The sequence below is a fragment of the Saccopteryx bilineata genome, chromosome 10 (genome assembly GCF_036850765.1).
Source record: "Saccopteryx bilineata isolate mSacBil1 chromosome 10, mSacBil1_pri_phased_curated, whole genome shotgun sequence".
Taxonomy (NCBI): domain Eukaryota; kingdom Metazoa; phylum Chordata; class Mammalia; order Chiroptera; family Emballonuridae; genus Saccopteryx; species Saccopteryx bilineata.
Genome location: NC_089499.1, coordinates 32,883,216 through 33,027,394, shown reverse-complemented (window position 1 = coordinate 33,027,394; position 144,179 = coordinate 32,883,216). Strand labels below are relative to the sequence as shown.

The 144,179-nt window shown below is 45.6% G+C and overlaps 3 protein-coding genes and 2 pseudogenes across 5 annotated transcripts; 3 read left to right on the top strand and 2 right to left on the bottom strand.

Moving 5' to 3' along the window:
• The first annotated feature begins 6,449 nt into the window (after window positions 1-6,449).
• Window positions 6,450-59,021, top strand: GALNT15 (polypeptide N-acetylgalactosaminyltransferase 15). Of its 2 annotated transcripts, XM_066244916.1 has the most exons (11): window positions 6,450-6,792; window positions 7,047-7,680; window positions 26,027-26,193; window positions 28,828-29,032; window positions 39,522-39,689; window positions 44,163-44,280; window positions 45,994-46,188; window positions 48,610-48,741; window positions 49,111-49,215; window positions 53,064-53,207; window positions 56,995-59,021. In XM_066244916.1, the coding sequence occupies exons 2-11, from the start codon at window positions 7,151-7,153 to the stop codon at window positions 57,139-57,141; spliced, it is 1,911 nt and encodes a 636-aa protein (XP_066101013.1). In that variant the 5' UTR covers window positions 6,450-6,792; window positions 7,047-7,150; the 3' UTR covers window positions 57,142-59,021. The 2 variants fall into 2 exon arrangements, with proteins under 2 accessions (XP_066101013.1, XP_066101012.1); XM_066244915.1 differs by having other exon boundaries at window positions 6,450-7,680.
• Window positions 22,558-23,992, top strand: LOC136314536 (interferon lambda-3 pseudogene; annotated as a pseudogene).
• A 26,510-nt stretch (window positions 59,022-85,531) lies between the features above and the next one.
• LOC136314406 (ORM1-like protein 2 pseudogene) lies at window positions 85,532-86,376 on the bottom strand (annotated as a pseudogene).
• A 4,079-nt stretch (window positions 86,377-90,455) lies between these two features.
• DPH3 (diphthamide biosynthesis 3) lies at window positions 90,456-98,441 on the bottom strand. Its single transcript, XM_066244696.1, has 3 exons — window positions 98,202-98,441; window positions 97,581-97,655; window positions 90,456-92,896 (listed from the first exon to the last, which is right to left on the bottom strand). Exons 1-3 carry the CDS (start codon window positions 98,307-98,309, stop codon window positions 92,831-92,833), a joined length of 249 nt encoding a protein of 82 aa, XP_066100793.1. The 5' UTR covers window positions 98,310-98,441; the 3' UTR covers window positions 90,456-92,830.
• Window positions 98,442-98,555: 114 nt separating this feature from the next.
• On the top strand, window positions 98,556-143,048 carry OXNAD1 (oxidoreductase NAD binding domain containing 1). 2 transcript variants are annotated; one of them, XM_066244694.1, is made up of 9 exons: window positions 98,556-99,018; window positions 103,434-103,587; window positions 105,414-105,540; window positions 105,821-105,884; window positions 118,068-118,174; window positions 126,870-127,011; window positions 132,766-133,008; window positions 141,964-142,072; window positions 142,723-143,048. In XM_066244694.1, the coding sequence occupies exons 3-9, from the start codon at window positions 105,422-105,424 to the stop codon at window positions 142,875-142,877; spliced, it is 939 nt and encodes a 312-aa protein (XP_066100791.1). In that variant the 5' UTR covers window positions 98,556-99,018; window positions 103,434-103,587; window positions 105,414-105,421; the 3' UTR covers window positions 142,878-143,048. The 2 variants fall into 2 exon arrangements, with proteins under 2 accessions (XP_066100791.1, XP_066100792.1); XM_066244695.1 differs by lacking the exon at window positions 103,434-103,587.
• The last annotated feature ends 1,131 nt before the right edge of the window (window positions 143,049-144,179 follow it).

Genomic DNA, 144,179 nt, shown 5'->3' with positions numbered 1-144,179 from the left:
TTAAATTCTATTTGGGCAAAAATTTGCATTTATACCTCTTGCATTTGTGTAGTTGTTGAGGACAATCTCGTTTGATGCTCCAGCAGTAGTCTGCCATCATATTTCTGTCCCATCGCCCCTGATAACGCTCTTCCATTGTCTTCAGATCTTGATGAAAGCGTTCTCCCTGCTCATCACTAACAGCTCCAAGATTTTCGGGAAAATTATCAAGGTGACTGTTCACGAAGTGAATCTTAACACTCATGTTATATATCCAATGTCGTGGAAAGCCAACAGCATCCTTTGAACCAGAAGTTCATAGTTTTCTGCTTTTTTGTTGCCAAGGAAGTTCTTTGTAACTGCCACAAAAGACTGCCATGCTGCTTTCTCCTCCTAATTCATCTTCCTGGCAAATTCTTCATCATGTATGAGGGTTCAAATTTGAGGTTCATCGAATACACCTGCTTTTATCTTCTCGAAAGACAAGACAGGAAAAGCAGAAATAATATGTTGAAAGCATTCACTTTCTCTATTCAAAGCCTGAACAAACTGCTTCATTAAGCCAAGTTTGATGTGAAGTGGGGGAAAAATGATCCTGTCTCGATTAACTACAGGTTCATTTACAATATTGTGCATCCCTACTTCCAGAGCTTCACGTTTCGGCCACTTCTTCTGTGTCCAGTGTTTCTCCCAAGCTTGGCTGTCCCACAAACACAGAAAGCAAGGATACTTCGTGAAACCTCTCTGTGGTCTTAGCAGGAAATTTACCATTTTAAGATCCACACAAATGATCCAGTTATGCTTCTCATACTTCAGAGAGTCAAGGACAATTTTTATGTCATTATAATCTTCTCACAGATGAGTTGAATAACCAACTGGAACTATTGCATAAACATTACCGTTGTGTAGGAGAACCCATTTCAGACTCTGTTTAGAGCTGTCAAGAAATAGCCACCATTCTGTTGGACTATAAGTGGTAAAACCTAGCTGGCTGAGAAGACTACTGATATCATGACAGTAAACAAAGTGTTTGTCTTCGGGAAAAAAGTCCACAAAAATTTGTTCATGCTTCCTGAAATGGGATACTTTAGCTCAGTGATCCCCAACCTTTTTTTGGCCACTGGCCAGTTTAATGTCAGAAAATATTTTCACAGACCAGCCTTTAGGGTGGGACGGATAAATGGCACAAATAAAATTATGCGACCGGCGTAAAAACTGTAGTATTTTTAAATATAATTGTCGAACTTACGAGACAAGCATCTAGAGTGAGTCTTAGACAGATGTAACAGAGGGTATCTGGTCATTTAAAAAAAAATAAAACATCATTCAGACTTAAATATAAATAAAACAGAAATAATTTAAGTTATTTATTCTTTCTCTGTGGATCAGTACCAAATGGCCCACGGTACCGGTCCGTGGCCTGAGGGTTGGGGACCACTGCTTTAGCTGACTGGTGAAGTAAATTCTTTTCTTGAAGCCTGGAGGCTAATAACTCAGCTTCTTTCTTTGATAGGCCCAAATCTTTTACTAAGTTATTCAATTCAGGTTGGCTAAACTGCTGAGGGGTTAATGACTGCTTGGCATCAGAAGACCCTTCAGATTCTACAACCATTTTCTCATGCATCTTATCAAAATACACTTGATCACCATGTTCACTTTCTTTGTCCTTAGAAGAAATAAAACCATTGAAAACTGGAACCGGGAGTGTCTCAGAGTGTGAGATAGGTCGAACTGCTAAAGGAATATTAGGATATGTGATCATACGCCGTTTTTTCTTGCCGATGCCCTTTGTATGGATCAGACAGAAATAACAATCACTGCTGTGGTCCTTAGGTTCACGCCAAACCATGGGAATACCAAAAGGCATTCCTTTGCATTTTCCTTTTGTCCAGTCACGAAGCATTTCCTCACAATTATGACACACAATATGAGGAGCCCAATTCTTGTCTTGATCGCCAAGGGGAACTTGAAAATAGGCAATATATGCATATGTCACAAATGATGAAATATTGCGCCTTTGACAGTGGAGTGTGTAACAGCCACATATATAACAGAAATGTAAGAACTATTGTTATATTTACATCTACTTGAAGAAGCCATGCTTCAATCTTAAAACAAAATAAGAGGGTGTTTTTATCAGATAATAATTTTTTTACATTGAAAAACAACTACAGGCCTGGCCTGTGGTGGCACAGTGGATAAAGCATGGACCTGGAATGCTGAGGTCGCTGGTTTGAAACCCTGGGCTTGCCCGGTCAAGGCACAAATGAGAAGCAACTATTATGAGTTGATGCTTCTTGCTTCTCCTCTCTCTCCTAATAAATAAATAAATAAATAAAAACAACTATAATTATGTAAAAGTGATGTTTGTAAAACATTAATTGCCTTGTGGTTATGTTCAATCCAAGAGTCGTTGCCCTTTAACTCCAATTTAAAAACCAATGCATGCCATAAAGTGTAACAAAAATAAATTAAAATTGCATAAAAACTAGAGCATGCACCAAAAAACAGATTTCAGATTTGGAATCGGTGATGCAGAACTATATAGAAAAAGTTCTAAAACCTCATGCAACAGAAGATGAAAAAAAAATAGTTCCCCAGTGTTATTAAACTTATCCAACTAATAAAATACTGTGTGGCCATTAAATAAAATGAAGCATCTTTATAAATACTTGCATGAGAAAATGTTCAAGATTTTCTGTTATAAACGTATATTACAGCCCAGGCCAGTTGGCTCAGCAGTAGAGCATCAGCCCAGCATGTGGAAGTCCCGGGTTCAATTCCTGGTCAGAGCACACAGGAGAAGCAACCATCTGTTTCTCCATCTCTCCCTTTCCCCCTTCTCTCTCTCTCTCTCTCTCTTCTTTTCCCACAGCCATGGCTCAAATGGTTTGAGCAAGTTGGCCCTGGAGGCTGAGGATGGCTCCATGGCCTCACTTCAGGCATTAAAATAGCTCAGTTGTCAAGCAATGGAACAGTGGCCCCAGATAGGCAGAGCATCAACCCCAGACAAGCATTGCTGGGTGTGTCCTGGTTGGAACACAGTGGGAGTCTGTCTCTGCTTCCCTGCCTCTCCCTTAAATATTTTATATTAAAAAATAGTATGTTACAAATGTTTCAAATGTATATTACAAATGCACATGTGTGTACACATGTACACATACACACTAGCTACACGTTTTCTAATTTGAACATAAAGGATGATGTGCATTCACACTGCTTTCTACATACGCTAGGACCAGAAGTGGACCTTTATTCTCAGAATTAGAGAAATTATGAAGGGCAGAGGTACAGTGTTGTCTTAGACCCTTCAGACCTTCAAAGATACCTGGAATTCATATGACAGTATAAGATTTTTGAGGTACTGACCGGTGTGTTTTTCTCTCTGTAACTTCTACACCCCAGCTGTTTCCCCATTCTGACACCCGGCACCTGTCCTCATTACCTTAAAGACAGAATGGCATGGCAGAAAGCTGATTACAAAGGAGTCAATTGCTTCCCTTTCATGTTCAGTAGACTAAATTGGAACATAAACAAAAAATTTGGAAGAGAACCTGAAGAGTGACAGCAGAACCTCCCTGTCCTGTACAGGAATCACAGTCCTCTGAGCAGAGCCTGTCGAGTCTGAAGTGATGGCATGGACAGTGACTCACATCATCCAGAGAGGGCTCACATGGTCAGTCTTAGAGTGGTGACAACAAGAATGCTGGTCCTAGTTCAGAAGGACAAGGAAGTCACTGGTGGCTGCAAAGATGGAAGAAACATGGAAAGACTCTGCTGGAGTGGCCTCGACGTGGAGCTGAAACGCACACCACCTGGCTGGGTGTCCCTGCACTTGTTTTTCTGGCACCTCTTACCCTGGGAGCTTGCAGGAGCGATCTGGCCTTGCTTCTGGGCTCAGAAAGATGCTGATTGGGTCACAGTCACTGCCCAAGTCTATGCCTCTCCTGACAGGCAGCGCCAGGGTGCTCTTGCCTTCCCATCACCTCTCTAGGAGCATCCACAAGGGACAGGCTTAGTGTCTGTGACCTTCCTCCCAGGTTGACACTCACCTGGCATTACTGGGCAGTCTACTGAGCAAAAGGTGTAATTTTCTGAAAAAAAAAATTTTTTTTTTTTAGAAGAAAAGATGTTGCCTTTTAAAATACATCTTATCAACCCTGGTTGGTTGGCTCACTGGGCTCAGTGGTGGAGTGTTGGCCCGGCATATGGATGTCCTGGGTTCAATTCCCAGTCAGGGCACACAGGAGAAGCACCCATCTGCTTCTCCACCCCATCCCCTTCTCTCTATTTCTCTTTCTCTCTCTCTCTCTCTTTTCCCCTCCAGCAGCCATGGCTCAAATGGTTTGAGCAAGTTGGTCCCTGGGGCTGAGGATGGCTCTGTGGCCTCTGCCTCAGGCACTAAAAAAAAGGTTCCTTTGCTGAGCAATGGAGCAATAGCCCCAGATGGGCAGAGCATCGCCCCCTAGTGGGTTTGTTGGGTGGATCCCAGTCAGGATGCATGTGGGAGTCTGTCTCTCTGCCTCCTCTCTTCTCACTAAAATAAGAACAACAAACAAAAATGAAACAAAATAAAATAAAATACATCTCATCATGACTTGAAAACAAAGTAATAAGATTTTCCCCTACCATTTTGTTAGAAACTCTTTTTTTTTCTTATGGAGTTGGGTGATGAGAATCAATTGCAGAATATGCAAAATACTATTAGGGTTACTGGCATTAACTGTGTTTTTAAGACAGGTTGACTTTACAATGTCAGGCATAGCCTTTATCTTTCAACATATTATTCTAGGAATAATATAGAATACATTGAAGAATACTTCACTCTTGTTAGGACCTCAGACTTAAAAAAGTACCAATTAGGTACACACTTTATTGTGCCCAACACGGATCAGAAAACTTGTCATCATTAGACTTGCCTAAAAAGAACAGAAATAACCTTGTTAAATACTCCAAGAAGTTATTTCTTTCAGCAATTCTAACTCTACAACCAGAAACAAAAGGAAGGGAAAAAGTGTTTATGCTGTTTGACATCTCTGCCTGAATTTGGATTCCCTGAGGATGAACCCTGAGATAACAACTGGGGTTTAGGCAGTTTGTTAGAGAAGAGAGGGTGGGCAGAGAAAGAAGAAGAAGGGAAAAAGTGAATAAAGGTTGTGCTGATGAGAAGATGCCGCTGTGGACAAAGGGGGTCCCAATCCTGCTCGGAGTTCTTTATAGAATTATGTAGACCACATCTCAGAATAATCTCACCAAACCAATTCAGTATTGTCACCTAAAGTATTTATTCACTAATTTTCTTTCCTTAATAATGGGAGTTGCTTAATGAGTGAAGTTAAACCCCTAGCACTTCTGGTCTGGACAGCATGAAAGGTGAGTCCCCCACCCCCATGCTGGAGAAGTCTCCAGGCAGGCAGGGAGATGCAGGCACTTGAAGTGGCATGCTGTCTACCTGTACAGTAACTGTGACCTCGGACCTAGAGCACTGGGTCGTCCATGGCTACTAAAATCTTTTTGGGAATTACTCCATTCTGCGCAGGTGTTTCGTTCCCCCCTTTTTGCATGAGTGGTCAGGTTGTTATGCACTGTCAAAGGGGGGGGGGTAGCTGGTGGGTCCTCAGTACAGTAGAGATACTATGCATATATTTTTCCTTAACTTTTATTTCCATCTGACCCCACTGTGTGTGTGTGTATGTGTGTGTGTGTGTGTGTGTGTGTGTATATATATATATATATAATTTATTTTAGAGAGGAGAGGGAGAGACAGAGAGAGAGAGAGGAGAGACAGAGAGACAGAAGGGGGGAGGAGCTGGAAGCATCAACTCCCATATGTGCCTTGACCAGGCAAGCCCAGGGTTTCGAACCAGCGACCTCAGCATTTCCAGGTCGACGCTTTATCCACTGCGCCACCACAGGTCAGGCCCCACTGTATATTTTAATAAATTGTCTGTCTCTCCGATTAAAATGTAAACTCCACAAGGTACAAATTTTGGGTTGTTCCATTCATTGCTGTACTCCCAGTCTCTAGAATAGTTTGGGCACATGGTCGGTGCTTCCTATTATTTGTTGGTTGAATGAAGTTTTACAGCTGAAAGAGCACATGGCTCCTCTTCCAATAGCCCTCCCCCCTCCGTTGCCAGCACGTATCAGGCATTCAGATGCTCTTGTGGGCAGAAGAGGCTTACATGAGCCTCCCCCAACCCCCAGCCTCCCTCATTCCCAGAAGGAGAAGGATAGTGGTATTCGAGAACAGAGGAAGAGTTGGCCTAGCCATACAGATCACCGTTGGGCGGCTGAGGGTACAAAGAGACAGCTGGCTTCTGACAGCTATGTCACATGTGCAGCCTTCTGAAATCAGGAGAGAATACTCTCTCCTGCCCCTTTGGGTGGGGCAAGAAGTCTTGCCAGGACTAAGAGTCAAATCTAAATCCCTGGCACGTTTCTGTTTGGGTTTGGTCTTAGCAGTGACGACTTTTATTTTCCTCTGGAGCTGTGTTCTGTGGGGGTTATGCAAAGCCTGGGAACAGTGAGGGCATTAGGACCAGGAGCGAGGCGCACGCCTGGCTCGGGCTGTGTCTGGCAGAGGGCTCTCAGCTGAGCGCGGAGCTATGTGTGAAAGGAAATCAGGCACTGCCTGCCGGCTTCTCATCTGTTGATCTGATCTGCCTGGAAGCGTCCAAAGGATGATGGCTGTCAGCTCTGCTGAACGGAGGACCCACCAGCTGCCCCCAGAGAGCGCGTAGCAAGCTGACCACTCATGCAAAGGGGGGGGGGGGACGAAACACATGGAACTAAGCACCTGAGCAGAATGAAGTAATTGGTTCTTTTTTTCCCAAGGAGAAAAAGGGGGTAAAAGGGGGGGGGCAAACAATTTAATTTGAAGTCCCTGTGAACAGGCTTTCCGAAGGCAATTAAAGAAATCCACTCAGGGAGGATCTGGGTTGGGACTTGGGCCTTGTGGCTTTCTGATTGTAAGTGGCAGTTGGCCTTACACAGCTGTTGGCAAATGTCAGATGGGATAAAAGGAGCAGGTTAAGTGACTGTCAAAAAAACCCAAAACCTTCCAGGTGGAACCAGGAGCCCAGGTTCTGCTGCAAGCTTGAAGGAACCTGGAGCAGGAGGAGGCAGCGAACTTGAACATGACCTGTTGCACTTGGCAAGTCCCAGCAACATGCTCCTAAGGAAGCGATGCAGGCATGGACGGTGCAGACTGCAATTCCTGCTGCTCTTCCTGATGCTGGGGTGCGTGCTGCTGACGGTGACCGTGCTGCTCCCTCCCCCGCACACCCTGCCCCAGGCTGTCACAGCCCAGGCAGCCCCGCACAGCCCCGACGCCGGGTACCGCCTGGACTTCGGGGAATCCCAGGAATGGGTGCTGGAGTCTGAGGACGAGGACCAAGACTACGGTCCCTTGGAGGGTCTGCCACCTTTTAGCTCCCTGCGGGAGGATCAGCTACTAGTGGCCGTGGCCTCACCCAGGGTCAGAAGGAACCAGAGCCAGGGCAGCAGAGGTGGCAGCTACCGGTTCATCAAGCAGCCGAACCGGAGGCTGGACCAGGAGGCTCCCGACAAGGACTGGGGGGCGGAGGAGGAGGACGAGGAGGTATCTGAAGAAGAGGAGCTGAGCACGCTCAGCCTGGAGGAGGCGCTCAGCGCCCGCATCCCCCTGCAGAGGGCGCTGCCCGAGGTACGGCATCCGCTGTAAGTAAGGCTCCTGCTTCCCCTCCCCCCGCCGCGCACGGGGGTGCTCTCCGCAAAGGTGGGGTGTGAACTTTCTGCGCTCTGCCTCCCGTGTCCTGACCGCAACGCTTCTCAAGGTGCGGCCGCTGGACCAACCAGCAGCAGCGTCACCTGGGGACCTGTTAGAAATGCTGAGTCTCGGACCCCGCCCAGACCCACTGAGTCAGAACCCTGGGTGAGATCCGTGATCTGTACCTAACCAGCTCTCCCGGTGACAACCACCGTCCTAGAGAACAGAAAGGAGCGGCTCTTACTCGATCCTCCTCTTTTCTCGTCCTGGTTCTAGTTCTTTTATCTCTGGATTATCAGGTCAAACAGCTTTATCTATGGATGCAGAGGGGACTTGGGACAGAGTTCTCCAAGGCACTTTCCAGTTCTGGTACTGTGACTCCAGTACCTTTGATATTATGATTGCTAGTGTTTGCTTTTATTTTGGATCAAAATAACAATTGCAACTAACATTTAATTGGCTATTGCCATGTGCCTGACTTTAATCTAAGAACTTTTCATGTATTAACTTATATAACTTACAAGGTCCTTACAACTCAGGTGAATCGGTGCTAGTGTTACCGTTATGCTTATTTTATAGGTATGGAAATAAGGCACAGAGAAGTCAGGTGACTTTTCAACAGTCACACAGTAGCAGGTGCAAAGCACCTGCTCCAGGCGGCCTGAACCCCCACTCTGCTGCCCTCAGTCCACTATGCTTCCAGTGCCCAGGAGCTGGAAGACTGCACTGATGCAGTCTCACCTGGCAGGGTGACCCCACCTCCAGGAGCAAGCTGGGAAGTGTGAGGGCATGCAGGCTGTGTCCAGGGAGATGGTGGGCTCATCCTGTACATGTCCACCCACTTGCCACCATCAGCCTGGCTGGCAGCAGAGAAGGGGGCCTGGTTACCAGCATCCGGGGTGGTGCAACTGGTTAGTTTGGGTGATCTAGATCCCTTCCCTATAAGCCACAGCTCTTCCCTAAGCCCAGAGAGTTTCTTAGGAAGCAAGTGCACCTTCCAGCCCCCTGGATGAGAGGATCCACATAGAGCAGCACGTGGGAGCAGGACCATGTACTCCTCAGATCCCTCATGGGGTCCCTCTCAGCCTGGCTACTCGACCACTCTCAGGGTTGTGCAAATGCAGGACAGCACTTGGGAATGATGCCTTTGTACGCTATGTGCCTGGGTGCCTCACTCACCTCCTCTTTGTCTCAACCCTGCTGTTCTGACTTCAGGTCTTGGCCATAAAAGCTCTTTTTCAGGAAACTCCTAGACACAGCCAGGCCCACCCCTCTGCAGCTTTGTGCGTTCGGGAGTTTTAACTCATAACACTCATTATAACTGAAGTTGGACGGTTATTGATGTGTGGGTCTGTTCAATGCCTGCTTCCCCCGCCGTGCAGTGAGCCCGTGGGTCCCAGCACACAGTATAGAAATGATTACTGAATGAATGAATTTAAGTTTCTAAATTCTTTCCCTCTATTTTTTCACTGGCCTAGAGCAAGAATGAGTATCTTCATTTTGCCAAAAAGAAACATTGTCTCAAACAAGAAGTCTCTAGTTAGCAAAGGTGTGTATGTCTGTGACTATGGGTGTTGTGTAAGAGTGTTGTGCATATGCGTACCTGTGGGTGCATTGTGTATGTGTGTGTATTGAATGGATGTTGTGCATATGGGTTACGTATAGCACACGTGGTAGTGCATTATGTTGTGACTGTGTATGCTGTGTATGTAAGTGTGATGTGCACAGGTATGAGTTGTGTTGTATGTTGTCATGTGTGTATGTGTTTGTGTTCATGTGTGTTGATATGGATTGCGATGTGTATGGTACATATGTCATGCGTGTTGTGCAGTTGGTGTGATGTGAACATGTATATGTAATGCATGTGTGTGTTGTGATATGATGTTTGTTTTGCATATGTTTTTATAGTACATGTGTGTGCAGGTATATCGTGTTGTGCGTGTGTAGCAAGTGTCTGATGTGCTTGTGTGTGTATTGTGTGAGTATGAGTTGCACCTGCTGCATGTGTGTATTATACATGTATTTTGTGAGTGGTGCATGTGTACATGCACAAGTGTGCGTGTGTTATGGATGTGATGTGAAGTGCATGGATATGTAGTGTGTATGGCACAAGTGTGGGCGAATTTTGTGGCATGTGTATGTGTTTAAGTGTGCCGTGTGTCATGCTGGTGGTGTGAAGTGCGTGGGTGTGTATTGTGCATGTGTGTGGTGCGAGCACGGGTTCCTTTTGTGTTGTGTGTGATGCGCACATATGCATGTGTGTATGTGTGCATATGTGTGTGTGTGCACTGCTTTAGTAGTCGCCTTCTCAAACCAGGATAACAGTTCATCTCAGTTTGCTTGACTTTCCTGATTTTAGCCCTGAAAACCCCTACAGGTCTCAGGCAAACCAGGAGGACAGTTGTTCTCCACCCCAGCTTTCCACCGTTCTGACTGGACCACCCCCAGCCCTACCTGGAGGTGTGAGGCGCCCTCTCCTGGCTGCAGCTCAGCCATGCAGCCTGTGCTGCCCAAGCCTTGGCCCTGACTCGCCTCTCCCATCAGCGCCTCAGGCACCCGGGCCTCCCCTGCCCAGCACCCCTCTAGGATTCTCTGTAAAGTGAGACAGTACCACCCTCCCCGCCACACACACACACACACACACACATACACACACACACCTCCCTCCAGGGTGGCAGGACTCTCCTCTTTCCACCGCTTCAAACCAGGACAAAACAGAACCCATGAAGGCACAGCCACATCTCAGGCACCTACTGTGCGCAGGTCCTGCACTACTGCTTTCCCACCAGAACCTGAGCACGAGACACCGCAGCTCTGCCTCCTGCTGTCTGAGCCACACACCCTCATGCACCCCACAGCTCCTTGCAAGCCCATCCTTGACTCATAACCCAGACAAGCCCCGCTGGCCCCAGTTCCCGCACCAAAGCCCCCAGACCAGCCCTAGCCTTTGCTCAGCTCGCCTGTCCAGGCCACAGACCTTTTCTGAGTAACTGTAGGGTCATTGCTGGAGGTCAGTTTGAAATAGAGGCCACAAGGAGAGTTACCGATAATGCAAGACCAAAACAGGGGAAAAAAAGTCAGCGTAAAACATCAAAAGGCAGTTTCTGGAAAGAAAGGTGAGACTATACTGAACATTTAGAAAATGCGCACTGTGTGCTCGGGATTCCGCTAAATGGTGTTCATTTGTTTTATCTTCGTGACAAACCTGTAAATTAGGTAGTATCTTTGTTTTATGGGTGAGGGATCCGAGGCACAGAAAGGTGGAGGGACTGGGGCCAGGCTGTTTAACCAGGTGACACCAGAGTCGTGCGCTCCACCTCCAAGCTGAACTTTCTGAGCAAGTCACGTGGGCTGGAAGCGTTTCAAGTTTTCCCATCTGTAAAAAGGGGAGCAGGCACACGGACCGGTCCACAGGGACACACAGAAGAGGATGTTATCACAGCATCCGTGGTGCTGCCGAGGAGTTGGGAGCCACCTGGGCGTTTCATCACAGGGTGCAATGAAACAAAGAGGGATGGTTGTGCTATGGGGGAGGGGAGACATGGGGGTAGGAGCAGGCATAAAGGGGAATGGATACATAGATGAAATAAAGAGAGGGGCCCATGATGGAGTCGTGCGCTGAGGACTGAGGTGGACTTGGCCCTTCAATGCTGCCATCAAAAGGAGGGGCAGGCGGAACAGGCCTTGCCCATTCAGCCTCCTGGCGTTGACAGCTTTCATACTCTTCCAGGCTCAGCTCTCTTTGATCATCCTGGCATCCAGCATAGGGCAATTGATGTCCAGGATCAAAGAGGCTCCCGGCTGAGAAAGTACTTGGTAATCTTCCCTCGGGGCAGCGGCTCTCAAACTTGAGGTGTGTCAGAACACCTAGAGGCTTTGTTGAAATGCAGATTCCTGGCCTCTATCCCTACAGTTTCTGACTCTGTAGGTCTAGGGTGGGGCCTAAGAATTTGATTTCTGTGAGTTCCTGGGTGACGTTGTTGCTGCTGATCTAGGACACTCTTTATGCCAAAACGGTTGGACAGAGCCATCCTTCTCAAACTGTAATGTGCATGCAAATCACCTGGGCATCTTGTTAAAACCCAGAGTCTAATTTAACAGGCCAGGGGTGTGGCCCAAGATCCTACGTTTCCATGTAGCTCCCAGTTGGTGCCAGCACTGTTGCTGGTCCACAGACCACACTTTTGAGCAGCTTCATCACTGGTACCCAAAACTACATGTGAATTTGATGCCCACATACTGTTTGTTTAAAATGTAGATTTTCAGACCCAATCACTAGAGACTCTCCATAGTTCCAAGGTGAAGCCCAATGATCTGAATCTTTAAAAGCTGATGCAGGGCCCTGGTGGGGTAGCTCAGTTGGTTCAAGTGTTGTCCCGACATGCCGAGGTCATAGGTTTGATCCCTGATCAGGGCACATACAAGATCAACCAGTGACAGCATGAATATGTTTCTCTCTTTCTCTCTATCTTTCCCCTTCCTCTCTTTCTCTAAAAATCAATCAAAAATTAAAAAAAAAAAAGAAGAAGCTGATGCAGTACAGTTTTGGGAACCACCGGCATACGAAGTGAGTGAAAGTAAAGTGGAGAGGTGGCAAAGTTCTTGAAAGTTCCATAGTAGTGGAATTGGGAAGCAGAGAAACATAGAGGAAAATAGTTCCCTCGCGTTACCAGGGGTTTTGTACTTAAACATAGATGTCAGCTCAGCTGTAGCTGGCTGTGCACTGCCTGCTTACATCAACTTGTCACTTGCCCATGTGGTTGGGCCCACGTTACCCTGGTGTCCATACTCACAATTGTGACTGAGTCAGAGTCACTGGGGACAGTGGACCTGGGGTTGAACCCTGGCGCCACCTCTTACTGGGTGACCTTGTACAGTCGTCACTCTCTCTGAGCCTCAGTTTTCTCAACTGTAAAAGGGACGTAACACCCTTGCATGAGGTTCTAGCTCAAATGAGACAAAATGTGGATGATTTCTTCACCCAGTGTCAAGTCCAGGCAGAGGTTGCTCTCATCAGATTCTTGAGTATGGGACGTAGGAGTGAGTTGGAAAGATGGAGGAAAGTTGGAGCCGGTAATTGTGGGCATCACGTCATTGTCCTTTCTCTGATCACACAGTTATCTTCTGCCCCTGGGGGCTGCTAAATAATCACTAGCCTGGGAGCACATCGGAATGATCTGGAAAGTCTTTAGAAACTGCTCATTCCTAGTTCCTATTTCCACGGGGTCCAGGATCAGAGCAAGATAAAGGATGCCCGGAGTCCCTTCGGAAGGAGGGTGTGAGACTTCAGCGTTCCCCCACGAAGAAGGGGACTGCGTGCCCTTTACATGACTTGTCTCCAGGGTGAGGAACGACAGGCTGGCAGCATCAGCCTTGAGTGCACACCCTGGCCCTTCCCACACTTCTCTCCCCTCCATGAGCTCCTGTCCATCCATCCAAATCAGTGATTCTCAACCTTTCTAATGCCGTGACCCCGCAATACAGTTCCTCATGTTGCGGTGACCCCAAACCAAAAAATAATTTTGGTGGCTACTTCATAACTGTAATTTTGCTACAGTTATGATTCGGAATGTAAATACCTGATATGCATTATGTATTTTCCGATGGCTTTAGGCGACCCTGCCGGGGTCGCGACCCACAGGTTGAGAACCGCTGATCTAAATGATCATTCCCAGGCTGTGTCCCAGCCCTTCAGCCCCCAGGCCCGGCTTGGAAATTGCTGTTCCCAAGATGAGCCACACCAGTTACAGACAAGATGGGCTGAACGTTTCTCAGAATGTAGGAGATGGGCGGTATGGTATTAATTTCCTGTTTGTATGACAAGCAGCCTATACGCTAATTGAGAGCAAGAACAGTGTCTTCTTTCAGTCACTGAACAAGTAGTTACTCAGCAGTTATTGAAGGTGAGAAGGTGAGCAAGGGGCTTGGGGGCCCTGGAGGATGCAGACGAGCACCCAGGCCATTACTTGGGGGTGTGGGGGGCTCAGAACTGAGATATGGAGCGAGGGACTCTGCTGATTTGGTAGCAGCTGTGGGGTCAGTGATCCCAAAATAGGTTTAGAAAACCCAGCAGAAAGCCTTTTACTCCGCCCGGCATTGGGAATGGGGGGGGGGGGGGTTTGTGCCACAGCCAGGCCATCTGGTGCAGTGCTGTGACTCACTCCCCTCGAATCATTCATTGTCCACGTGCACTTCCCCAGCTCACGGGATGCTGGAGCTGCCGGAAGAGGGCGTGCATCTGTGTGTAAACACACTCCAAGTCCTGTGATCTTGCAGAGGGACAATAAAAAGCTAACGTTTCTTGAGCGGCTCTCTTGGGCCAGGATGACCCCTTTGCATCCAGGCAGCGCCCCTGGGCTACAGAAGGGTACCAGTATCCTTGCGTTGGCTAATTAGGGGGTGTGAATAGCAGAGCCAGGATTCAAAGCCAGGTTGATTCAGTTCCAAAGCCCTATCCTTCCTCCCTCCTGCTGCCACTCAGAAGATGGACAAATGAGGTCGGACTGGGCTTTTGGACACGTGGGTGTGCGTGTACAAACTGAGATAGTACAACATGCACCAGATATCTGGTTGAAGGTCAAAGGATGTGGCTAACCCCATTATTTAACAGTGAAAACACGTGTTTCTCCACGGGTCCTTTCCCTGGGTACCTGGTCACGTGTGTGCACTGCTTCACAATGTCCAAAAGCCATGTCTGTGCACTGCTCCATTTATTCCCTCAGCAAAGCCATGGCCCAGGGGGAGCAGGAGGACCATGCACCCCCACCTGGCAGAGAGAGCCTGAGGCCTGGAGCGGTGGTGACCTGCCCACGGCCTCTTGTGTGGACCACTTACCTGCTACTCTCTTGTTTGTTGACCTACCTTATTCCCCCAGAGGATTTGAAGATATATCATAAAATAGAAAATTGCTTTTAATATAATGTTTAGTCAAGATAAGGGGAAATAAACTTTAGAATGCCTTTCCTTTGGTTCCTGGTACAAGCTGAGCCCCTTCCCAACTCCAGGCCTTAGCGGAGGCTGTGACATCTGCCAGGAGCACCGCTGCCTGTCCACGTCTTCTTTCTTCTGTGTCCCATCCACCCTCAGTTCTCAGCTTCCATCTCAGGCCCCACTCCCTAGTGTCTCCTCGGAGCACTCGCTACAGCTGTTGAACAATTACTTGTTTATCTGTTTAATGAGCTACGCTTCATGATACCAGAGAATACCTTTGCTTGGCTTAGCCCAAAGCTGACCCTGAGATAAGCATTCGTTGTTCAGGTGATGCCAGGGAGCACTGGGAGGGGCCGGGACCGCGGGGCAGCCGGTGGAAGGTGTGTTTCCAAGGCAGGTTCTACTGTGGGCAGCTAGAGCTCAGCCCCCCAGGGGGGGGGGATCTGGGAGATAATGTATATCTCACCCCCCCACCCATAAGGTCAAAGTTTCTGGATATTAATACGCCAACTCTGTTTTAGTTAATGGCTGAGGGTGGGCAGGGGTTGATCCTCCCCTGCAGGTGATTGGGGAGAGCCCCTCCAGCAGTCAGAGTAAACCCTCGGGCAGTCAGGCTGTCCTGTGTTAGAAGGATACATCCCTAGGGGGTATGGGCGGGGCACCTTGGATTCTGCTTCAAGGAGCTTATCTATTTAATTCATCTTTCAGTCTATATACAGTAGGTTGTCAGTAAACATCTATTAAATAGCTGGATGGAAAAATGGAAGGTAAAATCAAAGAGAAAATTAGAATAAAGATAGACAATGTAGAAGACCCTCTGAATGACTAAATATCCTATATTTTTACTCTGAGCCTCCTGGCAGCCAAATTGAAAAGGGAAACAATAATTTCTATAAGAAGGAAACATGCCAGGTCCTCAGAGGAGGAAGAGGTTTTCCTGGCACTTATGTCTGATAGGTTTCCACCAAAGCTTCATAGAGGGGATAGTAAGTGAAAGAGAAGACAACACCCTCAACAGGTTTGCTCTGTAGTGCAAAGCAGATTTTATAAAATTAATTCATGTACGTCCTCTGAAGAAGGCTGAGAGCATGATGTTAAGCATGACTACACATAAGCAAATACCTAAAATAGCCAAGACAGTGGGATCTAAATAAGTTGCTTTTTGAGGATGTTAATTAATCAGTATAGACAGTCCAGAAGATATGAAGGAACCAATGAATTATGTGTTCTCCAAATAACCCTCCACCATTGTCACTTTGATCTGGACACTGGAACCCAAGCCTAAATCCAGAACATTTTGCTAGCACTTTAGTCCAAGATGGCAATATATATATTAACCAGTATATACATATACTGGTTAAGAGTACTAAGTTTGGTGTCAGACTGACCACCAGCTATTTGTTGTGTAACTTTAAGTCACTTAAGCTCTTTGGGCTCTAATTTCCTCATCTTTAAAATGGGAATGTGTATCCATTATCTAGTGCTGTATAACATACCACCTCAAAAGGTAGTGGTTTAAAAAATAGATAAATTGGACTTCATAAACATTTAAAAATTTTGTGCTCTAAGAAAGTTAAAAGACAATCCAGGAATAAGAGAAAATATTTGCAAACTATATATCTAATAAGGGACTGGCATCCAGAATATAGAAAGAACCCTGGCAACCCAACAATAGAAAGACACCCACTTTATAGATAAGCAAAGGATTTACATAGACATTTCTCCAAAGACTACATAGAAATGGCCAAAGAGCACATAAGATGTTCAAATCATTAGTCAGTAGGGAAATGCAAATCAAACCACAACATGATACCATTTCATCCCCAGTATAATGGTTGAAATAAAAAGAATAGAAAATAACAAGTGCTGACAAGGATGTGAAGAAGTTGGAACCCTCGTGTAATGCTGGTGGGAATGTAAAATGGTCCAGCTGCTTTGAAAAAACAGTTTGGCAGCTCCTGAAAATGTTAATTAAGCGTAAGAGTTACCATATGACCAGCAAGTCCACTCCTAGGTATAGACCCAAGAGAACTGAAAAGATATATCCACACAAAAACTTATATATAAACGTTCATAGCAGCAATACTAATAGCCCCAAATGGAAACACTCAAATGTTCATCAACTAATAAAATGGACAAATAAAATATGGTATATTCAAACAATGGGGTATTATTTGGCAACGAAAAGGAGTGAAGTTACAGATGCACAGCTTTGTGAATATGCTAAAAACTATTGAATTGTATACTTTTATTAGGGTGGATCACATGATATGTGAATTAGAGCTCAATAAAATTGTTTTTAAAAAATAGTGGCCCAAAACAATAACCATTTATTTGTTCATGATTCTATAATTCAGCCGGGGTTCAACGAGGCAGTTCTGCCTCTCTCGTCTGGGGTCCTCCTGTAGCTTCTGTCATCTGGAGGCTGACTGGGATTCAATGATCCAACATGGCCTCACTCTTGTATCAGGCAACTGGGGCTGGTCCTCTGCTGAGCCACTTCAGCTTTTCTCCAATTGGCCTCTCGTCTTCCTACTGGCTCAATAGGCTTTCTTGCATGGCATCTCACGGCAACAGGTGGAAATTGCAAGGCCCTTTTAGGCTTATTCTAGGCAGTCCCAGACTGTCACTTCCAGTATGTTCTATTGGTCAAAGAAAGTCCCAAGACCAGCCAGGTTCAGAAGGTAGAGAAATAGGTTTCACCTTTTGATGAGAAGTGTGATAAAGTCACATTGCAAAGGAACATGCCTACAAGGTAGACAGAATTGTTGTGACCATCTTCACACACATGAAAATATCTATTGATATTTCAAAGAGCAGTTGGGAGAATTAAATGTGATAATGCATGTGAAGTGTTCAGCACAGCACCTGGTGTAGAGGAACACTCATTAAATGGCATTCAGTTGGTTATTCAGGTGGATGGTTCTATAATTTAGTTGTATTTCCGATTTAGTCCTGGGCGGAGGTGAATATAACTTTCACCTACTCCACTGCCATCTTGCATTTGCTTCTTTAAATGGTGGCTATGCTGGATATTCATAAGATACTAACAGTATTACCTGGTCCTCTGTGATTCCCCCATTACCCCTTGGTAATCACATACTCAAAGCTGGGAGGGTCTTTAGACATTGTAGAATGAACCCCTCATTTATCCAGCGTGGGAACTGGAGTCCAGAGAGGCGAAGTGGCAGACATGCCCAAGGCCCCTTAACTCCCTTCACTTACGGGGATTTCAGAGGCCTGAGCAGGCTGGAGGGTCTTCTTCTAGCACGTCCCCTCCAACACCTAGTCTCACACTCTTCCTCCCAGACCAGTCTCTTGGCTCAGGCTGTAAACATGGTGTGGGCTCCACTTGCAGGAAGGATCTTCAAGGGGAAAAGAGGGAGAAAGAAGTGTTGCCTGGGGTTGAAGGAACAGGTGTCCCATGAGTGAAGAAACTCAGACCTCACAAAATGATGGCCTGCAGGTTGTGTCCTGTCACGGATATGTTGTTTGACCACACAGTTATTTTAATGTTTTTTTTTAAACATTGAATTAGTGGCCAACATTTGAAAATCAAGAGATTTCCTATAAACTATTCAGGCCTGTGGCTTTTTCTGCAAACCAGGAAGATTTGGCAACCCTGGGACGGATCTCCTCATGGTAGAATTGGCTGCTCCTTTCGGTGGGCCATGTGGCCTCTAGTTCATGCAGCCCCCGCAGCCAGTGGACACCGTGGACAGTGACCTCCTGGCTGCCCTCCAGGCTCTGCAGACATTTGAGTTTGTGCCCCCTGCGTACCCAACAAAGGGGTTAGGGTTTTAAGGAGGAATTGGCTTAGATGAACTTTCAGCCCCCATCTCCCCTTAAAGATCTTTGTTGGCTGGATTTTTTAAAAGGCTTAAGTAGTTCTTTTGAATCACTGACTCAAATCCTGTGCTTAGCTCTGTGCTTCCCAGCCCGCCAGGCTCTGTGAGGCTGGGTAAGAGGTGGGCAGGAAGAGTGGGCGTATTGTGAAGCAGGTCCTTAGCAAAACCTCCCTCTCTTCATTCTTCATCTGCCTCTTAGTGTGTTCTCTTTCCTTAGAGACCCAGTGTCCTCGTGGTGACACCAGGGGACACGGTTCTCAAACACAGGTGAGCTGGGCCCCACAATCTAAACCCTTTCTTATTGTTTCCCCAGTGTCTCCCAAAACTTACACACACACGTCAGCTAAATGATTAGCAGATGTTCACCCTCACAAGCTTCCCCTCCTGAAGGGAATTAATTCTGCATTTTAACAAGACAATATGGAAACCTCTAAAGCCGCCTGAGTGAGCAAGGAGATGGGAGGCCTTTGCTGCCTGTGACTGCCTGGGTCACTGAGAGCATCTCACTGCCGGGCCTGTGTTCTAGGGAGTCGGGTCCAGCAGGGGGTCTGTCTGAGCTCCAGTCACTCCCATGGCTTTCTTGGCCTGTGATCTTGTGTGATGGACAGTACCACCACGCTCCAACTCCGACAGGTACCGTCACATGGTGTTCTCTGAGCATGCCAGCCACTGGAGCTGGTCAATGATGGGGATGAGGATGAAATCAGACAGCATATGAGAAAATTCTATACTTATTCTGAGAACACCTGGCCAGGCCTCTACTGCCAGAGCCACCAGCACACAGCACTAACCTGAGGGAGACAATAACAGTTTCCGTTTATTGAGAGCTTGCTCTGGACAAAGTACATTCCACATCTCTCTGCTTATCTAATCTTTGCAGAGCCCTCTAAAGTAACTCGAGTTGTTATCTTCATTTTATAGATGAAGAAATTGAGATCTAGAGAAGTATCCAGGTACATGGGAGGCTTGCAAGAGAAAATAATAATTAGCATTGATTGAACTCTTTATCTATATTAACTCATTTGATCCTTCCAACAACTGTGTTTTACAGATGAGAAAACTGAACTTAAGTAAATACATGCTTAAAAAAGGCATCAGGAGGACTGTGAAAAATATCCTAGAAACTGACTGCTATTGATGCAAGTAGGTCTGTGGATATGGACATGATCTAAAGGAAGGGTGTTATCAGAGAGCATATATCCCTGTGTGAGTCACATAAGGACAGACTCAGGACTCAAGCATAATGCCTGAGCTTGACCTCTAGTGACCTGACATACCACCTCTTCCTAAGATGCTCGAAGCTGACAGTCTTCGAGCGAGGAGGAGAGGGTTGCAGTCTGGCTGCTCTCAGAGGATCACATGAAACACCTCCCTCCACTCGGTAGTAACCTGGGTCTGCGGGCGTGGAGAGGGCTCATCCCACTTGCCCATCCTCACAAGACTCAGTGTTACCCACAGGCTGACAAAGCCCACCCCTGGGATGATAACCATGGGCCCCCATAGGCAGTGGTGGGATTCAAATAATTTAACAACCGGTTCTCTGCCCTAATGACCATTTTAAGTATAAAAAAAGATATACCAAAAGGTAACTTATTATTTCATGCATTTAATACATCAATAAGAACAATGAAAGAGGTACACAAAACTAGATTATGTTATAAAAGTTTTAAAATATTAATGAAAAAATATGAAATAATACATGGCAAATAACAGTAAAACTGTTATTTAAGATATTTCCTTCCATATTGTTTCTTGACTGGCATCCTCACTTGCAATTTTCTTTTTACCTATAGACAGAATGAACATCACTATGTGTGCTTAGAGTACACTGTTGTGCAGATAAGTGTTAAAAAAGAGTAAGGAATGTAAATATGATTTCCACATTGGGCAGCTGCCCAGGCGCCCACCTTAGAGAGAACCCTGATTACAAGTGCCATTTTAACAATCAGTTCGCCTAACTCAACAAAAAATTAGGTATCAGTTCTGCCGAACCGGGGTGAACCAGCTGAATCCCGCCCATCCCACCACTGCCATAGGCCATGTGTATACTTGGTACCCCTTCCTTCTACTGGTGTCTGGGGGCTACACAGCCTGCACCATCCACAGGCCGCCTCCTCCAGGTCACGCTGCCCACCAGAAGCAACAATCGCCGACTCCTCTGGGAAACATCCGACAGGCCTGAGACGGTGTTTATAATATTTAGCACTGCATTCCAGGAGCCACACAGAGGGCACCGGGCCTTGTCACAAGCCACACTCTCACTCAGAGCCCACACTTACCCTTTCCGGAAACACCGGATGATCTGGACGGTTATTTTCAGCTCTGGGGGTTTTGCAGATACCTCAAAGCTGTCTGTTTATGTCCTGAAGGCTGTGTGAGCTTCTTTCCTTCTGGGCTTGTCCCAGGACACCCTTTCCACAGCCCAAGGAGGCGCCTTCTTCAGCTTTGTAATAACCTTCAAACATCCACTTGACCTTTTCAAATCCTTAGCAACCTGTTTAGCGTATCCCAGTCACACCTCTCGCCCGTTTCTCTGTTAGCCATCCTCTCTCACTGGGAAGGGAGAGCACAGTTCTTTCCATCCACGAAACCTAGAAAATTTTGGAGCAAGACAGCTGAGAGGAAGGAAGTCTTATGAAATTCTCTTTAAGCCTGACCTGTGGTGGCGCAGCGGATAAAGTGTTGACTTGGAAATGCTGAGGTCGCTGGTTCAAAACCCTGGGCTCGCCTGGGCCAAGGCACATATGGGAGTTGATGCTTCCTGCTCCTCCCCTCTTCTCTCTCATCCCTAAAACGAATGAATAAATAAATAATTGAATAAAATGAAAAAATTTTTAAAAAAATTCTCTTTAAAACTCCTGCTCCCCTCGTTTTCCCTCTTTCCTTCCCCGTCTCCTGCCCCAAGGGGGCCCCAGAGGGTCAAGAACACAGAATTCCAAAGCTGGAAGAGCCTTAGGGACCCATCTTCCAGTAACAGCAGCAGAGACCCACTCAGCATCGCCTCTCCAGGCCCTACTCTTAGCGCTCTATGAAGGCCATGTCGCCATCACAGCAGCCCTACGAAGAGGAGGCTGCTATTAACATCCTGAGGAAACCAAGGCACCAAGAGGCTGAGCGACTTTTCCAAGGTCATTCCACAGCTCGGAAGTGGTGGAGTTCCTGCATCCAAGCCCAGAATCATCAGGCTAGACTGCCTCCAGGCAGGCACCGTTCCCTGAGGTCAAGGAGGGGAAGCGGGTCGCCCTGGGACACTGGCTATGTAGCGGAGCAGGAAGTGCCTCTGTGTCCTGACTTTGAGGAGTGTGTGAGGAGTGTGGTCTTAAAGAGCTCGAGTTTCAATAGAAACCTTTTTGGTTGATGGAGTTCCTACTCTGTGCACCAGGCAGTGGGCTAAGTGCGTGTTCCTCACAGAAGCTTTGCAGTGGGAGCTGTTCGCCTGGCGCAGATGTGGGAAGGCTCACTTCCTGGGGTAGTTCAGGAGATGTGTCACACTTTACTGTAGAGTGATTATTTAAAGATAAGTATATTTTATAAAGATGATTCACAGGCTTATCACGTCTTATCTTTTTCCAAGGTAGCTCTAAAATAGCCATTGTCTACTAAGTGCCTGTGATTATTCTTAGAGTCTCACAGCGGGCCCAAAAGGTGAATATTATTATCCCTATTTTTCAGATGAGGAAACTGAGGCTTATAAATATTGAGTATATCACCCATAGGAACTTAGGAAGCAGCAGAGTGAGGATTTAAATCTAAAAGTCTTAGCTCTTTTGACCACTTCACTTGAAGGGTACACATGCACGCACACACCGCACATTCGTGTTGTTTCTGGTCCTCGTGTTCTCTGGATTGGGGTCGAGAAAGGGGGCTAATCCTGTGGAAAGGCGTAGCCGTGTTCTACCATGTGGTGACAAATTTTGGTCCCTATAAAACTGCACCCACAGAAACTTTATATGCAGGCCTCTCTGGCCCCAGCTTCCTTTCCTATCTGAGCTGGGAAACAGTCAGCCTCCTGGCAATTACCCTAGCACTGCTTTAGGTCTTTTCATGGCCATGAATTTCCTGAGGCAAGATGTCTTTCCAGAGGCCCTGCCTCCAAGGCCCCGGTCTAGGATCTCTGGGTTTGGCAGCCTGCACAAGCACAAAGGAGAGGGAGAGGACCACGAGGAGGTTCCGGACCTGTGTGCGAACAGGCAGGCCTAGAGCAATCTGAGGGCAGTGTGAAAGCCCTCCAAGTCTGGTGGGTTGGAGGAGGAATGCTCCACCAGGGGGGTTAGGGGGTGGGAGGGAGGCTGGAAGGGGTAAGAGAAAAGATTCAGCGTGTGTGTGTGCACGCATGAGCACGCATGAGGTAGAGGGGACTCTTATCTTACTGGAAACTGGTTCCACTCTGGACATATTATTTGAACAACTCTGAAATCAGACTGTAAAAGTCCACATAAAGTTCATTCTTTTATTTGCCTTCAGGATGCTTCTAAGGACACTGTTATCCATTTAGGGACTTCTTTCCAAAGTCCATAGACATTTCCTTTAAAAATCAGTGCTACACATAATCTTGTCAGTTTCTCTTTCACTCCAGCTGCTCACCTGGCTAAGGCCCCGCCCCACACGGGCTTCCCCAGCCTGGGGCATCCCCTGGTGGCAGGCCTGTTTTCACTTTTCCTACATCAGCCTGGATGGCCCATGTGTCCAAGTTAAAAGCTGCACCATGGAGCTCAGGCAAGAATCGCACCACACACAGAGCTGGAAGTTCAGAGACACAGGCAGAGCAGCAGGCTGAGACCCAGAAGAAGAGACTGAGGTCAGAGATACCAAATAAGGCTGAGTGAGAGACCCAGGTGTCAGCCTGTGAGCAAACATTTGGGTCCCCATCTGCTGACAGAGACCAGAGACCACGATAAAACTGGACTTGACTGTGGGTTGCACACTGGTGCTGGTGCTGATGACCATCGTGCTGACCAGGACAGGAGCAGTTCCTGTCCCCACGCCCCTCCCAAGTGCAAGGGACTGCCACATGGCTCAGTTCAAGTAGCTGTTCCCGCAAGAGATGAAGGCTTTCAAGAGGGCCAAGGACGTCTTAGAAGAGTCGCTCTCACTGCAGAACTGGAGCTGCAGCTCCCGCCCGTTTCCCAGGACCCGGGACCTGAGGCAGCTGCAGGTGTGGGAGCGCCCTGTGGCCTTGGAGGCTGAGCTGTCCCTGACCCTGAAGGTCCTGGGGACTGTGGCTAACTTAACCCCGGGGGACATCCTGGACCAGCCCCTTCACACTCTGTGCCACATCCACGCCAAGCTTCAGGCCTGTGTCCCAGCTCAGTCCACAGCAGCAGGCTCTAGGCCGCAGGGCCACCTCCACCACTGGCTGCACCGCCTCCATGAGGCCCAGAAAAAGGAATCCCCTGGCTGCCTCGAAGCTTCTGTTACTTTCAACCTCTTCCACCTCCTCACCCGTGACCTGAAATGCGTCGCCAGTGGAGACCTGTGTGTCTGATCTGGAGACTGCCCTGCTACCTTTCCCATCATCTTAGATTTTATTTATGCATCTTCCACTTTTCTTAATTTATTGCCACCCATTTCCTATTTATGTATTTATCTATGTGAATTTTGTAATTCAAACCTAATAAAATTTTTATTTTTCTAAAAAAAAAAAAATCAGTGCTGTATGTAAAAACTGTTGAAATCCAAATAAGGTCTATATTTGAGTTGATGGTACTGAAACGTCCATTTTCTGGTTCTGAGTGTTGTGGGTGGTTAAGATGTCATCACTTACCGAAGATAACACAGGAATTCTCTGTGCTATTTTTGCAACTTCTTGTGAATCTTAAACTATTTCAAAATAAAATGTTATCTTTTTTTTTTTAAAGTACCAGAAAGAGTATCACTTTCCCTAAAAATTGTGGCATATATAACATCTCGGATGGTGACAATTCTGTTGCAGAATAAATCTCTCATTTTACTTTGGCGACCAGGAAGCTCAGTCAAAGTTAAAATTCATTCTGGAAAGACCGAGGCTCTATGGCCTACATATTCATGTTCTTTCTCCAAAACTTGCCTTTCTAGACTTTCATATAACTTCCCTATTCCTTTTATCCTTATTTTTATTTTAGCATTATTTTATTGTACATATTTCTCATGAGTGACTTCAATAACGTATAGTATAAATACATAAGCTAATGAATCATTGGAACCCCTAGGTCATGTGCTTTTTATAAAAAGTATCTCGGGATTCTGTTTTACTGTTACCCGGAAGCACTTCCCTAGTCTCGGGTTCCCCTCCCCCGACAGGATTTTGCACTGAAGGTCACACACAGGCATCCTGCTCATGTGATGTTGCAGACCTGGCTGGGACTCTCCCAGGCAGAGGACACTCAGCTAAGGAGCAGCACAAGTGTCCATTCCCCTCAGGCGGGGCCAGTCTGGTTGTCACTCTGCCAGCAGTTCCACCATCACAGGTGCCTTTCCATATCGGAACTCCAGGGTCTTTGAGACAACCCCTATGCAAAAGCAGATACCCCTCTGAGGAGGTATGTGGTTTTAACAGCTAAAACTCAGAAAGCAGCACCTTGGAAACGCCTTTTAAGAAAGCGTCCTTTGTGAACAAGTGTGAGCCACACCCTGCTCCATGTATCAGGTTGTTATTATAATTAGTTCCACTCAGAGCTCTCAACAGACAACACGTAAAGCAAATATAGAGCTTCCTGTTCCCCTGAAGAGGAGGAAACCAGCCAGCCCCCTGCAGAGGACACCATGTACCCCTTTCTATTCAGCCCTGAACCAGCAAAGCGAAAAGGGCATGATAGCATTGAAGGACAATATCCAGCTCTGCCACTTATTGCTGATGTAGCTTTAACCAGTGTTACCATCTAATGAGCCTCAGTTTTCTCATCTGTAAAATGGGGTAAGATAGCCCTACCCACAGGCTAATTATAGGGTGAACATGCAGTAAAGTGTGCGAAGTGCCTGGCACAGTGTCTCACATGTTGCTGGCACTCACAAATGTTTAATCCTTGTTTCTTCTTCAAGAAGAGTAATGATGAATAATAAACACTTATTATATACCAGGTGCTGTGCTAGATAGTAGGAATACAAACATAAGGAAAATATGTCCCTGCCCTTAAACGCATGACAATTGCTGTTCACAGGACAGTTACTATGTGCATCATCCCGTATGTAAGCCTCACAACAGCTCTGTGAGGTTGGGAATGTATCATTCATTCCCACTTTACAGATCAAGACAGGCACCTGCTGAGATGGTGGCAACACCTCTCACCTGCTCCGAGAAGGCATGGACTGAACGTTGTAAAGAAGCTCGTGGGTTCGGAGTGTCGGGAGGCAGTACACAGCACTGCTGCTGGGGTGAAACAGGCTCTCTTTAAGTGGAAATTTCCAGGAAACTCGGGGAGAGCTGTTGAGTTGGGAGGACAGCTGTGTGGCTGGAGCAGCCCCAGCCAGGCCTGGGCAGTGAGTTCAAGGATGATGAACACTTCTCTTCTTCCCCATGGCTCTCTGGTTTCCATCCCTGCAGGTGTCTGCAGCAGCCGCCTGAGGACAGCCTGCCCGTGGCCAGCATCATCCTCTGTTTCCACGACGAGGCCTGGTCCACCCTCCTGCGAACCGTGCACAGCATCCTGGACACGGCGCCCAGGGCCTTCCTGAGGGAGATCATCCTCGTGGACGACCTCAGCCAGCAAGGTGGCTGTGGGCTCCCTCCGGGCTCCATCAGGTGGGAGGGAATCCCGGGAGGCTCCCACGCAAACACTGAGCTTTGGAACCTGTGTAGAAAAAGTTCCCAGGCCCTGGCCAGTTGGCTCAGCGGTAGAGCGTCGGCCTGGCGTGCGGGGGACCTGGGTTCGATTCCCGGCCAGGGCACATAGGAGAAGTGCCCATTTGCTTCTCCACCCCACCCCCTCCTTCCTCTCTGTCTCTCTCTTCCCCTCCCGCAGCCGAGGCTCCATTGGAGCAAAGATGGCCCGGGCGCTGGGGATGGCTCCTTGGCCTCTGCCCCAGGCGCTAGAGTGGCTCTGGTCGCGGCAGAGCGACGCCCCAGGTGGATCCCGGTCGGGCGCATGCGGGAGTCTGTCTGACTGTCTCTCCCTGTTTCCAGCTTCAGAAAAATACAAAAAAAAAAAAAAAAAAAAAAAAAAAAAAAATTAAAAAAAGAAAAGAAAAAAAAAAAAGAAAAAGAAAGAAAAAGTTCCCAGAGGCAGACCTCCAGATGAGAATTCAGGTGCAGGTAATTCACTACCGAAGAGGGCCCAGGGCGACCAGGATCGAAGTGGGAGCAGGTCGGAAAAGGTGAGGCGGACAAGCAAGGCGAGAGTCTCGGAAGGGTCGCTCCAGCCTGGTCCCCTGGAATCTCTTCCTCGGGCCCTACCCTCCACACAATCAGATAAACTTCTGCCTAAGACACTCGAGAATCACAAGGGATGGGCACTTTGTGAGTGCTCCCTGTCTCCTAGACGGGGGGCAAAGTATTTGACATGCATTAGTCATTAAATCACCCTTGCTTATTGAACCTAATTTGCTCACATCCCAGATGAGGGAACTGGGGCCCAGAGAAGGGAACTGACCAGAGCTGAGTTATGCTATGTGCAGCGGAGTTCAGCCCAGAGCCCAGACCTGCAGAACCTGCCCGAATGTTGCCACTGACAGGGAGCTCACTGGTGGGGACCAGCCATTATGGCCGAGTACCCAAAAAAATATTGAGACCAAGAACCCACATGTCTGACATCTAGGTCACTGGTTGTCAAACTTGAGTGTGCATCAGAATCACTTGGCAGGCTTGTTAAACTCCTGATTCCTGGTCCCACCTCCAGAGTTTCTGGATTTGGTATTGGGCTCAAGAATGGGCATTTCTAATCAGCTCCCAGGTGGTGCCACTGCCGCTGGCCCATGGGCCACGCTTTGAGAATCTAGTCCTCGCTCTAATCCTCGAGTGGGTTCTGAGGACTCTATTTCTAGCTCAATTAAATGGCCCACAGAAGCCTTTCCTGGCCTTGTGGGGCAATCAAACTGCTCCACGGAAGCCAAGCATTTGTGAAGTCTGCAGAGCACTTTTCTAAGGGAAATGACGGAGGACGGGATAGAGTGGCCAGGTGCCCGTGTTAGTTCTTTTTCAGTTCCTCACGTTGGGAATTCAACCAGCCTGGCCATGGCAGCGAGTCAGGCTGGCCAGAGGCCTCCGGAGCACATGGGCTTCCTGAAACACATCTGGCTGTTTATCAGGCGGGCGGGACGAACGAACAGGTCCTGAGCTGAGCTGGCTTGGCTGGTGAAGGCGCCTCGAGACTCTCCAAACCCTCAGCCGAGTCCTCTCAAGAGCACTCCTGGGGTCCCTCCGCCATCAGCTGATGAACTATATTATTGTCAGTATTCCTTGGGAGACCTCTCCTCTCCTGTGTAAGAGGCAGAGGCCGGGGCCCTGGTGATGCTGAGCTACCTCCGGTGCCTCAGCTCACTCTGCTTTCCCCTTAGCCACATTCAGAGTGATTACAACGGGAACTGTGATTACAGGGAGGCTGCCCGAACTCTAGGTCAGGGGTCCCCAAACTACAGCCCGCGGGCCGCATGCGGCCCCCTGAGGCCATTTATCCAGCCCCCGCCGCACTTCCGGAAGGGGCACCTCTTTCATTGGTGGTCAGTGAGAGGAGCATAGTTCCCATTGAAATACTGGTCAGTTTGTTGATTTAAATTTACTTGTTCTTTATTTTAAATATTGTATTTGTTCCCGTTTTGTTTTTTTACTTTAAAATAAGATATGTGCAGTGTGCATAGGGATTTGTTCATAGTTTCTTTTATAGTCCGGCCCTCCAACGGTCTGAGGGACAGTGAACTGGTCCCCTGTGTAAAAAGTTTGGGGACCCCTGCTCTAGGTGAAAAGAGCGAAAAGCAGATAGGCAGAGGCCAGCCAAGGTTAGAAAAATACAATGAAACAATACCTTTTTCTCCTGTTAAATATATTTCTACCAGAATTGAATCAAAAGGCTACTATTTGAAACAAAGAAATCTTGGGTAGGTGAGAACTTTCAGCTTCCCTGAACAAAAGCATGTTTCTGTTAGTCAAGTGGGAGGGGAGAATGGGTGTTTGGGAAAATGACTAGCAGTATTCAGTGCCGTGGAGTCATTGTGTATCTCAGACGTCCAAGTTCAGAAATTTTAACAGCTTCATTAACAGAGGTCCTTTTTTTAGGGGTAGGACTTGGAGTTGACAAGCTTACCAAGAAAAAAGAAATTCCAAAGTAATAAATCAGTACAACATTTTACCACCGAGAAATGTGACGGTCAAGCAGTAAAATGTTGTACTGACCACAACCCTGTCGGTTCCAGGACAGCTCAAGACTGCTCTCAGCGAATATGTGGCCAGGCTGGAGGGGGTGAAGCTGCTCAGGAGCAACAAGAGGCTGGGTGCCATCGGGGCCCGGCTGCTGGGAGCCGCCAGGGCTACTGGGGACGTGCTGGTCTTCATGGACTCCCACTGCGAGTGCCACCCGGGCTGGCTGGAGCCCCTCCTCAGCAGAATAGCTGGTGACAGGTAACTCAGCCCCGGGGGGAGTGGGAGAAACAGACTACAGCCTCAGCCACTGACAGAACGTCTGTCTTTGAAGAAGACGACCATTAGAGAGCGACATATTCCTCAGGGTTCCTCCTGTGTTTGAGGCTTTTAAGAAACACAGGGAGGTCGAGTTGACAGGGAGGTTACCAGTCCATTTAACTTTTTTATAGATACAGACACTGAGGCCTAGAGAACAGCTCCTATTAAATTGCAAATATCCCTGGGAAGAGTCACACAGCTTACCACGGTTATCACTACCTCTGATGAAAAGTTAGCAATTTTAATCAAGATTGTTAACATACCCTGGGAAAAAGTCTCTAAACTTTGCTAGGTATTACTCTTTCCTAAAAGCAAAGCATTGGACGATGCGATTGCGATTGCTCAAGTTCAATCAAGAACTAAAGGTTTATATAAAGGGGCCTTTACTTTTCTAACTAAGGCCATCCCTTGGAATATGAAGCTGGAGAAGGCTATGTTAACATACCCTTTAGCCCAGGGGTCCCCAAACTTTTTACACAGGGGGCCAGTTCACTGTCCCTCAGACCATTGGAGGGCCAGACTATAAAAAAAACTATGAACAAATCCCTATGCACACTGCACATATCTTATTTTAAAGTAAAAAAACAAAACAGGAACAAATACAATATTTAAAATAAAGAACAAGTAAATTTAAATCAACAAACTGACCAGTATTTCAATGGGAACTATGGGCCTGCTTTTGGCTAATGAGATGGTCGATGTGCTCCTCTCACTGACCACCAATGAAAGAGGTGCCCCTTCCGAAAGTGCGGTGGGGCCAGATAAATGGCCTCAGGGGGCCGCATGCGGCCCGCAGGCCGTAGTTTGGGGACCCCTGCTTTAGCCTAACATTTAAATTTTTCATTTGAGTATTTCTCTGTTCTCCTTTCTCCGTCTTTCTGCCATTCTTTTCCTACTTCGTCCACCTACTCAAATAGTTCCTAAACATGTCTTCTCAACCATTTCCCACCCAGGAAAAGCAAACCCTGGTGGTGACCAGCTCACCCTGGATCACCCAGGCATGCCTTGGGCTTGCAGGGGCCTGTCACACAGTAGGAGCTCGATAAATAGTTGTTTTTGATGCTGTCCAGCCAGACAGGGCTGATGCCAGGACCAAGCCTATGACTTTTATTCTTGCATTCTTTCCCATAGTATATTTTGATTGTCTCATTTGAAGTTGGGGATGACCACACATGAAAAAAATGTCTGAGCGAGAAGGTAAAGGTGTTAACATTTCACCAGATGGAAAAGTTTCATGCAACATGAAGTAAATTGGTAACAGTCCAGGATTCCTTTTTAATAAAGAATAACCAGAGCTCAATGAAATCAAGAAGGTTTAATTGTGCCCCGTCCCATGACACAGAGTGCTGCCCACTCCTGGCTCACATCTCGTAAGAAGAGGAGCCATGTACAAATTCAACACTAGGACTAGGACAAGTAAATGCACAAGCCTTATGAAGCCGCCATCTTAGATTCCGATCTCAAAATCACAATGACTGTATATCATCAGAGTGGAGCGTCAAGTTGGTCCCACTCTTCCCCCCTCTAATTCTCATTTTGGTGTCACAGACAGATGGCTCTCAGATGGGCCTTTATTATCATCTGGTCAGATCTCATGATTTTACTATTGAAGAAAACTGAGTTCAGGGAGGGCAAATGGGTCATAGAGAACAGTCACTTGACAGCTGGCAGACATTTAGGTACCCAGTAATTAATATTATTAAGCCTTATGCATGTATAACCCTAACAGGCTCTTTTCATATGCATTCTTCAATGACCCTCTGCGAGATGCCTCAGGCAGATGGTTTTGCTTATGTTTTACAGAGGGGGAGATGGGGTTCAGGGAAGTGCACAGGTGTGCAAGGGCATGCGGACACTTTGTAGCTGAGTTAGGTATTCGAACTCCGGGTCTACTGCCTTTTTTTTATTACAGTATATAAATTTGTTTTTCAAGAATCAGTGAACCTCTTGAGGGAGAAACATTTAGTCACCCCCACCCCTGGTTGTGAGACGTGAGTTAAAACACTGATTAAAACAGTCCCTCCTGATGTCTGTTTCTCACATTGACCACTTTCACAGACCTGGAGACTTCTCACTCTAGGCTGAAAAGGGAGAACTTGGCAACGCCTCGGTTTCCTCAGCTACAAATAAAACGGGGCTCTCTGAGAAGACTTCCATAGTTAAGAGGTGGGGAGTCCGTGATAGTCTCGTTTTCTGGGCTCTTTCCCTCTCCTCTTTATCAGACTTTCTCCCTGTACTCCCTCTCTCTCTCCCTCTCTCTCTCTCCCTATTTCTCTCTCCCTCTCTTTCACACACACACACCACACACACACACACCACACACACCACACACCACACACACACCACACACACACCACACACACCACACACACCACACACACACACCACACACCACACACACACCACACACACACCACACACACCACACACACCACACACACACACACCACACACACACCACACACACACCACACACACCACACACACCACACACACACACACCACACACACACCACACACACCACACACACCACACACCACACACACACCACACACACACCACACACACCACACACACCACACACACCACACACACACCACACACACCACACACACACCACACACACACCACACACACCACACATACCACACACACACCACATACACCACACACACACCACACACACACCACACACACCACACACACCACACACACATACCACACACACACCACACACCACACACACCACACACATCACACACCACACACATACCACACACACACCACACACACACCACACACACACCACACACACCACACACATCACACACCACACACCACACACACACCACACACACCACACACACCACACACATCACACACCACACACCACACACACACCACACACACACCACACACACACCACACACACCACACACACCACACACACACCACACACACCACACACACATACCACACACACACCACACACCACACACACACACCACACACACCACACACACCACACACACCACACACACACACACCACACACACCACACACACACACCACACACACACCACACACACACACACACACCACACACACACCACACACACCACACACACCACACACACCACACACACACCACACACACCACACACACCACACACACACACCACACACACACCACACACCACACACACACACCACACACACACCACACACACCACACACACACCACACACACACCACACACACCACACACACACCACACACACCACACACACCACACACACACCACACACACCACACACACACCACACACACCACACACACCACACACACACCACACACACCACACACCACACACACACCACACACACACCACACACACCACACACACCACACACACCACACACACCACACACACCACACACACACCACACACACCACACACACACCACACACACCACACACACCACACACACACCACACACACCACACACACACCACACACACCACACACACCACACACACCACACACCACACACACACCACACACCACACACACACCACACACACCACACACACCACACACACCACACACCACACACACACCACACACACCACACACACACACCACACACACACCACACACACACCACACACACCACACACACACCACACACACCACACACACCACACACACCACACACACCACACACACACCACACACACCACACACCACACACACCACACACATCACACACCACACACATACCACACACACACCACACACACACCACACACACACCACACACACCACACACATCACACACCACACACCACACACACACCACACACACCACACACACCACACACATCACACACCACACACCACACACACACCACACACACACCACACACACCACACACACACCACACACACCACACACACATACCACACACACACCACACACCACACACACACCACACACACCACACACACCACACACACCACACACACCACACACACACCACACACACCACACACACACACCACACACACCACACACACACCACACACCACACACACACACCACACACACACCACACACCACACACACCACACACACCACACACACACCACACACACCACACACACCACACACACACACCACACACACACCACACACCACACACACACACCACACACACACCACACACCACACACACACCACACACACACCACACACACCACACACACCACACACACCACACACACACCACACACACCACACACACCACACACACACACACACACCACACACACCACACCACACACACACCACACACACACCACACACACACCACACACACCACACACACACCACACACACCACACACACACCACACACACCACACACACCACACACACACCACACACACCACACACCACACACACACCACACACACCACACACACACACCACACACACCACACACACCACACACACCACACACCACACACACACCACACACCACACACACACCACACACACCACACACACACCACACACACCACACACACACCACACACACCACACACACCACACACACCACACACCACACACACACCACACACACCACACACACACACCACACACACACCACACACACACCACACACACCACACACACACCACACACACCACACACACCACACACACCACACACACCACACACACACCACACACACCACACACCACACACACCACACACACCACACACCACACACATACCACACACACACCACACACACACCACACACACACCACACACATCACACACCACACACCACACACACACCACACACACCACACACACCACACACATCACACACCACACACCACACACACACCACACACACACCACACACACCACACACACACCACACACACCCACACACACACCACACACACCACACACACATACCACACACACACCACACACCACACACACACACCACACACACCACACACACACACCACACACACACCACACACACCACACACCACACACACACCACACACATCACACACCACACACCACACACACACCACACACACACCACACACACCACACACACACCACACACACCACACACACACCACACACACCACACACACATACCACACACACACCACACACCACACACACCACACACACCACACACACACCACACACACCACACACACACACCACACACACCACACACACACCACACACCACACACACACACCACACACACACCACACACCACACACACACCACACACACCACACACACACACCACACACACACCACACACCACACACACACACCACACACACACCACACACCACACACACACCACACACACACCACACACACCACACACACACACCACACACACCACACACACCACACACACCACACACACCACACACACACCACACACACCACACACACACCACACACACCACACACCACACACACCACACACATCACACACCACACACCACACACACACCACACACACACCACACACACCACACACACCACACACACCACACACACCACACACACACCACACACACCACACACCACACACACACCACACACACCACACCACACACACACCACACACACACCACACACACCACACACACCACACACACACCACACACACCACACACACCATACACACACCACACACACCACACACACCACACACACACCACACACACACCACACACCACACACACACCACACACACACCACACACCACACACACACCACACACACCACACACACACACACCACACACACACCACACACACCACACACACACCACACACACCACACACACACCACCACACACACACCACACACACACCACACACCACACACGCCTCTGGCTCTTGACCAATGCTGGCTTGGCTCCCTGTTCATGTCTCTCTGCTGTGCCTGGACCGTCTCTGGGTCACCCCACGCTCACAGCTCCCTGTGCACTCGTTTTCTCTGGCCCCGTGTCCGGCCTGCAGGCCTTCTCAGGGGAGAGTCTGAAAGCAGAGCTGCCCAGCCGGTCTGAGTTCCCTCTTCCCACCACCCACAGCAGTCTTCTGTGAGCTGTGGCAGGGACAGCGTCCGGGTCAGGGTCTGCCGCACTCCCCTGTGACCTCGCCCAGGCGTTCGCTCACCTCCTGTAAAGCAAAACTGTAGAAGACTTTGGGTATAGCTCCTAATAGCTGCTGCTCTGAGGCTCATGGCAAAAGACATTTGTCACCAGGTGAGGACCCATTGCCCCCAAAGCAAGGAAAGGTCTTGGAGTGCTTTCACTAAAAAGGTGGAGTGGGAATGACAAATAAATGGTGTAATAAGCCATGAATCAACTATTTCAAATCACTGCTTTCTCATACTCAGGGCCTGGTTCCCGGCCCTGGTTCCCGGCCCTGGTTCCCGGCCCTGGTTCCCTGCCCCTCCTGCCCACAGAACTGGTCTGCGGGGAGCCACATGGCAACTTGGGTTGAGTTAGGAACAAAGTTCCATCCTTGTGACCCTTTACTCCCATTACTCAGAAAATTTGTCATGATATACTCATTTCATTAGAACAAGACTCTTTAATGGTACCCGCCAGAAAATTTAGAAATATGCAAAGTACAGTGTCTAGGACATCTGAGGCCTTCCTCAGGATTGGACAGTGCACACCCTCCTCGCTGTCAAGGCAGCCCCGGCAGAGCTTCTCCAGCACCGGCGGTCTCCAAGGCCGTCTTGGGAGGTGCTGATTGGTAGCTGGTGTCTACAGAAAGTAACAAGGATGAAAATCTCGAGTGGCTGTCATTACAGCTGCCAATCGCTTTGTGCTGACTGCCAACTCTAGTACCCAAGCCAAGGAATGAGAGTTCTGGCTTGGGTACTAGACAAATGAAGATTTCCAAGGGGAAAGAGGCAAGTCCTTAGCAAAGTGCTGAAAAGCAACACTATGGTGATCCTGGCTCAAGAGGCTGTCTAAGCCTCAAGTTTCCCACTTGAAGCTCAGTCTGGTCCCTGCCTTAGCAGTCTGAAAAATCCCACGTGAGTGTGCGTGTGGATGTGTGTGTGAGTGTGCGTTGCGTTGAGGAGGAAAAGGGGCCCAGGATGCTTCCCAGCTCAGCAGAGGGAGCAGCTTTCTGAGGGGCTGATGCCCCAAAGAAACTCTTCAGCCCATCCTACCCTACACCCCTCAGCAGGACAGAGTCCCGGGAGGGCAGGCGCCAGTCCGGGAGTCTCGCCTGCCTGCGCAGCAAGAGCTCTGGGAAGACAGAATTCAAAGCCGTCTGCTTCTCAGTGTAAGATTTTTTACGAACACCAAAACTTTGAGTGAACTTCCCAAATGACTTTACATATCGCAGGCCTAGAGGAACATCCAGGCCCGGGAAAAATGAAGAAGGGTGAAATAAACTGGGGCTCATTCTTTCTGGTAGTAAAAGGTCGGTTGCTAAGGTTGGAACTGCGGTTAGCTTTTGAATATCCGGATGGCAGTTTGTTAGCTGACCTGATATGGACTGAGTGTTCGTGAGCCTTCCCCCATTCCCGTGTTGAAAACCTACCCCGAACTCCCGCCCGGGGTGCAGAGAACAGTGAGTGCAGAGCAAGCTGGGAATGGGGTGTGGATGACCGGGAGAGACGGTCCAGTCACAGAAGAGAGGGCTATGAGGAAGATCCGTATTTCAGTTCACCAGTCTTTGCTGACAGCTCAGCTGACTCTGTTTGTCTTTTGAAACCCAAACACTTGACCTCCTGGAGCTTTGAAAGGCTTAACGAGAGGGCCCACCTAGTATCTGCCGGAGAGTTAAAACTCAATTCGCCAGCGAGAGAATGATGGAGTAAGCAGACCTTTCCCAGCTACTTCCAAGTCAAACAGTGTGGCTTTGCTATTTTGCTTTAAATGAATTCCAAGAACAGCAGACTCATCTGTAGGTATGAAACCCAAAGCTAAATATAAGACTGTTTGGTTTGTTGTTGTTTTTAATTACCCTTTCTGAGTCACTGGACTGCAATTGTTCCCTAATTGTGCCCTGGTTAAGCAGCTGCTGTGGTCCACTGGAATAAAAAGCAAAACAGAAAACTTTTTTTCACTGCCTTCATTGACATTTTAGTCTTCATCTCTCTCCAAAATGTACTCAAAGGGGCTCATGATTAATCACTTATGTGTCTGGTTAAAAATAGAAGGAAAAAGGGATTTCAGAAAGGAGAAGATGGTATTGGGAATTGAGGGTAATGCACTTAGTAGTCGTGAGCTTTAGATATGAGTCCAAGCTTCCAGCAAAACAGGAAAAGCAGAAATTTGATGAATTTTCAAGTTTTCATTTTGTGATAAAAAAAAAAGTGATGTACACTTTGTCAAAAGGGCACAGCTCAGAGGCCTAGGACAAATTGATCATGTGACCGCCCGAATGCAATTTCCTTTCCTGTTCCGTTATGATTACTGAGATGGTGCAAATTTGATGGGATTTTTTCAGAACTCAGCCATACGGTTCCCTGGCTCCTGATTCTAAAATTCCACCAAACGCTCTGCCAATAGCCAGATCCAGCCCATCTGCTCAGTTCATTCCCCAGTAAGTGGGGACTGAAGAGGGTGGCTGGGTGCCCTCCTTTCATCCTTGACCTTGCTGCTCGGTTTGCTTAGGTCAGTGCAGAGTGCCCCCAAATAGTGGAGACCAAGAGAGATTAAGTTTCCCTTCCTTTCCAGAGTGAACTAGCTGAAAAAAGCAGGAAACGCATATCAAGATTCTTGCCCTAAATAGAAACTCCACGACTCCTCACGTCAACATCAGTCGCTGAAGGCCGCAGATTAAGCAGATGATTGAATCCCAGGACCACCCTGGCCTTCTCTGGAGGGCCTGGGCTTACGCCAGCCCTGGCTGTCTCTAAACTGGAAAGAATAGAGATGGAAATCGATGGGAGTGCAAACAGCGTGGCTGGCATCTCTCCTTCCAGGAACCTCACTTTCCTTAGAGTGGAACCTGCCAGCCACCCCTGAGTTCAGGCCTGACCCGTTCATGCCATGGCATAAATTTTAGAAGGTTTCAGAAGCTGAGAGAGGCCGTAAAAAAAATGTGATTGAGTCATTGGCTAGGTGAGCTCTTGGTATATCTGAGTGATTGATTACCTATTTGTTTAAAAGGTGAAGTTGCTGAACTGTACCAATTTCCTACATCCCAGGCTGTGTGAGGGATAGAGACAGACAGACAGAGGGAAAATATAATCACCAACAGCATCAGTAAATGAACAAATAAATCTAAACTCAGGGCCTTTGTTTGCTGGTAGACACCACGTGCTCATATACACATATACTAATAATACCAGGGACACTTCTGGGACTTGGCAATCTTGATCCCTCAAGCCAATGAAATAGTAAGATACAAGGAGGAACAAGAACCAGACCCTAGAGCAGGGGCCCATGGACCCTCTGAATTTGTGTGTGATATTTTGTAAATGTGCAGGGAGGGGTACATAGTCTCCCCCTGATTCTCAAAGAAATCAAAGACCCCCAAAGAGATCAAGAGTCATAGTTCTAGAGCATTATAGCTGAGAAAGACATTTGTGGAGAGTAGTTCAACCCCTCATGTTACAAATGAGAAAACTGAGGCCCAGAGAGGTTCTACAGCTACCTCAAGGTCACACAGCTCATCAGTGGCAGAGCTGAGCCAAAGACCCCATTCTCCTGATTCACCACGCTGTCAACAGAGGTTTTTAAAGAAAGGAAGGGGCAGGCATGCTCTTTAATGAAACGGGATCCCAATTACTTATGAAAAAACATGTTTTCTAGAACACTGCTATTCAATAGAATATAACAGGAGTCACATGAAATTTAAGCATTTCTAGTGGTCATATTACAAAATTTTTTAAAAATATGAAATATTTGTTTATTGATTTTTAGAGAAAGAATGGAGGGGTGGGGATCGGGGAGGAAGCAGAAAGCATTAACTCATAGTAGTTGCTTCCTGTATGTGCCTTGACCAGGCAAGCCCAGAGTTTCGAACTGGCGACCTCTGCATTCCAGGTCGACAGTTTATCCACTGCGCCACCACAGGTTAGGCAAAAAACCATGAAATTAATTTTAATGTATTTTCATAAATCCAGTATATCCAAAACATTATCATTTCAACATATAGTCCATATAAAAATTACTGAAATTTAAAACTTTTGTTTTTTCTAAGTTTTCTAAATCCAGTGTGTATTTTAGTTATACTACCTTTCAAGCGAACAGACCACATTTTAGAGGCCCAATAGCCCATGTGGCTCATAGATGCCATCTTGGACAGTGCGTGTATAGATTATATTTCTGTCCCACAACAAACGACTGGTTTGCATTTTTTATTTGATTCTACAATTCTCTCCAGGAGCCGGGTGGTGTCCCCAGTCATAGACGTGATTGATTGGAAGACTTTCCAGTATTACCCCTCCAAGGACCCGCAGCGGGGTGTGCTGGACTGGAAGCTGGATGTCCACTGGGAGGCTTTGTCGGAGAGTGAAAAGAAGGCCCTCCTGAGCCCCATCAGCCCCATCAGGTGAGGCTCCATCATGGCTTCTTCCAGATGCACTTGGCAGCCAGACTGTCTGGGAGTTAATCCTGGCTCCACTAGTTTCTTAGCAAGTTACCTAACCTATGCTTCAGTTTCCTCATTAGTTAATCGGGGATAAAAGACTGACTGAGCCCATTCAGAATAAAGGCAAGCTACCTTCCTTCATTCTCCCACAGGGAACTTGCATCAGTAACACATCAGTGATGACTGTAAACCTTACAGCAGGGGTCCCCAAACTTTTTACACAGGGGGCCAGTTCACTGTCCCTCAGACCATTGGAGGGCCGGACTATAAAAAAAAACTATGAACAAATTCGTATGCACACTGCACATATCTTATTTTAAAGAAAAAAAAAAACAGGAACAAATACAATATTTAAAATAAAGAACAAGTAAATTTAAATCAACAAACTGACCAGTATTTCAATGGGAACTATGGGCCTGCTTTTGGCTAATGAGATGGTGGTGCCCCTTCCAGAAGTGCAGCAGGGGCCGGATAAATGGCCTCAGGGGGCTGCATGCGGCCTGAGGGCCGTAGTTTGGGGACCCCTGCCTTAGAGGGTCGTAGCTAAGATCAGATGAGTTAATATACTTCTTAATCCCTTCACCTTAAAAAATAAAATAAAATAATGCATATAAAAAAGATTAAATGAAGTCCTGGTGGGTTGGCTCAGTGGTAGGCCATCGACCCGGCATATGGAAGTCCCAGGTTCGATTCCCAGCCAGAGCACACAAGAGAAGCACCCATCTGCTTTTCTACCCTTCCCCCTCTCCTTTCTCTTTATCTCTCTCTTCCCCTCCCATAGCCAAGGCTCCATTGGAGCAAAGTTGACCCGGGTGCTGAGGACGGCTCCATGGCCTCTGCCTCAGGCACTAGAATGGCTCCGGCTGCAACAGAGCAACGGGCCAGATGGGCAGAGCATCGCCCTCTAGTGGGCATGCTTCTCACTTCAGAAAAATACAATAAATAAGATTAAATAATTTAACATATAAAAAGCATTTAGAGAGTGCCAGATACTATTGTCATGTTGTTAATATTAATGGAGGCCAGCAAAGCTTTTGCCAATACCATCAATAAGTCCCCTAGTATGACACAGTGACAGAACCTGAGCTGGCATCGTGACCTAGCTCTGTCTCACCAGGTGGCATTGGAATATCCCTGGCTTCAGGTCCTTCCTTGGTCAAAAAGAAGAATTCAGACAGATGCTTGCTAAGGCACCATGAGCATCAAAATATATCTGATTTTATGGGTTACTTCTCAAGTATTTGGTTTTTGGACAACTGTTTTATTTAAGTGAATATTCTACAGATCTTCTGGTGTGTAACAAACTGAAACTGAGCCCCAAATTAGTGCTGTAAAACAAACAATATTTTACATTTTAAGTTTTTGGACTCTAGGAGTCATGAATTCTGAAAGAGAGCATCAGGGCTGGTTGTGTCTGCTGGACGGTGTCTGGGCGCCAGCAGGGCTGTAGTTGACCAGACTGGACTGGCTGCAAGTGACTCAGCAGCTGGGGGTTGCCATCCCCTGAAGGCTGCTCACATGTCTGAAGGCTGATGCTGGCTGTCAGCAGGGGCCTCGGCAGGAACGTCTTCACCCGTTCTCTCCGTGAGGTTATTGCACTGGGTTCCGAGAGCGAGAGCCCCGAGGGAGCCAGGTAAAGCAGGCTGTATCTCCCCACCTTTAAAAAAAACAATTCATTGAAGTGAAAATATATCAAATAGCATAAAATTAATTTTTTTTAAAAAAAAGTGAACAATTCAGTAGCATTTAGTGCATTTAAAATATTGTGCAAACACCACTTCTCCCTGTCTCCCTAGATTTGAGCTCCAGGCTTCTGAGGGCTTAGTATTGATAGGGAAGGTTAGCACTGCAGGGGCCCAAGCTGTCCTGCACTGGTCATGGCCTCTGGTGGGGGGTTGGCACGCCTGGCCCTCCAGTAGCCTGCACCCTCCACGCTCTACACGGTATGTGCCAAAGTCCCTCGTCCTCTCCTGGCCACCGTACCACAGCCCATGCTGCGTGGCTGACAGTGCTGGGTCCTCCACTGTAAGGCCGGTGGCCGAGACCAGGCAGGAGCACATTGGATTCGGGCAGACGGTAGAGAAACTGTGAAGCCAGAAAATGGTGGGCCATTCTGTTTATTAGTCTCACAACCACCAATAAATAACCAAGCAGGTGGGGAAACTGCTTCCCTCTCTCCGGGCTGATGAGCAACATCCAGGGAGCTGTATCCCCCTCCTCCTGCCCAGTGCCCCCGGGTGCTGCTTGGACCCTGTCTCCTGGGGCAGAGGGCGGTGAGGGGTTCCTGAGCTCCCAGGGCAGCCACATGGGAGGCAGGCAAAGTGCCCTCCTCTCTTAGATCCTCAAACGACAAGCACAGGGGCCTCCTCCTCCTCCAGGAATTAACCCTGATCTTGCAAATACCAAGTGGCAGAGTTAGAAACTGTATCAAATAATATACAATACTGGTTTTTGGCATTCTGGTATAATAGTGTTTTTTAATAACCTAAAGGTCAGTAATTTTATTAATGTAATACTATTTTCTAGGTAATTAAAAAAAAAGAGGCCCTGGCTGGTTGGCTCAGTGGTAGAGCATTGGCCTGGCATGCAGGAGTCCCGGGTTTGATTCCCGGCCAGGGCACACAGGAGAAGTGCTCATCTGCTTCTCCACCCCTCCCCCTCTCCTTCCTCTCTGTCTCTCTCTTCCCCTCCCGCAGCTAAGGCTCCATTGGAGCAAAGTTGGCCCGGGCACTGAGGATGGCTCTGTGGCCTCTGCCTCAGGCGCTGGAATGGCTCTGGATGCAGCAGAGCAACGCCCCAGATGGGCAGAGTGTCGCCCCCTGGTGGGCATGCCAGTGGATCCTGGTTGGGCACATGCAGGAGTCTGTCTGACTGCCTCCCCTTTTCCAGCTTCGGAAAAATGCAAAAAAAAAAAAAAAAAAAGAACATTGAACTCTGAGTCATTTGCATCTTGAGACATACCTAGAGTTTAGCTGCATTAATATTTGTTTCATTAAAAAATAAATTGTTGCCTGACCAGGCGGTGGAGCAGTGGATAGAGCGTCAGACTGGAATGCGGAGGACCCAGGTTCGAGACCCCGAGCTCGCCAGCTTGAGCGCGGGCTAATCTGGCTTGAGCAAAGCTCACCAGCTTGAACCCAAGTCTCTTCTCGGTCTGCTGAAGGTCCGCGGTCAAGGCACATATGAGAAAGCAATCTATGAACAACTAAGGTGTTCCAACAAAAAAAAAATAACTAATGATTGATGCTTCTCATCTCTCTCCATTCCTGTCTGTCTGTCCCTGTCTATCCCTCTCTCTGACTCTCTCTCTGTCTCTGTAAAACAAAAAACAAAACAAAAAAATAAAAATAAAAATAAACAATAAAAAATAAATTGTTCCTGAATGGATACATTCAAAAGCCTTCTGGCTGTACCTTTTCCTGTTTAAACCTTTCTGAGGGATGTTATTGTTATCTTAGTTCCCTGATGCAGGGGTTCTACTTTCCCGTGTTTAAGCTGGTATTGAACGTTAAATACATTTAAATGAGTTGAGCATATTCCCCCCAGCGTGGGCAGGACCTAGCGACTACCACCTTCCCTGGTGGATTTATCTTAGAATTAGGGTGGAAGATCATGAGCCAGTGGAACGAATGAGGTCAGGGGTGAGGGAAGGAAGAGAAAGACAGAGATAACCACTGTCCTTTGTCCAGGCCTGGTGCTACCTGCCACAGGGTATCACATTTTTTTTTTGTATTTTTCTGAAGCTGTAAACGGAGAGAGACAGTCAGACAGACTCCCGCATGCACACGACTGGGATCCACCTGGCACGCCCACCAGGGGGCAACGCTCTGCCCACCAGGGGGTGATGCTCTGCCCCTCTGGGGTGTCGCTCTGTTGCGACCAGAGCCACTCTAGCGCCTGGGGCAGAGGCCAAGGAGCCATCCCCAGCGCCCGGGCCATCTTTGCTCCAATGGAGCCTCCCTGCGGGAGGGGAAGAGAGAGACAGAGAGGAAGGAGAGGGGGAGGGGTGGAGAAGCAGATGGGCGCTTCTCCTGTGTGCCCTGGCCGGGAATCGAACCCGGGACTTCTGCACACCAGGCCGACGCTCTACCACTGAGCCAACCGGCCGGGGCCAGGGTATTACATTTTAACTGCAGCCTTCTTCCCAGAGAGGGGCTCAAGCCAGAGGGTAGGGAATCCTCAGGGGTGGCCCTGAGGCCTTCTCTGTCGGAGCAGTACCTGAGGTTGGGATAGAAAAGGCCCAAACAACTGTAGCTCTTTTTTTCATAAAATACTGGGATTTCTGACATGGTTGCTTAGCTTCAGTCTTGCCATTAAAAGCATACAGTTCTGTCCAAGCCCAATGTCAGCTCTCAGCCGCTGGAGCGTAGTAAGCCTCCCTGATGTGCTGCTCTGGGTTCTGAACTGCTCTCTATTCCTGTCTTCTCTCTCCAGGAGCCCTGTGGCGCCTGGCGGGGTCATAGCCATGGACAGACATTACTTCCAGAACACTGGAGCGTATGACCCTCTCCTGTCACTGCGGGGTGGTGAAAACCTCGAACTGTCTCTCAAGGTATGCCATGGACCGAGGGAGGACCCCAGGAGCTGCGTGTAGTCACAGCTCGGAGGCAGCCATTAGAAATGCCACTGGGGCTAAGGCTATGGGGAAATTATAAAGTTATTAAATACGGTGTATCAAACCTCCTGTGTCTTCCCCTTCCTCATCTCTGGTGCCCTACCGTGATTTTGCCCCCGGCATCTTTCCCGAAGTTGACTATCATACCCACCCACAGGTAAGGGCATGTTATCAGTCACGTACCCCTGAGCACGGACATTCCCCTACACTCTCCATTCACAGCATTTAGCATCTCAGTTGCTTCTCACAGCAACATAGACCAACGCAAATCCCAAGCATTCTATATAGTGAGTAGTTTAGTTCGAACAACTTAATAAGTATCTGTGCTAATAACTTAGCACCCTCTGGGCACTTTTCTAACCTTGGAAATCAGACCAGACACCACCACCCTCATTTCCTGTTCCTCACAGATGCTCTTCATCAAAGCAACTTCTGCAAACCTAATCTAGTAAAGAGGCACTCCAACAAAAGTGCAGCGACATAATATTGAAACCGTAAATTCCCTCAAGCTTGTAGTTTGCAGGACATCCCACAAATGTCACTCTGTTTCTCTCAAACATTTAAACTATCCCTTAGACTTTGCTGGGGCACCCTGGGGTACCTTGGCACACATTCTGGGAACCCCAGCCTGGGTTTGTTTCAGATCATATGCTGCCTCTGCTAGGAATGTGTTCCTTTTAAATCTTTATCCCCAAGTGTGTAAGAAAGGCTTCCTGTCAAAGGAATTCTAGGCATTTGGGAGAAGGCGTGAGAGTTATTGGGGAGTAGGGAGAACCCTCCTGAAGTAGGAAAGCGTGCTCTGATCTCCACACAAGTAGCTTCTCGTGCCTTTGCAACAGGGGACTTCACAAGCTTTTAGAAATTACTGACCCCTGGCCTGACCTGTGGTGGCGCAGTGGATAAAGCGTCGACCTGGAAATTCTGAGGTCACCGGTTCGAAACCCTGGGCTTGCCTGGTCAAGGCATGTATGGAAGTTGATGCTTCCAGCTCCTCCCCCTTCTCTCTCTCTGTTTCTCTCTCTCCCTCTCTCCCTCCTCTCTAAAAATGAATAATAGCCTGACCTGTGGTGGCGCAGTGGATAAAGCGTCAACCTGGAAATGCTGAGGTCACCGGTTCGAAACCCTGGGCTTGCCTGGTCAAGGCACATATGGGAGTTGATGCTTCCAGCTCCTCCCCCCCTTCTCTCTCTCTGTCTCTCCCTCTCCTCTCTAAAATGAATTAAAAAAAATAATAAAATAAAATAATTAAAAAAAAAGAAATTACTGACCCCTGGGGACACCCTTTTCCTTGAGGTAGCAGCCTTTGGAGAATAGGGTGCTAACACACAGGGCATGTCTGCGTGGGTGCTAGATCTGTGCGTGTGTTTCAAGGGGAGCAGTGGCGTTCAGGGGTTGCATGGGTGTGGCACCCTCACTGCCCCCCTCCCACCAGTTCCATCCCGGAGCAAATGCTCCCATTCTTCTCGCCTTGTCACTCCTCCGCCGAGAACTCCCAGATCCAGAAACTCTGCTGCACACCAGGGGCTACGCTTACCTTTGCCATTTTGTGCTCACACTTTCCGGTGTGTTCTGCCAGCCCCTCTCAGGCCCCTTAGGTCCCACGTCCTTGGCGTGGAGTGCACAGGTGTGTGTTCTGTCCACTACCCGCAGGCCTGGCTTTGCGGTGGCTCCGTGGAAATCCTGCCCTGCTCTCGGGTGGGGCACATCTACCGAAATCAGGATGCTCACTCCCCACTGGACCAGGAGGCCACGCTGCTGAACAAGGTCCGCATTGCTGAGGCCTGGCTGGGCTCATTCAAAGAGACCTTCTACAGGCACAGCCCAGAGGCCTTCTCCTTGAGCAAGGTAAGGAGAGCCTGGGGGGGTTCCTGAGCCTGCTGCAGGGCTGCCAGCCAGGGCCTGGGCCCGGGCACCTCTCCTTCCTGTCTAGAGGAGAAATGGAAGTGCCTGCTTGGTGCTTCCCCGGAGCCGTCCCTCTCAAGGGGCTCACCGTCCCTGGTGAGGCTGTCCTCTGTCTCTCCCAGCATCCCCATGGGGCACTATGGTGGTCTTGGCCTGGAAGCCCCTGGTGTCTATGGGGTGACATCAAAGGGAAGTAGTCCCCAATCACGGGGCAGGAGTAGAGATGGGCAGGCAGTAAGGGAGGAGACGGGTCTCAGGGGGCCCTTTCATCCTAGGCAGAGTGCTCACGGCTGTGACATTATCCAAGATATGAAACAAATATAAACATTAAAACAAACACATAAGATCCAAAACAAGCCACAGAAAAATAAAAGTTTTAAACAAACATTGTATCTTCAGTTGGTCAACTGTCCCTCAGCTTCATTCTTTTTTTTTTTTTTTAATTTTATTTATTCATTTTAGAGAGGAGAGAGAAAGGGGGAGAGACAGAGAGGGAGAGAGAGACAGAGAGAGAAGGGGGAGGAGCTGGAAGCATCAACTCCCATATGTGCCTTGACCAGGCAAGCCCAGGGTTTCGAACCGGCGCCCTCAGCATTTCCAGGTCGACGCTTTATCCACTGCGCCACCACAGGTCAGGCAGCTTCATTCTTATGGAGTGACACAAATGCTATTTCATGTGGGACATGGGTTCACATTAATGCTTGTTGTGCTGGGAGTGGGAGCCCCAAACAAGATGTCCAGGGCCCACAAAGGTCCTGTCACAGCTCCTACAAGCCTGTCAGCCCACACTGCTGATTGTGGAACTTTCTCTGATCCACAAATTTGATGATTTTCACAAGAAGAATGGCACCTCCTACTGGTAAGTGAGAAGACCTTTATCCCCCTGACTTCTTCCCTTTTGAACATTTCTGTGAATTCATATTTTAGAAATATCCTATTGTTTACTTTGAGATCCAGATTTCAGTAATATCACTACCTCCCTGAAGGGGTTTGATAGCATGCATTTATTTACTTTAAATCTAAATAACTAAAAGTTAATTTTACTCTAATGATTTCTATCCTTCAATCCCCCTTCCTACCCCACCCTCAAAACTCTCACTTGAATTTTGAGTTACAGAAACCCCAGGTGCCTAAGGACAAGGCTGGGGTTTCGGTGCTGGAGGAGTGGCCATTCTCTTGTGTTCCCCCCTGTCAGGAAGGGGAAGCTCATTGTCAGCGTGTCCCCACGTTTGAGGCTGGGTGGATTTGCCAGTTTGTCTCATTGCTGAGGAAGGTGATGGTGCTAAAACTCTCAAGAGCTGGGGAGGGCTCGAAAACCGCTGAGAATGCCAAGAAACTATAAAGAAAAACGTACAGGAATTCCTTAGAGAAAAAAGTGACAGCTCTCTTTGGTTTAATAGTGGGTAACTAATGCTGAATAAGAAATTGCTGATTTAGAGGAGTTGTTCTCAAACTTTCTGTGGATAAATGATTACTTGCTCTATCATAGGCTGTGGGGCAGGGCCCGGGAACCCGCATTTTAAACAAGTTCCTAGGGTGTTTCTGAACTAAGTGCTCAGGGCATCACACTTAAATTTTTTTTTTTGCAATTAAATTTAATGGGGTGACATTGATCAACAAGTACATAGGTTTTAGGTGGACATCTCTATAGCATTTGAAGTGTTGATTGTATGGTGTGCTCAGGGCATCGCACTTTGAGAAGCGTGTGGAGAACTTGTCAATATGGCAGCCTCAGACCCTACTCTCCTCAACATTAATTTATACTAAAGTCTTAAGGACTTACTTTGATATCCATCCCAGGACAATTGCATTACAAAGGAGAATCTCCAAAAAGGGGGATAGTATAGCCCACAGGAATGATTTGCTAATGGAGGAAATTGGGCATCTACAGGAAAAGAAAGGTGAATCCACCTTGTCCCTGTCCTCACTCCACACTTTTCGGGCTTAGTTCATCTCAGTTGGCTCTGGGTCAGTTTCTGCCCCCCCCCCATCCTCCTGGCCCATCATGGTGCTGTACCACACTGACCTAAGTAAGGTACAAAGCCCCAAAGCATAGTTATCATGGTCTTTGTAGACGAACAGCGGGCAGGCTCGTGGGAAGTGAGTGACAGCACCTACCATGCTGCTGGTGCCACAGCTCTGTCTAAAGAAGACCCACCCTACTCTCTGCTATCCAAGCCCTCTTCTCCTAACATGTGACCTTCTCCCCTCTCTGCAGCCCTGGGGGACTTTGCTCTTGGTCCCCTCACTTGATCCCCATCTTTTAGCCTTGGCCACTTCCGTCCTTCCTCCACCGTAGCAGTTCTGATGTACAGCAGGCTTTCTCTGTCTCCCTGCCTGGGTCTTTCTCCCCCCGACCTCCAGGCTGAGAAGCCAGACTGCACAGAGCGCCTGCAGCTGCAAAGGAGGCTGGGCTGTCGAACATTCCACTGGTTCCTGGCCAACATCTACCCTGAGCTGTACCCGTCTGAACGCAGGCCCAGGTTCTCTGGAAAGGCAAGGCGTGACCCAGGGAGGTTGAGGAGGAAGAGGACGGGCGGGCAGCTTCCCAAGACAAGAACTGGATGTTCTGATGTTCTTCCATGACCCTGGCCAACCAGTCCGAGCTCAGAGGGGCCCCAGAGGCTGCCCTGAGGGAGTTGGCTGGGTTGCCCCATAATCCTTCCCAGGACAGGCTGCCTGCCTCCTTCAGGGGGCCTGTCCCTTAGGATCAGTGGCCGCAGCTTGACCTCACTCATTTCTGTGGCCTGAACACGGCACCTTGAGCCACATTTGAGAAAGTGGAGGAGAGGAATGGTGCCCGAGATAAGAGGGTGTCTTTGCATGGAGGGCGGAGTTCACTTCCGTGTGGATGTCCGCTTTCAGCTCCACAACACCGGACTGGGCTTCTGTGCGGACTGCCAGGCAGAAGGGGACCTCCTGGGCTGTGCCGTGATGCTGGCACCTTGCAGTGACAGCCGGCAGCAACAGGTGGGTGCTCCGAGTTCTCAGGGGAATAACCAGGGAGAGGTCTTTCCTGGGGTGCCCCTCCTTCCCTTTGGGGCATCTCCTTTCACTGTGTGTGTGGGGGGGGGGGAGGGAAGGCTGGATTTGGAGCAGACAGGCCCTGTGGCCTCAGGTGACCAGCTGCTCCACTTGCCAGAGGAAGACTTAACACACAGAGGCTGTCAGAGCACTGGCCTCGTTCAGGACGCGTCCCACATGCTGAGCAATTTGCCTTGTGAAATTCCTTCCACAGGGAGGAGGCGCCCCCAGTGAGAAGGAAGCAGAGTGTACAAACACCCCTGGGGAGAGGAGGGAAGCGGCACACAAGTTCTTCTGGGATGCCAGGGGCTGGCGGGAGCCTGTCCCCAGGATGATGACTTGTGTGGGGGAGGGACCAAGAGATAGCACTGAAGACCAACTCCACAGATTTCCCTGAGGCCCCATTCTGCCGTGTGACTGGAGTGACAGGACCCAGGAAGGGTGGGGTGCCCTAGTGACAACCAAAGCTTACAGCCAAAGAGAAGTGCTGAGCATGACTGACAGACATGCTACCCTGAAGGAGAGGCCTGTCCTTGAGCCAGAGGCCCTGCTCGGGGGTGTAATATAGCCCATCACAGGACAGGCTAGTTCAACCTGACAAATCCAGGCAGTGCCTGGTTAAAATCAAGGCCTAGGAAGGCTGGGTCAGTCTAGTGACTTGTCCACTCCCTGGTTGTGGTCCTGACCTTTTTAGGTTTCATCCTGTGGTTGCCTTAGAGCAGGGGTCCCCAAACTATGGCCCACGGGCTGCATGCGGCCCCCTCTAGCCATTTATCCAGCCCCCGCCGCACTTCCGGAAAAGACACCTCTTTCATTGGTGGTCAGTGAGAGGAGCATAGTTCCCATTGAAATACTGTTCAGTTTGTTGATTTAAATTTACTTGTTCTTTATTTTAAATATTGTATTTGTTCCCGTTTTGTTTTTTTACTTTAAAATAAGATATGTGCAGTGTGCATAGGGATTTGTTCATAGTTTTTTTTTATAGTCCGGCCCTCCAACGGTCTGAGGGACAGTGAACTGGCCCCTTGTGTAAAAAGTTTGGGGACCCCTGCCTTAGAGGAAACAGGATCAACCCGACCCAAAGCTTGGTTCAGATATTGAGACTAATGACTGCCCACAGGTAACAAGAAGGAATGAAAAGTCTCATTGTCGGTCACATACTGAGACTTTCTTGGGGGAGCAGGGAAGGCTCCCAACCAGGTCTGCACCTGGCTTGAGATACCAGGAAGGGCTGACCAGCTCTGGTTCTTACGCAGTTAGGGGGTGGGCTGGGGTGAGGGCTCCCAGGCTCAGGCTGGGGCTTAGTTGGTCTGAATGTCCCATCAACACCAAATGAAGGGAGCACCGGGCTCTCTCATGAGCTCCCTCAGAAGTGGGACAAGAGGAGGAGAGGGTGGGGCTTGGAAGCTCAGAGGTCAAACATAACGTTACAGGTTACACATTTCTTTTAAGAAGTTGATGACTTCTAAGGACCCTTTCCCAACGAAAATACATATAAGCATATCCACACAAAAGTTTAATAATTTCAGGGGTTCATGGAGTCCTTGAAGCCCCCTAGGGTCCGTGGGCCTCTAAAACTGCTGGCTAATGTATCCCAAAGCTAACTGAAAGAGTCAGCATAGAACTATGTCTCTTGCTGCAGTCCCTCGGCCAGTGGTAGTCTATCCCAAAGTGTCTGAGGAAAGAAGAAGGAAGTTGAGTGAAGGGAAAGATCTAGATGTAGCAGGATCATTCCAGCATCTATATAGATAGGCCCCTGTCATCAGGAAAATCTCCTATATCTTAAGTATTTCTTTTTCAAAATTTCCATTATGGAATAACTGTCTATAAGGTGATAGGCAGCGTCCATGATGCCGGCTGAGGGTTGGTGAGTCCACTTCTTTTCACAACCTGGATGATGACCTAGGAAGTCTAGCTTGCTGTCAAATCTCTCTTCTTTCAGCCCGAGACAGGGGCCTTTGAGTTAAGCTATAACACCCCCATAACCCTCTGTTAAAAAACAAAGAGCAGCGAACAAGTTTCTGCAGATACTGATCACAGGAGTCAGGTGAGGCCCTGAGAGCCAGAGGGCAAGAGCCAGAGCATCCCCTGGAGAGATATGGAGTCCAGCCCTGCGGGGCAACAAGCCGAGGCTGGGCTGGGCAGCGCAGGCCCAGGGTCCTGGGGAACGGCGTTGCTCAGCATCCGTGTGGCCCCTTCCGCCTCGCTTTTCACCGATCTCCCAGAATACCTTGATAGGCCACCGCACCTGGCGCACGGGCGGGCGGAGCGCACTGGCATGCAGTGAGGAAGTCGTGCGCAGTGGCGGAAACAGCTCACCACTTTCTAGCTATATGGTATCCGGCAGGCTTCTGCACTTCGCGTCTGACTTCCTCCTCTGCAGTGGGATTAATGCAGGCTCCCTCGTGCAAACACAATGTTAGTTTTTTTTGTTTTTTTTTTATAATTTTGGTGGGGTGGAAGGCATTAGCAAGGACTTGTAGATTCATCAAAATTGTGAACTAGAGAAGCCCAAAGCCCTTTTCCTAAAAACACCTAGATAGGTTAGATTAAAAAAATTAGAAGGAACATCCTTTTTCATGCATAAGTAATTGAGTTTATACGAAAGAGATACCTTCAGTGGCCAAAAATCAAGAGGCAACAGAAAATAGAGCTAAAAGACGTGGGCCAAGCTGCCCTGTGTGTGTGTGTGTGGGGGGGGGGGGGGACAGTTACTGTCAATCTCAGGAAATATTGGTTCCTTGCAGGAATAAGTAATGAGGGCCTTCATTCAGCCCTTGAGAAATGGGAAAATGGACATAAGACTTCCATGTCAAGCCAGTGTTGACCTTCAAAGCAAAACCGTAAACCTCAGACTGCCCACGGCCTTGTCTGTCTCCACAGGGACTTTGAGTAGGAGACAATAACTTTCCTCTGAACTTTTTAAATCATAAGTTGGCATCTAATGTGGGTTCATATTTATATGAATAGCATGGTCTGGGTATCCATAAGCGGGACCAGCTACCTGATTTGTGGGACCCAGTGCAACATGTACACGCCAAGCCTCTAATTCAGCACTGATTAAGAATTTCAAGACAGTGGCAGTACCACATTAGACCATGTATATTAAACCAAGAACATCAAACTCTTGAATGAAGCCCCATGGGACAGCACAGGTCATATGCCTATGAAGCTGACTCTGTCTCCAAGCTGCAAAACTAACATAAAAATTAGTTCAGGCTGCACTTGGCAGGAACAAGCAGAAAATGGTTTTGTCAGGAGACGCCCTCCATCCTCCATCCGGGTCACACAGACCTCCCACAGTTAACGCCCACCTGCAAAGGCAAGCACAGCCCAATCCTCCAAAACACAGGAGGCAATAGTAACCATGAGTGACAGCAGATACAACAAACAGGGAAATTAGTTACAGCGCTGGTCAGATCTCTCTAGAAAGCAATCAAATTGGGCCTCAGAGGGGATCCTCCTCTGCCCTTCACTAGTACACTCACAAGGGACACAGCGTTCTCTATGACCTTACCTGTGATGCAGTGAATAGAATAATGGAGGAACACACCATAATGTATGGATATGAGCGTGAGAGCAGAGGGCAAGTGGAGATGTTACAGGACAGGGCTAGTTGAGCAGCATGTCTGTGGACTTGACTACGAGTCTTGCTGACCACTCTCCATCCCCCCACCTCAGTAACTGAAGATTGCTCCTAGACCTCAGCTCTGTCATGAGCTCTGCTTCCCTCATCCCCAGCTTTGGAGAATATCTCCTGGTAGCTGTGCTAACAACTGTTCCCTCTCTCCCAGCACCTGGAGCACACCGGCAGGAAGAAGATCCGCTTTGGCAGCCTGCAAGACCTGTGCTTCGATGTCAGGCGAGAGCAGGTGATCCTTCAGAACTGCACCGAGGCAGGCACTGACATCCATCCGCAGCACTGGGACTTCCAGGAGGTAAGCTGTCCGTTCAGAAAGCGCTTGGCAGTGCCGGTGGTGGTTGATGCTGTGTCCTTCGAGCTCTTCCAAGAAGTCAACTAATACCATTCCCACCTGTGCCTTTGTTGTATAAATTAGTAGCTTGGCACTAAAACCTTGGAGAGGTAAAGCCAACTTTGCAGAACTATTGGGCCATTGGAATCTTGAAATGTACTAATTTTCAATGTTTCTGGATAGCCCTGATCTCGTTTGTGGCAGACAGTGGAGACAGCCCCATTTGGAAGTTTACTAGCTCAGGTTACAAGTAGAACCATGGAGTACATTATGGAAGCAGTCAACCACCTTGTTCGTGTGGTTTTAGAGTGAAAAAGCTCTCCCCTCCTCCGCCACCGACATAGATACCCATCTAAGTGTCACTTTCTTCCTTTGCAAAACCACCTGGACATTTCATCACTTTAGTAAGACTTTGCTTCCTATTACCCCAGGGGAGAGAAGCTCTAGGTCCTTTTCAGGAGTTGTGCATCAATAAAGAGGAAATAAGTAAAATATAGTACTTAGAGAGAGTGCATGGGTTCCCCATACAGAATTGGGGCAGAAAAGTTACCGTATCAGCAATAAGTACCCATATACAGCTTTTTCTCCACCTCAAATTCTTTTTGGAATAAGTTAGAGTATAAATATACAAACAAATAAATATGCACATTTTCTTAATTTTTTTCTCCAACTTCTTCTTGGGAATAAAGAGGGTCAAATAAGCAACACTCTGAGCATTGCTCCTCTTACAGAAGCTGTGAAAGAAGAAGCTCTGATGATAGAAAGCTTAGGCTGAATTCACAAGAAGCAGTTGAGAACGAAGCCTTGGGGCTTTGGTGACAAGTAGACACCGGACTCAGGGGTCCCACACATACTCAAAGAAGTCTTAGGAACCAAGTTAATGTCCTTTGTAAATGATTATAAAGTATCATTCTAAGCAAGTCCTGTGGATAAGACCAGTTGTGGATTCAAATAATTGAACAACCGGTTCTCTGCCCTAATTACCGTTTTAAGTATAAAAAAATGACATACCCAATGGTAGTTTATTATTTCATATATTTAAGACTTAAATAAGAACAATAAAAGAGGTATACAAAACTAGATTATGTTATGAGTTTTAAAATATTAATGAGAAAATATTAAATAATACCTGACAAAAAAACAATAAAACTGTTAAGATATTTTCATATTGTTTCTTTTTTTTTTTTTCAGAGACAGAGAGAGTCAGAGAGAGGGATAGACAGGGACAGACAGACAGGAATGGAGAGATGAGAAGCATCAATTATTAGTTTTTCGTTGTACATTGCAACACATTAGTCGTTCATTGATTGTTTTCTCATATGTGCCTTGACCACGGGCCTTCAGCAGACGGAGTAACCCCTTGCTCGACCCAGCGACCTTGGGTCCAAGCTGGTGAGCTTTTGCTCAAACCAGATGAGCCCATGCTCAAGCTGGCGACCTCGGGGTCTCGAACCTGGGTCCTCAGCATCCCAGTCCAACGCTCTATCCACTGCGCCACCGCCTGGTCAGGCTCATATTGTTTCTTTTTTTCTTTTTTTCTTTTTTTTTTTTTTTGTATTTTTCTGAAGCTGGAAACGGGGAGAGACAGTCAGACAGACTCCCGCATGTGCCCGACCGGGATCCACCCAGCACACTCACCAGGGGCGACACTCTGCCCACCAGGGGGCGATGCTCTGCCCCTCCGGGGCGTCGCTCTGCTGCGACCAGAGCCACTCTAGCGCCTGGGGCAGAGGCCAAGGAGCCATCCCCAGCGCCCGGGCCATCTTTGCTCCAGTGGAGCCTTGGCTGTGGGAGGGGAAGAGAGAGACAGAGAGGAAGGAGGGGGGGTGGAGAAGCAAATGGGCGCTTCTCCTATGTGCCCTGGCCGGGAATTGAACCCGGGTCCCCCGCACGCCAGGCCAACGCTCTACCGCTGAGCTAACCGGCCAGGGCTCATATTGTTTCTTGATTGGCATCCTCACTTGCAATTTTTTTCACCTACGGTTGGAATGAACATTACTACGAGTGCTTAGAATATGCTATTGCGCAGATGAATGTTAAAAAAGAGTAAGGAATGTGAATTGTGATTTCCACATTGGGCAGCTGATTACAAGTGCCATTTTAACAACTGTTTCGCTGAACTCAAGAAAAAATTAGTTATCGGTTCTGCCGAACCAGTGTGAACCAGTTGAATCCCACCACTGGAGAAGACACATTTTAGAAATAGTGTTTAAAAATAAGTAAACAATTAGTAAGTAAAATATACCCAATATCTTTTAGGCATTAAAGAATAAGAATAGAAAGAGTATTATCATTCCGCCATAAAAAAGGAATGATGTGCTGTTCACAGACACAGTATTCACACTCACCAGCATGTGGAAGCAACCTAAGTGGCTAACAATGGATGAATGGATAATTATGCATGCAATGGATTATTAGACTTACAAAGGAAGGAAATTCTGTCATATGCTACAATATGAATGAACCTGTAGGACATCATGCTAAGTGAAATAAGACAGTCACAAAAACAAATGTACTGTATGATTCCACTTATACAAGGTACCTAGAGTGATTAAATTCACAGAGACAGAAAGTAAAACGGTGGTTACTAGGGGCTGAGGTGAGGGGGTAGTTATTAAATGGGCATAGAGTGTCAGTTTTGAAGGATGAAAAGTTCTGAAGGTCTGTTCCACAACCATGTGAATATACTTAATGCTACTAAACTTTACACTTAAAAAATGGTTAAGATGGTAAGTTTTAAGTTATGTATTTTTCCCACAATAAAAAAAATGAAAAAATTACATACTATTTTATGCTACAGTGTGAATGAACATTGAAAATATGCAAAGTGAAAGAAGCCAGTCACTTAACACCATATATTATATGATTACACTTATAGCAAATATCCAGAATAGACAAGTCCATAAATACAGAAAACATATTACTGATTTCTGGTAGCTGAAAGGAAGGAGGGATTGGAAGTGACTGCTAATGAATAGTAGTTTTCTTTTAATAGTGATGAAAATATTCTGGAATTAGATAGTGGTGATGGTTGCATATACTCTGTGAATATGCTAAAAATCATCAAGTTGTATGCTTTTAAAGAATGAATACTATAGTATGTGAATCATATAGCAAAAATACCTAAAAATAAATAAATAAATAAATAGACATTATCAGCATTTCTGGTTAAATATGTTTAACTTTTCATAAAGATGTTGATTTTTCCTTGAAAAAGGCTTGTCTAGATTCAATATTATATCTGGTAGAATGGTGTAGTCTTTCAAACATGGCTGACTGCAGCCTTCTGTGTACCCTTCAAGTCTTGCTCTCTAATGCAACCTGGTGGCAGCAGTACTAAATTGCAGGATTAATAGAAGGCAGAGATTAAATTAAATCGTTTTGAAAGCAGAAATTTCCAAGTCACTGATAACAATGAATGTCACCACTACAGTATAAAGACTGAGCATGATTTTTACACTGGGCATTCTACTAACCAGAACTCTCTTAAGATATGGTGTAATTACCCAACCACACTAAAAATAATTTCATTAATGGTCACAAGACTCTAAATGAAATCTAGATTTCAGAGCTACCTAAATTGCATTATATAAATATTTTAACCAAAACACTATAGTTCCTTATCAGGCCAATTCACATTACCTCTATCATTCTCATAACGATTAGCCCCAAACTTAGAATTTTTCTTCTTTGCTGACTGACTAAGAGGGACTTACTGGGTTTTTTTTCTTTCCCCCTCCTCACTTTTTAGAATGGAATGATTGTTCATGTTCTTTCTGGGAAATGCATGGAAGCCGTGGTGCAGGAAAACAATAAAGACTTGTACTTGCACCAGTGTGATGGAAAAGCCAGCCAGCTGTGGCGATTTGACAATATCAACGTCGTGGATGAACGATGAATGGCAGGGTCAGAAGGAAAAGGGAAGGTTGGCTCTCGCAGTTCAGCCCCAAGAGAACTAAGAAAGCATGCATATTTCATGAAACAGACCTCCTGTGTTTGAACTCCTTGTGATAGTAGAGAAGAAAGCTCATGATTGAATATAGAAAGTCTTTTCCTTCGCACCCCTATGCCATCGACAGCTGGCTGTTTCAGAAAGAGAAAATATAATGTAGTCGTTGTCTTCATCACTGGTAGATGATCATTACATTGTACAGAAGATTTTTTGTTTTTTTCCATTGAGTGTGTAACAATTGCTTTTATCTCTGATTAAGAAAAGAAGCCAGACATTCTCTGATAGCACTTCCAGGATACGTAAACCCAGTTGATTGATTTATTTCAAATGGCCTTATCTTGGAATGTCTATGTAGCCAACTATGAAAATTAAAGAGTAAGGAAAGCATTATGGCCCAATATACCAAAAATTTTGGATTAGGCTTATTAGGACAAATTTCACATTCATTGGTTGAGCCATAGCTCAAAAGAAGGAAAGGAAGCTACTGAGAGAAGAGTATAATTGGAGAGAAGATGGAAGAGAGCTTTGGACCAATTCTCCAGCTCAGCCGAGCAGCTGAAGAGTCAGTAAACCTGGGATAGGACGTTTTCATGTTAATGAGAATTTCCTCAGAACTTTCTACCTCCATTCACCCTGCTTTAGCCCTTCTCTAATTTGGTTAACCACAACCAGATCCTCATGCAATATACTTCACTTTAGTCATTGGTCTTTGGAAGGGTCAGCTGCTGAGACTGAGGATTCCCATGAACGAAAGTGAAGTGTGTACACTTGGGAAATTCTCCTGATGCCCTGTTACACGGTTTATATCGACTGGATTAGAAATAGCAACCTTTGCAAAGAGGTAAAGTTCCCGGAGTGGAAATGCCAGTGTCTAAGCCAACATTCCAATGAGAGGAACCAGAGTTGGGTGTTAATGTTCACGGGGGCTGACAGGGTCATTTCTGAGCCTGTAGGAACTGTCTGGGATCCCCAAGTGTGCCCACTAGTTGAACAGTCACAACTGTGGTAAGAACACACCTCCACTGGAGCAGAGCCAAGCAAGCAGGAGCTGACTGGCTCTCCTTGTGTGACCTGGCCTAATCTGACCATAAGAGTTGCTGGATGGGGTTGGTTATGCTATTCAAAGGACACCATTCATGCCCATTTCTCCTCCAGATGGAGTTCATGCTTCACATGCTCAGCTTAGAAACCTCCCCTCAAAGATGCTGGTCTCCTTTGTGCTGTTTCAGAATGCAGCGTGTTTCAAATAAGGAAAACTAGGTAGGAAGTGAGGGTATCTAAACAATACCTATCATAACTATGTATTCCTTCTCCACCTACTTAAGTCAATGGCTCACTGCATTTCTCCTTTCTCAAAGATACTTTAGACCTGTGCTAGTAGCCACTAGCCACGCGTGGCTATCTAAATGTAAATGCATTCAAATTAAGGACAATGTAAACTCAGTTCCTCATCTGTACTGGTCACATTGCAAGTGCTTAATAGCCACATGTGGCTGGGGCTACTGTATCAGACGGCACAGACAGACAGTTCCTCTGAATACACTGATCTATAGATAGTTCGTCATCCTATCAAGAGAAGAAATTTCAGCCATTGTCTTCTTCCTTCAGACTTGTGTATATTTAAAACAAATTCTTCTAATATCCTGAGGTAGAGACAAAGCTAATAATTCTCAGATGGCCAACTTGTAAAGGGTATTAATGATTGAAAAATAAAAATTAAATAAGAACCTCATTTTTTTTTGAAGGGGGACTTTATTGGCATTGTGGGTAGTTGAAGTTGCTGAAATAAATTAATATAATTAAATAAAATGCTAAATTCAATTGTATATGTTGTGTTTGACGGTAATTAACAAAAAGACCCAGATGGCTTATTGCTTAATTGGTTGAGCAAAGGAAGAATGTGGTGTTTCTCTCTTCTTTAACCATCCCCATGATTTATTACTTTATTACAGAAATGGCTGTCAACTTGGTCCCTGGCTGGTACTTACAGACCCTTAATTTAAACAAAACAAATGCCTCCATTGAGATCTAAAGGAAAAGCAACCTTTTCCTCATTGTGCAATCAAGTGTTCAAATTCTCTTCTTTATAGGTTTGTTCTACTTTTGTCTACAACGATCAATTGAAAAGTAGAGGAACCTGGCAGTTAGAAGATTTGGTTCCCAGGCCCTGACCGGTTGGCTCAGTAGTAGAGTGTCGGCCTGGCGTGCAGAAGTCCCGGGTTTGATTCCCGGCCAGGGCACACAGGAGAGGCGCCCATCTGCTTCTCCACCCCTCCCCCTCTCCTTCCTCTCTGTCTCTCTCTTCCCCTCCCGGAGCCAAGGCTCCATTGGAGCAAAGTTGGCCTGGGTGCTGAGGATGGCTCCATGGCCTCTGCCTCAGGCGCTAGAATGGCTCTGGTCGTAACAGAGCAACGTCCCAGATGTGTGGAGCATCGCCCCCTGGTGGACATGCCAGGTGGATCCCGGTCGGGCGCATGCAGGAGTCTGTCTGACTGCCTCCCCATTTCCAACTTCAGAAAAAATACAAAGAAGATTTGGTTCCCAAGTTTGAGCTTGAATTTTATGGTTGCAGTTTGTTGTTTGGGTTTTAAGGTTGAATTCATCATCATCACCATAAAGTTCGGCATTAGTAAGAATCTCATTTGGAGGGGGACAGAGAGAAATATTCAGCCAGCAGTCTAGAGTCCAATGCTCTTTATGCTATTTCACAACACAAAGTAGATGTCATACCTGGAGGGGCCCGGATCTGTTTCCTCTTTGGCCTCAATACCATAGATCCCACTGGCCAACTCAGAATCCCAACTCCTATAGACATCAAAGTCCCCCAAATCCATGATTTGGTGTCATGCACCAGAACTGGACATTACTATATAGGTCATTTAGAGGGGATACCATTTTCTACTGAAAGGCCATGGAAAAAGCCATTTGGACACCAAGTGACCTGTGATCACATATATATAAGCAGCTTGCCTGACTTTATTTGGTGTCAAAATAGTCATCAGGATCACTTCCCCTAGCATGATAGTTTTCAAGTCTGGACCTAACAGATCAGACTTATGTTTGAAAAAGTTTCCCAACAGTCACCCAAACTAGACAAAGGCAACCTCCTGCCCCAGGGGCCTTGACAGGCACAACTGTATACATTGTGTACACTATGATTGTTCTTTAAAAGCTCTTTTTAAAAAATATAACATTAGAGCGTCGGCCTGGCGTGCAGGGGTCCCGGGTTCGATTCCCGGCCAGGGCACACAGGAGAAGCGCCCATCTGCTTCTCCACCCCTCCCCCTCTCCTTCCTCTCTGTCTCTCTCTTCCCCTCCGCAGTGAGGCTCCATTGGAGCAAGGATGGCCCGGGCGCAGGGGATGGCTCCTTGGCCTCTGCCCCAGGCCCTGGAGTGGCTCTGGTCGCAACAGAGCAACTCCCCGGAGGGGCAGAGCATCGCCCCCTGGTGGGCAGAGCGTCGCCCCCTGGTGGGCGTGCCGGGTGGATCCCGGTCGGGTGCATGCGGGAGTCTGTCTGACTGTCTCTCCCCGTTTCCAGCTTCAGAAAAATGAAAAAAAAAAAAATATATATATATAACATGTTTTTCACATAGATACAGATAGCAGGACTGCAAATCCTAAAGGGAAGGGGGGAGGGAGCTAGGGGGAGGGGACAAAAGTGGGGTAATGGGGGACATGGGGTGGGAGTGAGGGAGTTATATTGAGTGGGACATTTGAATCCATGTTAACACAATAAATTAAAATTAATAAAAAATTTCAAAAAATATATGTTTGTGACCAACATGCTTTGGACAAAATCCCAAAGCACCTACAAGTCCTGCCATGATTATTATAATGCCTTAATGTAGACATATTTCACATGATTATGTTAAGCACAATAGCCAAGGAGGCGATATCTCCAGGATTCTAGAATCCTCTGCTATTTCTATACAAATAATAGTTCTTCTAATCTCCAATTTCCTTGCCAATTTCAACCCCTTCTTCCAGGCAATGTGTGTATGTGTTTGTTTGTTTGTTCGTTGGAGATAGAGATATGTCCTTAGCACTGTTCTTACATTGTGAGGACCTTTGCTTATGTGGTAGTTCTTTCCTCAGGTCTGGAATGCTTTTATTTTCTCAGCATTGAGAGATCTAGGTGATACCAACACAACAGGCTATCGCAACATATATATAAGCAGCTTGCCTGACTTTATTTGGTGTCAAAATAGTCATCAGGATCACTTCCTCCCTAGCATGATAGTTTTCAAGTCTGGACCTAACAGATCAGACTTATGTTTGAAAAAGTTTCCCAACAGTTCCCAAACTCTTTGGCTAACTCACAGTCAGCTGGCATTCCAGATCCCCTCTCTCTCATCTCTGATTAAAGCTACTTTTCCAGCACCTATGTTCTTGTGGTATCTTTTCTCTCACTCTCTCTTTTTCTCTGTATGACCTTCCAATGGAAAGACACTTCCATGACCAAATCCAATTGACCAATATTGGTAGAGTGAACAGTATGAGCTTCTTCCGAAAGGAGTTTGGGAGCACTGAGAAAATCAATGAATTGCTTGAATGTTCAGCTCTTCTCGGCCTCAGGTCTTCCTCTGGAGGAATCCATAGCATGATGGCACAGAGGTGCCACTAAATGTGGACATGAGATGACAGGGTTGCTATAGGTGCAGCGGGTAGTGGTGGGAATACAGTTCTGGTCTTGAGGATGCAGCTGGGACCCTGGCAGGCCGGTGGCCCTGTATAGAAGATCTACAGAAAGACAGCTATTGGGGACCCTCTGGAGATGGGCTAGGACCTGAAAATAACCGCACCTAAGAGCCAAACGTGAGATTAGTGAAAGGCAGAAACCACGAGGCTAGGATGTTCTAAAAAGCAATTTTATTTTAAAAGTGCCTGGGTGCAGGTGGGCTGAGACCAACAAAGGGTGTCAGCTCAGAGCTGCAGGACGGGAGGGTCTGATATAGGGGTTGCTTCAGGCATTTGCTGGTATGGGGTTGGGTGCATCTGAACATGCTTAGATTAGCATATCTTGGTTTCTGGCCTTGGTCACTGACTTGACCATGAGCAGGAAAAGGGGGATTCAGCTGCAAAAACACCTCCTCTGCAAGTTCTTTTGATGTAACACAGGCTTAATCAGCATAGTTCTATCTGGTGTCCTTGGTAAATCTTCAAGACAGTCAAGGCTGGGCGCCTCGGGGTCTGTGGCTAAGCTTTTATAAACAACTATTGTGATATAAACTCCCCTAATTGTTAGGTCCCTCCCCAATGTAAGCTTTTCCTGACATTCCTGCAAAGGGAAACTTTTTGCTGCATTTCAAAGTAAAGGCCAGGAAGCCATTAAGAGAGAGAGAATAGGCCCTGGCCGGTTGGCTCAGTGGTAGAGCGTCGACCTGGCGTGCGGGAGTCCTGGGTTTGATTCCCAGCCAGGGCACACAGGAGAAGCGCCCATCTGCTTCTCCATCCCTCCCCCTCTCCTTCCTCTCTGTCTCTCTCTTCCCTTCCCGCAGCCAAGGCTCCACTGGAGCAAAGTTTGCCCCGGGTGCTGAGGATGGCTCTGTGGCCTCTGCCTCAGGCGCTAGAATGGCTCTGGTTGCAGCAGAGCTATGCTCTGGATGGGCAGAACATCGCCCCCTAGTGGGCATGCCGGGTGGATCCCGGTCGGGCGCATGTGGGAGTCTGTCTGACTGCCTCCCCGTTTCCAGCTTCGGAAAAATACAAAAAAAAAAAAAAAAAAAGAGAGAGAGAGAGAGAGAATAGCAAGCAAATTAACTACAACCTCACAATGGAGGATGAGAATGTTCTGTTTGGAGCCCCTTCCTCCTCCTTGGGGGTCTGTACTGTTCTCAGGATGGAAGCTGAGTAGTCGTTTTATATATCAGTTAGTTGATTGGCAAGCAAATCCTGCCAAAGCCCAAAATAAGATTCTATTTATATTAATCCTTAAATTAAATCCTTAGATTAAAGGACAATTATGAAAGAGATTCCAAATTCACTCCTCAACCCCAGAGTCTGTGACCTAGAGGGTCCTGGGCCTGCCTGCCTCCCTCTGGTCTTAAAGCTTTACTGTGCTCTGAAGAGCTTCCTTTCCAGCTGTCACTATCTACGCTTCTTTGCTGGAGGGTTTTCCTCAGAGCCAAAGAAGGCAGTTTAAGATGTGGGGCAGGCCAGACTTGCCCTGAAAGTCCCCATAGGAGCACCTTTCAATCAATGATTGACAAGGGTTAGTGTAAAGACACCTCTGCTGTCTTACCTCTCTGGGAGGATAACTCTGAAGTGCCTGTCCTACTCCTTTTCCCAGAGTTTACTGTGGGATTAAGCTCAAATCACCCACAGTGGGAGCTGGCTTGATCTTTAATTGATAAAGCACCTTCCCCACTACCCTATTGGTTCTTTCTAAACTCATCTCCCAGATAAACCAATTGCACCTAAATCTTTGCCTCAGTGTCTCCTAACGGAGAAACCCACATGAACTGGCTGACCAAAGCTTCCATTTACAAGTTATTTTGTTCATCAAATTCCACTCTTTGTGGCCCTGGCCGGTTGGCTCAGTCGGCCTGGCGTGCGGGGGACCTGGGTTCAATTCCCGGCCAGGGCATATAGGAGAAGCACCCATCTGCTTCTCCACACCCCCCCCCCTCCTTCCTCTCTGTCTCTCTCTTCCCCTCCCGCAGCCAAGGCTCATTGGAGCAAAGATGGCCCGGGCGCTGGGGATGGCTCCTTGGCCTCTGCCCCAGGCGCTAGAGTGGCTCTGGTCGCAACAGAGCGACACCCCAGAGGGGCAGAGCATCGCCCCTGGTGGGCGTGCCGGGTGGATCCCGGTCGGGCGCATGCGGGAGTCTGTCTGACTGTCTCTCCCCGTTTCCAGCTTCAGAAAAACACAAAAAATAAAAAATAAAAAAAAATTCCACTCTTTGTCAGTAATCCCACCCATGTACCAGATACCCTGTCTCCACTGAGTTGAACTTACCACACCAAACTACGAGACCAGAGTATGGGCTTCTGGGTAGCTGTGTCCCAGGAGAAAGAAACTGGGGTGGGCAACATGCTCTGTCCTTATCCCAAACGTGTCAGGATTATAAGACATCCCTTCTCCCTGAAGAAGACTGAGTGAGGGGTAGAGAGAAGTCACAAATGTCCTACTAATTGATGTCCCTTCTTATAAAAAATCTGCAGCCTAGGAAAACAAGGTTCTTCTTGAATCACACACATACACAAATGTTCTTTCTCTTATTTTAATTATTTTTAAAAATAACTGGTATATACCAGTGTTCAAAGATGTATGGGTGAATTATGTAAGTTAGGAGGGGAGAGCAAAATTGCTCTCCATGATAAAGTGAGGGGATCCAGATATGGGGTGGGTGTTGCTGAAGAAATGATCCAAACAATAGAGTTAGGATCTAAAGAGCAAGATGATCACGGAGGTATTCCTAGCAGGGGCGGGAAGGAGTTGGCAGAAGGAAGGATTTTCGGAGTTAGGTATCTAGTCCTCAATGAAGTTGTTGGCCTTATTTCAATCACCCCCCACCTTTTAGCCAAGACTTCTGCACTGACTTGTGCACTGTGTGGAGCAGGGGTCCCCAAATTACGGCCTGCGGGCCACATGTGGCCCACTGAGGCCATTTATCCGGCCCCCGCCGCACTTCCAGAAGGGGCACCTCTTTCATTGGTGGTCAGTGAGAGGAGCATAGTTCCCATTGAAATACTGGTCAGTTGGTTGATTTAAATTTACTTGTTCTTTTAAATATTGTATTTGTTCCCGTTTTGTTTTTTTTACTTTAAAGTAAGATCTGTGCAGTGTGCATAGGGATTTGTTCATAGTTTTTTTTATAGTCTGGCCCTCCAATGGTCTGAGGGACAGTGAACTGGCCCCCTGTGTAAAAAGTTTGGGGACCCCTGGTGTGAAGGACAGGAGTCAGGGAGCAGGGCTGGGCTCCCTGCACGGGACAGAGAGGGAAGCATAGCCTTGCAGGCTCAGGGATACCCGTGAGCCGGGGAGCTCGGTGAGAGCGGGGTATGTGAAGGACAGGAGTCAGGGAGCAGGGCTGGGCTCCCTGCCCGGCACAGAGAGGGAAGCATAGCCTTGCAGGCTCAGGGATACCGGTGAGCCCGGGAGCTCAGTGAGAGCAGGGTGACATTGGCAGAGAGAAGAATGAACTCCGGTTCTTGCTACACACCACCACACAGGGCCAACCAGGATAAATGCACTTTGGGAAGATATTTTAAAGTTATACTAGACTATGGACCAGAATGGGGCCAATAAACATTTTCTATAAAGGACTAGACAGTATTTTTGGCTTTGCGGCCCTATGGCCTCCGTCACAGCTACTCAACTCTGCCATTGTGGCACAAAAGCAGCCATGGACAAGAATAAACAAATGAGAATAGCAGTGTTGTAATAAAACTATTTACAAAACCAAGTGGCTGGCCCGACTTAGCCCACAGCCATAGTTCGCTACCCCCTGAACTAGAGTATTTGGCCCAACTGTGGAAAGAGATAAATATATACTACAGATTCTTTAAAAACAAACAGAGCAGCATTACCAAAGAAACTGTAAACTTGAAAAAAAAAGAAAAGTGAAGTGTTTCTGTACTATAAGTAACAAAAAGCAAAGAGAAACAAAAGCGGGAAACAATATATAGCATATGTTCTTATTATAAGCAGACTCTAATCCTTTTAAGAAAGAAATAAGAAACAAAAAAAATCATTTTTAAAAATCAAAATGTAAAATGTTGACTCCTACCGCCTTCTTTTGGGGGAAACTTGCAGGAGCCACAGGCCTTCACTGTTAATAGAGGTAGAGCAGAACACGCTTTCCTAAGGAGACCACAGGCTGCAGGAAGAACACCAACATGGAGGGTGGGCTGCTGATGGCAGAGTAACTCTCCACGGTTCAGCCAGGCCAACGGGATTAAATTGCACTAACCGATTCAATGTGACATTCCAGTTTCCGTGTTATTGCGGTGAAGACACTCAAAAAGCCAATATGCACGCCGCCCACCCACATACACACTTCTCTTGCAGTTGGGATGTGAGGACAATCAGATACAGGCCCTTGTGTGGGGCGAGAGCAACCAGCCTTGCATTATTTATATAAAGGCTGATCCCTGCCATTCAATTGAGCTGGATTCCAAAGCACAAACAGTAAGAGTCAAGCCAAATAAAGAGACTTCCAACAGCAGGGCATGAGGCCAGGGCTGTACCAGGCCAACAAACCTCACTCCCATGTGCCTAAGCCAACAGGAGCCCATAAAACAAGTCTAAAGGCCAGAGTGGGGGGTGCCTCCTGCCCGTGGCAGCCTATGCTAGAGGCTGCCAGTCCCTCATGCCCTTCAAGTGTCAGTATTGGCACACCCAAGCCTGGCTCCGGATAAAGCGTTCAGACGGGGGCGCCCCTCCTCCCCACACTCACGTGCAGTGCCAAAGCTGTCCAACCCCATCTCTACTCTGCATCTCGTCACCCTCCTCTCCACACTGCTGACCCCACTTGTCATTGTCCAGTGAGCCTTCACCATGCACAAGGGACAGGCAGCGCTGTAGCGCTGAGTCCCCAGGTGGAAGCCAGAGTTGAGGCCTACCGACTTTTATTTTGAAGAGATCTTATACCCACCCACCCACCCACCCCCACCCACCCCCGTTGGTCATATGCTTAAGGATGAGAAGCTCCTGCCTGTTCTTGCCATTCATTGGGAATGTTATTTTCCTTCTCAGCTCATTCTTTGAGAATATCCTACATGGGAGGCCGTTGCACACAGCTCTAGGTGGTGTGTTGGTTTTCCTGGTGGTAGAACAACCACTAGCTCCCTGAGGGTCCACCTCGGTGCCTCTGACAATGACATGCCCTCAGAGATAGATTTGGGCACTGGCCCTCCCAGGTGCCTATGTCGCCAGCATCCTCCCCCATTCCATCTACCACTTCCTCGCATAACCTCCTTACACAGCTGGTGCCAGTCTAACAGGTGGGATCCAGAGGGAAACATGATACGTGTTGCCTTAAGATGGCCCTTGTCCTACATTGTATTCAATGTGGCTTATGATGGAATTATACTCCAAACTAAGCAATAAGCTTTGTTTAAAATTTTTTTATTTTATTGATTTCAGAGAGAGAAGTAGGGAAAAAGAGAGAGGTAAAGAGAGAGAGAGTCACAGAAACATCAATCTGCTCCTGTGTGTGCCCTGACTGGGGATTGAACCAGCAACCTCTGCACTTTGGGACGATGCTCTAACTGAGCTATCTGGCCAGCATGGCTTTTTAATTTTTTTAATAAACATTTCATGGTTCATACTTCCTCGTTTAGCACTTAACACAGGCCTAGATGCTTCACTCCATGGATTCTATTGTGGAGGAGAAAAAAAACAGGAGATGAGATGCAGATAAATGACATTTCAAGAGCTGGGTGAAAAGTCAAGTTGAAGAAAACTTCAGACAGTAATTGGGCAATCTATATAAATAAAAATGTAAATGTTCGTTTGTTCAAAATCTTAAATCTCCTAAAGTTCTTCACTGATTGCTTTGGAATTTTGACACAATGTTGCATTAAAATATGCACATGTTTTTATGTTTTAATATACCTACTATTATAGAAATGTCACACCTGTGTCAGGTAAAAACATACTTTTTTTGAAAAACAGCGCCATCTGTTGGACATAAAAGCAACACATGCTATACTAAATATTTTACAATTCCATTTCAATGTTATGGGAGAAATATAAATCACACATAGCTGACGATATATTTCCGTCGAATACGCAAGGAAAATTCAAATATAAACATGGATTTCACAGCAGAAATCTACAACAAAGTGTTGATAATGATCGAAGATTTGTGCTTAGAAATTACAAGCAAAGTTTTTAATCATTGGGAATGTCATCACCGAATCAATCTGCTGCTGCTTGGTTCGATGTAGAATTGCGTCATGAACAAAATTACAACGTGGGTGATCTTTTGTCATATGTGCAATAAAATATTCCTAAGCTAATGCTTGAGCAAAAGGCATTTATGATCAAATAATGCAAACTGTCAACGGGAATGGAGAAATCTTCTTAGATGCGCCAGAACGAACTGGTAAAACATTCCTAATTAAATTGATTCTGGCAGCAATTCGATCCCAAAATGACATAGCCTTAACTCTTGCATCATCCGCAATAGCTGCGACATTGCTACCAGGTGGAAGAACTGCTCATTCCGCTTTGAAATTGCCATTGAACATGCAATTCATTGAAACTCCCATGTGCAACATTTCCAAAGCATCCGGTATGGGAAAAGTATTGCAGAAATGCAAACTTATTGTTTGGGATGAATGCACAATGGTGCACAAAAAATCGCTCAAGGCTCTTGATCAATCATTGCAAGAGTTGTGTAGAAACATCAGACCATTTGGGAATGCATTAATATTGCTTGCAGGAGATTTCAGGCAAACATTACCTGTAAGTCCTCGATCGACACCAGCAGATGAAATAAATGCTTGCCTGAAATACTCTACTTTGTGGTGACACATAAACACATTAAAATTAACTACAAATATGCATGTCCAGCTGCAAAACGATCTATCAGCTGAGATATTCTCACATCAATTGCTGGAAACTGGGAACGGAAAGGTGCCGGTTGATCTGACATCAGGACAAATTTCATTGCCTCATAACTTCTGCAATTTAGTGACATCAAAAGAAGAATTGGCCTGACCAGGCAGTGGCACAGTGGATAGAGCATAGGACTAGGATGAGGAAGGACCCAGGTTCAAGATCCCGAGGTTGCCGGCTTAAGCGTGGGTTCATCTGGCTTGAGCAAAAAAAAAAAAAAAAAAAAAGCTGCTCACCAGCTTGGACCCAAGGTTGCTGGCTCGAGCAGGGGGTTGCTCAGTCTGCTGAAGGCCAGCGGTCATGGCACATATGAGAAAGCAATCAATGAACAAATAAAGTGTCTCAACAAGAAACTGATGATTGATACTTCTCATCTCTCTCTGTTCCTGTCTGTCCCTCTATCTGACTCTCTCTCTGTCCCTGTAAAAAAAAAAAAAAAGAAGAATTGGTTGAAAAAGTATTTCCCAATATTCAAACCAAATATAAGAATCACAATTGGCTGAGTGAACAAGCTATTCTTGTGGGCAAGAACAAAGACGTCTATGAACTTAACAATATTATTCAGTCTAACATTCAAAGCAAGGCAGTCACATAGAAGTCCGTCAACACTGTTGTGGAAGCAAATGAAGCAGTTAATTATCCAACAGAATTTATGAATTCACTTGATCTGCCAGGGATGCCACCACATGTACTGCAATTGAAAATCGGCATGCCAATTATCATGTTGCGAAATATCAACCAGCCAAAGCTTTGCAATGGCACGCGGCTTGCAGTAAAAAAATTAATGAGCAACATCGTAGAAGCAACAATCTTGACAGGACCTTTCAAAGGTGAAGATGTCCTCATTCCTCGCATTCCTATGATTCCAATGGATATGCCATTTCTATTTAAGAGACTGCAATTCCCAATTCAATTGGCGTTTGCAATCACCATCTACAAAGATCAGGGCCAATCTTTAGAACTGTGTGGTTTAGATCTACACACGGATTGCTTCTCACATGGACAATTATATGTTGCGTGTTCTAGAATCGGCAAACCAGACAATCTCTATATCTGCACAGACAATGGAACAACAAAAAATATTGTATACCCACAAGCATTGTGAAATTAAACATATTAGAAACATGCGCTTTCTCTTTTCTTTCTTTTTCATTTAACCAGACTGAGCCACAGCAACGTGTGGCCGGGTACAGCTAGTAGACATAAGACCTGCATAAACAAACATGTGTACCCTTCGACAGAAATAATGGTAATAACGAGTACAAGCATTCAGCCCTTCGTTCACGTTACTTCTTCTTTTGACAATAGGTCAATGGAGTAGGTACCATTATTATCCTCGTTAGATAATTTCCATACTGAAGTGGAGGGAAGTGAGGCTCACCTAGATAAGGTGACTTTCCTGCGGCCGTACAATGAGAAATGGTGTAGGTCAGTGGTCCCCAACCTTTTTTGGGCCACGGACTGGAAAATATTTTCACGGACTGGCCTTTAGGGTTGGACGGATAAATGTATCACGTGACCGAGACAAACGTCAAGAGTGAGTCTTAGACGGATGTAACAGAGGGAATCTGGTCATTTTTAAAAAATAAAACATCATTCAGACTTAAATATAAATAAAACGGAAATAATGTAAGTTATTTATTCTTTCTCTGTGGACTGGTACCAAATGGCCCACAGACCGGTACCGGTCCGCGGCCCCAGGGTTTGGGGACCACTGGTGTAGATGAATCATATACCCAGGTTCATTTGGTTTCAAGGCCTTTACTTGTAACCTCTGCATCTTATTGCCTCCTGGTGTTTGTGAGTCAAAGAAGGAAAGTGAAACGGACCTTTCCAGTGGGACTGGGTGAAAATAAGGGCCTATTTGTTTTAGGCTCTGCCAATATTAGAGGCATCCATTCAGATGAGTTCAGGTACAAGTCACAGAATAACCAGCTCTCAGGAGCAGGGGAAATAACCATCCTTAGCCTTCTCCTGTGCCCAGTTCACAGGCAGCTAGCTCCAGGTTTGGTGCAACAGCTCACCGACATCATCTATGAACCAGGGCTCTTTCTGACCTTCCCGTCACCCTCCCTGTAGGCTTTGATTCTGGTATCTATCTCTTACAAGATGGCCACCGCACCAAACAGCACATCTTAGCCTCAGCGTCCTGAAGGGGAAGAAAGAGAGGCAGCAGACAGAAGCTTTCCTCAAACATCTTTGTCTCCTTTGAGAATGCAAGCATTCTTTCCAGAAGCTCCCCAGCGACTACGCCTGTCTCATTGGCCAGCACTGTGTCACATGGTCACCTTTGGCAGCAAGGGAAGTTGGGAAAGTGACTAGAAAAGTACCCCAGCAAATGGGGAGAGGGCTGAGCACACTGCCACCTAGTACCTAACTGGGGTCCTAAGACCCAAGAGGATGGGAGGTTGACTAGGGGATGGCCAGCAAGTGCCTGCATTTGGGAGGACGCCTCTCTCAGGCAAAACTGGGCCTGCTTCCTCCTCCTCCTCCTCCTCTTCTTCTTTTTTAAAAAAAAAATATCATGAGATGACAATGGCAGGACCCTGAGACAGAGACCTATGAAATCGTGAGCTAACAACTCCCAGGTATTATCCAACCAGCGCCTGCCCTCTGCTCAAAGGTAGAAATCGTCAGCTGCTCAGGACACTCAGTTTGGGCGCAGGGAAGAAGGAAGGGAGCCCGCCCTCTACCACCAGCATGGGTGAAAAATTCTAAGAAATAAAGATGTTTTGATCTCTTTTATTAAACACCTTCTGGAAAAAATTGTGGCCCCAAAGCACCATCTAGTAATATTCCTTTCCTTTATTTCTATCTCTGAGAAGACGGTTTCTGTCTGCTTTAGAAAAGAAATGGGACAGCCAGTAAGCGTGGTTTATAAAAGTGAGAGGAGGGAATTTCCCATGGGATTGATAACGATTTTCTTTCTTTATTGTATGTCATATGGGAGTATCCGATAGTGGAAGTTGCTCGGAAATTTTGCTTAAAACAACAGTGACGGCCTGTTTCCCATAAGCTTGGTTCATAAGCTTCCCATCAGCGGGAGACACCACTGCAGGAGAGTGTCAAGGGGCCTCTGGATTTTCTCAAGGCTTTCCCATAAGGCTGATGCTTAAAACAAAATCCTGCAACCGTTTGGTTCTAATCCTCCCCTCTTAGTCTGGCCAGTGAGCGCAGAAGGTGACTGAATCACACTGATACCCGGGAGAGCTGAGCTGGAAACGTGAAAATCTGCTCCAACAAACTCCCAAATTTCAAGCTGGGCTTGAGGAGGGCTGTGAAGCACAAAGTTAGGTTTCTGAATGGTATGTTTGCTGTTAGAAACCTGGAATCGAATGTTCTTTCTAGAGTGAATTCTAGACTCTTACTTAGGGCCACTTTCCAAATTAAAAAACAACAACAAACAACTATCAATATTTATTGAATATCTATGGTATACCAGAGACATTTCTAAGTTCTTGTCCTAAGTGCTCTCTGAGCTCTTAGCTTGGATGACCTTGATGAGTCAGTCACTCATGAATCAGAAAATTGCAAAATATCATCTTCACTGCATTATGTCAGCGCAGACTCAGACAGGGTTGGATAAGTACTCTCTGGTTTCTGGGAAGGCAGAGATATTTCAAAAAACAATTCCAGGAAATCAAGCGAACATGTCTTTTGATACATTTGCCAAGTGGGACACAAAAATAGACCTAAATTTGTAAATAAAAATTAATTACGTTTCTAAAATTTCTAAGGGAGCATGCTCATTGTTCAGTGACCCTTAAAACACATATTTGTGCGGTAATAACCCACCGATGTTCGGATAATTCCCAGGTGTTTCTCCAGGCTTGACTTTTCCCTTGAACCTCAAAGGCATTCACTGGGGCACCTTCAATCTACAATCGGAGGCCAAGTGACGCGGCTGACGTGCCTCCCTTCTGGAATCCCTTCCACATGGGCTCCCTGTCACCTTCAAAACGATGCCCTGGCTCCCTGACACAGCCTGCCTACGAGATCCTTCCTAGCCCTGCCTTCCCCCTCCAGGCTCACCTCCTGCCACTCACTGTGCGTCTCCAAATACCAGGTCCCCGCAACAACATTCTTTTTATGTCTCTGCTATTGCCATGCTGTTCCTTCCTCCCAGAATCCCCTTCTCCTCTTTCACCAGCTTGTTCTTATCCATTGCGCAGAACGTAGCTCATGTGTCATCTCCCCAGAGAGGCTTTCCCGAACCCCCAGCCTGGGCTAAGCGCCCCTCTTCTGGGGTCTGTGTACATAGGTCTGCTGAACATGGACCAGTCTGGATTAAAATTATCGCGCACGTGTCTCTTCCACTAGACTAAACAAATTTTGCACATTTTTTTCATCCAGAGTCCCTAACACAATATCTGACTCTTGTTAGACACATAAAACATCTTTCTTGAACTTGAACCGAAGGGATAACAGCATTCTTACGTGCGTAAAGTCAAGTACAGTGAAAGCAAGAAAAGTTACAGAATTTAAATTCAGACACGTAACAGGTCTTATGTGAGGTCAAATTTAGGAGGATTATGTCTTGATCATTTTTCAATCTTCCAGAGTCTTTAAATTGGGGAACAAGGATTCTCCATAGGCAAAAAAAAAAAAAAAAAACCATAAAAAAAAAACAACAAACCCCCCCCACACACACACAAAACGAAAAAAAACAAAAGAGATCACTGAGGTCAAAAGAAAAGTCTTTTGCAAAAGCAGCATTTCTTCAATGATGTACAGACACAAATCAGGTAAGCCATGTGAGCTGACTAGAGCTGGACTCTATAATTCATTACTCTACATGAGGAGATGAAGGAGAAAACTTCCAAAGTGCCGGGAAGTGATCGCCATGGAAACTACCAGTGCAGAGGACAGGAAGTGACACCCCCACCCCCCCCACAGAAGGCTTGGCATCCGACCTGGAGTCTGTGGGTTTCAGCGCAAACTAGGGAGATGGGGACATGGCAAGGGCACTAGTTAAAATCTGGGGAAGGGACCACCAGTTAACCCCAGGAGGAATGGATGCAATATGAAGTGTGTGACCTTTATACTGTAGCAGGAGTGGATTCAGTCCCCAGACTCAAAGACATTTTCATTTTGAGCTCCACGGTGCTAGACAGCCGATACTCAGTCCTGGTGGATACAGGTCCCATCCCCTGGGCTGGGGCTGAGTCCCAGGGATGCACACAGTGACAAGGTGTCAGAAGCTGTGTGGGCATCCTACTCTGAGGTGCCCACAGAACATGTTCCAGAACTGTTTGCCTGACAGGCAGCAGGCCTGGGCATTTTCCCATCAGTCCTCCTCACAACTAGTTGAAGGTTATCCCTGGGGCGTAACTGTCTCCAATGCACCTTGCAGGCTGTGTTTGCAAGAGTGACTGTCTAATGTTGGTGTTCTGTGAAACTGTGTTAAGCAGGGAGGGTACTCTGCAACATAGGTCAACGCTAGTGGTTGGTGCCTTTTTCTTTTTCAGGCTTCACAGGTCGCAGGCTCTGTGCCCTCATAAGAGTGGCAGGTGTCCTTGTTAACCCAGTTGCATAGCTCTAAGCAACAATCAACTCAAGGAGTATATGGGGCAGAAGAATAGGCACAGACCTATAGGGCTCTTCTGTCTCCTGGGATGTTCTTTCTAAGTGAGCCTGGAGACATTTAACTGGATTCTCGCCTCCTCCTTAGTCGCTTGTGTGAAGCCCTGATGCTCATGGCTGAACCTTGGAGTGATGCCAGGAACAAGGAAACTGACAAGGCTCGCCGATCCATTTCCTGTCATTTGTTTGATGGTGACAAAGCATGATGGTGACAGCTCAGATAACCTTCCCAGCCACAAAATCCTTACACCAAATGGAATCTGGCTGTCAGGGAGGAGAGTGACAGGCTTCCCACATGTGGCAGACTGCCACTGGCTGCAAGCATCACGGGAGAACTTTAAACGGGACTTGGAGCCTGCAGAGAAGTTTCTGAAGCAGGGTTTGTACACGGCGACTTGTATGACTTCCCAGTTCAATAAAGTGCTGCTGGGGACACCCGCGGTGTCTACAGCACACACCCTTAGCCACCTCTGCTTTCGGCCACAGCTCGCGGACAGTGCTCTGGGGCTCTGAGTCCCTACCCCCAAGCAAGGGGTCTTCTCTGAAGGCAGAGTTGTTCACACAGCCAGGGCTGAGGGCTGGCTTGCTAGGAGACTGGACTCCCCCCAGGGCAGCTCTTCATCACCCAGGGAACAGGAACCAGCCAGTGTGGACGCCAGGCTCCATCTTTCAAGCAGATAATTCTAGGAGGCATTCCGGACACTTCTCAGGAGGGTCCAACAGCCCTGGCCGGTTGGCTCAGTGGTAGAGCGTCGGCCTGGCGTGCAGAAGTCCCGGGTTCAATTCCCGGCCAGGGCACACAGGAGAATTGCCCATCTGCTTCTCCACCGCCACCCCCTCCTTCCTCTCTGTCTCTCTCTTCCCCTCCCGCAGCCAAGGCTCCATTGGAGCAAAGATGGCCCGGGCGCTGGGGATGGCTACTTGGCCTCTGCCCCAGGTGCTGGAGTGGCTCTAGTCGCAACAGAGCGACGCCCCGGAGGGGCAGAGCATCGCCCCCTGGTGGGCAGAGCATCGCCCCTGGTGAGCAGAGCATTGCCCCTGGTGGGCGTGCCGAGTGGATCCCGGTCGGATGCATGCAGGAGTCTGACTGTCTCTCCCCGTTTCCAGCTTCAGAAAAATACAAAAAAAAAAAAAAAAAAAAAAAAAAATTAAAAAAAAAAAAAAAAAGAGGGTCCAACAGAATAAAGCAGCAACTTTGACGGTGTTTCTTCCTCCCTCCCACACTCTCATTTCCCAGGCTCGCCTACTCCGTTAACCACCGGCAATCCTTGTCTCAGGCTCTGCTTTTGGGGGAGCCCAAACTAAACCACACACGAACACAGTCTTCCTTTATTACACAGCCCTTCCAGATTAACACAGCCGATACCATGCGCGTTCCTTCGGCAGCTTAGGGCCACAGAACTAGGACAAGGCCCAGCCATGCAGATGCCTCCGGGAATCCTGCCACGGGCCCTTGGCCCTGCTCTAGGGCTGGCCTGCACCCTAACATAATCAAGAAGTTCTTTCCAGTTTTCTTCGATGAGTCAGCCTTTCTAGCAGGAACCTAGTGGTGGCCAGTGACAGACATGCAAACTAAATGAGCTTTGTCCTGTAGAAGCTGGGGAGATTTGCAGGCGAGCACTGAAGCATCTCATGTAATTGGATGATGGGTTGGACAACCAGACCATAGGGAGCTCAGGGGAGCAGCCAGACACCAGAGGACAAGCCATGCCACTGGCTTCCTCACGCGGAGGGGAGAGTGATCCGAAACAGCTGAGGAGGCCCCTCCGAAAGAGTGTAAGTGACGGTAATGGGAACGGGTTTCCGGAAGCTCCAGGGGGAAGCTTTGTCACTGTAACATATCTGCGATATGGCATATGGTTAATGGCTATTTGTTGAATGAATGACTGGGAGGAAGAAACAGTGGGAAAGAGAGGAGATGGGGTAAAGGGAAGGAAGTTTGGGGCGGGTTCAGGATGAGATTATCCATCCCCCGGCTTCGGACTGTTGCTCCTCTTTCCAGGGGTCGTGGCTGGTGATATTGTCCCATCATTCCTCCACTCAGAAGGCTGCTGTGGCTCCTCATTGCCTGTGACAAAAACTGGCCTGCTTAGTGTCACATGCAGTTCCCCACCTCGGGGTCCTAACCACCTCTCCCTCACACACCCTCCCCTCAGGGCGCCCTGCCCCACCGGCCTGGGGCTATCCCGAGGGAGCTGTCCTGAGCCAGCTTCTCTGGCCCTCCTCCCGGGGAAACATTACACATGCTTTGAAAGGGATTTTACATTGTTTTTGTGAGGGCAACATTGTGTCCATGTAATACTCTATATAGCAGAACCAGGTGGCAAACGGTAAATTCTGAATACAAAAGAACACTCTTCTAATTCTTGAAGGGATTATTATATAGCTAAAAAGAAAAGTATTTCTATCAGTGAAAAATGCCAATGACAGGGTTATAGGAATAAAATACTTGTATTCAAAATTAACGTTAGAGGGAATAATTAAATTGTATCTGATGAGTTGTGTGCCCAGTGCCTTATAATTTTGCTCAGAAAAGCATAACATGAGTATGCTTCACAGTGTTTTGCCGCTATTGTTGCTACATACCTTATCATTATTTTACATCTTCGAAATGTGACTTTTCAGTCATAAAAACATTAGGACAAGAGTAAATTTTGAATGACTGGGACTATCTTTTATACTCCAGTAACTACAGTGTGTGTGTGTGTGTGTGTGTGTGTGTGTGTAAAGCACTATTCTGTATTGTGGGATACCTGGGGACAAAGTCTTTATCTGCCATGGGCATAGGAACATGGTTCAATAGATATGTATTGAATGAATGAACAAGAGGAGGGCAGCGATTATTAAGTATTGATTGCGCGTCTGACACTATGCAGGGTGCTTAGCCCAAGTCATCTCATTTCATCTTCACAACTGCCTGCAAGGTGGTTTACAGAAGGGGAAACTGGCTTGTCCGAAGTCATAAAACTAACAAAGGATTCAAATCCAGGAATGTCGGCGCTGAAGGCCCTTGTCCTGTGCCGTGCCTGCTGCCGCCCTGAAAAGCAAACGTGCGCCATCTAGTGGCAGAACTGCATGGGCACCAGGTCAGCACTCAATAATGCTAAAATAAGGCAGCAAGCTTACAGGCCCCCTAAAGGTTTGTGGAACCGACCAAACCAACAGGCTTGTCTGTGTCCCAACCTTTCTCACAACCCCACAACCAACAAAAGGCAACAAAAGCTAATGGAACCCTACATAGTAAAGAAGAATTAATAGAGCTAGGAGGTTTTAGGAAAGTTAGAAAGCACTGGAATGGGCTGCTGGTCCTGCCCTGATGTGCAGGTGATTCAGACAGAGGAAACTCCTGTTTCTTCTCCAGCATCATCATGCCTGAAAGCACAATGCACCCACTGAAGATTCCAGCTACCATTTTAACTACCATTATGTGAAAGATGAGGTGAGCATAGGCAGCAACGATGAGTGATTTGTAAGCATCTAATCTTAACTCGGAAACCTCTATTATGGGTTTATCACATTTCATTGCAATGGTTGATTTACGAAACAAACAGACAAACAAACTTCCTCTGGCCAGAAATGTGAGTTTTGCGAGATCAGTGCTGCTCCCGTGCCCCTAACTTCAGTGCCTGGTATAAGGCCAGGCACAAGACAAGCACCAGCGGAAAGGTAAGAACGCGGAACACACTGTTCCCTGGGGAGACCTCGGGGCAGGATCACGAAGACACCACCACAAGCTGGCAACTAGACTGTCAATGTGTCATTTTCAAAAAGTTTAAAAAATATGACCTTCATTCAAAGTATTATGAACGGATGCCAAATATTTTTTTTACATATTAATGAGAAAATCGGCAGAATACTAAAGCCATTTCAAAGATGAACAGGAGAGCCTGACCAAGTGATGGCGCAGTGGATAGAGCATTGGACTGGCTTGCCGAGGACCCAGGTTCGAGACCCCGAGGTCGCCAGCTTGAGCGTAGGCTCATCTGGTTTGAGCCAAAGCTCACCAGCTTGGACCCAAGGTCGCTGGCTCGAGCAAAGGGTTACTCGGTCTGCTGAAGGCCCGCGGTCAAGGCACATATGAGAAAGCTATCAATGAACAACTAAAGTGTCGCAACAAAAAACTAATGATTGATGCTTCTCATCTCTCTCCGTTCCTGCCTGTCTGTCCCTATCTGTCCCTCTCTCTCTGTCTCTGAAAAAATAGTGAACTTCCAAAAGGCAAAGATTTCCCCTGTTCCCTTTGTTTGAATAGCCCCCAGCATGATTCCAGGAACATGTAGACTCTCTCTCTGTCTCTGAAAAAAAATTTAGGAAACCCTCTTATTAGTGTTCAGATTAATTACATATACTTAATAAAGACATTTAAATTTCAGGAAAAAAAAAAGAGAAAAGATGAACAGGAGAGACCAGGATATGCAGTTAGTGAAAGAAAGAGTGCTGCTTTCCAACAAAGAGAAAGAAATGTATAAAGCACCTCTTGTTCCCCAAAAGAAGGGATAAAGAACATTGAAATAAGATTGCAAAATTAGATGATGTCTTACAGGGCCATAAAAATCTTTGGAAATTAGATTTTCTGGTGGGTAGAAAATATTTGCACCTGGAGTAAGCTAAAATCACCAGAAACACACTGTTCTTCTCTGAATTAACATCTAACTTCATAGAGCCTGAGCCCTAATTAATAACCAATTGCAAGCCCAACAGAGACACGTTTCTCAGACTCAGACCATCCTCGGGCAGTTCCTGCTGGACAATTCTCCCGTGTGATATTGAATGGACATGCAGCCTTCTTTTTGCCTTATTATCTGATTTTAGGTGATTTTTCTTAGCAGTGCCATTCTCTGGACTAGTCCTGAGATATTTCCAGAACAATCTGAAATCCTCATTCTGCAGAAAGCACCTAAGACCTTCCATTTTACAGATGAGGAAACTGAGGATAACTTGCCATCAGAGAATTGATACTGTGCCACAGAACTGCAGTTTAGAGCTTCTCTCCCTCAGCGCAGGGGTCCCAGACATTCTGCCCAGCCCCCTCCCGACGCCCAGGAGTGCCCCACCCCCCACGTCTTTTCCTCACCTGGTACCTACTCTCTCAGGCAGACCTCCTACCCCCACTCCGCCCTCCCTCACACTCTGCCCCTCCACACACATCTGGTGCCCTGGCTCCATCACTGACACCCTATCTGTCCAGGGGTGTCCTGGTAGCTTGCCCCGCCCCCCGCCCCCCCCCCCCCCACTTCACCTTCCAGCTGCTTCTCCTCAATGCTGGGAAAACTAGGAAAAGTTAATTCTCAAGAAACTAGTAAAGTCATGACTCTCGTACAGATATAAACATGAACACATGTTCAAGATGTTATTAACTCATGAGGGAACCATTTTTATGTAACTCGCGAGGAATCAGGGGGTGTTATTCAAGAGAATCCAAAGAACGGACACATTTATAGATAAGGAATGCCGAAATGACTATGTAAACGAGGAGACCGTGTTTCCGCAGGGTGGGAAGGCAGACCAGTGAACTTGACTGCAGAGCGCGGGAGTGCCTGCCAGAAACAACCACGATCTCCTGTTTCTGTCCACTGCCTACAAGGACAAAGTTGCAAAATCACTTAAAGTCAAATCAGCATCAGGCGTCCCCAAACTACGGCCCGCGGGCCGCATGTGGCCCCCTGAGACCATTTATCCGGCCCCCGCCGCACTCCCGGAAGGGGCACCTCTTTCATTGGTGGTCAGTGAGAGGAGGACTGTATGTGGCGGCCCTCCAACGGTCTGAGGGACAGTGAACTGGCCCCCTGTGTAAAAAGTTTGGGGACCTCTAGAAGCATGGTTTTCTAATACGATACAACTCTTTTCTCTACACTGGGAACATAGGAGCCTCTTCACCATCTTTCTGCCCCATTCAAATTTCCAGGGCTTCCTTTGACCCCAGTCTGGTGCCTCTCATGCCTACCCAGCACTGTTAACACTGAAGATCCACCTTGTGCCCGCGAGGCCTGGCGTGGCAGTGACAACCCACATCGCACACGGGCACTCCTGGGAACCGTGAGGCACGTATCTAGGTCTGCAGCCTCCAACGCGCCTCTGGGCAGCCAGGGTTATGCGGGAGATTATACGTCTCCATCCCAGGCATTACCCTACCTACCCATTCCCCTCCTATTTGCAGTCCCACCCTCTCTGTTTTTTGAGGAAGGACAGTGCTCTGTTTCATGTTGTCTATTGACAACATTCACTCGGAAGCTATAGTTCAAGTTACTGTGTGCCGCCTCTGCTCCCCCCAAAACGTGCAAACGCTTATTATTTGCCCTTAAAAGAATAAGCACCTTTGCCAGAAGGCAAGTAAACATTCTCATGGTCTGTCCCGTGTGCTTGGGTCTTTCTCTCTCATTCTTTCCTTTCCTTCCCGAGTCTCTATATTTGTATCCCTCTCTTTCATCCACACAAACACATATCCACACATCTCATCTATGAACATGTTGAAATAGAAAGTGAGTACAAAAAAGTGCAGAGAATGGGCCGTTCTCAGGGAAGTTGGGATTATCAGAGCTCTTGTTCTTTTGCATGTCTGTGTTTTGGGATTTTTCTATGATTAGAGTGCATTACTTATAGAATAAGACAAAACAATAAAATTCTATTGTTGAACATTTAATTTGTACCAAGAAAAACCTCTATTTATTTTTCAAGTTTTTTTAACTTTATTTTATTTATTCATTTTAGAGAGGAGAAAGAGAGAGAGAGAGAGAGAAAGGGGGGAGGAGCAAGAAGCATCAGCTCCCATATTTGCCTTGACCAGGCAAGCCTAGGGTTTTGAACCGGCGACCTCAGCATTCTAGGTCAATGCTCTATGCCAGGGGTCCCCAAACTACGGCCCGCGGGCCACATGCGGCCCCCTGAGGCCATTTATCCGGCCCCCGCCACACTTTCGGAAGGGGCACCTCTTTCATTGGTGGTCAGTGAGAGGAGCATAGTTCCCATTGAAATACTGGTCAGTTTGTTGATTTAAATTTACTTGTTCTTTATTTTAAATATTGTATTTGTTCCCGTTTTGTTTTTTTACTTTAAAATAAGATATGTGCAGTGTGCATAGGGATTTGTTCATAGTTTTTTTTATAGTCCGGTCTTCCAACGGTCTGAGGCACAGTGAACTGGCCCCCTGTGAAAAAAGTTTGGGGACCCCTGCTCTATGCACTGTGCCACCACAGGTCACGCCAAGCCTCTAATTTTTTGTAATATTTATATCCTTCCTATATTTTGAAATTATAAACAATGTGGAACCAGGAATATTGGCGGAAAGTGAAGAAGAAATTAAACAGAAAGCTGTGAAAGTTGTCCAAAGTGTGTATGTGCAAAGTAGTTGTCCAATGTCCCATGATGCAACAAAATTACCAAGATTTGAAAGACTGTTGACTGGAATATACGCAGTTACTGGTTTTTACCAATTCTTCTGACATGCTGTTCGGACCCAGTGTAGGGCCCAGGTGCGGTGGGAGAAGGTGGTTCCCTCTCTTGTTTGTTCCTCGGCCACCTTAGTTCTTATAGCCAATTGCCGCCCCTCACCCCTGTCCTCTGTCTCTGTGTAGCGCTACACCTACATGTCTGTGTGACTGTCCTGTCACTCTTCTGCAACAGGCACCCGGGCTCCCAGAAACTACCACCTGCTTCCACCTCTAATCCACAGGATGATTTGGGACTCCTTCCTAGTCTCTTCTAGAAAGCTGTGAGGACTTTTTTGTTGTTGCTGAAAGTTTAGTGATTTGAAATCGCGCATTAGGAAAAGCCCTAAAGCAGGGGTCCCAAAGCAGGGGTCCCCAAACTACGGCCCCGCGGGCCACATGCGGCCCCCTGAGGCTATTTATCCGGCCCTCGCAGCACTTCCGGAAGGGGCATCTCTTTCATTGGTGGTGAGAAGAGCATAGTTCCCATTGAAATACTGGTCAGTTTGTTGATTTAAATTTACTTGTTCTTTATTTTAAATATTGTATTTGTTCCCGTTTTGTTTTTTACTTTAAAATAAGATATGTGCAGTGTGCATAGGGATTTGTTCATAGTTTTTTTTTTATAGTCCGGGCCTCCAACGGTCTGAGGGACAGTGAACTGGCCCCCTGTGTAAAAAGTTTGGGGACCCCTGCCCTAAAGCATGTAAAAAAGAAATTGAATTTCATAGCATTTTATAAAGAATTTTTTTTTTTTTTTTTTTTTTTAGTGAGAGGAGGGGAGGCGGAGACAGACTCCCTCATGTGCCCCAACCAGGATCCACCCGACAAGCCCACTAGGGGGTGATGCTCTGCCCATCTGGGGCCCTTGCTCCATTACAACCAGAGCCATTATTTAGCACCTGAGGCCATGGAGCCATCCTCAGCGCCTGGGGCCAACTCGCTCTAATTGAGCCATGCCTGTAGGAGGGGAGGAGAAGAGAAAGAGAGAGAGAGGGAGAAGCAAGAGGGGGAGGGTGAAGAAGCAGATGGGCGCTTTTCATGTGTGCCCTGACTGGGAATTGAACCCAGGACTTCCACACGCCAGGCTGATGCTCTACCGCTGAGCCAACTGGCCAGGGCCAGGAGAAGTAATATTTTTAAGGTTATCCATGAGTATGCCACACCAGAGGCACAGGTGATCTCAGAATAAGCCTGGCATATTCTCCCTTCTGGCTACGTCATGGCTGGGCCCTGGAAACCCCAGCAGCTGCTCTCTCCTGGCCCGGGCCTTACACGCCCGTGTCCTGGGAGTGCAAATCACCCAGACATCTAGCCCGTCCTTCCCTCTGAACCCATCTCCTGCAGGGGCTGTATACCCCCTGGCACCTCCATCCCACAGGGGAAATCCAACTCTTCTTTGGTCCCGTTGGGGAAAGAAAACAACCCTGCCAACAAAAACACTCCTTCGTACCAATATAGAAGAGAGGGTGGACACAGCTTATTCCTGGCTGAACACACAGACTCACGTGCACAGAAGGGAGCACAGAAGTGGTGTCAGAGTCTCGAAAGAATGTCACACAGATTGTGTGAAGTAGAAAAAGAAACACTGAAAACTTCTCTCTTCCCCTTGAGAGACGAAGAAGTGGGCTGTGATGATCTCTGGCAACCGCAGAGACTCCTGGTTAACTTCCACAGTATGTGGCGACAGCCCCAAGGGTCTGAATGCCCTTGACCTTGCATTATAAAACTAAAAGGTCGGGCCTCTTATGGCCTATTCAGTTTTCAAGAAGACCCCCTAAGGAGAGGAAAGTGGGAGGTAGGTATCTCCTCTTCTAAGAAAGTGTCATTATTTTAGCCTATCATCCCTTCTGAAAACCCACCAATGCTAGTCCCCCAAACCACCTTTTTTCTTTGACAGAACTTTGATGTCCACTTCCCCTCTTTTTCCTGTCTGTGCATCGCTTGGCATTCGTACAGTGCAAAGGGTTTACAGTAACTTTGTGCTTACTATCCCATTTGATTTTCACGACCCGGGGAGGGGGGTTATTGTCCTCATTTTATTAACATAGAAACACACTGAGTAACTTTCCTAAACTTGTTGTGGGGGAGCTGCGACTTGAACCCAGGTCTCTGACGTCATCGGTCTCATCCTTTTCACCCTCTATGAATATATTGCTAGGACAGTCTAATGCAAGCAAGCAAAGAAAGAAAGGTGATATAAGGAGAGGACGCGGGGAGAGATGTGTTATGTCTCTTTAGTATTTGAGCACCGTGCCACATCCTAGAACAGACCTGTCCGGTAGAACTTCCTGTGAGGGTGGGAATGTTCTTTACTTGAGCTGTCCAATATGGTATCTGCAAGCCATAGCCATGTTTTACATGGCTACTTGAATGTGGTAGTATAATTGAGGAATTGACTTATTATTTCACCTTTATTAATTTAAACGTACATTTAAAAGCCACATGTGTCTAGTTGTAGCTAGTGGCTACCATGTTGGAGAGTGCAGCTCCAGAATGCAAAACTCCCCCTAGGTGCATTTCAAGGTGTCACTGTGTAACCAGAGGGCCAGTAACCAGAGGGTCACACTTGCATCAGACATCGGCGTGAAGGTCCCGCACATGTCAGCTGTCCAGACACTCACGTTAAGTAGGCTGCCCGCTTGGGAAGGAGAACAGAGGGCCTCAGAGGTCTGGGCTGCACACGAGTTCCTGTGAGCCGGTGTGTGCTGGGGCTGCCGACACTCTGCCTGGTGGGGTTCTGGCTGCCCCTACAGGCCCTGGTGCTGTCTGTTCCCATTCTAGAGAGTGGTCCCTTCAACCCCCGTCCTCCCCCCCGTCCCACAGCCCAGACCACGGCAGTCATCTGGAGGACGCCCCTTTGAGCGAGCCAGGACAACTTCATCAGAAAACAGAAACAGTCATTTGCCTGCTCAGTCACATCAGAAAGGGGCTGAGAGAGACTTCTGAAATTACTTCTTCAAACCCTCCTGCTTTACAGTTGAGAGAGCAAGGCCTGCAAAGGTGACCGGTACTGTCCTTGGCCTCTTTGTCCAGGGCTCTGACCCGCCGAGCCCACAGATGGTGTCGGAACCCGTGTGCAAGTGAGAAAACCTGGAGCCATCTGGCGAGGTCAGGTCCTCCTTCTGCCTCGTTATGTCCACGCAGCAATTCCTCAGGACACATGATGAATAGCGGGTATATTTGGCAAAGAGAACGAAGTTTCCCAACATTTCGCTGCCAATGCATACATTTGGGTCACTTATAGGTAAGAAAAAAAAAAAAGCTCGTCTTGTTCTTAAAGGTTCTCTGTAATATAATTCTACGTTTTTAAATCCTGCCTTGCACAGAGATCAGGCCTGGCTCTCATAAACGAAATATTCTTGGAGCATAGTCACTGATTGAATGATGCTGTTTATCCACCTTTGGGGTGAGCAACTACTATTAATCGTAATTCTCCATCAGAGAGTCCTTCCTCGTGTCTAACTTCCTGATCCCCCACCCTCACCCCAGCATGGTGTGGAGAGTGCTTAGCCAAGCCAGATGGACAAGTCACAAGTAGGCCACGTATTTTCTTTTCTGGAAAAACAAACAAACCCAAAACAACTCACCTTTACTCTAAGGAAAATACACAGCACAACAGAGCTGGAAGGTGGTGGGGGTGGAAGATATGAAAAAACTGAGTCACCAAACAAGCTGCCCAGACGTGGCCTCTTACTGTGGAGGGGAGGGACTTGTCCCTTACTCACTTGCCTTCCCTGATTCAGAGAAGCTGCCCCGGCAGGGCTGGGCCCGGGACGCTCCATGTTCCCATCTGTTCTCTTCTTGGTAGTTTGGGAATGGCTGTGTAGTTCTCAGGCTTTCAAGACAGAGAAGACTGAATGGAGAAGGGAAAGATGTTACCTCTGTGGGTTCACAGCCTTTTCTTCCAACGTCATCCCAGCCCTACCTCTCGGTATTTATCGGTGCCAAAGAGACAAAGCGCCTGGACCTGGGGCAAGGCGGGCAGCAGTGTGCTGAGTGATGATGTCGAGGAGGACGTGAGCAGCATCATACTGGTGCAGGAGCTGCCTGCGAAGTCGAGGACCATAGGAGAGATGCTGGGGAGTCTGCGGAAGGGGCAGGTTGGAGCCTTAGTCCCTCTGTTCCCAGTGCGTCAGTAGCCGAGCCTTTCCTTGGTCTGGGGTCTCTAAGGGTGTCCGTTTCACAGTACGTGGGAAGACATACATGTGCAGGTTATGGATGGCGTTGGGCAGGGTCCAGACAACAGGAATGCTGAAGAAGCGCGTGCTGAGTAGAACCACATGCGGCAGTCCTAGCAAGATGGTGTCCGCCAGCCAGACGCCCTGACTATTCGTCCCTTGAGTGTTGGGGTTCACTTCGCTGTGTGCCACCCTCACATTCATCCTGCCAGCTTTAGAAGCTGGTCAGCAAGTGGCACTGCGCTCACCGCTCCACCTGTGGTTTCCAGGAAGCAGCCGCCCTCCCTGAGGAGGCCACATTCTGCTGGGAATATAAAAAGCTGTATTTGAAGGGCTTCTTCAAGGTCCAAAATCCCAGGTTTCAGAAATGGCCCTGCAGATCACAGCAGACTTGAAGTGAGAGCTGCTCACCGGATTTGAAACAGTCTAGATTCAAAGTGTTGGGCACCACTGGCATGTACCAGGGATTTGCAATAAAAAAACAACACTCAAAATGAATCATCTCAAAGTTCCAGTAACCTAGAAACAGACATGTCCGTAAGGTGGGTAGTCAAGGTTCCCATCCAGTAACCTAGAAATAGACATGTCAGTAAGGTGGGTAGTCAAGGTTCCCATCCAGTAACCTAGAAACAGACGTGTCCGTAAGGTGGGTAGTCAAGGTTCCCATGGGTATTACATCTCACTTTTAATGACACTGTTTGAACATACAGCCCCGTTTCTCTCTATGACTAGAGCTAATAAATATCTTCAAGGGGATATTTTTGATAGGCTGGGTCCCACTGCCATAATCAGCTCTCAGATAGGAACTGCTCGCCTGCCTCAGGCCCAAATGCTGACCCTCCTGGACTGAAGCAGTGCCACTTATTGGGATGCCCCGCCCCTCACTAGACATTCACCCCTAGTTGAGAGCTGCTTCATGTTGAACCTCTTGCCCCTTCCAGCACCTTCACTTGCTATCTAGGACCGACGTGGCTGCCTTTTTTGGCTATTCTTCGCACTAGTAGCCAGGTCAATTTCCCAGCATTCATCCTTATCTCAGGAAGCACGGTTATAACCAGGTTTGCCAGGTTGTGCAAATATTAAATTTGCTGGGGCTTCTAACCAGGATCCTCAAGGGGATTTGGAGGTTTTTCAATATCAATAACTCGGGTAGATTTGTGATGAATCAGCCTGGCCAAGCTGGAACAATGATTCCCAGCATTCTCTTCCCTACATGGTTCCAGGTTACAGTTGGCTAAAACAGAGATCCGTGCAAACTCTGGAAGGCAGACAGGAAGCAGCAGCTGTGATTCTGACGATCTCGGAGGTTAGGGGTGGTGAGAGACAGATGCAGTGGTGCCAGTGGTTCCCTTGTCCTTTCTCTTTCCTGCTGCGGGTCAGCTCTGCTTCCTGTCGGCCAGCTCCGTGGACCAGCAGCAACCCAGGCTCAGCACCAAACGCCTGGCTGTGAACCCACAGAGGGAACAGCAACAGAGAAGCAACGACCCTCGGGCTTCCTCCCCAGCCGCCACGGTTCCCACTCCAGCAGCTGGATGTGCCTGACGCCCAGCTTTCCCTATAAGTGCAGACTTGCCCACCAGTGCCAGAGCTTGGGGACCACTGGTTAGGGACTTTTCTTCCCTAATTTTAGGGTTGACCAATTTTCTTTTGAAAAATGCTAACATGCTTTCCTAGAATTTGACCGATATTAATTCAGAACTCAATCAGGATTTTTTTTCTTGTTTCCTCTCTCCTAGGGCTCTTCTTCTGCAATTTCGTAGAGAAAGGTGGAGATTCTGCTGCGCTCCCCCAAATTCAGTATTTTGGGAACTGGGGCTTTTAAATTGCGATTTCTTTTCCATATGTCCCGTTTTAAACCCTTAACAAGAAAAAATGTGTAAAATAGTTTGCCAGTCAAATATGTAATCATGAGCAATTTGTTTCGTAGGAAGTAGGGAACGGCAGGCATTCTCACATGGAGTTAAAGAAATCCTAATTGCTTACACCTGCAGAAGCTGCCACTTTTGGAAGGTGTGTAATTAGCAGCCAGTGTGCTGGAAAAGTGTGATTGTGTGTTTAAATAGGGGGCACAGCCCAGAGGCTGCCCATATTGGGGTTCTCCCAGCGTGTTCATTAGACCAGCCTGGCTCTCCCGCCACTTTAAGGACGACTGCTTGATTGAACACAAAGCGTGTGGCCAACTGAGCCCACACACTGTTCACTGTGCAAAGCAGGTGTGACCACTTAAAAAAAATAGAGTCCTTTTCACTTTGTGATTATGAATTTTCTGCTTTTCTAGCCCAGTGGTTCCCAGCTTTGGCTGCACATTGCAATCACGAGGGAGACTCTTAAAATCCGGGTGCCCAAGCTGCGACTAGACCAGTGAAATCAGACTCTCTCAGGGGCAGCAGTAGTTTGAAAGCTCCTCAGGTGATTCCGGTGCTGCCAAGTTTCAAAACCAGTTTGACCAGCGGTTCTCAAGCCATGGCTGCCTCGAAAGCATCTGGAGGGCTTGTTAAAAGCCGCCCCCAGATACGCAGTCAAGTGAGTGTGCGTGCGTGGAGGGGGTGTTCAGTACTTCACACTTCTCACATTTACTCAAAGAATGTCGTCAAGGCTAAACCAATGTTGAATTCCGTTTGAAATTAGAATATTCTTTTCCTGCACACAGGACAGGCATTGTGCTAAACTTTTTATAGTTGTTACATCATTTAATCATTTTCACAAAGCCTTCAGGTCTCAGGAATAGTATCAAACTGAGACACCTTCTGTCTACCCTTCACAAACGTTCCTGCCACGGTCACCATCCTATCACCTGGTTTGTTTCCTTCTGGGCCCTCACCAGTATGTAATCTTATAGACATTTCCTCTTCTAGTCGCACATAAGCTCCATGATGACAGAAACCCTGCTTATCTTCACCTTGTGCCTAGCAGACAACAGGCATTCTGCACACACCTGCTGAATAAATGATTCTGCAGAGCAATCCTAGGAATGAGGAACCAATCTGGTCTGTATTTCAGACCAGGACATAGAAACACAAAAAGACTAAGTAACTTGTCCAAGATCACAGTGGAGGAACTAAGATTCAAACTGACCAGAACTAGGATTTTAAGCTTCTATAAGGATGGTCAGCTTAAACAAAGGATGAGCCTTCTTTCCCAGCAATAAACTGAATTATTCACCTACCAACGTCATCTTTGCCTTACTGCCACTTGATTCAAAACTATGTATTTTTTCAGGTAAGAGTAAAAATCCAGAGCCCAAACCTATATGGCCAAATGTAGAAACTGTGGCAGTTTCTTTCCTATTTAAAAACTCTACTAGTCGCCCTGGCCGGTTGGCTCAGCGGTAGAGCATCGGCCTGGCATGCGGGGGACCCGGGTTCGATTCCCGGCCAGGGCACATAGGAGAAGCGCCCATTTGCTTCTCCACCCCCCACTCCTTCTCTGTCTCTCTCTTCCCCTCCCGCAGCCAAGGCTCCATTGGAGCAAAGATGGCCCGGGCGCTGGGGATGGCTCCTTGGCCTCTGCCCCAGGCGCTAGAGTGGCTCTGGTCGTGGCAGAGCGATGCCCCGGAGGGGCAGAGCATCGCCCCCTGGTGGGCAGAGCGTCGCCCCTGGTGGGCGTGCCGGGTGGATCCCGGCGCATGCGGGAGTCTGTCTGACTGACTCTCCCCATTTCCAGCTTCAGAAAAATACAAAAAAAACAAACAGAAAACAAAAAACAAACTACTAGTCATACCAGAAAGCTACTTACAATGCCTTAAAGCAGGTTAAAAATTTCCACCTCATATAACATTACATCAAAATCTTTTAATACAGCCTGATCAGGCAGTGGCACAGTGGATAGAGCAGGGGTCCCCAAACTTTTTGCACAGGGGGGCCAGTTCACTGTCCCTCAGACTGTTGGAGGGCCAGACTATAAAAAAAAACCTATGAACCAATTCCTATGCACACTGCACATATCTTTTTTTAAAGTAAAAATCCAAAACGGAACAAATACAATATTTAAAATAAAGAACAAGTCAATTTAAATCAACAAACTGACCAGTATTTCAATGGGAACTATGGGCCTGCTTTTGGCTAATGAGATGGCGGTGCCCCTTCCAGAAGTGCGGCGGGGGCCGGATAAATGGCCTCAGGGGGCCGCATGTGGCCCACGGGCTGTAGTTTAGGGACCCCTGGGATAGAGCATCGGACTATCCCAGGGGTCCCCAAAGTCACTAGCTTGAGCGCGGGCTCATCTGGTTTGAGCAAAGCTCATCAGCTTGGACCCAAGGTTGCTGGCTCGAGCAAGGGGTTACTCAGTCTGCTGAAGGCCCACAATCAAGTCACATATGAGAAAGCAATCAATGAACAACTAAGGTGTTGCAACGAAAAACTGATGATTGATGCTTCTCATCTCTCTCCGTTCCTGTCTGTTCCTATCAATCCCTCTCTCTCTGTCTCTGTAAAAAAAAAAAAAAAAAATATTTTAATACAAAATGTTGGTATTTAGTGGAAAAAAAAACAGAGAAAAACAAATGGTTTTGAATTAGCTGACTTTATTGAACATGCCCATACAATTATTTTGGTAATAAATTAATATATACACTTAGAAAAATGTTGAGTACTTTCTAAGAAAATGCTTCTGAATGTGTAAAGGATATGCAGAATAATTTACAATTGACTTTATAATTTTCAAACTCAGAAGTGTGGCAATATCAAATTAACTGAAGAAAAATGGAGTCTCTTTCTAAGTTATGATTTAGATAGTTTGAAGTTTATAAAGGTTTCAATGACCATTTCAGCCCTGCAAGTTACAAAGCCTGAACTGTCAGTTCAAACATCACCTGATCCAGTCTCCTGAGTGGACAGATAAAGAATCCACTGGCCTTGCCAAAGGTTACAAAGCTAGAAGACAGAGGCTGAATTACAAATCAGTTCTCAGAGATGCTCCAGAAATGTCTGTTGAATAAAATAAGGCACATACATGATACAGAACTCTAGTCATGCCTCAAAGACCCTGATTTTACTTTCTGCCTAACAGAAATTTAAATTAAATCCCGATGCATTCTTTTGTAGCTAACAAATTTAGTGACTTGGTTGCTTTGGAAACAAAATGGTTCCCACAATTGCAGCTGATCACTGATTGTCGTTTATGCTTCTTTCCTCCTGAAACGTTTGGTTTGGACTCAGGCCACGTTTCCTCCTGCTATTCTGTGCTCCCAGATCTGTATCAGGGGTCTCTGGTCTTGTTTGAAAGTCATGTTAACCCGGGGAGCTAACATCAGCACTATCTACAAAGCGCTCAGCATCCACCTGCGGGGCAACCTGTTTCCCCTGCAGCTCATTTCTAACAGAGGCAGCACCTGCTGTTCATCCCGGCCATTGCCGGGTCCAAAGCAACCGCGGATGACTTTTGGGGCGTCAGTGTCCCAAATGGCAGTGAGATTTCTCAGCAGGTCAGGGATATAGCACACAAGGCCTCACATAATGTACCAGTACTTCCAGCACCCGGTTTTGGTGATTTATTTTATGTTTCAGTTCACAGCTGTACAGCTGTGCTGCTGGCGGGCAGAGAAAGGGCACTGACTCGTTTTAACTTAGATCCTGATGAGTGTGTGCAGCATGTATATCAGTAACAATGTTCACATTCCGGCAGGAGTTGTTCTCTTCGCTTGTAGGAGCCATTCCCCAACCAACCTGCCAAACTTTATATACACAGCAAGATTGTGTATATAAAGGGATTTCTGAACTTCCACGTAAATGATCCTAATTTCTTGCTACTCTCAGCAATGCAGCAAAGTAAGACTGATAGCCTATCTTTATATATTTGTCTCCAGGGCAACATCTCTCTGTAAGACTGAATGTTTGGTTTGGCTGCAACTTACAGAGGATTATTAGATGTGCTCTCAGGGGCAAATTTATTTAGAATAGGCACCTCATTTTCAAGTTCTTTCTCAGCAAATACAAGAGTTGTAAAAGCTTTACCTTTAGGAGCAGGGACTTGATTTGGGGGGACTGCTAAGAGCTCTGCCGCCACCATGAAGACTTGACACTGACCCTTATCTAGAATGCAATTTCATTAGCCATATCTAAAAGCAAGAGAAATGAGAACCCAGACACATAAATATCATTTGCTCTGATCTGGCAACAACACGCACCCATTTAATTCACTAATTGGCATGTTTTTCTCCTGTCATTCTGTTATCAATTTCACTTCCTTGGGCTGACTTCCTTTTTGTCTTGTCCTGATTTTCAAGGAGTGTGCAGAATATCGATAAGGAAACTGCCTATTCTTTGACCATTTCACTTTTTGACTTTTCTTTCTTCTTCACTAACTTTTAGCTTTGGAAAAGAAACTGTGAGCTCAGTGTATTTTCTCTCTACGACCAGGACCTGACTGAAAGCATGAAGTATAACGGGAAAGGCACACTCAACAGGACTCAGACGACCGGCCTGGGCTAGGAACTGCATGCGGCACTGACAAAGGAACTGATTAAGTTTAGAAGAGCAAAGCTGATGGCTAGTTTTAATAATCTTAATAACCAAGTAAAAAATAAAATCTTTTTAAAATAAGGAATCCTAATGACTCTGAGGTAGATGATGCTGTTATCAGATAATAAAGTGATTAGCTATAAGATAAAAACAAACAGGGAAAGAAAGCATTGACTTGAAATGCTCTTGCTTTAAATTCATGTGGAAAATGAATAACACCGTTTCCAATGCAAAGAGATGCAGGCATGCCGTGTCGTGGACTTGCTTTACTGCCGGAGAGGAACCTGGCAGCCGGTGGGGGGATCCGGATCAGCAAACTACAGACGGCCGTCCCCACGAGGAGGCCTGTAACGTTGTCTTTGATTTTTCCAGCGTGGCTCATTCTCAAGTGGTCAGGATTTGGATTCCTAGAGTCTTTTTTAGCATTTAACTAATTCTTTGCTGGTGGAAGGGGCTTGGACTGTTTCTCCGCACATAAACTGTTCCTAAGAAAGAAAAAAAAATTACATTAACCACTGAGTGCGTCACAAATGCTGATATTAAACTTTGACCTTGTTACAGAGCCAATCCAGCTGTGTGCTTTTCCATTGCTATACCACTTCATCCTTGCTCAATGTCAGCACCGGAATTATAAACATAAAAATGTATCGGTTTTTAGTCATGAATTCATATTTAATATAAAACACCTTATCAACAAACATGCCTATCTTCACTACATAGCACCCACCTCTCAGAAATCACATTTATAAAGACATTACCACACCTTTTAAGTTTCTGTATTACAAATTATTACTTACACTAAAATTTCTCCACTTCAGTGTTTGGCCACTCAAATGCCTGTCCTCTTCAAAATTATTACTTCTTCCAACTAAAAGGGATAGCTCTTTATGTTTTCCAACAGAGAATCTGCAATGGTAGCTACTCTAAATGACATCCAATCTCTGCTCATTTGTCCTGGCTTATGTCAGCTACCCCAGAAATCTCTGCCTCAAGGTTACCCCTCATCTCCTGCAATCTGATCTCCAGGAGGGTCAGACTGCACGCTGTCCCTGTCACTCTCACTCCTGCCCAGCCCCTGGAATCCTCCACTGTGCTCTTTGGCCTTCACGGTCCATCAGGAGCACAATGCTCCACATTTTCAACCTCTCCTTGAAAACGTCCCTGTGCCTTCTTGCTCTAACACAGTGCTTTCTCATGGTGACGGGCAGTGGGCTGGGAGTGGTGTTGATTTTGTCTCCAGGAGACATTTAGCTATGTCTGGAGACATTCTAGGTTCACACAACTGGGAGTGTGGGAGCTAATGGGTAGAGGCACAGAACAGCCCTGTGCAACAAGGAGTTACTCAGCCCCAAATGTCCAAATATGCTGAGGTTGAGAAGAGGCCACCCCCTAAGGACAGACACTGTTTCCCATGTAACCCCTCAGGTGGTAGCTTTGTCATCTCTCAGAGCCCCTGTACCACTGAGACTGGAGGAGGAGCAGCTGCTCCACCAGTCTCGTTTCCTCTCTAAAACCCACCAACTTTGACTCTAATGTCATGGGGCTGTTTCATCACTACTCTCTGTTGCTGTCATCCACTCCCCTTGGTCCCTCATTCCAACCCTTCTCAGACCTCCAGTGCACTCACCCTACTACTGTTTCACTAGATCTCCAGTGCACTCTCCTACTACTGTTTCACTAGATCTCCAGGGCGCTCACCCTACTACTGTTTCACTAGATCTCCAGTGCGCTCACCCTACTACTGTTTCACTAGATCTCCAGCGCGCTCACCCTACTACTGTTTCACTAGATCTCTAGTGCACTCACCCTACTACTGTTTCACTAGATCTCCAGTGCGCTCACCCTACTACTGTTTCACTAGATCTCCAGTGCGCTCATCCTACTACTGTTTCACTAGATCTCCAGTGCACTCACGCTACTACTGTTTCACTAGATCCCCAGTGCGCTCACCCTACTACTGTTTCACTAGATCTCCAGTGCGCTCACCCTACTACTGTTTCACTAGATCTCCAGTGCGCTCATCCTACTACTGTTTCACTAGATCTCCAGTGCGCTCATCCTACTACTGTTTCACTAGATCTCCAGTGCACTCACGCTACTACTGTTTCACTAGATCTCCAGTGCACTCTCCTACTACTGTTTCACTAGATCTCCAGGGCGCTCACCCTACTACTGTTTCACTAGATCTCCAGTGCACTCATCCTACTACTGTTTCACTAGATCCCCAGTGCACTCACGCTACTGTTTCACTAGATCTCCAGTGCACTCACCCTACTACTGTTTCACTAGATCCCCAGGGCGCTCACCCTACTACTGTTTCACTAGATCTCCAGTGCGCTCACCCTACTACTGTTTCACTAGATCTCCAGTGCGCTCACCCTACTACTGTTTCACTAGATCTCCAGTGCGCTCACTCTACTACTGTTTCACTAGATCTCCAGTGCACTCATCCTACTACTGTTTCACTAGATCCCCAGTGCGCTCACCCTACTACTGTTTCACTAGATCCCCAGTGCACTCATACTACTACTGTTTCACTAGATCCCCAGTGCACTCATCCTACTACTGTTTCACTAGATCCCCAGTGCGCTCACCCTACTACTGTTTCACTACTCCTCATGCCTTCACCCTTTGAGTACTACAAACGTTCATGTACATCCTTGTGCCTCCTGACCATCCCGACCATTCATTTTTTGAAAATAAACTCACTCCTGGCGGTCAGCAAGCATGAAAAAAACCTCACTACTCAAAGGGTTAATGTTTTAAATTCCACAGCCATGAAATTCCAGTTAATTACATAATCACTTTTCTTTCACTTCCTATTCAGGTGGTAAAAACATAGCCCTGGTGGAATCTAACTTCTTGCATCTACATTCACCCATGTAGATGAATGCCTATTACCCAAACCCTCTCTTGATCCTAGATCACTACCAGTTATTGCCCCTCATCTCCGCTCCCCTTTGCAACAAACTCCTTAAAAGAAAGGTCTACACTTGCTGCCTCCTATTCTCTCATTCTCTCCAGCAAGTTTTCCACCAGTCAGGCTCTGTCCCCATTACTCCACTGAAGCTGCTCTCTTCACCATCACAACTGGCCTCCTTGTTAAAGCCAACAGTTAATTCTCACTATCTCTCAGTGGCATCTGACAAGGCTGATCACTTCCTCCACCTTTCTCATCTGGCTTCCGGGATATGATGCTGGTGGTTCTCTTCTTTCCTCTGTGGTGGCTCCTTTTCAGCCAGCTTTGCTGATTCCTCACTTCCTTCCCTGACTTTTTAATGCTGGAGTGGCCCAAGGCTCAGTCCTTTCTTTTGTCCATCTCTACCACATTCACAGTCCTGGTGATCTCATCTAATCTCATGGCTTTAAATGCTGGCGATTTGCTGATAACTTTCTAACTTACAGTGCCAACGAATAGCTCTTTGAACACCATATTTGCATATCCAGTTGCCTTCTCGCCAGGTCCACCGGGATGAAAAATAGGCCTCTCAACCACAGTATGTCCAACCCCTGTCCCTGTACTCGCAGTCACCTCCCCCTCAGTTAATGGTAAATCCATCCTTCCAGGGATGAAGGCCACAAATGTTGAAATCATCCTTGACTCCTCTCATATCTTATATCCAATCAGTAAGAAATCTTTATCCTTTAAAGTGTACCCAGAAACCGACCACTCTACCTCCATTACTATAGCTTGGTCCAAGCTACTCATCTCCTGTCTCTATCTTTGTCTCTTTGTGCTCTCCTCTGAACACAGCAGTCAGAATCCCTCTATTAAATTTTGCAGATCGTGGCAATCCTCTGTTCTAGAATTCTCCACTGGTTCCCTATATCACTCACAAGAAAAGCCAAAGTCCTTAGAGTGGCCCACAAACACCTCTGTGATCTGCCCACTCCAATAATTCAGCTTGGACGAGTCCTCACCCTCGTTTACTCTACTCTAGTCACTGGCCTCCTTGCTGTTCCTTGATGGAACCAAGCATGTTTGTGCTTTAGGGCTTCCTCACTGAAGGTTCCCCTTACCAGCTGCTCTCACTCCTAACGTGGACAGGGCTTACTCCCTCGCCTCGCTGCCTAAAACTGCAACTTCTTCTCATACCAGCCTCCTGATCTCCTTTACCCGTGTCTCTTTTTGTTCCAGAACACATTATGATACAAGAGTAATCAGTAAACTTCTAAATTATAGTTTAAATTATAGCTTGCTTCCCTCATGAGGCCAAGTGCCTTGTTCCCACCTACCCTGTAATCATGTTTGAGATCATCCTGAAGAATGACAAGCTATTTTATGTCAATTATAATCTCAAAAAGAAAAAACATGTTAAGCTTCTTACTTAAAATTTTATTCAAAGTACTGACCAAAAGTTGGGATTGGCAGTAAGAATATTTATTTTGTTTTCTATTTTCAATATCCTTGAAGGAAAAATAACCGGATGCAGAGTCTATGTATAAGCCAGCTAAGAAATACCATACAACTGCTCCCTTGAAAATATGTCAGGGTGCTCTGAACAATTTTAATTACTTATTAAATTAAAGAGGAATGAAGATTGTCAACTAAGAAGCCTTTATCTTTTACTTAAGAAATAATTAGTGCCTGACCAGGCAGTGGTGCAGTGGATAGAGCGTCGGACTGGGATGCGGAGGACCCAGGTTCGAGACCCAGAGGTTGCCAGCTTGAGCGCGGGCTCATCTGGTTTGAGCAAAAGCTCACTGACTTGGACCCAAGGTCGCTGGCTCGAGCAGGGGGTTACTTGGTCTGTTGAAGGCCCGTGGTCAAGGCACATATGAGAAAGCAATCAATGAACAACTAAGATGTCACAACAAAAAACTGATGATTGGTGCTTCTCATCTCTCTCCATTCCTGTCTGTCTATTCCTCTCTCTGACTTTCTCTCTGTCTCTGTGTAAAAAAAAAAAAAAAAGTAATTAGTAATTTCCATTAAATAGAGTTTTCTTTATTGCTCCATCTAAAGCTGAAATCAGTTAATTTAAGCTTTAAAAATGTTAAACTTACAATATGGCTGTTTATTAATAGTTTTTAAAATTGATTTTTAAAAAACCAAGCATTTACCTAACACACTGTTAAAAACATTCTCCACATTACATATCCTGAACAAACTGCTCTAGGTTCTTGCATATCAACCCTCCCCCCACCTTTTACAATTTGACCTCTTACTTTGTCGTAAATCACTTTTATAATAAGAGAGCAGCTAGGACACGTTGCCACGTCTTCCCCGTTCTCCAAATCTTCCTATAACAAAATCAAACACCGTCTGATCAGCATTGCCTTCCCAATGCACACTCCTCCTTCCAAACCCTCCCGCCTCTGAGCAAGCTCCTCTGTGGTTTGTCCCCTCTCCCCCAAGGTATGTGAGGGCCAAAGGGGCCTTCAGAGAGGAATGCCAACCCCAATTTTCCCTGGAAGCGTCACTCGGGGGAAATACCCTAGGCTAGTCAAGGTTTAGTCGCCTCAAAGCCTCTGGGAAGAGAAGCACACGTTCTTTCCTCCACAGCAGCATCCCAGGAACGTGGACCCAAAGGGGGAGGCTAAGTGGGAAAGGATGGCGGTAAGTCAGGTGCTCCCCACTCTGCACCCCCTCCCCGCCCCCTCGCCAGGCCTGACTAAAGGCCTGACAGAATGTCCACTTGGGAGCTGAGAACTATCGACCTTGGAGGGAGTCACAAGCGGATAAAAAGGGCGTGGAAAACAGCCGCGCGGGCCACGGAACCGCGGAAGGAACACCAGAGGAAAAACACGCCTCCTCTCCTGAGCAGCCGGGCTGGCCCCTGAAGTTACCTTGGTGATGGAAAAGTTATCGCCACAAGGGCAGGGGTAGAAATAAGTCTCCAGGTCCTCGTCATATTGGAAGTCCTCGATTTCCACCTCGTCGTGAAACACTGCCATTGTACCGGGGCCAGAGGAGAGCCCCGACCGGCCGAAGCAGACCCAGGGCCGGTCTAACTTCGGGGATACCTGACCCAGCTGGTCGTTATAGCCACACACCGGCGCGGGGACGGTCGCTTCCGGCGCACAGACTCTGATGCAACTGCGGGCATGGCGCCCACAGGGGTGACCCGGTAGTGGTCACCATGGAGATGGCGGAGCTGGGGTTGGGGGAGAGGGTGGAAGAGCATGCTAGGGGCTCAGTGGTGTCGTGACCGCTCCGCCCATTGGATGAGACGTGACCAATAGGATGTGAGGATTGCTGGCGATGCTCTACGTCACGTCGGGGACACCGGAAGCTTTCAGGCACCGGCGGCGGAGTTGGACTGTGTTCAGCGGTGCCGGTTCGCGTCGTGTTGGCGGCGCGGAGACGTCTTACTGCGCGGCTGTGGTTGCCCGGCCTCCCGTCGAGGGACCTGAGAGAGGCCTTGGGCAGATCCCGCTGAAGGCCGCAGCAGGCCTGGCTAGCGTAGTCTGGACCCTCGGCTCCCCTGAGGGAAGGTCCGCAGTCTTGCTTGGTCTTCGGCGGTGGGAGCTGCTCAGCCTTCTCGATTTCCGTGCCTTCCCTGCGACCGACTAAAAGCTCCCTTGGAATTTCGATTCACCAGGTGACCTTGATTGAGCTCAGGGCGACGCCAGCTGTAGTTCCTGGCTGCACTTGGCTGTTCAGGTATACCCCCGCCTCTTCATCACCCTATATTATCTTCAGTTGCCCTAAATTGTATACCATACTTAGTTTATATTCACATAATACATATGCATAATACTCACATATGTACACATCCCTATACATACGTACACGCACTCAAATGTTTGCATGAAGTTGCCAGTTTTGTGCACACTCAAGTTTCACCTGGTTTGGCCCTTTTAAGGCTTGAAGACGTAAAAGCAGAGGATTCTTTGGGAGAAAACCCAGAAGTTACATTAAAGGAGTTTATGGAAGATTATTACAGAGGCCTCACAGACAGTCCACTTAGCGTATTTGGAGATCTGTCCTGAAGTAAGGAAACATTTTTAAACCGTTTGTGGGTTAACCGTTTGTGAGAAGATTCTGCTCTGTCTGAGCGCAGGAGAAATTCCAGCAAAGCCCACTTAGCCCCGTGACTGCGCCCTGGATCTGTAGACACAGATGCTTCCCGGGCAGCCTCTGGGAGACAGGAGGCCAGGGGAGAATCGCTAGTGCCTATTCTGTAGTCTCAGTGAGCGTTTTGAGATTGGGAACCATCTTTAGTTCTTAAGTGCTTCTGAGAAAAAGTACCTAGAAATTAGAAATGAGCCGTTCTTGAGTGTGCAGAAATGGGTGCAGTCGTATTTGTTTCGTAGAAGTATAAATTAGTAAACCTTAGAGAAAGCAAGTTGGATCTATCAAAAAAAATTCTCTTGGGAATCTTAAAATCTGAGGCTAATACTTCTAAAAGTTACAGGAGTTTTGGGTAATTAAAAAAAATATAATTCTTTGTGTTTTTTCCAACTTTTCTTTGAATGTGTATTGCCTAAAGTGGAAGAAAAAACTAATGAAAGACTTATTAATAATAATTGACACTATATGCCAAGCACTGTACCAAATGGTTTACATGCATTGTTATTATAATAGCCCAATGAGGTATAGGTATCGTTAATCTCATCTTTAGTATTGGGAAACTTGAGGTTTCGGCCTAAGGAGACTTGCCTAAGTAGGCAGAGCCAATGAGTGGCAGTAGCTGTGGTGAGAACTGAGATCTCTCTGACCCCAGAACCTAGGCTTTTCATTACTTCAGTGTCATCTCTGATGTAGTGGTGTTGAAATAGAGTAGATTAAACAAATAGCCCTGGAGCTCTGCAGACTGCTGGGATTTTCATAGAGTGCTGGTTCCCTTGAGACCTAGATTTGGGTGTCTTCTTGGCCTTCCATACTGTTTTCATCCGGCCATCTATTGGCCATACTCCTTGTCTGGCCAAAGGTGCTTCCCTGTATGGTTTTGCCCACTTTTGAGTTCTTACTGTGCTGAAGAAAATAATACTGTAGCCAAACATGTGATGCAGTTTTTTCCCCCCACCCACTATTTTTAAATAAAACATAATGACTATTCAACTTTATATTTATTCTTAAAAGGTAATGGAAACATTCTGTAATGAGACTTTTTGGACCCCGACAGTAAGACAAGCAGATTTACTAGTTGCTATAGGATCACTTGAGGCCACAAATTTATGATTAAAATTTTTTTTCTAATCATAAAATGTTAACACTACTGATCTCAAAAATAAGAGTTACTAAAATTCTTAACATATGATTGAACTCAGGAATGTCGTAATTATGTATTAGAAACTATTTTATGAGTGGTGTTGTATATTAGGCTAAAGGGAATTGTTTATTAGCCAATGTCAAACTAGTACCTCTCAGATTCTTTGACAGGGAGCCAGGAGATTAATGTATTTAGCTTGTCCTTTTGTAACACTCTTGCTTGCCAGGTACTTTCATAACATTTATTTCTCTCTGCAATCCAATGAAGTAGTGTTGGCATTCCCATTTAAAATGGTAAGAGGTGGCCCTGGCCAGGTTGCTCAGTGGATAAAGTGTCCTGGTGCACCTAGGTTGCAGGTTTGATCCCTGGTCAGAGCACATACAAGAAGCAGCCAATGAATACACAACTAAATGAAACGATGAGTTGATGCTTCTTTCTATTCCCCTCTCAATCAATGGAAAAAATAAAAATAGAAATAGGAAGAGGTGACTGTCCTAAGATCAGAAAGCAGGACAAGTCAGATCTGTGCCCATTTCCACAGATTCCAAGTCAAGCACTCTGGAAATGACTCGAGTGCCACTAGTTCCCTTACCAGTGCCAAATGCCAGCAACCCCTTTGGTTCTTCAGTGGCACCTCGGATTCTTAATTGACAGGTGCCATGATATTTCTGTGAATTTACTGTATTTCAGTGCATTAATGATCTTTGAAGCATTCTTGGTTTTTCTCTTTCTCTCACTGCTTTCCCACACCTCATCCAGTCTATCAGCAAATTTTAGGGCTTTAATTCCAGCGTGTCTTCCATGTCAATCTATTTCTGTCATCTCTGTAGCTTAATTCTATTCTAATCTTACACTAGAGCCTTTTAACTGGACTTCCTGCTTTGGCTTATGACCCTCTATGATCAGGTCTTCACGTAGCAGCCTAAACGATCCTTTAACATAAATTCCACCATGTCCCTCCCCTGGTTTATTCACCATTCAGTTACTTAGAATAAAGTCCATATTCTTACTGTGGCCGGATGTGATCTGGCATGTATACCTGCTAGACTTCATCTCACATCACTTACCTAGCTCACTGCTCTTCAGTCACACTGGCTGTGGTTCCTTAACACACCAGTGTATCTGTGACTGGGCCTCGGCCCAGCTGCTCTCTGCTCATAACGTCTGCCTGGCTGCTTTTTCCTCGTCATTCAGGTTTCATCATGACTCCTGAGAGGGACCTTTTCTGATATTCCCCCACCCACCCCACTATTCATTTCTTTTATTACACTCATTGTAATCAGTCATTGTCTTGTTAACTATCTGCTTACTATTATCTGTCACACACACTATAATAAAAGCTTCTTGAAGCCAAGGGCCTTGTGTCTGGTTCTTTATTTATTTATTTTATATATTTCTGTATTTTTATGAAGTTAGAAACCGGGAGGCAGACAGACTCCCGCATGCGCCTGACCGGGATCCACCCAGCATGCCCACCAGGGGCAATGCTCCGTTGTGGCTGGAGCCATTCTAGCTCCTGAGGTGGAGGCCATGAAGCCGTCCTCAGCACTCGGGCCCACTCTGCTCCAATGGAGCCTTGGCTGGGGGAGGGGAAGAGAGAGTCAGAGAAGGAGAGGAGGAGGGGTGGAGAAGCAGATGGTCGCTTCTCCTGTGTACCCTGGCCGGGAATTCAACCCGGGACTTCCACATGCTGGACCGATGCTCTACTGCTGAGCCAATTGGCCAGGGTTGTGTCTGGTTCTTTATGGTGTCTCTATGGCCTAAAATAGTGCCTGGCAGCCCAGTAATTGTTTAATAAGTTGAGCATACTTATTGATCAGAAACCAGTACAGGTCATTTTAATTTTTTTTTTTTTTTTTTTGAGAGAGAGAAGTATCAACTCATTGTTCTACTTAGTTGTGCCATTAATTGCTGCTCATATGTACCCTGACTGGGGCTTGAGTCAGCAACCCCTAGGGTCGAGCTGGCACCCTGGGGATTGAGCCAGCGACCTTGGTGCTCTGGAACAATGCTCTATCCACTGGGCCACTGGCCAGGGCTAGGTAGACCATTTCTGAAATTTGTTACTTAGAGTAATTTTTTTTTCTACTGCTTAAGTGGATATAAGTTTTATTTAGCATTTATGGTAATTTTCTGTTTTAGAAATAGTTATTTAAGATTTTTTTTGGTGAGATAAGGCCTATGAGGATCCAGGCACTTATGGAATATCTTGTTTGTATGGTTTTAGAAATTACCTAATATGTGTTAATATTATATAGTTAATTAAATTCAGTATATGAAAATATTAGACATATTTCAATACTTTAGAAGTCACTTTGAATTGTTTGATGAAAAAAGTACCCTTTATGTACCAGTAGGTGGCACTCTTGGTCATGATTATTATTGCAAAACTAGAGTTTAGAATTTTAAAGAGACTAGTTTTTAAAAATTAACATCTTTGTTTTCTAGTTTATTTGATCAGTAGACTGTTCAAACAGCATAGTCATTAAAAAATGTATCTTATGTTAGGACTGTTTTAGCAATAGTTGTCTTAAACACTGAGCAGAACAATGTTTTCATATTAAACTATATATCAGCTAAATTTTATTAGGGAGCTTGGCCCTAAATGACACTGCTTCATTCCAGCCACTGATCTGGTTTTTCTCAGGAGTAGCAGGAGTTAAAAACAGGCCAAGAAAGATGAAAATGAGAAGCGGTATGAGAAATAATCAGAAAAGTGGGAAAAAAGCAATCAGAAAAGTAGAAAAATTAGAAGAATTGATGGAAAAGGGAAAATTGAGAGTAGTTTTGCAGTAGGAGATAGTAGTGCTTTTTAATAGTTTTTCAAAACATTGTTCTTATATGTTCATCTCTGCCATTACAGGAACTTTTTGAGAATTTCATTATTTGGAAACACTGTCCAGGTTTCAACCGGTGTATCAGAAGGTCTCAGTATAATACCAGGACCAAAATATTGCTTATCAGTCAGCCAGCCAGCTATATACTTACTGACTCCTAAAATCGCATGGACTTCTAAAGTAAGTTTCTTTCTTTTAATGATTAACACACCATTTTTGCTTTAGCATATTTAAAGGAGAGAAACTACATTTAGTAGTCTTACATGAGGTAGAGAGGCATTATACTTTTTTTATTTACTCAAGAAAAATAGCTAGTAGCATAATTTATCCACAGTGATCCTATATCTTACTCTGGCAAGAAATAGATCTTTTACCTTACCGAAAGGTTATGAAGCAGTTGCTTTTTGATATGAATTGATTATAACTTCATAAATTACATATGACTTACATCATCACCTGATTTATTTACTTTTGTTTTCTGTATCTTCTAAAATATAAGCTCCCTAAGAAGGTCTTTGTGTTGGTAATGTCTGTATTCCCAGTGCCTGTCATGTAAGGGGCTCTTAATAAATATTTGTCACATGAAGGACTGAATTAATGAATATGGAGTAGGAACATAAGCATATCTAGCTTGAATATTTTTTAACAAAAATTTACTACAATTAGTTTATATAGTGCCTTCCAAAGAGCTTAGAAAAACAGTTTTCACATACATCTTCATTTATTCTCAAGCTTACTAAGCTAGGAAAGGACAGATGTAATAAAACATGTCAAAAGTGGCCGTCTTAGGCAAAGAAATATTTAAATATTGGCTGAGGAAAACAGAAGGAACCAAAAAAACCCAAAAAACATTAGCTGACTTTTAATCCGTGCTTTTCCTGATAGGCCAGTATTTTTTAGACTTTGAAATGTTGGGAACCTTTCTGGGGTTTGGTTTGGTTTTTAGACTTTTTATTCAAGTATAACTTAAAAACATAAAAAGTACATAAATCCTAAGAGGACAGCTTGATGATGATGATCATTATGAAGATAATTTTTAAGAGCTGTTTTAGGTTCACAGCAAAATTGAGGGGAAAGTTCAGACATGTCACATATACCCCCTGTCCCTGCACATGCATAGCCTCCCCCATTATCAACATCTCCCACTAGAGTGACAGAGTAGTGGGTGAGCCTACATTGATACATCATGATCACCCAAAGTCCATAGTGTACATTGGGGCTCACTCTTGGTGGTATATGTTCTGTGGATTTGGACAAATGTATTTGATGGTATATGTGCATCATTATGGTGTCATACGGAATATTTTTACTTCCCTGAAAATCCTTCATGGTTTGATGAATTTGTAAAAAATGAGAATACCTGTGCAATCAGTATTCAGATTAAGAAACGACAATGTCACTACTACTTCCCCAAGGGTATCTGCTAACTTGATCTCAGCTTCATACATTAATTTTGTCTGTTTCTGCAGTTTATATTACTGGACCCATAGACTGTGTGACCTTTTGAGTGGCTGCTTTAATTCTTTTCATTCAGTGTGACATTTGTAATAGTCATCTGTGTTACCTCATGTGATTGCAGTTTGTGTTCATTACTGTGAACCCGAGTTCATTTGTCTCTTGCACTTGATGTAACAAGAAATATTAAAGACTTATGTTGTGCTCTTTGGTTGGAGTACCGTTATCAGACAATTTGAAAATCTACTCTCCTGTAATACTATAAGATTAGTCATGTGAACTTGGTCAGAGATTTTGGAAACTAATTAGCAGAACTAATATTTTACGGCATCAATAATGGCATAAGTATGTGCTGTGGAGATCAGATGAATCAACTCTTAAGTAGTGGCAAAACTTTATCAGGGTGAATTATGCCCTTAATTACTTTGCCATTAGATTCGCTCATAACAGCACCCACAGAAATCTAAACTCTTCTTCATTGGCCCCTGAAATAGTCTGATGTTTCTCTACTTTTTCTTAACATTTTAATTTTCGGTTTTATGTTGGTGCAGGAGGCACCATGGCGTGTGCTGCTGTCTTGGTTCCTGGGTTGTTGCGAGGCCCTGTTGGAGCCATCTGCACCCAGACGGCTTTGTTGAGACTGACACTCGGCACCTGGCGCCACCTTACTCTAACCAGGTGAGTCCTCGGCCTCCAGTGTCGTTCGAGGTTGATTTTCAAAGAGACCTGACCTGCTGATGGTCATGGAAGGCATATCCAACTCCTGAAGACATAGCGTAATTACTGCTTAAAAGTGGGTGGCATCAGTAAATCCTTACACGTCAGTTAGATTTTCATTGACCACTTTCTAGGATCCAGAATGTTATATTGTCTTTTGGATAGTCATGATATTACAGAAGAAACCAGTTATTTCGTATGAGGATACTGTGTCATTACCTAATTTTACTCTCTGTTTCAGCACAATGAAATCCAGAAGGAAGACTGATCACTTGGAGAGAACCGCAAACGTCGTTCGACGGGAGGTTTGTATCTTTGGGCGGTGGCAGGCTTTCTAGGCTGGACAGTGGCACACGGCTCTGACTGGCTTAGGGAGAAGGCACAAGGGCGCTTTGTTTATCCCTTTGAAGGACAGGCCGGGAAAGGTTATTTTTCTGTTCAGAACTTTTCTGAACAGGACATATGACAATTGATTTGAAAGGATGACAGTGAAATACTAAAATTTTTCCCTTTAAACTTGGAAGGAATGGATTCATTTTTTGATGAAGGAAGTATAACAGCAATTGAAAGAACTGCCCTCACAGGTGTGATGTCTAGGATTATATTTTAGGGATAGAACTTCTTCTAGAGCCTACATTTTATGAATAGCTTGCTCTTTCTTTCTTTCTTTCTTTCTTTCTTTCTTTCTTTCTTTCTTTCTTTCTTTCTTTCTCCTTTCTCTCTCTCTTTCTTTCTCTTTCTTTCTTCCTTTCTTTCTGTGTTTTATTTTTTTAATACCACATCCATCTCAAAGTCCTTGTTCTTATCCCTACTTTGGAACAAGTTCTTAGTTCATCAAGGGAGAGAACTAACATCTGAGAGAGGAGGCAGGACGAGCTCTCTCTCACCTCCTGTGGGCTGACCCCCCCATAGTCACACTCTAGAACAGGGGTCCCCAAACTTTTTACACAGGGGGCCAGTTCACTGTCCCTCAGACCGTTGGAGGGCCGGACTATAAAAAAAACTATGAGGCCCTGGCCGGTTGGCTCAGCGGTAGAGCGTCGGCCTAGCGTGCGGAGGACCCGGGTTCGATTCCCGGCCAGGGCACACAGGAGAAGCGCCCATTTGCTTCTCCACCCCTCCGCCGCGCTTTCCCTCTCTGTCTCTCTCTTCCCCTCCCGCAGCCAAGGCTCCATTGGAGCAAAGAAGGCCCGGGCGCTGGGGATGGCTCTGTGGCCTCTGCCCCAGGCGCTAGAGTGGCTCTGGTCGCAACATGGCGACGCCCAGGATGGGCAGAGCGTCGCCCCTGGTGGGCGTGCCGGGTGGATCCCGGTCGGGCACATGCGGGAGTCTGTCTGACTGTCTCTCCCTGTTTCCAGCTTCAGAAAAATGAAAAAAAAAAAAAAAGAAAAAAAAAACAACAAAAAAACTATGAACAAATCCCTATGCACACTGCATATATCTTATTTTAAAGTGAAAAACAAAATGGGAACAAATACAATATGTAAAATAAAGAACAAGTAAATTTAAATCAACAAACTGACCAGTATTTCAATTGGAACTATGGGCCTGCTTTTGGCTAATGAGATGGTCAATGAGCTCCTCTCACTGACCACCAATGAAAGAGGTGCCCCTTTCGGAAGTGCGGTGGGGGCCGGATAAATGGCCTCAGGGGGCTGCATGTGTCCCACGGGCCGTAATTTGGGGACCCCTGATCTAGAACGCTAAGTCCCTGCAAAGGGGTGTCAGACAGGGCTGGGAGATCAGGGCCTTCACCCTTTACCTCAGTGAGCAACTGCGTATCTTTTAAAAATAGAAATTGGGTATTTGTTTTGCTTTTTGAGTGATTTTTTTTTTTTTTACATATTTGGGTATGTTTAGCTTACTTAGTATTGTAAGTTTAAAATCTGTTTTGTATAAGGAAGGATTTAGATAGGTCTCTAAGCGTGATCAGAATTGGATTGTTGCAGTAGTTTAATTATTTAGTAGTAATGGTAGGATACGCTTTAATGTAAAAGAGTATTGTTTAGGCCGCACTTTTAAAGCTAAATCTATTTCAGAACATTGCTTTGGGACTGACGGTGGTGTGCTTATGGGTTCAGCTTTAAGCCAATTTTTTTTTTTGAGAAGTCTGTGTAAAATTAGTTCAGCATAATAGATTTATGGATGTGTGGGAAAATACACTTTTCCCACTGACGGTAAATCTGAAAATAATACTTTTTCTTTTTTGGTTCAACACATAAAAATGCTGATTCTGTAAATGTGAGAGTTGTTAGAATTTTTTTTCATAAGCGAAACCTTGCCAGTTTTGAATAAAATGTGGCTTAACAGTCTTGGACTCTGCTCTTTTCTGTTATATTTTGAGGCAGGTAGAACTAGAGCAGAATTTGGCAGATTTTCTGTAAAGAGACAGATAATCTAAGTATTTTAGGCTTGATGGGCCAACCATGAAACTACCTTTGCAGTGTGAGTACAGCCATAGCCAACACATAAACAAATTGGTGTGGCTGGGCTCCAATAAAAAGTTCTTTATCAAAACACCCAGATAAGGTCTGTGGGTCATAGTTTGCCAACTTCTGAGTTAAAATTGTCATTTGAGAATTTTACAGGACAAAATTATTGAGACTTTTTGGGAGGATATTTTGAGCCAAGTTTGAGAAAACTACACAAAAAGTTAATGTAAACTCTATTAGAGTGATTGAAAAGTTGAGAATTTTAATGTCCAGAAGTCAGAAAATTACAGGGCTAATGTCAACCGAATATTACTTTGACGGAAGTATTGTCCAGTTGCAACTCTTCTCCTTCTGTTTCTAATTGCCCTTCTTCCCCAAACAGAATGAGAGCTGGGAGCTGGGATGAGCTGGGTAAAGCTAGGTGATGTCCTGCCTCAGCAGAGGAAGGTCATCAGGGGCTCACTCAGCCTGACCTTGGACTTGTTGACATGAACAAGTGCCTCATGTTGGGCCATGATAGAACTGCCCCACCACATGGTCTAGTCCACCACTCTTGTCTTTAATTTGTATCACAAGTGTGCTTCACAGAACTCCCATGTGCCGTTTGCTCTTCACTTCAAGGCTGTGAGACGGCCTATGGATAGGTTCACATCTACATTTTACAAAAGAGGAAGCAGAGCCCAGGAGGTAACTAGTGGCTTCTCCCAGGGTGGAGGGAAGCTGCAGCCCGAGTCTGGTTCTTAGCCAAAGGATCCTGCGCCCCTTGTAGGCAGGTAAAGAATGGGGCACTCACCCACCCAGAAGTGCCCTTTCCTTGTTAAGACATTGAGCTCCCAATGGAGAACTTATTGAAAGAGTATATCATGATGTTGGTGCTTCTTGTTTGAGGTTGTAAATGTAACCAGTATGGAGTCATGCTGATGCAGGAAACTGAGCTCTGAATTGAATGACATTTGACTGTATTGAGTTCATATTTTTTTCTTAAGGATTAAAAGAATAAGCAGTAACCTTCGAAATGTCAAGGAGATAAGGTAGAAATATTGTAATGCAGTAGGAATTGTTCAGGCAAGACTGAGTTTTCAATGGAAGGTCACTGAGTGCTTGGCCTCTGTACAGGGCTGGCCCACTGAGCAAGATATACTCTATTCATCAGTTTGATGGGAGAGTTTGGTAATTAGAAAACTTTTAAATTCCTGATTTTGATGCAATCATTTGGAAATATGCCAGACAGCAGGCTAGGTCCTGGGGTTACAGCATTGAAAAGGATAGAAAGTGGCCACAGATTCTAGTGGGACTAGGATCAGAAGAAACTGATTTTATGCATCTAATTGATTTTGGAAAAACCACTAATCTTTTTTAATTGTACGAGTTTGCTTCTTTTAGAAGCCTGTGCCTTATCCTACAGGCGCAGGCTGTAGTTGTATTGTTATCTTTTGTTTACAAAGCATTTAATTATACAGTGAGTGTTATTTGATTCTCAAAGCCACCATGGGAGGGAGGTACAGGGGTCCTCATCCCCATTTCACAGATCAGGAAATGAAGACTTCAGAGATTGAGACTGAGACCCTGCTTCCTGAGTTGCCTGTGACAGTCCTGGTGGAATTATCAGTACTACCCCCTTTCACGCTCTCAAATGCCCTGTTTTAGGTAGTAAATTACATTGTCAGCCTGAGTTTAAAAGACTTGCTTAAACTCAGATCTTTGATATCAAATTGGGTTTTTTTTCTGCTACAACAATAGAATGTGGCACTTGATTTAGACAAAGTTTAATTGAGCAAGTACAATAAGAAGATAAATTTCACATAGCCTCATCTCTCTTCCAAATCAACATATCACTTAACTGTTACTGGGTATAAGAAAGGGGCAGTTAATAGCTGGTTTAGCAGCTAATAAATTACTGGCCACCTTTGGCAGCGACCTGTAGGGATTGTGTGGTCCCAGTGCTGATTGGCAGGTGCTGATAATCTTGACTGATGGTTTTGCTGAGGACCCAGTTTGAGAAGTACGGGTTGCTTAGCTGACAGACTGGTCCCTGTCCCAGGTTTAACCCTTCCAATTTTCTGTTAGTCATCACCTGAACATTTTGGGAAGATAGTATGCTGGAGGGGCCTTCTTCAGCTTGGTGAAGAGGAGCATCTCTTTACCATGGAATGCTTCCCAATAGTGGGACACCTGATTTGCTTTGCTTATCAGATCTGTGGTTAGAGAGCCTTTAGAGATCATCCAGCCGGGGCCAGTGGTGCTTGTCATTCCAGCCTCACGACATTGTCAGCTCTGACAGCAGAGGGCGGTGGGGAGGAACCTCGGGCACCCACCCCTAGAGGTCGCTGTGGCACTTGTGGAGGGCCTGAGCGCAGTCCCTGGAGAAACTCCGGGAGGTGCAGTCTCATGGTGGTAGTAGTCAGAAGCTTATATTATTTATACGGGGGAAGGCTATGTCTGGGGCGCCAATTATCAGGGGCACGAGTCAGTTTCCGAAGCCGCCAATTATAATAGGCATTACTATAAAGAAAATTATTACAAATGCATGGGTCTGGCTCCTCAGGCTGCACAGCTCCTTCTGCTGTGAGTGGAAGCCCACAGAGAGAGCGAACCTCCTTGGGGGGGGAAGGCTCAGCCTCACAGTGCTGTGGCCGCGGTACCGTGGTGACACACCCAGGCACCCAGCACGTGTTTCATCAAGCAGAATAAACAAGTGTTAATCCCACCTCGGTGGCTGATTACCTGCCCTGCCTGTGGTGAGTCACTTTGTGAAGTAGCAGCGGTGAGGATGAGGTGATATAATGATACAAGTGTGCTCTGTCATTCTGTACAGATAAGAGCTGTGAAAAATGAGGACTTGCCTGGACTGCTACCTCTTAACTGTGCCCAGAACTTAGCTGGTCATGTCTAAAATGTATAAGAGGCAAAGTTTTTGGTGGTGGTGTTTTTTTTTTTCACCTCCCCACCCCCGTGGGAATGCAATCAAATGTGTTTTATTTTAAATTTATTCAGCAGACATGTGTTGAGTGCCTGCAGTGTGCCAGGCCTGTTCCAGGTGCAGCAGATGCGGCCGTGCATGAGGCAGGTGAAGCCCCTATTGTATGAAGAGCTTCATTCTGGTGCAGATAAACCAGCGAATGTCAGCTGTCACGTACACTGTGAAGGAAGTCAAACAGGATAATGATGGAGTAGGGGTGCTATTTTAAATGGCTCTGTCACATTTGAGCTGAAACTCGAATATGGAAAAGAGCTAGACAGGTGAACAGCATTCCTGGCAGAAGGACAGGCAAGAGCCAGGCCTTGAGGCAGGAGTGAGTGTGGCAGGTGCAGAGGAAGGCGGTAGGGCAAGAGGTAAGCAGGGCCCAGGGTGTATAAACTGCTGGGGGTTTGGGTAAGCAGTTGGGATTTTATTCTAAGGATGATGGATGGTTTGAAGCAGGCAAATGACATGGGATTTACATTTAAAAAATTTTTTTATTGAGAGAGACAGACTCCTGCATGCGCCACAATCGGGATCCACCGGGAAGCCCCTTCCAGGGCGATGCTCTGCCCATATGGGGCCACTGCTCCATTGCTCGGCAATCGAGCTATTTCAGCACCTGAGGTGAGGCCATGGAGCCATCCTCGGTACCTGGGCCAAATTGCTTGAACCATTTGAGCCATGACTGTGGGAGGAGAGGAGAGAGAGAGAGAGAGAGGAGGGGTGGAGAAGCAGATGGTTGCTTCTCCCTTGTGTTCTGACTGGGAATTGAACCCGGGACTTCCACACACCAGGCCAATGCTCTACTGCTGAGCCAACCTGCCGGTGCAGGGATTTACATTTTAAGTGGGTCATCTATTTGCTTGGTAGAGCACAGTGTGTTTGCTGTGCTTTCATGTGAGGTTGGAGGCTACTAACCTAGTCCTGGGAGAGGTGATGGTAGCTGAGAGCAGGGTGGTAGTGATGGGAACGGAGGGCAGTGGGGGCATCTGGGACAGATGCAGGGCCAGTGGGACTCACAGGTGAAGGAGCGGATGCAGGTAACGAGAGGAGGAGAGGAAACCAAGAGGTTTCTAGCTCTGGAATTGGAATACTGGGTAGAGGATGATGGCATGTGTTTGCTAACATGGAGGAGACCAAGTGTGGAGGAGAAGCAAAGAGTTCAATGTTGAAATAATCTGGGGTGGGAGGGTGGGAAGAAGACGAGTTACAGATGAAGCAACATTAGCTAGGAGTTTTATCAACTCATACTGGCTGTTGAATCTAGGGCATGGGTTCATTATACTATTTTTACTAGTTTTGTATATGTTTGAAATTTTTCATAGTGATAAAAAGGGAGAAACTTTGGGAGATAAAAGTGTACTGTGTTGGATGTGTTGTTTGAAATGGAAATTCAGATCAGCAGCTAGATGTGTGCGTTTGGAGTTCACTGCTGGAAATACAAAGTGGAGGCTGTGTAGAGAAAGGGGAGAGGGCCCAGGCCCCGGCCCTGGGGTGTCCGCATGTAGAGGTCAAGTCGAAGAAGGAAGGCCAGGAGCAGAGAGGCAGAAGGGTTGCCAGTGGGGCAAGAGGGAAGTCGGCAGGGTGTTGGTCAAGCCAGGAGGAAAGGGTTTCAGGGAGGGTGGGGCCCCCTGGCTGGATTCTGCTGAGAGGTCACTACCTGATTTAGCAAACTGGGTCACGGGTGACCAGAACGACAGGCTTGGGGACATTGCTGAGAATGAGAGCCTGACTGAACTGTGTGGGGGAGAGGATGTGAGGTAGAAAAGGGGGCGAGGGCCATAAGTCATCCTTGAAATGGGGCACTAGCTGGATTGAGGGAGAGGCTGGTTTTGTTTGTTGTATTTTGAGAAGCACCAAAGCACAGTGGTCAAGTGTTTGCCACATACTCGTGGGACCACACATTTTCTCATATATACAGTGGGAGAGTGCTTATACTTGCCTTCTATAGTTTTTGTGAAGATTGAATGAATTAATGTATGTAAAGTGCCAGCACATGGTAAACTCCATACACAGGTGTTTGCCCCTGATGTTACTTGAGGTGGCAAGCCTGCATGCTCACAGGTGATGTCGTGGCAAGGGGGAAGGAGGCGTGACGAGTGAGAAAGGGTACGTGCCCAGTAAAGGCTTGAGAAGGCAGAGACATCAGGCTAGGTGGACAGGGTAGCCTTTGGTAGGAACAAGGAAAATTCATCTGCCAGGATAGTGTTGATAGGCAGAAGCCACTTAAGTTGTACAGTTGACAGATTTTGTGCTCTTTCCTTGTCAGTAAATCACTTCGGTAAAACCAGTTATCTTTTGATCAGGTTCCTGCTCATCAGATTGGTATTCTGCCACAGTTGAAATAAAGTCTTGGGGCCTTGGTGTCCTTACATGTAAAATGACATGCTATTTTGACTAAATTTTTCTTCAATTCTGAAATTATCTGAGTCCTCTTTTGCTTCAGGTCATGGCTAATCTTGGCTTTGTCTAATTTTTTAAGCCAACAAAAGAATGAATGGGAATGAACAGAGGAAGCCAGTCAGATTTCCCAAAGAAAGACTATTTCCTGTAGAGACTTTTGTAGTAGCAATAACATGAAGATATCCTATATAAAACCAGCATGATGGAATTTCCTTTCAGATGCTGACTTCGTCAAAGCATTAAAAATGTGTGCTAGTAAAAGTTGGCAAACGTATTGTTATTTTATTGAACAGTAGAAGAGTCTGAATGTTATTTTATGGAAAACTTCATTTCCTGCCATGTGTTTTAACTTTGGATATGGCTAGTTGAGGTTTAAGTTGCGAAATCTTTTGATCCGTTAAGTATGAGAACAAGTACATAAAGTTTCTCCATCATGTTTTACTTTTTCAATCAAAGTAAAGAAGAAATGGTATGTAACAAGGGCCATGATTACAGTCCTAATCATATGAAACTAGCTTCAGGATAAAATAAAGACAGGGCCTTCAAAAAGATTTTGCTAATGTTTTTAATCCACATTGCTAGAAATCTTTAGTGTTTAGTGTTTTTGTATTCACTAACTGAAGTGTTAAGAGGAAAGCATGTCTTTTTTTTTTTTTTTTCCCCAGGGACAGAGAGAGAGTCAGAGAGAGGGACAGACAGGCAGGAACGGAGAGAGATGAGAAGCATCAATCATTAGTTTTTTGTTGCGACACCTTAGTTGTTCATTGATTGCTTTCTCATATGTGCCCTGACCGCGGGCCTTCAGCAGACCGAGTAACCCCTTGCTCGAGCCAGTGACCTTGGGTCCAAGCTGGTGAGCTTTTGCTCAAACCAGATGAGCCTGCACTCAAGCTGGCGACCTCGGGGTCTTGAACCCAGGTCCTCCACATCCCAGTCTGACGCTCTCCACTGCGCCACCGCCTGGCCAGACAAGGGAGGCATGTCTTTAAAAGTCATGAATTGTGCAAGATGTTTTATGTGACCAGTTCTAGTGTTTCTGCCCAGATTATGAGAACTAATAGCAACAGGTTTATCACTGTGTGTGTTAATACCAATAGGCATAAAGCATCCAGTAACATCCAAATGAAAATATGATTTTTTCAATAGAAACTATAGTGGTTTCTCTTCCTCATTACATTTTTATATTTAGACATTGGCAAATGATTGGTGATTCCATTTCACATAGGCTAGCATTTGATTGTAAAGCACACTCATGTTTCATGAAATTCTGTGTGCTCCCCCTCCCAGTGTTATGAAGGTTGGTTTTTCTGCCATGAGGTGACACTTTGGGATGTGTTTAAAGCTCACACGTATTGTTTTGTTCATGAATCTGACAGGTGCCAGTTAAGCTGTTATAAATGAAATAATCTAGCTCTTGGCTGTGTTTCTACAGATTATTATATTGAAAGAAAATAATGAATGTTTACAAAATAAACATTTCTTCTTTGTAAACCTAAGGAAAATGAGACTGATACTATAATGGGGAGCCCTCTGAGGATTCTGAAGAGATTTCAGAGTGAGCGTGCAGCCCACAAAGGAGAATCCTGTTCCACAGGCGACCCCGCCCGCCTGACCTCTCCCACACTCCGACTGAATATGAGTCTGGGTTTTCTGTAGTGGCTCCCCCCACCCCCAGCTACTTTTTAAATATAAAAGGCTCCTGAACATCTACTCACTTTTGTTCTAGAAACCAATTTTAAGTTAGAGTTTTCATTTATTCCACAAATATTTATGGACTCTTACTGTGTGTTGGGCCCTGTGATTGATTTAGGAAGTTGACATAAATGTAAATTCCACCCGATGCCTGATCTCAGGAGGCTTGTGGTTTGTGTGGTTGGAAAGACCTGTTCCCGAGTATTTATATTTACATTAGTATGTGCTAAGTGTGATAATAAAGATGGAAACATTTTATGGGTAGAGTTGAGAGGGTGGAGGAAAGAGGGTGAGGGTGAGGGGTTAGTCCTTGAGCAGGGCCTGGGAGGGTGGGTCGGGGGTTGATACACAGGACTGGGACAGTGTGGAGCATGTTGAACGGCCCCGGCAGGGTTTTGGGGGGTAGGCAAGTGTCAGGTACCTTTGAGGACCAGCAAGTTGTCCAGTTTGGCTGGTAAACCAGTAGCTTTTGTGTATTTGTAGTTGATGGATAGCCCTTGAAGGTTTTTGAGCTGGAGAGGAACTCAGTGAGGTCAGAACATCAGGAACGCTCATCTGTCGGCTGCTTTGAGTGACACCAGAAGGAGGCTGAGGCAGCAGCAGTTCAAGTGCCAAGAAAGATATCCTTGGCCTAGGATGGTGGTGGGTGCACAGGGCGGGAAAGGACACGAGCTAAATTCTTGGAACCTGGCTGTATTAGCCTGAAAAGTCAGAGACCGTGTGTGTGTGTGGGAGGGGGAGATAGAGTGGAGAGGGAGAAAGAGAGAGAGAGTTGGAAATGGATTTGACTTTACTGAGTCCAAAATGGGTCTGGAATTGAAATCCTGGTGATGGAAAGCAGCTGATTTACGGGACCCCCTGCAAGCATGAGGGCAGGAGAAGTCTTCTCTGCATCTCCATTGCCGGGCCTATTGTGAATGAACATGATGGATTTAATCGTACACATAAGAATTTATCATTGGGACAGGACTATCAGGTGATTGAGGGCCAAGCAGACCTGGGTTTGAATCCTGACTCTCAAGTATTCCTGAGCCATCTTGAGCTAGGTACTGAACCTTTCAGTTCCTCAACCGCAGAATGGAGGAAAATAACAGTATCTTTTGGGATATATTCTGATTATTTGTATTAGCTGAATGTATTAATGCACAGAAAACATTGAACCCCGCATCTGGTTTACATCTTGGATGAGTGCTCCTCAGACACTGGCTGTAGTGACTCACAGGGGAGTGTAGTTGTGAGCCTGGGACTGGCAGACAAGGAATGGTGAATTTGTGTGGGGTTCGTAGCTTTAGGCATGCCGAGAGTCTCCGCAGAGAGGTGGGAGAGGGAGCAGAGTGAGGCAGTGTAGAGAAAGCTCCCGTGGAGGAATGAGGAGGTGAAGGAGAAGCAGCTCCAGGAACAGGAGGGGCGGAGGGGACCTGAAGAGTTCATCAGCTATCCCAGGCGAGGATGACGGGCCAGTATGTATTATCTCATTTAATCCTCCCAACAACAGTATGACATATATGCATTTTACAGCTGGGGAGGTGGGGGCCCAGTAACATGCCCAGAGTCACATAGCTGGTAAATAGCCGGTGGAGCCAGAGGATTAAATAGCAGGAAGTCTGGCTGGTTAACAGACTTCTGTTTTGTTGCTGGATTGTTTAGGATGAGCAGATGGCATTAGATATCATGTCTGAGTAAACAGAAGGTCCTGAGAGAGAGAGATGGAACATGAAGGAAACGGAGCTGATGAAGCAGTGTTTCAGAGCAGGTGGGTGGGGGGACAAGGATCAAAGAGGCAGGTAGAGGGTCAGTAGGGGAAAAATCACCCACTCGGTGTCAGAGAGGAGGAAGAGAGGATTGGAAAAATACAGAGAAGGAGAGGCAAGGGGTTTACAGGAGCCAGAGAAAGGGGGGAAATTGTATTTTGTGGTGCTGAGGGAGACCACCATCCATCCTGAGAATTTCCGGTGGATTGTTAAGAATCGTCTCCTTTTGAGAGTTTGATTAGACCTAGTCCAGTGGGAGGAAAGGGTTGAAGGAGCGAGCATGGGGTGGGAGGTTCATTGACCTTGAACTGATTGTCAGAGCACCCTTTGGTGGAGCCATCCAAGGAGAATGACTTTATTTGGTCACCTGCTACTGACTTGATTTTGCTGTTGGAAGTGGAGTTGAACAGCAATAGGATGCTGAAGGAAGAGTCATTCCATCTTTTTTCCTCTGTTGTGAAGATGCCTCACATTTAGGGAAAAAGGAAAACCCAAAGGTAGAAGATAAAGAATGAAGAAAGTAGAGGCAGTTTGAAGGGGGCGAAGGCATGGATGGCACTTAGCTCAGACCTTTTTAGGATTTTCTAGAAACCAGATGCTCCATTTAGAACAGTGCTTCTCAAAGTGTGTTTAGTGAAGGGTTGTTTTAAGCTTGTGGACTCTTTATATTTTGTAAAATATAATAAAAACTAATTAGAAAAATTAAAGGCATAGGAGTACAAATCCAATTTGCTTGCTGTTGTTAGATTCAACAGATACATAATTTACTCTGCAGTTGCTGAAGTAAAGTTTCTAAGTGTTTGCTTTTAATTTCTGATATTTGCTTGTCACGGACTTCTTGCGGGTTCAGAACAAACCCAGGCTCATGTCTGAGTGGGTCTCACTGTTGTAGGTGGTACTCACGGAGGCTGTGGACGCCAGGCAGGTGGCACACAGGGCTTCTAGTTCTTTGAACAGTTCTCAGAGTGCCCGGCCTGGTGCATGGCCCATGCTAGACATGCATCTATGACATGTCTTGTTAAATAGTTCCTTTAGGAAATGATTTTTATATGCAATGTAAAAATTAATTCTCTCAAAAATAAGATAATTAAAATTTGTTCAGAATTAAAAAATGTGCATTACCTTGTTTGCAATTTTTATAAACCACATCTTTGTAGATTTTCATAAAACCCGAGTTGCCAGAAAGCCACAGTTTGTTCCTCACATTGTGCACACTAATCTCAGCCACAGTTCATCTTTTGACTCAAGGTCGTGTCAGCTGCTAAGGTGTGTGGAGTGGCTGAAGAGTCCCCCTCCGTGAAGAGGCTCTGCCTGCTGGTGGCTGATAGAGACTTTTCTTTTAAAGCTGGCCAGTGGTAAGTGGCTTTCCTGTTTCCTAAGTGTTGCGTGTGTTCAAGAAGGTGCCATCAGCTAGAAGGACTTATTTTCTTTCTGGAAGGGACTTCTGTGGCCAGCTGTTTCTCTGGAGGGGCTAGGTTTCTGGACTGTCTCCATCTCAGGGTGTGCCCTTGTTGGGCAGATAAGATATATTATGCTCCTTTTGTTAAAGATGACACTGCCCATGTGGAAGCCCGTCGCCCAGGTGATGATATTAGTTGCCCTTCTTACTTGGGATGGGCATGCTTATATTAATGTGTGTTGGGGGAGGGCTTTCACGCCAAAAGGTTTTAAAAGGAAGAGAGATCACGTTGTTTGGAGGGAAGAGTGATTATGTTCTAGGAGGAGCCCATGCTGGAGGAGAGCAGAGTAAGGCCACGTGGAGGAGAGGAGAAGCAGCCAAGATGGTGGAGTGCTGACAGAGAAGCCAGTTTGTGCAGAGTTTGTGCAGAGAGAAGGAGATGGGGAACAGAGGTGAATAAGGCTAGTGAGCTTAGAAACCTTTGATTCTAGGAAACTTGGATAAATCAGTAGCCTTGAGCACTGAGTGAGTAGGTTTTGGAGCCCACTGTGTGTTTTTACTTGCCCGCCTGGTGCAAGCTAGGATTAAAGGTAATGGCCCACCAGTTCTTGGCTCCATTGTTTCATTACTGTCTGTCCGAATCTAATGCGAACCTGCATGGGCCAGGCAGCTGCGAAGGTGGCCGTGTCTACTAGCTTTGCAGCCCTCCTTGGCATGGAGCATCTGCTTTCTTTCCTAGCCCCAGAGCTTACCTCGGTTTTGAGGCTGTGACCCACTCAGTAGTATATAAAAATTGCTGCCTTGACTTTTTCAGATCAAAACAAAGCAGCTAGTTTGGGTTCAGGGACCTGACAACTCTGATCATTCCGTTTTGTAGGCTGGTTGCTAATGAAATGCACTGCATGATCTAAGCTAGAGTTACATGTTGCTGGGGATTGATACACTTCAGAAATTATTGTTTTTTATGGCTGACTCAGAGTAAACACAGCAGTCTGAAAAGTCACAGAGCTGACCACCCTCCCTACTGAATTCCTACATCATTCTTCTCTGTCTGGGTTGAGTGTATTATCATTGCTGAGTTTATTATCAGGGCCCCCTGGCAGACCCAGCCCACAGCACACTCCTGAGTCTGCCCTGTTGGGCCCTGAGGGCTGACTGATCAGCGTGCTGGCCTAACGGCCTGCTCTCCTGCCCCGCTGCCTGTGAATGACCTCCCAGAGCTGCGATTCAGGTTGAATCGTAAATAAAGCAAAGCAACTTGTATTTCCTTAGGAAAGGTGTGTTTGGGTGTATGTTTCCTTTATTTAAATAAAGCATTCATTTCTAAATGAATTTCTGGCATGTCAATCTTGGTAGTGTTTCTTAGGAGTCACTTGACTAATTTTGGCAGTCCATCTGGAAATGTGGTTTTGTTAGAAGGAGGATGTGTGATAATAGCAAGTGTGATAATAGCAAGAGTTAGCAGTCTTGTGTTAATAGTTTGCCTTTGAATTTAGAACTAGAAAACAAGATGCTGATTGCAATAATTTGCGTTTGTGAAGCAATTTACTGCAATCTTTGCACATGTTCAGTGATACATATTAAGTGCATTTAAGCTGTTTGGGGGGAAGGGGTGGGCAACATTTTTACCCTTCAAAAATAGTTTAGCAGTTATTACATTGAAAAATGGAAACTTTAATTGTAATGATCTGTCTTCCCATATTTCCTTTCTGCGGAAGTGTTTGTGTCCTGTGCATAGCATTGGGATGTGCCAAGACTGCCCCTGCTCCCCGGCCCCCGTTAGAAAAAGCTGTGCGTCGGTTTATAATGTTGCTGCCGTGCTGCCTGCAAGTGTATTCGCACTGCAGACTGTAGTTACTTACCTGATGGGGAAAATGTCATCATTTTCTAGTGATATGTAGAGAAATAGGGTCCCATTGTGATCCTCGAGGTGAAATTATTCAGGGCTGGTGTTGTATCTCCCATATCAGCGAATGGATTCAGTCATGTTGCTGATGTTAGGGCCGGGTTTTTAGAAAGTGCCTGGCAGGCTCCTGCTTCAGACGGCAGATACGGGGTGGTCATCTCTAGCTGGTGAACAATATCCCTTTCCCTGCCACGTGTTCCTCGGCACTCATTCCTGGCACCTGGAACCTACTCTTTTAAAAGATTGCTCTTGCATGGCTCCAGGGACTGTGAGTTCCTTTGAATACGTGTGACTTCACGGTGACAGATGGCCCTGTGTGTAACTTGGTGGGGTCCACTCCTTGAGTGCTGCTGCTGGGATGGCTTGTGCTCTAGCCTCTCTTAGATCATCTGCTCGGTGGTACCATCACGTGGTACTTGGGAGAAGAGGATAGGGTCAGGGAGGAAGTGTGCGTGTGGCTGCTGGGCCCTTTGTGTAGTTGGGGTTATCAGAGTGGAGTGCTGCTTAGAGCTAAAGGAGAGGCTGGCGTTGGGTGTATCTCTGGGGTGGGAGATTGGGCCAGGATCTCACGTCTCTGAATTCTTGACCTTCTGATATCTGTCAAACTCTGATGGGCGCACATCAGTTCTCTGGAACTCTGGGCACATTCCAAGACGGACATCAGCATAAACACAGACCAGAGACTCCTCCAGGGCTCTTCCCAGGCTGCTCTGTGTTCTGGGCCCTCAGACGGGCTGGTTCCTGTACTAGGAAACCAGCTCCAGGAACTCAAGCAATCCAGTCCAGAGAGAAGGGGCAAAAGAGGAAACTGTCTCAAAACCACTCACATGAGCAGGCTAAACCTTTCGGGGTCTCTCCCCAGTAGGTCTAGCACTCAGCATCTAACTGCTTGGTGAGTCCTGCTCTTAGCCTTCCCAGCATTCCTCCATCCTGAGGGGAGAGACGTTGGGATTCCCTCTCTGGAGTGTGCCACCAGCAGTCCTCGTGCTGTGCTGTGTGGGAGTGCCTGGAATTGCCAGGGTCAGTGTTCCTCGTGGTGGCACTGCTGTGGGCGGGTCCATCCCCTGAGGGAGGCTGTGTCACAGTATCACACGCCTAGTGCTCTGCCAACTGCTTGGCTCATGTGTGTGCTTCTCTGCCCGCTAGCTCTGTGACATGGACAATTTCCATCTTTCTCTGGGCTTCCGTTTCTATGTCTTTAAAGAAGGAATAGTAATATTCCTGTGTCATGGGATATGTCAAGCATTTAGCACAGTGCCTAATGTTTAACTTATGAGTTTGGTTTTGTTTTTCATTATAGCTAGTGGTTCACTCAGTTAGAACATTAGTGCTGGCGAGGCCCTGGGGACAGCTCCTGCCGTGATGAGCAGCGGCCCAGGAGGAGGGTGAGCGCGCATCTCCACTGTCGCATCGCTCGTGCTGCAGGCGGCACTCGCTGCGCATGGGGCTGTGCTCAGGACACCGCCAGGGGGAGCATGGGAAGGCATTCTGGAGAGAGAACAGCATATCTCCGGCTAATACAACATATGTTTTTTGCTTGCAAGTGACTGGGCTGTTGCAAGAGAAGGAGGACACCAGGAAGAAACATTAGAGGAGCAAAGTTAGAGAAAGAGGACGCTGCCCCTGCCAGCTAGCACGGCTGCTGTGTCGTAGACAGTGTACGGCCCCCATGGCCACGGTGGGCACCCCCGACTCCGCATGGCCACGAGGAAGTGCTGCCTTCCTCAGTCTGTGTCGTAGACAGTGTACGGCCCTCGTGGCCACGGTGGGCAGCCCCGACTCCGCATGGCCACTAGGAAGTGCTGCCTTCCTCAGTCTCATGGCTCAGACTGTCTCCCCCATCGCTTGTCCACTGAGAGCGCCCTGTGTCTCTTAAGACTCCTCTGAAGTCGATGACTTCTTCCTCTGTTCTCCTCCTCACTCCCCTAGCCGCACCTGCCACTCAGATTCCTTTGAGGTAAAACAGTGGCTCTATTAGTATCTTCCTGATAAAATCAGGGTCACATATGTTGGAACTCAGAAGGAATCTGTACCAAGTATAGGGACTCCCAGACAGATCTCAAATGATGAGCATTTTCTTTCTCTGCCAAGCAGTTTTTGTTATAGCCAGTTTAATTGTATTTGTTAATTTTTCTTTCAGTAGGATGACTTTGTTGAAGGCAAGAGCCAAGACGTACTTGCAGTTTTACTTCCAGCGTGACCACAGTGCCTGTACGTGGTAGGCAGGTGCTGTCTGTGGTGTTGGCCTGAGGATCGAGAGGGGCTCTGAGTACTGTAGCTGAGGGCTGAAGAGGGCAAGGCTCTCACGGGAAAGCATCGCCCTCTGGCCATGGTTTGCGTGCCTGCTGTGTGCTGGGCGCTGGGGCTGCACCGGTGGGCAGGACAGGGCTGCCTGTGTGACAGGTGGATGTGGATATGTGTGGTTCTCTACAGAATGGGGCTGTTTCTCAGTACTTCATACACTCATGCTTCTGGAGCTGTGCTAGGTGTCTCACCTCTTGGCTTCAAGAGGGCTAATGCTGTGAATGCATTTGTGTGTGTGTTTAAAACAGTTCTTTCTTGGACAGATGTTTTATCAGATATGTATTGTGCATATTTTCTTAAATCCATTCAGATAAGGTTTTTATGTTATTTGAATTCTTCTGTAGCATTTAATGAAGGAGTCCTTTTTTCTAAAGGTGTCTTGACATCTAGAGAAGGATTTCCTTGGGATTTCCTTTCACTTACCTGCGAAAGGTCTTTAAAACATCAAGCAGCAGAGGGCGCTGTAGTTCAGGAGATGAAGCTGCCAAAGTGGCTCATTGATGTATTTATTTTTAAACATGGAAGCTGTGGAGATACTACAAATATATACCTCCTCTGTGAAAGCATCTAGCATTTTGTTAATAAATGTTAACTGTAGTCTTTTAAAGTTTGTATATTGTCTGAAATGGAAGGGAACTTGAAGTATTTATGGGAAATATTCAAGTAAATATCGGCAAAAGTAGGCTAGGGACCTTTTCTGGAGTACTGCCAGTCCAGCACTGGTTTTTTTAAGACTATAAAAAATGACCAGCTATTTAAGGTCATAGATCAAAAGAGGACATCTTTTAAAGTCATAGATCAAATCAGTACAGAACACTGTGTGCTTTTCATGTAAGCCTGCTGGTGGCTAAACACTTTTGCTTTTTGACGGCTGAGAAGCTTCAAGATTGGGTGTGGACGTTTCCTAGACATGGAGATGAGGATTTTTTGTGGTTCCTGATTCTAATAAATTCCTGGGATGTGACTAGGTATGTTGTATTGACTAGGATCCCACCAAAGAAGGGTTTCAGTGGCATGGAATTATTGATGGCTTGTAACTTCCAGGAGTTCTAGACTAGCAGTGTGGTTAGAAGAAAAGAACCATGAGACTTCATAACTTGGAAGGCCACATCAGCCTATTTGTTTGTTAAATGTCAGTGAAAGAGTTTTGTTGCTTTTTTTTTCACCTTAAAAAAATTTTTTTTTGAGATATGGTTTACATATCATAAAGTTCACCCATTTAAAGTGTAAAATTCACCCACTTAAAATGGTTTTTAATATATTTACAGAAATTATACAACCATCAGCACAAATTTAGAACATTCTCATTGTCCTAAAAAGAAACCCTGTACCAATGATTGACTCCCTATTCTCGCTCCCCCCAAGGCAGTAACTGTTCTACTTCATATATTTAAATATCCTATTCTGGACATTTCATATCAATGGAATTATGCAATACATGGTCTATTCTATGATTGGCTTCTTTCACTTAACATAATTTCAGTGTTCGTCTGTGTTGTAGCATGTATCAGTACTTCATTCCATTGTGTGGATATATGCATTTTGTGTATGCATTCATCAGTTGATGAGCATTTGGATTGTTTTCATTATTAGGCTATTATCCATAATGCTCCTATAAACATTTGTGTACATGTTTTTGAGTGGACATATATTTTAATTTCTCTTGGGTATATATACCTAGGAGTGAAATCATTAGTTATATGATAACTCTGTTTAACATTTTCTTTCTTTTTTTTCCCTAAATGGGAGGAGGAGAGATAGGCAGACTCCACATGTGCCTCAACCAGGATCCACCTGGCAACCCCTGTCTGGGCCCAGTGCTCTGCTGATCTGGGGCCATGCTTGAAACTGAGCTATTTTTAGCACCTAAGGCGGAGGCTCCACAGAGCCATCTTTAGTGCCTGGGACTGATGTAGTTGAACCAATTGAGCCATTGTGCAGGAGGGGAAAGGAGAGAGAGAGAGAGAAGGGAGAAGGGTGGAGAAGCAGATGATTGTTTCTCCTGTGTGCCCTGACTGAGAATCAAACCTGGGATATCCACAGGCTGGGCTGATTCTCTACCACTGAGCCAACTAGCCAGGGCCTCTGTTTAACATTTTTAGCATTGCCAAACTCTTTTCAAAGTGGTTGTGCCGTTTTATAGTCCTAACACAATGTATAAGGGCTCCAATTTCTCCAGATTCTAACACTTGCTGTTGTCTTTTTGATTAGCCATCCATTCCAGTGAGTGTGAAGTGATAGCTGATTGAGATTGTGATTTGCATTTCCCTAATAACTTATGATGTTGAGCATCTTTTCATGTGTTTATTAGTCATTTCATATATTTTTGGAGAAATGTGTATTTAAATCTTTTGCCCATGGTTTTTGAGGTCTCTTTTTATCACTGATAAGAGGGTTTTTTTTTACATATTCTGTATACAAGTTCCTTATCAGATCTATGATTTGAAAGTACTTTCCCCTATTGTCAGTTGTCTTTTAATTTTCTTTCTTTTATTTTTCTTAATGTAAGAAATTTATTTAGAAAGTCACAGAAGTAGAAGTGAGCCAGCTGGGCTGCATGGGCTCAGGAAACAAGTTACAGACACAAAAGGGAGAGCCTTGGAGCTTAGGAGAGGGAGGGAAAGCAAATGATATGTACCTAAGGGAAAAAGCGGGGTGGGGGGCATGGGGTGTGCAGGGGGAGGTCTCTTTTAATTTTCTTGATGGGATCATTTATAGCATAGAGGTTTTAATTTTGATGCAGTCTAGTTCTCTATAACTTTCTTTTTTGTTGACCTTTGCATTTGGGTGTCTAAGTATTACCATGAAGAGTGACTCCTGCGGAAGTCTTCTAAGAGTTTATACTTTTAGCTCTTACATTTAAGTCTGTAATCCATTTTGTGTTAATTTTTGTATATGGTTGTAAGTTAGGGGTCAAACTTCATTCTTTTTATATGTGGATATTCATTTGTCCCAGCACCATTTGTTGAAAAGAGTATTGTTTTGCCATTGAATTGTGTTAGTGCCCTTGTTGAAAATCAACTGACCATAAATTTAAGCATTTATTTCTGGACTTGCAATTCTTTTTCATTGGTCTGTATGCCTGATTTTATTGGCAGTGGCAGTGTCTTCATTACTATAGCTTTATAGTAAGTTTTAATGATTCTGGGTTTCTTGAATTTCCATATTGATTTCATGATCAACTTGTCAATTTCTGCAAAGAAACAAGCTGGATTTCGATAGGTATTGCATTGAATCTGGAGATCAATTGGGGGAGTATTGCTATCTTAACATATACAGTCTCCCAATCCATGAGCATGAAATTTCTTTCCATTTATTTATATCTTTGATGTTTTTCAACAGTATTTTGTGGTTTTCATTGTATGTTTCATCATTTAAATTGTTCATAGCTGTCGTATGGAAGCGCAATTTATCTTTGTTATTGATCTTATACTGTATTCTGAAACCTTATTTGACCTGTTGATTAGTTTTATCTTCATAGTAAATTCCTTCAGATTTTCTGCATAATGTCATCTGCAACTTCTTTCTCTTTCTCTCCAATCTGGATGCCTTTTATTTATTTTCGTGCTTAATTGCTTTGGTTAGAAACTCTAGTACAATGTTAAATAGAAGTGGTAGGAGCAAACATCCTATCTTGTTTCCATTCTCAGGGGGAATGTTCAGTCTTTTACCATTAAATATGGTGTTAGCTGTGGATATTTTGTAGATGCCTTTTATCAGGTCAAGAGAGTTCCTATCTATTCCTAGTTTATTGAGTATTTTTATTATGGAAGGGTATTAAATATGTATTTTCAAATGAGATGACCATGTGGGTTTTGTCCTTTATTCTACTAAGTAGTGTATTTCATTGACTGATTTTCAGATGTTAAAACCTTTCTTATATTCCAGGGATTTTTGCACTTATATTCACAAGGAATATTGATCTCTAGTTTCCTTTCTTGTGATATCTTTCTCTGGTTTTGATATTAGGGTAATAGTAATAGTGGCCTCATAGAATGAGTTGGGAAGTGTTCTTTTCTATTTTTTGGGAGAGTTTGTGAAATATTAGTATTAATTATTCTTTAAATGTTTGGTGGAATTCATGAGTGATAACTCCCAAACCCGTATTTTTTGTTCTAAAACTAGTAATTCGTTTCATTTGCTTTGGGTCTGTCCAGACTTTGTTTCTTTTTGAGTCCTGTTTGGTCGTTTGTATTTTTCTGGGAATGTGTCCATTTCATCTAAGTCATCTAATTTATGGTCAAACAGTTGTTCAAAGAATTCCCTTATGATCTTCTATTTTTGTAAGGTTGATGATGTTCCTTCCATCTGTCATTCTTGATTTTAGTCATTTTATCTTTTCTGTGTATTTTCTTAGTCTAGCTAAAAGTTTGTCAATTTTGTTTATCTTGCTGCCTACTTTTAAAGTTGCTTCAACAGTAATAATTTACCTTTCCTTTAGGATTGATTTCTTTATCCCAGGAGTCTCTGTGGTTGGCGGGTTCTCGATATGTTCCAGCCCCAGACTGCTAGAGCAAGAGAGAGTGATAGAACTGGCAGTGAAGTACACGGACCATCCTCCTGCTCTCTGGATTCACAATCAGGTGAGCACATCTCTTTAAACGTGCAGATTAGAGCATCTCTGCCTTCCACAGAATTTGTGTTCAGCTCACTTAATCTCAGAAGCCTGGGCATAAGTGAGAGGTGCGCATGCTCACAAAGAGCCTGGTGCACCCGGAATCCAGACTCCAAAGGGCAGTGAAGCAGGCTCTTTTTGGTGCGTTAAAGATGGCTCAGAGATAACTTTGGCATCTGGAAATATCTTCTGGGTCACCAAATAGTATTTAGTTGAATATGCTGTAGGAGTAAACATTTTACTCTATAAGTAAGGTTTTGGAAATTGGCTCTACAAATCAGATTATTTTGTCCTAATCATCCTAAATAAAGGGAATTAAACTATCATTCTGTCATTATTTGGCGGGAAAATGGTCCCCGATCACATACTGCTCATGCCCAGAGCTGAGCACCGCTAAGTCTGTGTGCCACTGCCTCTCCATTTCAGTCTCTCGAGAGCTCTTCCCCGGGATTCTGGGAGGGAATCCACATTTGCTACTCACAGCTCATGCTTCCTCACGGACTCAAACAGTCCTCCATAAGCTGCGTGTCATCCCTGCCAGAACTCTGATAACACAGATTATCAGAATGAGCTCAGAGCAGATCAGTTCATTTGTCTTCTTAGTTTTTGACCCTTGTTTGTTTTTCCCCTTCATTTCAGTGTGCCCACTTGATCAATGACCCGTTCCAGCCGGTGTTTTCTTGTCCCTTTACCACAAAAGAATGCACTAGGACAAATATTGTAGATATAAATAAACTGATTTTTAAATGTATATTGAAGGACAAAGGAACTTGAATAGTAAAACAATTTTGAAAGAAAAAGACTAAAATGGGAGGAATTAATATTGTTCAAATTTAAAATTAAAATAAAGTTATGGTAGGTCCTATCCAGATTGCTCAGTGGATAAAGCATTGACCTAACATTCCAGAGGTCATGGGTTTGACCCCTGATGATGGCACATATGAGAAGCAATCAGTAGTACACAAGTAAATGAAACAACTAAGTGGAATGAATGGATGCTTCTCTCTCTCCCTCTCTCCCTCCCATTTCCTCTCTTCCTATCAAATCAATGGAAAATGGAAAAATTGAAATAACAAAGCTGCAGTAGTCAAAATGGTGTGGTATTGGTACAGGGATAGACACACAGACCAGTGAACAGAATAGAGTTCAGGAATAGCCTGTCATACACATGGCCGTTTGATTTTTGACAAAGGTATTAAAGAAATTCAGTGGAGAAAGGATAACCTTTTCAACAAATAGTGTTTGAACAATTGTATAGCCACGTACAAATAACCTCTTATACTTTATATTAAAGATTAAATCAAAATATGTTGTAGATTTAGGTATAAAAGATAAAACTGTACAAGTTTTCGAAGAAAGCACAGGGAGTATTCTGAACTTGAATTGGGGTGGCAGAGAGTTCTTAGACATGACGCCACAAGCAAGAGCCGTGGGCGTCTGATACAGAGACTTCATCAAAGGCTGAAGCTTTTTCTGCAAAGACATTGCTAACGACTTAAAAAAACAAGCTTCAGATTAGGAGAAAGTATTTGCAATTTAGATATACAGCAAAGAACTTGTATCCAGAATATATAAAGAACTCTCAAAAATCAGCAAAACAAAAAACAATTTTAAAATGGTCAAAGGATTGCAGAGACACTTGTCTAAAAAGGATATAAGGATGGCAAATACGCAATGAAAAGATGTTTAATATCTTTACTATTAATTATTAGGGTGTAGGGTAAAACCATGTATTGTGGGATATATCATATCTACAGACCTATTAAAATGACTAAAATTAAACATACTGATAATGCCAAGTGCTGACAAGCTGTGGATCAACTGTAATTCTGTTATATTGCTAACAGGAATGCAGGGTACTAGAGCCATTCTGGAAAGCATTTCAGCAGTTCCATGTAAAATTAAATATACACTTACCGTAGGACCCAGCAGCACGCCTCCTCGGTGTTTATGCAGAGATATGAGAGCTCTAGTTCTGTGGAAGCCTGTATGTGAATGTGTATAGTGGTGCTGTTCATAATTAACAAAAATTGGAAACACCCTAGCTATCCCTCAGTTAGCAAATGGATAAACTGTGATGCTTTCGTACACTGTATTGTTACTCAGCAGTAAAAACAGTGAAATCTTTGCTGATGGCACACAACTTGGTTGCATCGCAGAGGCATTATGTTGTCTGAAAGAAGCCAGTCTCAAAGGTTATGTGCTGTGTAATCCCATTCGTGTCACATGCTGGAAAACAAAGCACAGTGACAGAAAACAGATAAGTGGCTCACAGGGGTGGGGGGGGAGCATACAGGGATAGCACAGGGGCGTTTTTGGGGCTGAAGGAACTATTTTAGAGCTTGATTCTGGTGATAGTTACATAGATGTTTGTATGTGTTAAAGTTCATAGAAGTGTGCAACGGAAAACAAAAATAATTTAAAAAACAAAAAGTTTTTAAGTCTGGGGGAGCATTAAAATGTGTTCTTTTGATTTACATGTCAAGTTGTGTCTGTTACAATAACCCCTGGTTGCTTGCCTGGCATTTCCATTGTAAATGTATCCTGCCTCATGTTGGTCCTCTGACCTTTGGAGTTCTTCCTTCAGTGTGGCCTCAGCTACACCCTTCCTTTTGAGATTCTCTGTGGATATTCACCCATCGCTATCTCTAGGCTACATCCTGAATCTCTAATATGCCGCAGGGGGTGTCAGCAAGGTGCTCACGTGTCCCGTGCTCACTGTTAAAGTGCGTGGAGCCCATCCTGCTCCTAGTGCTCCCAGCCCCTCCAGTTGTCAGCCTCCCTCTTGACCTGACCTGGTCCTGCTCCATAGCTCCCTGCTTGGTTTCATGCCTCATTGGCATTTCAATGAAGGAACTTATTCTTACAGGCTGGAGAAAATCTGCAAGTGGCGTTGCTTGAATGCACATCCTAATTGTAGTGCTTGCTCCTCACTGCCCAGTGGGAGTTGCAAACAGCCTTTATGAAGTCAGATTTTTCTTGGAACCATTCTCAGATGGCTGTATTCCTCCTGAGAATTTGTCTCATTAAGCTATTAGAGTGGACAATGGAGGCGTGTGAGTGTCTGGGTGGCAGCAGGCTGCCTTGCTGGGACATGGGAGAAAGTGCCATAAATGTCTTCCTTTATTTTATCTGCTTTGGCTCAAACTCCTGGCAAGGTAGAGGGTTCTGGACAGCTATTGTGTGTCTGCTTCAGTTGCCGTGGAAAAGTTGTTTATTTCACAAGTAGAAAATCTATACCCAAATTAGATGCATTGCTGTATAATTGAAGGTAATAGCTTTTTACTCCCTCCCACATTGTACTGTACAGGCTGTGAGTCTGTGTTCATGCTACACTGGCAGTTTTTATTGATCAACAAAAGACAAAGATGGCTTTTGATTCCTTCCAGATGCTCACAAATTAGAAGACAGATCTCCTGAAGATTATTTTGTCACTAAGGAGACGACAGGCTTCTTGAGTACTGTCTTTCCCTGGGGCACGTTTTCTTGCCAACTTTAGGGTTGAAAATACTGTGGTTTCTAAAAACAATAACCTACAGGCTTTGCTTGTTGTCATTACTAACCATGCTGAAGATGACCACTGGAGAGAATTATTCCTGTCTCATTTCTTAGTCTCTTTCACTCCTAGGTTCTCAGAGATAAAAAGTAAGTGTACAGGCAAACAGGAGGGGGAGGCAGGGTACAGAGAGATCAAATCCATTGTTCTGTTAGGCAGAGACTTTGGTATCATAAACTCTATTTTCAAGACTTGAAAGGAAGGAGTATTTTAAAGCACTCTGGTAGCCAGCCTGGGGATCCCTACGTTTTAGTTATTATTAACAGAGTGCTTCCTTGCTCCTAATTTCTTTTGTGAAAAATGGAAACCACTTATCATCCTCATGTAAAAAATCTCCTACATATTTAACATTGTTAAGTTCAGATTTATTTTTTCCCTCAGAGAAAGGATTTTCATTCATTTAACAGTTCTTTACCAAAAAGGACCTGTTTTGTGAATTCAAATAATTTTCCATATTTTTCTTAGATTTTCCTCAAAGATTAACTCTTCTTACATTGGAGAGCCCCAGATTAAATTCACGTCAAAAGTACTTCCTGCCTGCCCGCCACGTGAAGTGTGAATGCTAGGTTTGGTCTTCAGAAAACACCAGGTCCGTTATTCTTGGGCGGGAGTTCAGCTAGATGACTGATGTCAGGATCATGTAATGAGCGAACCTATTCTCTTAATATAAATTTATTTATTTCTAGATTCTGCTTTTAGTGACAGGAAAGAAAGAAGCAGGTACCCCAGTGCTTTCCTTCCCAAATACCTTCTCACATGGAGCTGAGTTCCCACAGGGAGCCCACCCTCCCCTCCCCCGTGCCCTGTCGTGGCACCGCAGCCCGGGGGGTGAGCAGGGCGGGTGCTGGCACCCATTTTCCAGAGGCGGCAGCAGGGGCTCAGAGAAGTAAAGGCACTTGCTGGATTTTGTGGAGGCTATGATTAAAATTCAGTCTTATGGCTCCTACATATTGCATTTTTCCTCCAAACTAGGTGTTTTCAATCCTGTCAGAGTCAATGGCCCCTTTCTAGAACTGTTCTGAAATGAAATTTTAAAATAATGTTATCAACCCATAAATTCTTTTTTTTTTTTTTTTACAAAATGCCTCAGATCATTACAAACCAGTTTTCACCTAAGAAGTCTATGCTGGGCAGTCATGAGTTTTGTAGATAAGGATGTGCTTCTAAACTGGCTCTCTGAGTAAGAAAAGTGCTACTTTCTGTGCTGTGAACACTTCCACGATGGCTGATTTCAAACTACCAGTAGATACTGGCTCACACACTTCCTGTACATTTAACCATCCGCTTGGTAGGGCCAGCTCCAGAACACCGCTGACTGCACAGGACAGCTAGCAGCTCTGGCCCTGCCCTCGAAGTTCCAGTTGGGTTCTCCAAATCATTGTGACTATAAAAAAGTGTCACAAGAACATATAGAAAAAAAGAAAAGAAAAAAGAATGTCACTACAAGTTTCTGAAACACCAGTGTCACCCCAGTGAAGAACCAGTGCATTCAGTTCTGATTGTGTTTCTGGTGTAATTGACTTCACAGAACTGTAGGCACTTGACCTGCGTGGGTGGATGTGCTGCTCACCCCCAGGTGTGAAGCCTAAGGCTTCCTGTTTTTGCTGCTCTAGGGAGAAAGGAACAGTGCTTGTCGGTGCCTCAGTGCTGACACTGGCCTCTGCCTGTGCGGCAGGTCTGGCTGTGCCCTCCTGGTGACTAGGAGGAAGCCCCCAGTGCCCACACTCAGCTCTGATAAGTCCACGGTAGCTGCAGTTAGTGACACTTGCTCCATCGGGCCTCTCTCAGCTCCATGGCTTTGATCAGAACAGGAGTGGCACTCAGAAAAAGAACCTACTTTAGAGCTGTCCCCTGTGCTCTTTTCACAGCCCAGTTCCTCACCCGTGTAAGTTAACAAATGGCAGAATTCTTCGAGCAAGTCTCCTTTCCCCCGTGCCGGACTGCCTGTGCAGTACAGATGCACAAAGGCAGAGTAGCACATGCCTATGTAATGGACAAGTGGGATCAGTTCATGGGGCCCTGGGAAACTCGGGAGCAAGCTGTAAAAATAGTCCTAAATACTGATAAAAATGCCAGAGGTAGGTGCAGTCAGTTTCACTAAAGAAGAACATTTGACTTAAGACCTGTGCTACAAAGGACTCAAGGATCTTTTCTTTCCCGCCTTAGTGTACACTTGACTCTGAAGTGGCCGTGAGAGTGGGTGGAGAGTTCTTCTTTGACCCTCAGCCTGCAGATGCGTCTAGGAACCTCGTGCTGATTGCAGGAGGAGTCGGAATTAACCCTCTGCTCTCCATCCTGCGACACTCGGTGGATCTCCACAGAGAACGGGCAGATAAAGGGAGTGGATATGAGATAGGCACAATAAAACTATTCTACAGTGCCAGAAACACCGGCGAGCTCCTGTTTAAGGTAAGGGAGGAGGAGTGTGTGTCTCAGCTCGCTGGGAGCAAACGTGTCATGGTGTTAATTGTCCACAGAACTTGACTCTTCAGTTCTGCCTTCTCTGCAGTAGTTCAAACAAAAGGCCTTAATCTAATCATGTTCAAGTGAGAACCAACACATCCTGCCAAGGACAGTTAAACTGGCTAGTATGGAGGCTCCCGGTGACAGGAAGTGATAGGGCACGTCTGGTGGGCTTGAATATGGAGGCGGATGAACAGGAAGGTCGCCATGGCCCTGAGACTCTGCAGTGGTAGTTAACCTGGTCCCTGCCGCCACTAGTGGGTGTTCCAGCTTTCATGGTGGGCAGTAGTGGAGCAACCAAAGTATAAATAAGAAGATAGATTTAACTATAGTAAGTTGTTTTATAAAGATTTATTCTGCCAAACTTAGCGAAAATCCGACATAAAGTACTTGGTAAGTAATTATTATTATATGCTTTAACTTGCTGTAACTCTGCTTTATAAATTTTATAAAGTAAAGTTACTTCCCTACTTTATAAATCACCATTGCTGTGGAACCGGTGGGCAGTTAGAAAATTTTACTACTAACAGAGATACAAAAGTGGGCGGTAGGTATAAAAAGGTTGACTGCCGGGGAGTGACGTCACGGAAATGGCGCCGTGAGCAGCGCGTCCGACAGCTCTCCCCTAAATCACAACAAATTTATCAACTAGAAACAGAAAAATTTATCCTCGGAGCATTCCGGAGTTCCACACAAACTGATAGCGAAAGGACTGTTATCACTTGAATCTGAGAGACGAGGGTGTGGAGGAATCGACCACAGGGACGTTCTTTCAAACCGCAAGGAAGTGCGCCTGTGGTGAGTCAGCCCATATACTTGGGAACCGCGAGCCGCCGCGAGCGGCCGACACGAGCCGCCGCCGCCGCCGCGAGCCCCCGCGAGCCGCCGCCGCGAGCGGAGCGGCCGCCACGAACTGCCCCCGCGGCCGCCATGAGCCACCGCGAGCAGCCGCGCGCGCGCGCCCGGTCCGGTTGAGCACCGCTGACGTTCCCAGCGGCCCACACACTGCGAGTGGGGGTCGCTGGCCACCGGTGCCCGGAGCGCCCCATTCGCGCGCGTGCCTTGGGCATTCCACGCGCCCAGGGCGCCCTGCTGGCCCGCACACCCAGGAGGCTCCATTATCCTGCGCCTGGTGCGGTCCAGCCGCCAGCGGCGGGGCGAGCGGGAGAGACTTGGGAGATTCTCTCCGTGGGCGGGGCACCTCACCCAGCCATTCAAGCTAACAATCAAGCGTTGGGGGAGGGGCGCGCGCAGGCAGCCTAAAATACCTTCGGAAGCACAGATGCGACCCAATCACTGAAATTAGCTTAACCCATGAAATCTGCGCACCCTCGGTTCTAATTGATAAGATCTCTCTCAATTCAGCGTTCCAAGACAAGAGGCGTGAGATTTTTTAGTGCCTCTCGCTAAAGGGGCGGGGGCAACTTCTGATTAATAGAGCCTCCATATTTAGGGATAAACGCTAACAAGAAGGACTTGGCAGATAATAAGTTCTATACTACACTAGTCGTAAGCAGAGACTAGTGCCTCTTCTTCCCTGCAAAAACAGGCTACAAAGTGTGGAAAGCCTGGGTTGAGAGGTCCAACTAAATGATAGGCGCTGAACAGTCACCTTGACAACAATTGACTCCCACCCACGCCTGATTACACTGGAGGCCCTGACTGTCAGAGCCTTTCCCAAAGCCTTGCACTGAGTGGGGATAGAGTGTGGATTTCCCAGTTCTTTGAGCCTCTTACTCCCCAGGCAGAAGCAGTTGCAGCCTTATAGCTGGATCACCAGGCTGCTAATTCAGAAAGGGGGGACTAGGAGAGAGAATCCAGGAAAGCAAACTCTCTCATCGTTGGACCCTGCAAACGCCAACAAGCCTTTACTTCCAGCAAGACTAAAGCCAATTATATGACATTGCCATAGAATCCCATCAACTGCAAATCCCTACCTAAGAGTGACACAGGGGCAGAGCCTGGGGTACAGAGTCACCGACCAGGAAGAGGGAGAGAAAAGAAAAAGGAAGAAGTTAACCTCTCAAAATCAAGAAAAACCCACAGACTTTACAACTTGATCCACTAATTTTTTTTGTTGTTGTTGTTGTTTGTTTCTTCTATCTTTTTGCCTTTATTTCCTCCACCTCGGTCCTTCTATTCTCTGCCCATCTTATGCTTCCCCTTTCTTGAACTACACTACCCATGAGTGTTGCATTTTATTTTTCTTCTTCATCCTCACCCTCCTTTAAGGTTATACTCCAAAACACTTAACTCTCACTCTCTCCTCTTTTTTTTTTTTTTTTTTTTTTGTCTTGCTTTATTTTGTTTTTTTTCTCTTCCTATTTTATTTCTTCCTTCGTTTTTCTCTTTTTCTTATTTTTTCCTTTCTATTCGTTTTTTCTTTTCTCATTTTACTTTCCTCCCATATAATCCTCAATCACGAACAAATTAGTTAATTTGGGACTCAAGGCTTTTTTTTGGCTTTATTTCTCTTTTTTGCTTTTGTTTTTATTTTTTTTCTTGTTTGTTTATTTTTGTGGCATTTTGGGTCCTCCCAACCCAAGGTCTCCATTGTATTTAGTCTTCGCTCCACTTAATACAACAGATTTTTACTTATTATTTTTATTTTTTCTTCTTTATTATTCTTTTTTGGTCCTTTTTTCTGGTTCCCTCTTATCCCTCTCATTATATCTCTTAGTTGACCATCACATACAAGCAAATCATCTTATGCTTGTCTAAGATTTTCTTCCTTTTTTTTTTTTTTTTTTTTTTGCATTTAGTAGGTCCCTACTCCCTTTTTTTGCCCCTTGAACTCTTCACCCCAAATCAGGCCCTCCATTATAGGCACGATATTTCCCTGAGGAGGGGAGAGGAGGGAAAGAGAAGAGAGAAAAAAAGGGGGAAATAATAAATTACTACTGTTTTTTTTGTGGGGTGTTTTACCCTATTTTTTTTTTTACTCTTTATTAATTCTAATTAGTGCTATCAATAAGACCACCCTCAGATGCCGATAAGAAAGAGGAAATCGAATATTATGGATACAAAAGAAAGAGAGGTAACACAAATAGATGTGGAAAAATCTATGGAGAAAAGACTTAACATATTGGAAGCCTTGGAACTAAATGACAGAGAATTTAAAATAGAAATCTTAAAAATACTCAGAGATATACAAGAAAACACAGAAAGGCAATATAGGGAGATCAGAAAACAACTCAATGAACACAAAGAATATATTACCAAGGAAATTGAAACTATAAAAACAAATCAAACAGAAATGAAAAACTCAATTCACGAGCTGAAAAACGAGGTAACAAGCTTAGCTAACAGAACAGCCCAGATTGAAGATAGGATTAGTGAAATAGAAGACAAACAACTTGAGGCACAACAGAGAGAAGAAGAAAGAGACTCAAAAATAATAAAAAACAAGAAAGCCCTACAGGAATTGTCTGACTCCATCAGAAAGAATAACATAAGAATAATAGGTATATCAGAGGGAGAAGAGAAAGAAAATGGAATGGAGAATATACTCAAACAAATAATAGACGAGAACTTCCCAAGCCTGTGGAAGGAACTAAAGCCTCAAATTCAAGAAGCAAACAGAACACCGAGTTTTCTTAACCCCAACAAACCCACTCCAAGGCACATCATAATAAAGATGACACAAACCAATGACAAAGAAAAAATTCTCAAGGCAGCCAGGGAAAAGAAGAGTACAACATATAAAGGAAGGCCTATTAGATTGTCATCAGATTTCTCAGCAGAAACTCTACAAGCTAGAAGAGAGTGGACCCCAATATTTAAAGCCCTGAAAGAGAGGAACTTTCAGCCAAGAATACTATACCCATCAAAGCTATCCTTCAAGTATGAAGGAGATATAAAAACATTCACAAATACAGAAAAGATGAGAGAATTTATCAACAGAAAGCCCCCACTCCAGGAAATATTAAGGGGGGTTTTCCAACCAGATTCAAAGAACAAAAGAAAACAACACCACAAGTAACAGCTCCACCAAGAACACAATAAAACCAAACTTAAACTGTGACAACAAAGGAAAAAAAGGGGGGAGAGGATGGAGATTAACAGTAGCAAAGGATGATGAAGTGCAGAAATACTTATAAGATAGGGTACTACAATGAATATGGTAGGTACCCTTTTCATTACTTAATGGTAACCACCCTTAAAAAAACCACCACAAAAACACTTGACTTAAAAAAGGTAGCAACAGAGGAAAGAAGTATGGAACACAAACAAACAAAATCAAATGATAGAAAAACAAAAGAGAAGAATCAAACTAGATACAAAACTAACAGAAAGCAATTTATAAAATGGCAGTAGGGAACCCACAAGTGTCAATAATTACACTAAATGTAAATGGATTAAACTTACCAATAAAAAGACACAGAGTAGCAGAATGGATTAAAAAAGAAAATCCAACTGTATACTGCCTACAAGAAACACATCTAAGCAACAAGGATAAAAACAAATTCAAAGTGAAAGGCTGGAAAACAATACTCCAAGCAAACAACACCCAAAAAAAAGCAGGCGTAGCAATACTCATATCTAATAATGCTGACTACAAGACAGAAAAAGTACTCAGAGACAAAAATGGTCATTTCATAATGATTAAGGGGAAGTTGAATCAAGAAGACATAACAATCCTTAATATATATGCACCAAACCAAGGAGCACCAAAATATATAAGACAGCTACTTATTGACCTTAAAACAAAAACTAACAAAAATACAATCATACTTGGAGACCTCAATACACCGCTGACGGCTCTAGATCGGTCATCCAAACAGAGAATCAATAAAGATATAGTGGCCTTAAACGAAATACTAGAACACCTGGATATGGTAGACATCTACAGGACACTTCATCCCAAAGCGACAGAGTATACATTTTTCTCTAGTGTACATGGAACATTCTCAAGAATTGACCATATGTTGGGCCACAAAGACAATATCAGCAAATTTAGAAAAATTGAAATTGTACCAAGCATATTTTCTGATCATAAAGCCTTGAAACTAGAATTCAACTGCAAAAAAGAGGGGGAAAAACCCACAAAAATGTGGAAACTAAACAACATACTTCTAAAAAATGAATGGGTCAAAGAAGAAATAAGCGCAGAAATCAAAAGATATATACAGACAAATGAAAATGAAAATACGACATATCAGAATCTCTGGGATGCAGCAAAAGCAGTGATAAGAGGAAAGTTCATATCACTTCAGGCCTATATGAACAAACAAGAGAGAGCCGAAGTAAACCACTTAACTTCACACCTTAAGGAACTAGAAAAAGAAGAACAAAGACAACCCAAAACCAGCCGAAGAAAGGAAATAATAAAAATCAGAGCAGAAATAAATGAAATAGAGAACAGAAAAACTATAGAAAAAATCAATAAAACAAGGAGCTGGTTCTTTGAAAAGATCAACAAAATTGACAAACCCTTGGCAAGACTCACCAAGGAAAAAAGACACAGGACTCAAATAAATAAAATCCAAAATGAAAGAGGAGAGATCACCACAGACATCATAGATATACAAAGAATTATTGTAGAATACTATGAAAAATTATATGCCACCAAATACAACAATCTAGAAGAAATGGATAAATTCCTAGAACAATACAACCTTCCTAGACTGAGTCATGAAGAAGCAGAAAGCCTAAACAGAACAATCAGCAGGGAGGAAATAGAAAAAACTATTAAAAATCTCCCCAAAAATAAAAGTCCAGGCCCAGACGGTTATACTAGTGAATTCTATCAAACATTCAAAGAAGACTTGGTTCCTATTCTACTCAAAGTCTTCCAAAAAATTGAAGAAGAAGCAATACTTCCAAACACATTTTATGAGGCCAACATAACCCTCATACCAAAACCTGGCAAGGATGGCACAAAGAAAGAAAACTACAGACCAATATCTCTAATGAATACAGATGCTAAAATACTAAACAAAATACTGGCAAACCGAATACAACAACATATTAAAAAAATAATACATCATGATCAAGTGGGATTCATCCCAGAATCTCAAGGATGGTTCAACATACGCAAAACGGTTAACGTAATACACCATATCAACAAAACAAAGAACAAAAACCACATGATCTTATCAATAGATGCAGAAAAGGCTTTTGATAAAATACAACACAATTTTATGTTTAAGACTCTCAACAAAATGGGTATAGAAGGAAAATATCTCAACATGATAAAGGCCATATATGATAAACCATCAGCCAACATCCTATTAAACGGCATAAAACTGAGGACTTTCTACCTTAAATCAGGAACAAGACAGGGTTGTCCACTCTCTCCACTCTTATTCAACGTGGCGCTAGAAGTTCTGGCCAGAGCAATCAGACAAGACAAAGAAATAAAAGGCATCCATATCGGAAAAGAAGAAGTAAAGCTATCACTTTTTGCTGATGATATGATCCTATACATCGAAAACCCAAGGACTCCACAAAAAGATTATTAGAAACAATAAACCAATACAGTAAGGTCGCAGGATACAAAATTAACATACAAAAGTCCATAGCCTTTCTATATGCCAACAATGAAATATTAGAAAACGAACTCAAAAAAATAATCCCCTTCACGATTGCAACAAAAAAAATAAAATACCTAGGAATAAACATAACAAAGAACGTAAAGGACCTATATAATGAAAATTACAAAGCATTGTTAAGGGAAATCGAAAAAGATACAATGAGATGGAAAAATATTCCTTGTTCTTGGATAGGAAGAATAAATATAATCAAAATGGCCATATTACCCAAAGCAATATACAAATTTAATGCAATTCCCATCAAAATCCCTATGAGATTTTTTAAAGAAATGGAACAAAAAATCATCAGATTTATATGGAACTATAAAAAACCCCGAATAGCCAAAACAATCCTAAGGAAAAAGAATGAAGCTGGGGGCATTACAATACCTGACTTTAAACTATATTATAGGGCCACGATAATCAAAACAGCATGGTATTGGCAAAAAAATAGACACTCAGACCAATGGAACAGAATAGAAAGCCCAGAAATAAAACCACATATATATGGTCAAATAATCTTTGATAAAGGGGCCAACAACACACAATGGAGAAAAGAAAGCCTCTTCAACAAATGGTGTTGGGAAAACTGGAAAGCCACATGCAAAAGAATGAAACTCGACTACAGCCTGTCCCCGTGTACTAAAATTAATTCAAAATGGATCAAAGACCTAAATATAAGACCTGAAACAATAAAGTACATAGAAGAAGACATAGGTACTAAAATCATGGACCTGGGTTTTAAAGAACATTTTATGAACTTGACTCCAATGGCAAGAGAAGTGAAGGCAAAGATAAATGAATGGGACTACATCAGAATTAAAAGTTTTTGCTCAGCAAGAGAAACTGATATCAAAATAAACAGACAGCCAACTATATGGGAACTGATATTTTCAAACGACAGCTCAGGTAAGGGCCTAATATCCAAAATTTACAAAGAACTCATAAAACTCAACAACAAACAAACAAACAATCCAATAAAAAAATGGGAAGAGGACATGAACAGACACTTCTCCCAGGAAGAGATACAAATGGCCAACAGATATATGAAAAGATGCTCAGCTTCATTAGTTATTAGAGAAATGCAAATCAAAACTACAATGAGATACCACCTCACTCCTGTTAGATTAGCTATTATCAACAAGACGGGTAATAGCAAATGTTGGAGAGGCTGTGGAGAGAAAGGAACCCTCATTCACTGTTGGTGGGACTGTAAAGTAGTACAACCATTATGGAGGAAAGTATGGTGGTTCCTCAAAAAACTGCAAATAGAACTACCTTATGACCCAGCAATCCCTCTACTGGGTATATACCCCAAAACCTCAGAAACATTGATACGTGAAGACACATGTAGCCCCATGTTCATTGCAGCACTGTTCACAGTGGCCAAGACATGGAAACAACCAAAAAGCCCTTCAATAGAAGACTGGATAAAGAAGATGTGGCACATATACACTATGGAATACTACTCAGCCATAAGAAATGATGACATCAGATCATTTACAGCAAAATGGTGGGATCTTGATAACATTATAAGGAGTGAAATAAGTAAATCAGAAAAAAAACAAGAACTACATGATTCCATACATTGGTGGAACATAAAAATGAGACTAAGAGACATGGACAAGAGTGTGGTGGTTACCAAGGGTGGGGGGGGACGGAGGACATGGGAGGGAGGGAGGGAGAGAGTTAGAGGGAGGGGGAGGGGCACAGAGAACTAGATGGAGGTTGACGGAGGACAATCTGACTTTGGGCGAGGGGTTTGCAACATAATTTGATGACAAAATAACCTAGACATGTTTTCTTTGAATATATGTACCCTGATTTATTAATGTCATCCCATTACCATTAATAAAAATTTATTAAAAAAAAAAAAAAAAAAAGGTTGACTGCCCTTGCAAGAGTCAAGAGATGCACAAGTGGGCTCATGTGTTATGGGAGGAGGTGAGATGGATGTGGTTGGGACGCAGCTGGGTAAATGAAACCCCATCAGACATTTGATAGAGAAGACTTTCACTCTGGGTTGCTTTGCAGCTGCAAGGATGAACAAAAGAAGAGAAACAGTTAAAAGACAAAACTGTGGTCAGTGAAACTGCTGCTTAATTGCCAAGGCTTGAGAAAAAAGAAAAAGAAAAAACTCCCGGAGAGTTAGTAATATGCTTGTTAGCATATTCAGATTTCAATTAAAGCCAAATAGCCCTGTGTGCTCTGAATGCTCTGGCCTGCTAGGCTGCAAACAATATCTCCCTAAGTAGAGCGCAGGGGCGACAGACGTGTGTGGAATGGGGGGAGAGGAGAGGCGGCAGTGGTTGTGCACATCTGTTTTGATTTTTTAAAATTGTGTGACCAAATATGTTTGACATTCCAGAAAAATATCCTTAGTTTTGTAAATGAATTTCCCGAGAAGATTGCCTGCCATTTGCATGTGACAAAGCAGACTACACAAATCAGTGCCGATCTCAAGCCATACATCACGGGTAAGTCCCCTGAAGATGTTTTGACTATCTCCACATAGCTATCTGGGGGACATGCCATTTGGGTGAATGTAGATGCTTTATTGTTTGGAGTTGCGGGCTGGGAATGTCACTACCTAGGGAATTGAGAGGTGATTCATCATGGAAAAAATAAGGAGAGATTTAGTTGGATTTACTTAGTATATACAGTTTTCCTAATGCCCATATTAAAAATTTATTTTCCACATTTTTTTAGGGAAGCTTTGCATCATCACTATAGTATGCATGCAAAGAATTTATATTCCAGCCTTGGCTGAATCAGTGCCATTTACCATTAATGGTAATTTAAATTACTTGTGGTTTCCTCTGCCTGGAAGCATTTTTGTCAAAACAGTTTCTTTGCTAAAGAAAGTTTTGAATCTCTACTAAAGCATAGTAAGGTCACTGCTCCTGTGTAAAGAGGGCATTACGAATAGCGTCCCACTTGACTTGACTTGGGCTTAGGAGACCTAGCCCCAGGTGCCAACTGGACCCGTCATGTGAAGGCCTCAAGACAAGACTGACTGAGCTTGAGTTACAGAAAATAAACACTGTTGCTGCATTGTGGTTAGTTCTTCCTTGTTTCAATCCAAACATGTCTGGCTTAATTTGGTGTTCATTCTGTTTCTTGGTAGAAGGAAGAATAACAGAGAAGGAGATAAGAGATCATATTTCTAAAGAGACTTTGTTCTATATTTGTGGCCCACCTCCGATGACAGACTTTTTCTCCAAGCAACTAGAAAATAGCCACGTCCCCAGAGAACACATTTTCTTTGAGAAATGGTGGTAGGGAGCGAGCAGAAGTAAAAAGAGAAGGTGGTGAGATGTGCTCAGGGCAGCGATATTGTGGTATGTGATTTGCAGCAGAATGAATTTACCTCTACTGTCTTATTTTTTTAAGGCTGTGAACTAAGTGACCTGCTGGAGAATAAAATAAAAACCAGCTGACTTAAATGATAAACTTTTTGCAACGACTTCATTCACTAAACTGTTTTGTACTGTATTGACTTTCTTTTATTAATAACTGATTATCTCATGATATACCTCGAATTGGTCAGTGTAGACTTTCCTCCCCCTGAGGCCAAAAAGAGACATATATTTAATCATATGAAAATGTGGTTTTGTGTGTGAAGTGTAGGCTATCTTAATTATTTGACAGCAGCCTTAATATTCAATAAACTTATAAGTTAAACACATTCTTAACAATGTGACTTTGGGAACTCTTTATACTTAGTGTCTTAGTAAATCCTTCCCTTGGTCTGTAGCCTTGTTTCTTGAGACCATCCAACTCAGGTTTGGAAACAGAAAATTGTTAGGAAAACTGCTTTTGGGAATTGAATATCTAGCGCATTTGCTTTAATGTTAACGAATATTTTAAGTATGTATCGTAATTGTTAGTTTCTTCTCAAATGAAACCCTTTCTGTGTTCTGTGCCTTGGCTGCCTGCCTCAACGCTCTGTGTAGAAGGCAGCTTCTTTTGGGGACAAAGGCATTGATGACTGCTGTGTTCCTCGTCTGCTCTGCCTCCAGTGGCTGTGCCGGCCAGCCATAGAAATGTGAGTATTGATTAGGGGGTATAGAGCCGTTTCCAAACCCTGCTCTTCTGCCTTTTGTTCCATTCCTTTGCCAGGGACGTTTCTGGCAGCAGCAGCTCCTCAACGCATATTGTTGAGTGACTGAAAGAAAGCAACTCACATCTAACTCCTTGCTGAGCCCGGGGTGGGGAGGCTGTCCCCAGGACGGGGAGAGAGAGTGGCATGGCCTCGACCCAAGGCTGCTCTGCTGAAACTGCTGGAAAGCAGACGGTAGTTCTTATCCTTGTGCAGATTTTTAAAAATCAAGAAGAAACCCATGAACTGAGTGGGAAACACTGAGGACACAGGGCGTGTGGGAAGCGGGACAGGTCAGTGCGGGAGACCCAGAGGCTCTGGTGGGGGAGCCTGTGCTTGCCCTGATGCGGGAGGACAGGCCACCCCGCCCCCTGTGTCGGCTGCAGCCTCACCCGGGCTTAGGGCTCCCCCACGTCCCTGATTGACGGGCCTGACGCAGGCGGGCAGCGCCGGTCCAGCCTCCATCCTTCAAATTCTGTCAA

Excerpts from the sequence above, each read along its gene's own strand:
- GALNT15 (XM_066244916.1), top strand. The coding sequence starts at position 7,151 with ATGCTCCTAAGGAAGCGATGCAGGCATGGACGGTGCAGACTGCAATTC. Across the intron at positions 29,033-39,521 it reads AGCAGAATAGCTGGTGACAG|GAGCCGGGTGGTGTCCCCAG; the intron begins GTAACTCAGCCC and ends AATTCTCTCCAG. Across the intron at positions 44,281-45,993 it reads ACCTCGAACTGTCTCTCAAG|GCCTGGCTTTGCGGTGGCTC; the intron begins GTATGCCATGGA and ends CACTACCCGCAG.
- DPH3 (XM_066244696.1), bottom strand. The coding sequence starts at position 98,309 with ATGGCAGTGTTTCACGACGAGGTGGAAATCGAGGACTTCCAATATGAC. Across the intron at positions 97,656-98,201 it reads ATAACTTTTCCATCACCAAG|GAAGATTTGGAGAACGGGGA; the intron begins GTAACTTCAGGG and ends ATTTTGTTATAG. Across the intron at positions 92,897-97,580 it reads TAAAAGTGATTTACGACAAA|GAACAGTTTATGTGCGGAGA; the intron begins GTAAGAGGTCAA and ends TTTCTTTCTTAG.
- OXNAD1 (XM_066244695.1), top strand. The coding sequence starts at position 105,422 with ATGGCGTGTGCTGCTGTCTTGGTTCCTGGGTTGTTGCGAGGCCCTGTT. Across the intron at positions 118,175-126,869 it reads TCTTTTAAAGCTGGCCAGTG|GATTGATTTCTTTATCCCAG; the intron begins GTAAGTGGCTTT and ends CCTTTCCTTTAG. Across the intron at positions 142,073-142,722 it reads TCTCAAGCCATACATCACGG|AAGGAAGAATAACAGAGAAG; the intron begins GTAAGTCCCCTG and ends GTTTCTTGGTAG.